Consider the following 144,179-nt stretch of genomic DNA (forward strand, 5'->3'; position numbering starts at 1 on the left):
TATTTAATTATTTAAGCCTAATTCTTCTATTAATTAAATGAATCTTTATTTATTTAATTCATTCATTTATCCTCTTCTAGCCTTATTTCTCATTTAAATAATACATTTATTTATTTAAATTATCCTTTTCCTAAACTAAATAAATATCTTATTTATTTAATTGATCACATTTCCTCTATTAATTAAATGAATATTTATTTATTTAATTCATTCATTAGCCTTTTCTACCCATGACACATGTCATTCATCTCTTAATTCCTACACTACCTACCCTCTCATTATTTTCTTATTTCTTCTACCTACCTTCTAATCCTAGTCGACCATCTATCTTTTACACCTCTCAATCTTATCCCTCCATTTCTTATAGTGTCTTCTATATGAGGAGATGCTTCCTTCGTTATCAACCCTAATCAAGCATTCTAGCATTTGAACTTTCATATGTGATCAAGCCTACTTGCAACCACATTTTCGTTCTTTGTTGAGCTCTTGTGCACATATAAAATCTAAGAGCAAATATATCAAGCAAGATCAATGGAGATAGGAAGAATGGAGATCCAAACCCTATTGGACATGTGATGGTATAATCTTTGTGATTTCATTTGATTTGCATTGTCTTAGGTAATCTTCATATGTTATGGTGGATCTATGTTGTTGTTAAGCTAGGGTTTTGTGGTTGAATTCATTTAGTCTTTCAATATTGTTGTTTCCATTTTTACCATGAACAACAGGACAACTCATATACTCCAAGCTCCTCAATATTGCAATGGATATATGCCCTAATATCCTCAGTATGAAGAACTCCATGGTGAACCTTTGAAAATGTACTGAATGGTTCATCCAAAAGTGACTTAAAAGGATGCTTCTTGAAAACTGGGCAGGGGCAGTTCTTGATCTCAACCACCAAAGGAGTGTCGATACAGGATGAACATGAAGCAATTATAACTAGACATCAAAACTAGGGTTTTTGCAAACGAAAATACCTTGAAAATGCTACCGGGAGATCAAATTACCTTTGAAAGAATTTGTTCGCACAAGTTGCCTTGAACTCTTAATTTCTCTAGGAATTCACTCGTCTGAGTTCTTGATCACTGTGTGAAGAAAATAAATCAACCTTTCCTTTTTATCGCCGTTAACCCTAATTTTCCATTGTCATAAATGTTGTCAGTTAGGCTTGACCTGTTCACATAGTTAATGAGCAGGTTTTAGTAAACATCCGAAATCTCTCGAGTACCCATCCACAATCAGAAATCTCTAACTATTGACCTAATCTGGGGTATTTGCATGATCTTCAATAATTTTCCTACCCCTAAGGCCGAGTGCCTTAGTTACCAGTTGTGTCTACTACCAGTGTAGGACCTGATGACTCTACTGGTTGTTCTGTCTGTGGTGTATTAGATCTTCTTACCCATCTTTTCTCATGCTGATTTTTTATGTCTTCCACTTTTGCCTTTCCCTTCTCATCCCCATTTCCATTAGTTGCCAGTGGGTTCTTACTTCTACAATATTTAGCAATATGCCCAATCTTATTGCATGCATAACAAATAATATTGTTCTTTTGAATTGCCTTGTTAACCCCTTGATTTTCTTGATTTCCTTTTGATCTGCATTAGTCATCCATATATCCAAATCTACTACATGCATGACATCTTACATTTTGAAGATCGACAAATGATGAATTGTTCTGATTATTCCTATTTTCGCATGAACTAGCCATATGACCATAATTATTGCAAATAAAGTGCATGTACCATTGAATTTGTGAGCATTAGGTTGTCTTACTGGTGATTTTTGGTTCAGATTGTCACGATCATGCTTCTGTCCAGATGATTGATCTTGTTGTGCAATATTGGAGCTTTATCCTTTTTCATAACTAAGACCTCTTTTGTCATTAACATCCCTTTGATTCTTCAATATTTCATCATGGTTGGTAGAGATGACTTGAAATTTGTCCTTGTTCTCATTTGCAATGACCAAATCATCCCTCATGATTATAATCTATCTCTCAAGCTCTTGTTCATTGTTCTGGGACTGGACCAATTCAAGTTTCAACATATAATTCTCATGAGTCAGTCTGTTGCATTCCTCAGATCTATCCTTCAATGTTTGAGCTACGTTTTCTTCATTTTTATTATATGTCCCCCAATCTCCTTGCACATTCTCATAGTCAGAGATTTCATCTCATTCTTCAAGATAGTTTTCTCCTAAGTAAGTTTATGACAATGATGCTTCATAGCATCTTCCTCATCACTGTTCTGATTTTGCAATTGATCACAAAGTTCCTTCCTCTTAGCCTTGACAACTAAAAGATTTCCTTGCAATGAAATTATGTGCTCTCTGGCTTGCTTCAGTTCATTTTTTCAGTTTATTGTTCTCCATCTGCTCATTATCAAGATCCTCAAGAGCTAGTCGAAGTTGCTATTGTAGACTGATATCCATTGATTCCAAATTATGAATCTTCCTCAAGTGGTTAAACTTCTTATGAGGAACTGAGCTCGGATACCAATTGTTGGAATCCAAGAATATTGAGAGGGGGGGGGGGGGGGGGGGTGGTGAATCAATGTTCTACCAGTAATGTTAGTTTTGAACTTGTTGTTTATTAACCGGTTAATAGTAAATAAGATTAAAGTGCATACACCAAATAACACATAGAAAGGCAACACCATAACACCAATATTTATGCGTGGAAAACACTAGAAAGGGAAAAACCATGGTGGGGCTGATACCCACAATATCTATATGCTTGATCAAGGTATACAAATATTACATAAAGGGGATTGCACATGCAATCAGGCCAACCACCTAGAGCTCATTGCTCAAACACAAAACATGAAGTCTCACTAACTTACAAAAGATTACAAAGTAATCACAAACTGAAATGAACTTATGAAATGCATTTGACTATGCTGGACAAGTTCTGGTTCAAGCTCTGATAGTCAATTTTGTACACTAGTTGTTTGATGCTCTGATCTGACTTGTTCTGCTATCGGTTATGCTGTGCACGTGAAACTACACACATACGCTTCTAATCGCTGACCAAAATGTATACTGATACTCATTGAAACATTCGCAACCCAAAATTTGCATTTCATATCTTATATGATCTTTCACTTAAATGATATCCTTAAATATCCTTCTAACTTTACCATGTCAGCTTCAATGAGAAATATAAACATGTTGGTTGCCGGTACATAACGAGTTTCAAGCATAATCCCAATGACCATGTCAACCATCACACATTACCACAAAATCCATGAAAGAAATAATTGGGACCAAAATATTTCCTATCCGGGTCCTATCCATTATCGGGTTCCATATACACGTTACCAGGATCAGTTATCAGGATTAGGACTTAATCGGGTGTGAAGCAAAGTGAATACTAGTGCCGATTGTGAAGCAATGTGAATGCCGATGAAGTGTAATGAACACCGATTAACCAAAAGAGACAAGACAATGAAACCAGATGGAGACTATATACACCTGAAAATGAAATCCCATGAGATGATGAGTTGCCATCAATGACAACCCAAAATGTCATTAACTCTTACCGGATGAGTGCCAATTGACAACACATCTAACATAATACAACTTGTTAGCATGATCATTGTTGTTGTATACGTTCCCCGAGGTATTGATTACCTAGTATATTGATGCTTGCTACTGTAATCAATTTGTTGTACTACACGAATCAAATAACATAACATAACTTGTTGGCTAGTAGAATTCATGCCTTCCATTGATTGCACGACATAACAAAACTTGTTAGCTAGTAGAATCCATGTCGTTTGCATGAATCACCCAACATAACACTACTTGTTGGATAGTAGAATTCCTGACATTTCTATGGAACCCTAACATAACACAATCTGCTAGTTGTTGGAATATGGACCATTTTCTCATCTCAAATTGGTGTATGCATTTGTCTCTTTCTAGCATTCCAAGAATGATATTTAGTGGTTAAGAAAATGTTGATGTCGAGCTCTTCAACTAGCTGATTTGGAGTCTTTTTTTTGGCACTAATATTTTTGGTGTTTTTTGATTAGCTATTCTTTATTTTATGTTGTGTTTGTAAGTGTATGATGATTTGTATGTTCTTGTGTAGTTGATAGGTTCCTAAGCTTGGGGGCTTGCTTCTCTCAGGTTGGTGATGTCTTATTCCTTGTATGTCTTGCTCTTGATTACCTTATCTACTTTTTGTGAGTATGAGCATAAGTTCACACTTCTCTAATGCGGGGGCTAACTATAGTGTTGTAAATTATATTCCTTTACAATTTTATAATCTATTTGGGCCCCTACCTTAGTGTGTTTTATATTAGATTATTTTAAACCTAGTTAGGCCCTATTCCACCTTATAATTTAACTGTTAAGCCTATAGCTTAATTATTGTCACATGTTAATTTTGAGACTTGGTAAGGTCCTATGTTTTGGATTCTGACACACTGCCACCCCATTTTTTAGTTCCCTTTTAAGTGGACTAGGGCGTCCTACCTCTAAAAGGGACACAAATTCAAACATATACAAGTGTCAACTTTTGTCATTTATGATCTAATCTTAATCTTTTCATTTGATCATTATTTTTCGATGCACATTCAAAAATACTTTGGGAATGCTATATAAAGCACATCTTCTATCATTCACAGGGTTTAAAAGAGAGTTTTTTGGTATAATCAAGATAACACTTCAAATTTGAGATATCAACATATTTAGGAACAAACTATAACATTCAAAATTTAATCATGATTTCATGTTTGTCATGATTTGTTATCATTTTATTGCATGAAAATTTGTAAGATTTCTATAAAGAGAATTGCATCCCCACCTTTATGTTTACCTCCATGAGAGTTTCATACTTAAGATATATTAATTCCATTTTAGAATTTACATTATTGTTTTGCCTCTTTTCTCCCTAGGACAAGCTTTCTTTTTTATCAATCACATCTATTATGGAGGTGGGAACACCATAACTGTTAGGGTTTCAAGTAGATCCGAAGCAAATATGAACTAACAATTATATGCAGATTTAAATACAAAAGATAAAGAAATAAAATAGGACATAGATAACACAGAGATTTAACGTGGTTCACCCAGAATGGGTTACGTCCACCATACACAGCCGTCCAATCTTTCTTATTATCCAGCAAAAATAGTACATCAACCTTACAATGCCTTAAGCATCCCAGCCACTTATAACATGCATTTTTTAGGGCAACAAACAAAGTCGGCCTTTTAGGGTTTTATTACAATGTCGGTTTTCATCAACGAAAAAATGGTAAAAAAAATTTTCTCGACGGCTGCCACCCCCGAACCCCTGTCCGGGGCCCGGCCTGGCCCCGGACCCTAGCGAGGATACGTGTTGAGTGTACAGTACTTTGCTGATCAGTCACCACATTTCAACAATCTCCCACTTGGAGATTGATTAGGCTCCACACCAAACAATCTCCCACTTGGAGACTGATACTACACGACACCACTGTACATGCAACATCCGCTGGATAAAACATTAGGACTTGACTGGTATAAATTCCACAATTATCAATCAAGAAGACCAATAGAAACTGATGAAGAAATCAGCTTCTCCTGTGGAACTACCTTTGTGAACATATCGACAGGATTCTCACTTGTGTGAATCTTCTCAAGCTGTAACTGACCCTCCTCCAAAACAGTCCGGATGAAGTGGTATCTGAGCTGAATGTGATTTGTCCTTGAATGAAAAGAAGAGTTCTTTGCAAGATGAATGGCACTCTAGCTATCAATATACAATGGGCTATCCTCTTGTGTCTGACCCAATTCCTTCAGAAAACATTGCAACCAAATCATCTCCTCGCTGGCTTTTGTAGCAGCAACATACTCAGCTTCAGTGGTTGAAAGTGCAACAACCTTTTGCAGCCTAGAAATCCAACTGACTGCAGTTCCCCCTATAGTAAAAACATACCCTGTAGTACTCCTCCGTGAATCAATATCACCCGCTAGATCAGAGTCAACAAATCCACTTAGAGTAGCATTAGATCCTTTGAAACATAATGCCTTCGTAGTAGTTCCTTTCAAATACTGAAGAATCCATTTCACAGCATTCCAATGTTCCATACCCAGATTACTCATAAACCTGCTCACAACTCCCACTGCATGTGCAATATCTGGCCTTGTGCATACCATTGCATACATTAGACTGCCAACAGCTGATGAATACGGGATGTTAGACATTTTATTAACCTCTTCCTGTGCCTTTGGGCACATCTCCTTAGTCAATTTGAAATGACTAGCCAAAGGTGTACTAACTGCTTTTGCATCCTGCATGTTAAATCTTTTCAACACCTTCTTTATATACTCACTTTGAGACAAATTCAAGGTTTTATTTTTCCTGTCCCATGTAATCCTCATACCGAGAATTTGCTTAGCTGCACCCAAATCCTTCATAGCAAATGACCTGGCTAATTTCTATTTAAGATCATTTATATGTTGCATGTTATACCCAACAACAAGCATGTCATCAACATAAAGCAACAGGATAATATAACTGCCATTATCAAATCTCTTAAAATATACGCAATGATCAAAATGACATCTATGATAACCGTGTTCAGCCATGAAACTATCAATTTTAAATACCATTGTCGGGGTGCTTGCTTTAGGCCATACAGACTTTTCTTCAACCTGCACACCAAGTTCTCCTTACCTTTGACCTCATATCCCTGTGGTTGCAACATGTAAATTTCCTCCTCCAAATCTCCATGGAGAAAAGCTATTTTGACATCTAATTGTTCAAGATGTAAATCATCTGTAGCCACAAGACTAAGTACAGTTCTAATTGAAGTCATTTTTACAACTGGAGAAAATATTTCATCATAATCTATACCCTTTTTCTGTGCAAAACCTTTTACCACAAGTCTAGCCTTATATCTTTTCTGACCTCCTTCCTCCTCCTTCAGCCGATAAACCCATTTGTTAGGCAAGACTCTTTTTTCTGTAGGTAAAGGGACTAAGTCCCAAGTCTTATTTTTCATCAAGGAGTCCATCTCCTCTTTCATGCCTAGTTCCCATTGTTGTTTGGCATCTACTTGCATTGCTTCTTCATATTCTTCTAGTTCACCAGAATCCATTAATAAAATAGAATACAAAGAAGGAGAAAATATTTCAGGGGGTCTACTTGCCCTTGTAGAATGTCTAACACTTGCAGGAGTTTGTGGGACAATCTGTTGTTTTTGAGCATCAGGTACCTGTGGCATTTCATTTTCAGGAATCTCATCCAACACCACATATTCTTGTTTGTCCTGTTCATGCTTCTTTTCCTGCATCTGTTCTTTATACATAACCTTTTCATTGAATATAACATCTCTACTTCTAATTGTTTTCTTATTTTCAAAATCCCATAACCGATAGCCATATTCATCTATCCCATATCCAATGAAGGTACATTTCTGAGATTTAGCATCAAGCTTGGTTCTGTTTTCTTTATCAACATGGACAAAAGCTTCACAACCAAAAGTTTCTAGAAAAGAATAATTTACCTTTTTACCAGTCCATGCCTCCTCTGGAATACCACCATCCAAAGGGGTTGAAGGTCCTCTATTTATCAAATAGACAGCAGTATGTACAACATCTGCCCAAAAAATGTAAGGGCAATCCAGCATGCAATCTCATGCTTCTCGCACGTTCCATAATAGTCCTATTCATTCTCTCTGACACACCATTTTCCTGTGGAGTTCCTAGAACTGTCTTCTGCTTTCGAATCCCATTTAAGGAACAATAATCTTCAAATGCTTTGCTGCAATACTCACCTCCATTATCCGATCTGAGACACTTCAACTTTTTTCCTGTCTCATTCTCAACGAAAGCTTTCCATTTCTTAAAAGTTTCAAAAACATCTGATTTTTGTTTTAGGAAATATACCCATGTTTTTCTGGTTGAGTCATCAATAAAAATAACATAATAACAAGAGCCACCAAGAGATGATACCTGAGCCGGTCCCCATACATCTGAATGTACAAGCTCTAACTTCTCACTCTTCTTCTATTTCCCAACCTTGAGAAATCTGACTCTTTTCTGTTTACCATAAACACAGTTTTCACAGAACTCTAAATCAATCTTCTTTAGTCCTGGAAATAGATTTTTGGAGTGAAGGATTTTCATCCCTTTCTCACTCATGTGCCCAAGCCTATGGTGCCACATTATCGAATATGTTCTTGCAACATTTATTGTTGTTGTCCCTGCAGTAACTTTATCTGTAGCAGCTAAGGTAGAGTAAGTGTTACTAGTACACAGATATAATGTGCCTACCTTCGCACCTTTAGCTACTACTAATGATCCTTTAGTGACCTTCCACATACTGTCTGAGAAGGTAACTATGCAACCTTCATTACCTAGTTGCCCTGCATAAATTAAATTTCTTCTTAAATTAGGAACATGTGTTACCTCCTGCAGAAACCAATCATTACCATTCTGCAACTTGATCTTTATCTTTCCTTTTCCAACAATTTGACAGGGCTCATCATCACCCAAATATACCTATCCAAAATCACCTTGAACATAATCTAGAAAATATTTTCTATGGGGTGTAGCATGAAATGAAGCCCCAGAATCTATTACCTAGGAATCATTAACATTATCCAAACATAAGATTAAAGCATCTTGTAAAGTATTACTTGCAATATTAGCTTCCTTACTGTCATTTTCATTTTTGTCTCCTTCTTTGTTTTTTCGAGACCAACAGTCTTTCTTTAGATGACTAGGCTTTCCGTAGTACCAACAATCTTTCTTTCCTCTAGATTGAGAGCGTCCTTTCTTTGACTTCCCTCGTGACTTCTCATTCCCAGGGCCTTTTCCTCTTTCCTTTGATCTTCTTCTGTTCTCCACATTCAAAACACTACCCGATGATATTGGAGTCTCATTTGTGCTTTTCCTTCGCATTTCCTCACTTAGGATAACACCAACAATATCCTCAAATACCAAAGTATTTTTACCAGAGATAGAGTCACTTACAGCCATAACCAAGCTATTCCAGCTTTCTGGCAAAGAACATAAAATCAAGAGAGCCCTAACCTCTTCTGCAATGGTAATTTTTACCAAAGACAATTGACTAGTAATTGTATTAAATTCATTTAAGTGCTCCGCTACAGATCCTCCCTCACTCATTTTCAAATTAAACAAACGCTTCATAAGAAATACCTTATTCGAAGCCAAGGGTTTCTCATACAACTTAGCCAATGTTGCCATCAAATCTACAGTCATTTTTGCTTCTGTTATATTGAATGCTACAGACGACGGAAGGCACAATCGAATGGATCCCAGTGCCTTTCTATCTAAAATGTCCCACTCTTCATCTGATATTATGGTCGGTTTCTTTGCCTTTCCTTCCAATGGCTGCCACAAATCCTTTTGATACAGGTAATCCTCCATCTGCATTTTCCATAACTGATAATTCTGGCTGTTAAACTTTTCGACCTTGAATTTGGAATCCTCCATTGCTCCCACTCAAATCTGAATGTCTTGCCAATTTACAGAAAACCTCGCTCTGATACCAATTGTTAGGGTTTCAAGCAGATCCGAAGCAAATATGAACTAACAATTATATGCAGATTTAAATACAAAAGATAAAGAAATAAAACAGGACAAGATAACACAGAGATTTAACATGGTTCACCCAGAATGGGTTACGTCCACCATACACAGCCGTCCAATCTTTCTTATTATCTAGCAAAAATAGTACATTAACCTTACAATGCCTTAAGCATCCCAACCGCTTATAACATGCATTTTTTAGGGCAACAAACAAAGTTGGCCTTTTAGGGTTTTATTACAATGTCGGTTTTCATCAACGAAAAAATGACAAAAAAAAATTTCTCGACGGCTGCTGCCCCTGAACCCCCGCTTCTCTCAGGGGCTACCGCCTCGAACCCCTGCCCGAGGCCCGGCTCGGCCCCGAACCTCGACGAGGATACGTGCTGAGTGTACAGTACTTTGCTGATCAGTCGCCACATTTCAACAATAACAACTATAATCAAACCATTGGAACAATGAGGTTCAGACTAACTTTACATCATAGCTTACAATCAACAAACCACAAAAAAGTATGAATCAAGTAATTCATCACATGCCATCACATTTATCCATCATGATAAATGGAATTTAACTAACTTTGAGAAGTAACAAGAAACCATACAAAATATAAAAACAACACATAAAGATCCACCATATCTTCAATTAAATTTATATGTTTATTCCAACATAATCCTGGCAACAATCTCTTGCTTCCTCCTCCTGCTCTACTCTCTTCTGTTACTTTGTCTATCAACCCTTACAAATAAGAAGGCTAATCTTTTTATAGATATCCCAATTAAAATTCAAGGTCCCAGATTGATTTGAAATCAATGGCCAAGATTTAGCAATAAACCCTAATTAGGGTTAGTTGCAACAAACTCCTCTTCGACCAATGGGAAAATTACAACATTTTGGACACTTGTCCTTCCCTTGAATGTGAATCAATAATAACTGAGGTTAGGTACATTGAATTTTGTGCCTTCCACATGTATAGTTGTTGACAAGTCAAGTTCATTGAACTTGGACATGCTGACTTGGAATAACTTGATTGGTTGGATGACTGGGCACCACCTCAACATGTATCTTGTAAAATTTCTCCTTCATCACAAAGAATTCCTTTCATATTGGGAAATATCTATTGGTACTCAACATTATCACCTCGCTTGACTAATTGCGAATGTTCATATTCCCAAATTACATCATCATGATCAATTTTCTAACTTTGATTAACTCTTCTAAAATTATCTTCTCTATTCCTTGCAGTTTCCTTGATCATTCTTGCATTTCACTTTTCAATCTTTCTTGTTCGAGAATTCACCTTCTTGTGATGCATTTCCACTTCCAACCTTGTAATATTTCACCTTGAATGTTCTTGACCTTGATTTTTTGATTCCCTTGCACTAGTGAAATACATTTCTCCTTCATTTGTTCATTTACCTCATTCTTCATCTTTCTACAAGCTTCCTCTTATTATAGTTGTTGTCTTTGCATTGTCATGCTTATTCTTGAGATACTTGATCTTCTTATCTTTGTTGAGTCTTCATGTTGCAATGTTGGTTTTCTTTTCATTAATCTTCCTTGAGCTTGATTACTTCCATGTTGATATTGTAAAGTCTTTCACATTGTGGAGTAATCCTCTTCATTGGTCCTTTTGATGTTTATCCTTCATGTCTCCTCGAATGTTCATCCTTTACATTTTACATCATTGAAGTTCTTAGCCATGATTCTATAAGAACCCCACCAATTCTAACTTCTAACACTGCTACTGAATTTATTTTTTAGTTTTGTAGTTTTATAATTTTTTGTGTTTTTGCAAGGGTTTGATTGAATAAGCAAATGCCTAATAACTAAATGAATCGATTGCAACTGAGAATATTAATATTGTTCAAGAAATGATAATTACAATCATACAACTCTAATATTCATTGAAATACTAAACCTTCTACAACACGTGCATACCTGGAAATAAGGAATACAACTACTGGTGGGAATTTTCAGCTAAAAAGCAACCTCTAAATGATTCAAATCCTCTCCAAATTGATTGACTTTTCCTTCGTGATGTTCGCTGATGGTTTCCTCATTGTAAGGTGCCTCTTCCTTAAATTTATTGGAATTTATTGAATACCCCTTGGTCAAAATCGCTCCCCTAGACTTGGCACCACCTCTGTTGCAATTTGATTGTGGCTACTACTATTCGTACAACCTAGAAAAATAATGCCACAGTGTGAGGGATGGTTGTTCTATTTCGTCCTTCAATCCACAGATGTAGCTCATTCAAACAGTTATAGAACCCTGGTATTTCTTCACCAATTTGTACAAATGGAACCTCTGTATGAAGCTCCCTTGGTTGCCAAATTCACTGCATATTTCACCAATTTAGATGGCTATAACATTGTAGATTTTCCCATTCTCCAATGGCGGATGAAAACTGAAACCCTTGATCTTTGATCTCCACAAAGTCATGAAAAAGAGATGCAAACAATAATAATTGAACTTCTTCTTGTTAAGCATATATAATCCTCAAGAGAGTTTGAATTTCTCCCAAAAAGTACTTTAATAACATTAAGTTGGTATCATTAAATGAAATAAAGACCTTGATTTATGTGCACATAATTAATTAATAAGTCAGCCCCCTTCTCATGATGCCTAGTCCCTCAAGTTATAAAGTTAAGTTATAACTTTATATTTACCTTATTTAATCATTATTATTAATTTGGCCACATAAACATTAATATCTCTTGAAATACTTAACATTTTTCAATGTTGTTTGAAATGGGAGTCGACCCTGTTGTTCCCCATGTGACCATACACCCCTGCTAAAAATAGAAATGGTCCTTCTTGAAAAACATAAGACTTACTATAAATAGTAAGTATAGCAATTACCATTGCAAATGAAGTCCGAATGATGCCTAACGGAGACCAAACTGAAGCACATAGAACACTAGAGATGATACAATCCTTAGGAAACCCTCTATCCAAACTTATTAGCTTATGAGGGTCAGGATGATAGGTTAATATCACTAAATATCTGATGTCAACAAGAAGGGGACATCATAGTTCGCCCTCCCTGAAATTGCTTGTCCCCAAGCAATCTCAACTCCGGATGTTGTAATATATCCTCACTCTCTCACGTCGCATCCTCTACCGGCAAATCCTTCCACTTAATCAAGTACTCTCTGATAACTCATTGATGTAACTGTCTCTCCCTAACATCAAATGTAGCCTCAGGTATCAGAATCAACTTTCCCTCGTCGTCCAAGGGTGACAACACTGCTATTGAATTAATTTTTTGGTTTTGTAGTTTTATAATTTATTGTGTTTTTGCAAGGGTTTGATTGAAAAAGCAAATACCAAAAAACTAAATGAATCAATTGCAACTGTGAATACTAATATTGTTCAAGGAATGATAATTACAATCATACAACTCCAACATTTATTGAAATACTAAACCTTCTACAACATATTCATACCCGGAAATAAGGAATACAACTACTACTGGGAATTTTCTGCTAAAAAGCAGCGACTAAATGATTCAAATCCTCTCCAAACTGATTGACTTTTCCTTTGTGATGTTCGCTGATGATTTCCTCATTGTAAGACGCCTTGTCCTTAAATTTATTGGAATTTATTAAACACCCCTTGGTCAAAATCGCCCCCTTAGACTTGGCACCACCTTTGCTCCAATTTGATGGTGGCTGCTACTATTCGTAAAACCTAGAAAAATCACGCCACAGTGTGAGGGATGGTTGTTCTATTTCATCCTTCAATCTACAGATGTAGCTCATTCAAATAGATGTATAACCCTTATATTTCTTCACCGATTTGAACAAATGGAACCTTTGTATGAAGTTCCCCTGGTTGCCAAATTCACTAGGTATTTCACCAATTCAGATGGTTACAACACTGAAGATTTTCCCTTTCTCCAATGGTGGATGAAAACTAAAACCCTTGGTCTCTGCTCTCCACAAAGTCATGAAAAAGAGATGCAAACAATAATAATTGAACTTCTTCTTGTTAAGCATATATAATCCTCAAGAGAGTTCAAATTTCTCGCCAAAGCACTTTAATAACATTAAATGTTATAACATTAAGTTGGCATCATTAGATGAAATAAAGACCTTGGGTTATGTGCACATAATTAATCAATAAGTTAGTCCCCTTCTCACAATGCCTAGTCCCTCAAGTTATAAAGTTAAGTTATAACTTTATATTTACCTTATTTAATCATTATTATTAATTTGGCCACATTAACATTAATCTCCCAAAATAGATGTCGTCTGAAATGGGAGTCCACCCTTCTTTTCCCCATGTGACCATACGCTCCCGCTAAAAATAGAAAGGGTCCTTGAACAACCCAAGATTTACTATAAATAGTAAGTATAAAAATTACCATAGCAAATGAAGTTTGAATGATGCCAAACGGAGACCAAATCGAAGCACATAGAACACTAGAGATGATACAATCCTTAGGAGACCCTCTATCCAAACTCATTAGCCTATGAGGGTCGGGATGATAGGCTAATCTCACTAAATATCTGATGTCAACAAGAATGGGACATCACTGATTCACTTTCTCTTGCACACTAGGGCGGGATTAGGACTTGGTCATGGAAATCCATGACTACCAAGGAATTCCAACTTGAAGTTGGTTCTCTGCCTACACTTGTTTCCTTGTATGGTTTGATCCCTATAATAATTCCTTGGGTGATTGATATTCATGAATATCTTAATGAAATGTAGATCTTTATGATGCAAGCCCACTTCTATGTTCCATTCTTTGAGGTCGTGTTGAATTTCACACTCGTATCTTCATTCCTCACTATCCTTCTTGAATTCCTTCATTTCAAGAGTGAATAGTTTTCTCCTTCATTTTGTCGTCCTCCTTGGATTTGCTTGAATATCTTGATTGCTCCATGTGGTTACATCCTCATTCCATCTTTAATCCTTGCATTGAACCTTAACAAGGAAACATTATGAATCAAGAAGCATGAAAACAACATAAACACTTCATCAAACAAGTTTTTAACCCCCCCAAAATCTGGAAATGAATATCTAAGTTTGGAAATGATGATGTCATTTTGAAATTTGATTAAGCTATAAATAAGATTCATCCCAAATTAAGAAATTGTAATACTACCTTGACAGAGAATTTCGCCTTAATCGAATCTCAAAAATTTGTCCCATTGAATGATATACAAGTTCGCTCCCATGTAGAAAAATATTGCTCCACAAATTTGATAAAATTCATTTTAATGATGTTCGCTCCTAATATTCACTTTGCTCCTCAATCAACTAAAAATTGTATTACAATTTGATGTTTTGAAATGAATTCCAACTTCACCTTTATAGCGCTCCAAGTTTGAAATTAACCCCCCGTTGATCTAGCCGACCTAGCAAGATATTTGTTTGCACTTTAAACTGAAATTATCCTCATACTTCTTTTTCCAACCAACCTCGCAATGTTTTGGACGACTTGAATAACCTTTTATCCTTCCATTAATCAAGGCCGATTCTTGATGCATCTTCTTACATGTTTCATATTTGAATTATGAAGGGACTTTTTATATTTTTATATCTAGTTCCGTTGGCATGTTGATGCACCCTTGAAGGGGTATATAGGGGAGAGGGACTAGTAGTTGTTAGGGATAACTTCGTCAACATGTAGTCATCACATGGAATATTGTGAGACCTCCATTTTTTTAAGAAATGTAATATGGACACTTAACTATCTACAACTAAGGTTTGAAGGCGTGACTCATCATGCAAATCGTCAAAATAACAAGTCTAGTGCGAAGGGTAAGAAAATGACTTTTAAAAGATTCGACCAAAACTTAATCTAAAAATCCCTAGTTGTTGAATAAAAAAATATCATTTGTAAGTAATATAATATTGTATTTTTATGTAAAATATAACTTATATGAAACTTAAATGGACCAAATACCTATTAGTAATCATAAATGTGTATTATCTCTAACTTTTATATCCAACACTAAAGGACCAATAGTTGAACACAAAAACAACATATTATGATATAAGATAAAACTTATATGAACACAAAGGGACCGATTGTTGAACACTTAAATCTTTGTGCAATCCCTTACATTTTATGGAGAAAAACAAGGTATTTATTGTGTTCACCTTTTATATTGGTGATATGACAAATTACTAATATGAAATACTCCAATGCATATAAATTGCTACCCCAATAGTTGTACACATAAGAATAATATTTTTACACTGTGATAACAATACTTGTTTAAGTGAGTATCTTATTTTATAAATGACACACTTTTAGTGGATAGCTATGATATTTTATTTGAAACAAAAAATGATCTATTTCACTTGTTAATTAATGTATTTATGTCCTTTTATATAACATTTATGGGTTCTCTTATGTTCAAGTATTGGTCCATTTTGATCAACATTTGGTAATTTTTTATTTACATGTGGATTGTTTATTTACATTATATAGTATAAATATGTGGCAAGACTGGATATTATATGCACATATGCTATAACGACCATTGGACCCCGTACAACTACCAGTCCCTCTCCCCTAAGTGAGGTTTAATGTCCAATCCAAAACACACGATTAACACTACATTCAATGTTATTTTTGTTTTGACCTACGAATTCAGATCCACCCTTCTTCTTAAGACTGAGGCAATTTCACCCCTAGCTTGAAAATCTTGGCTATTGAGTAGATTTCCTTTTTAAGAGTGGAAATTCAATGCCCAAAGGAAATTTTTCACTTGAGGGAGGGGAATTGCATTTACCTAGTGAAATTCCATCTCTTTCAATCAAGACTAAATTAATTCCCTCACCTTTTTGAGTGGAAATTTGACCAAGTCATGGAAAATGTGCGTGGAAATTCGATCAAGTCATGGAAAATGTGTGAGAATTTGACCAAGTTAGAGAATTTTGAGTGGAATTTTCACCAAGTCATCGAAAATGTGGGTTAAAATTCAAGGTAGACATAGAATATGAAGTGGAAAATTGACTTGCACAAGGAATTTTTAAAAAAAATTTTCCCCTTAACATTTTTTTGGATTTGGAATTGAAATTCTTTCATGATTGATTATCCTTGACAATATTTTTTACTTGGGAATTTTAGATATTCCTCACTTTAAACTTGGTATTTCCCACTTTTCCTTTTATCTTTCCCTCATTTCTTTTTCACAATTTATGACTTTTCCATGATTCTCTTTCTTTTCCAAGTTAACATTTTCCTTAGTTCACTTTCTTGACATTTTATTGACAAAATCAACAAATTTGACAACTTTTTCACTTTTTTGACAATTTTTGCGTTTTTGACAATTTTGACAACAAATTGACAATATTGACAATATTTTACAAAATTGTTTTAATACTGTTCATTTTGGCTTCAACTCTTAGGCTTGATTCTCATTCATGAATTTTGCACTTGATCATACCCTTAAGGATGAACTTTGCATTTTCATTCCTTAGAACAATTGCTCATTTATAATCTCAAAATAAAGATTTTTCATAGTCTAGATGACGGATTGCACACTTAGTTCCTATCCTAGGTTTGGAATTCCTGGCTCAATCTATCCAACTCCAAGGACAAAGGTCTCACACTCTAATTCATTTCAAGAATTGATCAATTGTTATTTTGAATTGATAAGACATCACCTTCCTTAAGTGGTAGGAGACAAAACTATTTCCAAGCTATGCAAACTAAGAAAAAACACCTATGCTAACAAGCAAAACGTGGGGGTCCCCATTTGCAATAGGGTGATGTGTGAAAACATTACATCATTATCCCATTGACATATTTATTATAATATGTCATGTACCCAATTAGTTTTACACCAACTAATGATTTTGATAAGGCCTTAACCAAATGATCTAGAGCAAGCAAGTTCATGACCCTTAGAGTCACAAACTTTTCCCTACAACCCAAACTAATTTTATGGACTTCCAGCACAAAACTAGAGATTAAGCATAACTTATTGATTTCTTCTTGAGACTTACCTTCTTTTGGTCCTAATTCCCTAGAAATTCCATGTTAATTAATCTTCTAGTTGTGTGACAAAAGACTCTCAACCTAGTTATTGCTACCTCTTTGAGGATGAATCATATCTTTCGAGAACCCTAATGCCCAAGAGCCATTCCCACAACTAGTATTTTTGTATTGACCAAGAGAATAATTGAAGTCTTTGTGGTCCATAACCTTCCTTTTGCTTTCATCCCTAAATTATTTCACACTTCACACTTTAAATTCTTCTCTCGATTCACCAACCCACCACTCTAATCTCCATGTTTGAACTTTATTTTTTGATAAAAAGGGATCCCAGTAGGACAACCTTTGATATAAGCGTATAATGTTTCCGTGTAATTCATACAAATATTTTAGATATAGTTATTTAAAAAATCAATCTTTTGGTAATAGAAGAGTCCATTGTTGAATTCATGAGATAAGTTATTTAGGTGCACTTCAAGATTAATATTTTTTAGTATTTTTTACATAGATATATCTAAGATATTAGTTTATATAGTTTATTAAATTTGATATGTAAATGAATGTCAATTTTATATTAAGAAGTTTATTTTATCCACTCACTCTATAACAAATCTCTAGCTATCATTACATTCAAATCTTTTATAAATCAATTAAAAATTAAAATGATTATAAACATACAATAATCAATATTTTCTTAAAATCTAAACATCAACAAGTTATAAAAATACATACAAGATTATAAATTTAAAATAATTTAGCTATAAATTTAAATATTAATAAGCTTTTATTTATATTATTATAAAATAATATGTACACTATGTTTAAGCAACCTTTTTAATAAAAATATAGTATATTCAATAAAGTAAAGCACTCTATGTTACTTTATCTAGAGATAATGTTGAATCTCACCAACTTTAAGATAAGAATCACTTTTGTATTGATCTTTTCCTTTTTATGAGAATCATATTTCTATTGATCTTTTCTTTTTTATAAGAATCATATTTCTATTGATTTTTTTAATACAAGAATCATATTTTGATTATTTTTTAAATATGAGAATCATATTTCTATTGATCTTATTTTTCATCTTTCTATAGAATGTTGTTGTTGTTAAGACTTTATAGACATACCTTTCTACCACTATAATTTAATTTTTTAATAAATATTTTAAATTATTAATCTAAAGTTTAATAAGAATATTCATAAAATGAAAAGAAAATGATACCACTTTTACTTTTTTCTTCTGTTCCCTCCTTTTTTCGTGCACGACATTTTCTTTGAAGAATTTTGCTTGCTTTCACAAGCCTAAAATGGAATAGAAGATGAGTGGTATTGCGTTGCTCGTCCTCCTGGTTTGATTTGAGTTGCAGTTAGAACGAGGTAGTGCATGGCAGACAAATTCATCGTCCAAGTCTGTAATTTATCCACAAATGCAACCGAAACCGATGTTGGAGATTTCTTCGGCTATTGTGGAACTGTACTCAATGTAAAGCTAGAAAGGTAAAGTTTTTCCTTATGATACCCATTTTGGTTTTTGGTATCTCTTGTTTATTGCACTTTATGATCATCAATTTGGAAGAAAGAATTTTGTGAATCATATTCTTTAAAGTCAAGTTGATCTGTTAAAAAAAATAGACTTAACAGTTTTTTCTCTATAATAGAGATGCTTTTAATGAACTGTTATTCATGGGGAATTGGTTCACCGTATTAAGTTGGTTTTGTTGTTATAAAGCTTCACCTAAAACATTAAGCCACAACCCTCCTATAACTATCAAATCGAGACAACTGTGGGAAAAATAGCAACTTCTATGTTTCAAAAAATATTTCATTTATCCAATGTTTAATTTAAGTTTAAACAAAGAAAAATTTGTACCGACTATTTTTGATTAATATAAAATGATGTTGAAGGAACCGTGAACTCTGTATATCAGAAAGAAGAGCTCAAAGTCTATACAAACTGTCAATGACCATAAAATCGGTGTACTTGCTCATGAAAATTTCACTTCAGTCATCATTGCTTTGTTATACCCTTTATGGAATGAAAATCTACTTCTGTCACCCTCTTCTCAACTGTTGGTTTTCTTCTTCACTACTCTTTTACCATCTCTGCAAACTTGCCAGTTGGTTTGTTTCTTCTCTACCTATTTACTATCTCTCCAAGCCTACTTGATGTTTTTTTTTACTCTTCTACTCATTTAACATTTCTGAAAGCCTCTTGGACGTTTTGGAATTTTTCTCTCTGGTGCCAGTGAGAAAAATAACCAGTGCAGAAAATTTGTAAAGAAGAACAATAGCACATAACACACAGATTTATGTGGAAAAACCTGGTAAAAATATACCAATAAAAAACCACGGGCAAATTTTGTCTTTCGTATTGATTCTCAGGAATTACAGAGTTACAACAATCTCCAGACTATACATCAAAACATGACTTCGAGCAGCCTAAAACAACCGAGTTGTAAAGTCCTACTTGAAGACAACTTACTAAATATAGTAAGTATGACTCGCACAACTGCATGTAAAACACATGTCCAAATTACTATTTATAGAAAGTTTATTAACAAAACTTTCTATTTATAGTGGATACTCCATGATGACGCAACCACTGCTAGCTAAGATAGCCATGATGACTCAACCACTGCTAGCTAAGAGTCCAATTTGGACTTCACATTCCAACAGTGCCTTCAACCTTTCAAACTCCAATTTCTATCCCCATCTTCTTTTCAGCCTTATTTTTTACTTCAACCCTTCCAGCCTTTGTGTTAAACTAGCTCATATTCTATGGACTATGTGCAGTGATGCCCCAGACTTTCCCAGCACTGCACTTTTTAAATCATTTTACCTATGACTCTTCTTGCACATTCAATTCTCATTACTCGTTGGCTTCCTCAGATCACTATTTTGAACCTGTCATGCATAGAAAAGCTCCTCTGAACTTACAAATGGTTCCACCCTTAACCAATAACTATTCATTTTTCCCTACAGGTTCTCAGCATCCATGCTTGCTCTCAAACTTTTCCATAATTATCGGACAATGCTCTTCATAAGATTTATTATCTTAGAATCTTTATCTCTGAAACTAACCGATATAATACACCTATAATTTTAGCCAGCTTCCTTCTCTCCTACATCTAATGACTCCAAGAACTAATTGAAGAACTTCTGGTTTATGTTGAATTCTGGGTGCAAAAATAAATAAAGATAAAAGGGCTATGGCGTTCAGGTCACTCAGTTGAAACAAGACAAAACAGAAAAAAGTTAAAAAGAGAACTCTTTTCAATTATTGTCCTACTTGCATACCATCTGCTATAGTGTAAACTGCTGTGCAGATATTCTTGTAAACTGTTTCTTACCAGGAGAACTATGATTCTATGGGCGTCATCCTTGTTCCTTCTAAGTAATCACAGGGTTATTTCATGTGCGATTGAAAACTTATTTTCCTTTTGGTTTACATGGCCCCTTCTATTTGGATTAAGTCTATTATCGGACTTGTTCCATAGGCAAGTTCTTTAAATCGATCCCTGATTTCTTAGTTTCTATAACTAATCCAGACCTTTATTAGAACTATCCTTTATTTTTAGTAACTGCCATTGCTTTTTATGAAAAATACATTTACCTTCTTACGTATGCACTCGATGAGTTGACATAGAGCTTACCGCAAATGGAATATACCTGTTTCAGTCAACTGGATTTGATATGGTGTCACAATTAACAAGGAACTTGATTGAACTGATTCAATTCTTTTCCATCCTCTTTTGAGATTGTTTAGGACCTTATACTTGGTGTCCATGTAAATTTACTGGTTTGACCAAGATTATGTGGAGAAATTCCTTAGTTTTTAAATCCATAGGGATATACTCCCGTACTTATTTTGTAGGGAAATTTGTTCTCCAAACCACCTATTGTTCATTTTTTAATGAAGACAATCCATTTATAAATTTTAGCTAAAATTTCTTGGCTCAGATATTAAAAGGATATTTTGTCTTCAAATTGCTTTCCTCTAAAAGAGACTTTACAATCTTCTTCTTTACTTCCACTCACCATTACGGAAGTCTTGTTGATATTGAATTGCAGCTCAGAAGATTTACAGAAATCGCTATATGCATTGTATATGTCTTTGAAAATACTTTTGTTTTTAGTATCCAGGACCAGACCATCTGCATACACTAAAAGCATAAGAAATATGCATTAGATAAATATATAGAATTCACCATCCAGGTTCAATATACGGAATTTAGTAAAATTTTAACAATTGGGTATCCTTTGAAATGTTTAATCGAATTGTCAAATCTAATAGTTGAGAATCAGTAAAGAGGATTGGGCAAAAACAGCACATGAAGATTTCTTTGCTGGTTTTGTTCTTCATATAAGTGGAGACTACTGATTGACAGAGAAGTAAGTTCATTTAAGAAGATGTATAAGATCTATTTTTGTAAAAGGAGGACCCTAAAATTATCTTGGTGGTTTTTTGGAATGACGACGATAGTGCTGGAAAGTATGCACGGGTTGCATTTGTGACTTTTAAGGAGCCTTATGCTTTAGAAACTGCCGTTCTCTTGAGTGTAAGTAAGTTTGCTTCTTGTAAATTAAAGATGTCAGGAAATTATATAGTGTTCAATAAGGGCATACTAATTGATCATTAGAGGGCTATTAATTTGTGCTTCTTTTTTTTCGCCTATGTGAATATTTGGACAGGGATCAAGCATCAGAGGTCAAGTAATATGTGTAGTTCCATGGGGAGGATCTGAGGATGCAGTTCTGCGCTGGAAGAAGCAATCAATGGGTATTTCTATAAAAGATCAGGCCAGAGTAGAAAGAGAACTTAAACAAAAGGACAGAAGCAGCAAAACTTACACCAACATGCAAGAAGAAGTACAGAATGAAGAAGATGAGGACAAACCAAAAGTATGCTCAAGTTCTTTTTCTATATATGATATTTATACATTTTCATACTTGTTTTCCTTTTGAATAAAAAATAAATTTATTCCTTCACGATCAGCTTAGTACAACTGAAAGTGCTGCTTTCAGTCAGTTTTCCTTGTTAAATTGTGGTGATACATCTAGTACCTTTTTACTTAGTCTCCTAATGGGTTTCTTATGTGTTTCAATCCACCCAAGACTTGAACCCTTTTTCATGTGGCACGGTACATTGAGTTATCTAGTGACTTTTTAGTTAGTTTCCTAATGGACTTCTTGTATGTCCCAATCCACCCAAGACTTGCACCCTTTTTCATGTGCCCAAAAACAAGAGCACATTCCATTGAATTTGATCTAAATGGTCTGCTAACAATCGAGGACATGCCTTTACCACTCCACCAACTCAATGGACATCATCAATTTCCTAAAGAACAAATCAACGTTCTTTTTCCTTGCTTAATTTTTATTGGTTTGTATCCTCGTGTTTGTGATAATTCATTTTCCAGGGCCTTTACTGCATTAATGCTATTTATAAGCATTGGCCTTTTTTATGGAAAACCTCAAGGAAATAATTCAAACCCTTGAAATCTTGTTGTTTTAAAGTTGTGAATATTTTTCCCTTGGAATGCAAAGCTGTAGAAAACTGACCTATCAGAAAAGGGACCAAAAGTGTAAAAGAAATTCAGTTTCTTAGTGCCACAGTTGGAAGTGCTAAGAAATGGATAAGAGCATGCACAGAACACGAGGCACAAAGGATGATGACTGACATCCACAAATATTTTAAAGGACAAAAGTTGTGCATATCAGATTCTTTATTTAGTTGCAAAATAGATACACTTCTGTATATACCATAGGCTCTCTAACTTTTGTCCACAATCGACTATATCTCAACAGCTTAAATGAATGAATGAAAGATTTTATTGACCTATAGGAGACCAAAATGTCTATAGGACCACCTAGCAATGTCGGGGAAGATGTGTACACCATGTACAGTCTAGGTCACCTTGGAAAAATGTGCAAGGTCAGCCAAACTAAAGTTGAGACATTGCAGCTCTCTTCTTAAGGTTAGATCTCCTATTCTTTATTTTGTCTTCCGTTCTACCTTGGGTGTTGCCCATCTATTTCACACCAAAGCTGATGTGAGCTTGTTTTTAATTGAACTAATGGCATTTTTTTCCTTCCATTGATTTCTCCCATGTAAGTTTTCTAATGGTTCTCATAGATGGGGTTGAACTCATTGATGTTGCATTCTCTCTTCCTAGTGAGTTTCTTTATCCACATTGTTAGCTTGAATTTTTTTTGCATATTTTTAATTTCCCAATTAATATTTTTTATTTGTGTAGTCCAATGTCCTACTTATGCATCCACTTGAATTTTGTTTTGTCCAATTGATCTTGCTTGGCTAACTCTTTTCTTACTACCATTTTCAAGCATTGGTTAATATTTGTCTTTTATTTTTTTTAGGTAGCCTATTAGCGAAATTATAGCCATTGGTTTCAAAGATGATGTACCTGTCTTAGACTCTTAGTTAAGCATTTTGTTTAGAGCTAAGCCTTTAATTCTGGAACTACTCATGATTGAGTGTTTTGAATTCTCTCACATATCTACTTTTTAGGTCCAATGTATTGCGACCCCATACTCTACACCTATATAGTTCCATTGGCATGACAAGCAACCCCAAAAAGATCCTCGTGGTATTTCAATTCCACAACTTACATATCCTTATCTATTCTATATTGATTATAATTCTTTCATTCTCCTATTTTTTTCTTCTTGCAGGACTCCTAACAAATTTCATTGTGGAAATCAAGACCGAGATACTTATAGTTTGTGGCTAGCTATAACAATTTGCTCTAAAAAGGAAGTTTGTTTGCTTTTTCTTTCTTTGAAGAGAGAAAATTGAGACTTCAGTTTTCTTGCTGCCAACTTGCATCCCTAATTCTTTATAAAGGAGTTAAAGTGCCTTCAAGCATTCTCTTTGCAGCATCGTAAATTGTACACCCCTAATTAGGGTTGTCTAATTCCATGCTTAGGTTAGCACCCACCTTAGTGTGTCCCATTGCATCTTGCATTTATAGGGCTTCTTTAGGCATTTAATTAGTAATTTAATTAAATCTAAAGTCCTCTTTCATCAATTCACACATTTTAAAATTGGGCCCTTAACCCTAGGTGCACCCCCTTTTATTTTATTTTAATTTAATCCTAATAATATTCTAATTTCAATCTTCAAGGCACATTTTCACATATCTACACATCTTGGATTGATCTACCGTCTTGGATTTAGCATTAGAATCACAATATCTCGCATCCCTAGAAAATCAGAAAAAAGTTGATTGGGTCACAAACTTTTTTCCCTGAATTTCGGGAGCTTAATTTGGCGGTAATATAATGTTCAAATCCCACTTGGTGTCAATTTTTATCAATTCTAAGTCAGCCTATTATCAAATTTAAAATTAGGGTTTCATATATAAAGCCTTTCTTTCCCTCATTTGAGGATCCAAATCTAGCAATTTGAAAGGAGATCCTTGTGAGGTGAAAGAGAATCTTTATGTGAAGTCTAAAATCAGCAAATTCATTCATCAATCAAGTCTTCATCAACATTTTCATCAATTATGGAAGTTTAGGAGATTTTGAAGAATGATAAGGGAATCACCGATTGTTGATTGGCTTGTACTTCTTCCTTAGGATTTGGTACGATTTCATGTTATTTTCATATCTCTATTGAGTTTCAGATCTATATATAATTAATTTTCAGATTTACATTATTGCTTAACTTTACCCATAAAATTCACAATCCCAAAATTTTGTACTGCACTCACTTTGTAGAAAGGTGAGGAAGATTCCTTAAAACAAATATTGAAAGAATTGAGAAAATTAGATGACAACAAATTATTGGCAATATATCATCATAATGTGAAGTGGAACAAACAAAAAGCTTGGGATGTCAGAAAATTAAGACTAAAGATCTTCTGCAAAGAGGATATGGTGCTACTCTATGATGATAAGTTTAAGAAATAAGGGAAATTAAAGGTTAGATGGTTGGGACCTGTTGTGACCATTTCACAACATCGCCCCATTGCAAATGGGGACCCTTGCTTTTTTTTTGCTTTTTAGGGTTTGTCTTTTTAGGTTTTTTTAGGGTTTTTGTCAGTTAGCCTTTGCATTTTGAGTGCTGTCGGGGAGATCACATGGATAGCAAGTCCGGCTTGAGTGATGTCTTGATCCTGAAATTTGGCTAAGTCTGAAGTCCTGATCCTGAAATTTGTCTAAGTCTGGAATGTCCTGATCCTGAAATTTGACTAAGTCTGGAAACTGAAAAACCTCAAAAAACTAGATTTTGCAATATAACTCCTGGAGGTCTGAAACCACTCTCAAACATCCTGAAAGTATATATGGAATATAACTTAAAGTATAAATGTCACTTATACTTAAATGTTATATTCCATAAAAATTATCCTGATAAAGAGTTCAAAAAGTCAAATTTCGCTCCTATCCTTCACTGAGGATCCAGAGCGAATTTCGCTCCTGTCCCTCTCCAAGGGACCAAGGCAAAGCGCTCCTGTCCCTCACCAAGGGACCAGGGCGAAAATACTTATTTGAGCCATTCCTGGCCTTGTTTGGTTAAATTGAGACATCAAAAGCATGGTGAAGGACGAAATGAGCATGATAGAGCATCCAGACTTGATCAAAAACAATGAAATGATGAAGTTTTTGCCTAGAAGGTCAAATTCGCTCCTGTCCCTCACTGAAGGACCAGAGCGCTTTTCTTTATATGCACAATTTTAGACCTTTTTTGGACATTAACTTTTATTCATAGCATGAAGTAAGATGATATCTTCCTTAGCCAAGACATTTTTTGATGAAAATTGTAACGATTTGGCCTAGAGAGCAAAATTCGCTCCTGTCCCTCACTGAAGGACCGGAGCTTGAATCCCAAATTTGCATTATCCTCACAAGACTTAAATAATTTTGCGATTGGAAGAGGCCAAGGGGAGTGTGCTCTGTCCGTTGAATATAATTTAAGTGGGCCACAAAGGAGAAAACCAACCTAAATGACAAGTTCGCTCCTGTCCCTCACCAAGGGACCAGGGCTATTTTCAAAGGGCGCTCCTGTCCCTCTCCAAGGGACCAGAGCGATTTTCCCTCAAGGCAAGTTTTTGGCAAAAGGAAAGCAAGTTTCGTGTTTGAGGTGGGTGGAGAAAGACACAATTGATCCGTTGAAGATAATTTTCGAAGCTAGAAAAGGATGAATTGGCTTGTAATTGCAAAAGTGCTCCCGTCCCTCACTAAAGGACCGGAGCTTGAATTTCAAATTTGCACTGTTCTTGCAGGATCAAGACAATTTTATGATTTGAAGAGACCAAGGAAAACATGATTTATCCATTGAATATAATTTGGAAGGCTAACAAAGGATGGATAAGCTTGGATTTGCAAAATAGCTCCTGTCCCTCTCCAAGGGACCAGGGCGAAAAACCTAATATCCAGTCCTTCTCGCCAAGTTTGGACGAATCTAGGCCAAGGCACAAGTTTGGAATGATACTTAAAGTGCTTCAGGGTGGAATGGAGTTGCAAGGACTACAAATTTCGATGACAATTGGCAAAAGCGCTCCTGTCCCTCTCCAAGGGACCAGAGCGAAGTTATCAACATCCGTTATTTTTTGCCTTATTTTAGCAAATCGCATTAGATGCCAAATTCGTTAAAAACTTCAAAATATTTTAAAAAATTTCAATTAAATTGGCATTTAATAAAGGCGCATGGCATTTAATAGATTAATTTTTGAGCCTTAGAAAAATCAAAATTTTAACTATAAAGGCATTTAAAATTAATTTTTATTAAATTAAAATTAAAAGATGAAGCGCTTGAGGTATTATTTTTATTCATTTTATCAAGTCGGCCTCTTCCTTTTTTAATTTTATTTATTTTTTGCCTTTACTTGCAAGGTCGGCCTCATGGGTAAGTGGAAGGTGAGCGCTCTATATATTGGAGGAGTGTTGCTTCACATTTCAAATCATTCAATCATCCTTTCCTAAGTGCGAAATTGGAGAGCAATTTGAGGAGCGAAATCCAGAGGAGTGGGGCGAAATTCATCTTGAAGGCTATTGGAGAGGCGTATTTCTTGCTAGATTGGAGGATAAATTCCAGATGTTTTGAGGGTATTTGAAGGCGAATTTCCAAATTTTTGAAGAGGAAGGTGGAGTTCTTTTCCAAGCTAAAGGAGGTGCATTTTATCCAAGGGAGAGCTTTGATCTACACTTTGCCTAGCAAAATTCATCTATTTTTACATCATTTCTTAGAGTTAATTCTCAAGAGAAGGTATGGCAAAATCATCTTGACACCCTTATTCAAGGTTTGATTTTTTTAGACATTTTTTAGAAAAGTCTAAGTATTGCATGGTTAATTAGGAAATGATAACTCAAGATTTATCATGAAGTTTCCTAATTAAAATCTTGAATCTTCCTTTTAAAGTTTAATTTTTAGATTTCAAGATATATTACTAATTTTGAAATGTTGTGTAGGTATCAAGATGGCGACTCCAAAGCTCGGAGGATCTACAAGTCGGCAGGTTCTCATCAAGGACGATCAAGCAAGGACAAGGGCGACCTCCTCCAGCCTAGCATCAACAAGGATGACCTTCTTCGATCCAGCATCATCAAGGGCAACCTCTTCCAGTCCAGCGTTCCAAGGCGAGGTACATCATCATCCTGCAAATCAAGGACACAAGAAGTCAAAGCAAAGGGTTCGTTGAAGAAGCAAATAGTTCCAGAAGAATTAATTAAAGCTAGCTTCTCAACAACATCAAGTTGAATATCTACCAAGTTCCAAGTGTCAAATGAGGTGGCATCCTAGTCATCACTTCTCCAGTCAGTGTGGTCCACCTCACCATGTCCAGATTCAATGTACCTAACTCATGGAAGGTGGCACAAACTTCAATGTACCTACCTCAGCTATTCATTGGTGGAATTTTCCAGAGAGGACATGTGTCCAAGCAATACAATTTTATCATTGGTCAAGCATTAAATGTTATGTAATGGTTGTAACAAACCCTAATTAGGGTTTTCATTGTTGAATCTTGGCCATTGATCTCAAATCGATCTAAGCCATCGAATTGTATTGAGGGCTCTATATAAGCCCTGGCATTTCATTTTGTAAAGGCAATTAGAAGGATATAGAAAGCAGTTAGAAGCAGATAGATAGAAATAGTTGGAAGGAGTTAGAAAATAGAGAGTAGTTAGCTAGTTGATAAAATAGCAATTAGAGTAGAGTAGAGAGAGAAGGCAAAGATTGTTGCCAAGATGTTGTTGTAAAAGACTTGTAACTTCATTGAAGAAATGGTGAAATTTATGGGTCGATTCGACAATTTGCATGGTCTCTATACTTCTCGTATTTGATTTCATGTTATTAGATGAGTGGAAGAAATGTGCTTGATTGATGGTGAAATTCGCATATCCATACTACTAGCAGTTTGTTGATTGCAGACTTGCCTTGTGTAGTCAACTGGAATCGTTCAGCTTAAAGCTTAACTTCAATTGTCACTTCTTCATTGATATGCATCAACCTGATGGTGTCTATGCCTGCAGTGATGATTTGAACATCATAAAGCTTCCCTTCGAAGATCGCACTAGCCTTGTGGAGATGGTCCTGCGATGTCAAAACAAGACCTAGTTAGAATTTCATCAAAGATCATTCTTTGCTCTTACATTCTTAGTATTAGGATTAGATTCTTTCCTCACCTTCATCTTTTTTCCATTTTTTCAAATCAAAGCTAGTGAAATCCTGTGTTCCAGCAATATTCAAAGCAGATCAGACGTTCAATCATCAAATGTAAGTCCCCTTGTGATTCCAGCAAATCACATCATACCACAGAGAGCTTATCCACACGTAGAGACCCTACAACGAAGAACCTTGGAGTCATCCTGATTGATCCTTTTTCGCAATATCTTCAGCAATCAGAGGCTTTATTCAAGAGAGGATAAGGTACCTTTAAGTATTTTATTCTGTGTTTGATAGTGTACAAAATACACGTCAACAGGACCATACTATATTAATGACATATTAGATTCAGGAGCAGTCAGACTAAGGTGATTGAATAGTGAAATCTTAAAATGTTACATCAATAGTGCATGATTAAAACATTATCATCGATCCCCGAGATGAAAGGAAGAATTCATAATACATGCATTATGTATTGTATGTATTGTATTTGCATCATACATGTATTTTATGTAAAATAAAAATAAATCATTGACCAAATGGCTACAAAAGCATGGGAAGATCGAAAACAACAACAATAATTATTGTTGTTCCACCATTAGCTAACTATTAACTCACTCAACATCCCATTATTAATCACTTATGCTCTCCCACACACCACAATTCTACTTTAAGTGAAACCCTTTCTTTTCCTCCCACAACCTAGCTTCTCATTCACACAATGAAAATGGTCACACTAGTCCTCATAGATATTTCTCAAAAGCCTTGGCCTAAGTACAAGAAGCTCCCCTACAAGGTGATGGAGGTAGATCTCGACAAGGCCTTTTTAAATATTGACAGATGTAATATAAATGGAGGATGTGCACAAATACATCCATGTGGCTTTCATGGAGATTGACCACACAAGGTTTGAAACTTTGAAGCACTCAAACAAACCTTCCTCTAACCAAGACAAATAGAATATTTACCCATAGATAGGGAAACAAAAATTGGATGTGTGGAATGAATTCCCTAATTTTGCAAAAAAAGGATGGATAGAAACAATTCTAAGCAATATCTACAATGAAGATTTGTATCTTGATAAACCTTACCATGTCACAAAGGAGGCAATTCAAGTGGTCATGGGACTAAGTGTACATGGGGAGATCCCACCAAAGAAAGCCATCAAGAATGACCAAGTCACCCAACTAACTAGGGCTACATATGATGGGTGAAATGTGGATGTAACAAAAATAATAAATCCAACAATGTGGTGTGCAACAATGGGCATTGCATACCAAAATATACTATACAAACTACAAGGATTTTGCTACAGTGACCTCCACACATGTCGTACATCAAACGGTAGTGGAAGGAAAATAGATATCTATGTGAAGTCTTGTGGGAGCAACTTCTGGAAATCATAATGTGCACAAAAACACCCACTAACAATTCAGGCATGGAAACCTCACCATATGCCTCACCTTCTATTTTATCAATACGTTACTAGCATTGGTGGAAACAACAGGTCAATCACCGCACAAATACAATATCATCTAAACCACTTTAAGGATGCAACCTCCTTCACTATGGTCTATTGGGGTTTTTTCAAATCCCTACAACAACAAATGCAGAGCATAGAACACATATCTTATGATATGGTGAGGAAGTGCATCAAGGATATTGTGCTTTTAGTTGAGAAGGATTACACCATCGTGGAGGCCATTGAACCAAGGGTATCTTGGATTCTGCAATCTCATGTGTTTGTAAGACTCCTATGAGCTAAATGCAAGCTAGAGTTCTACACTTACCATCCACAAGCAAATGGCACAAGTGAGGCTCTCAATAAGATCATAGGCACCACTTTGAAAAAAATATGTGATCATAACAAAGTTCATTGTGATATTAGGATTCAATGGTACTATGGGCATATAGAAGTACATACAAAAGGTTTACAAAATTTCAGTTAGAATATGGGTTAGATACATCGCCCCATTGCAAATGGGGACCCCCACTTTTTGCTTTCTAGGGTTAGCTCTTTTAGTTTTGTTGTTGATCGTTTTACTGTCTTAGCCTTTGCATTGAAGGGATTGAGTTTCTCAAAGGTCATCAAGCTAGGTGGATCTCCTCAAGGTGGAGTGAAAGAGGTTAGGTCAGTTGAGTGATTTGGGGTTATTTAGATCATTCCTAGGGTTTTTGTGTACTATCTGGTCAAGCTTCAAGTTGCTAAATCAAACCTTAACTAGATTTTGCATTATAACTCCTAGAGGTCCGAAACCACTCTCAAACATCTTGACAATATATATGGAATATAACTTAAAGTATAAGATTCCATATATGAATCTTGACGGAGAGACTAACTTGTCAAATGAACTTCATGTTGAGGAGAGGTTAGCGAACTTCATGCTGGAGGAGAGGTGAGCGAACTTCATTTTGAAGGAGAGGTGAGCGAACTTCATGTTGGAGAAGAGGTGAGCAAAAGGAGAAGAGGTGAGCGAACTTCATGTTGAAGGAGAGGTGAGCGAACTTCATGTTGGAGAAGAGGTGAGCGAACTTCATGTTGAAGGAGAGGTGAGCGAACTTCATGTTGGAGAAGAGGTGAGCGAACTTAATGTTGAAGGAGAGGTGAGCGAAATTCATGTTGAAGGAGAGGTAAGCGAACTTCATGCTGGAGATGAGATGAGTGAACTTCATGTTGAAGGGGAGATGAGCGAACTTCATGTTGGAGATGATAGGAGCAAACTTCATGTTTCACCACTTTAGAGCGAAGTTTCTTCTTCACGAGTTTGCATTTTGAAGTAAAATTGACAACTTCATGTTCAAGCACTTTGGAGTGAAATTCATGATCTAGTAAAATGAAGCGATCTTGAGAGTGAAGTTGGATATAAATAGGTGAAATAAATCAACTTCGGTTGTTAAAGGAGATGAGCGAAGTTTTTTTTTTACTTCGTGCATTGAAGAAAGTGATAGAAATTCCCAACTTTATGAATTGAAGGAGGTGAGTGAAATGCTACTTCATGAGTTGAAGGAGGTGAGCAAAGTAGACAACTTCATGCATTGGGTAAAGAGAGCGAATTTCATGTTTTCACCAAGGAGAGCAAATTTCATAAGCATGAGTGAAATTGAATAAGAGAAGGATAATCACCTAAAAAGGACTCAATGCCAAATGAACTTCATGATCTCACCAAGAGGAGCGAAGTAGAGTGATTTAAACAAACTTCAACTTCAAGGAGATAGGAGTGAACTTCGGGTTCAAGCAGCTAGGAGCGAAATTCATACTTCATGTATCAAAAGAGATGAGCGAAGTTGATAACTTTAGCAGCTACAACCTTCAAGCGAAATCCTCCACTTCACGAATTGCTAAGGAGGAGTGGAATTGTTACTTCTTGAGTTTAGGTTTTGAAGCGAACTTTATGAGTTGAGGTTTTGGAGCGAAGTTTACTACTTCATGTGTTTGGGATAAGGAGCGAAGTTCATGATCTTGCTAAGTGGAGCAATTTTTAAGAATGAAGTTGGATATATATAAGAGAAATGATTAAGAGAAGCAACTTCATGTTTCACTAATTTAGAGCAAAGTTGTTACTTCATGAACTACCGATTTGGTGGGAAGTTGAAACTTCATGAACTACCGATTTGGAGCAATCTTACAACTTCATGAATTGAAGTGAAGGAGCGAACTTCATCCTAGAAGGTTTTTTGAGCAAAATGTTACTTCATGAATTGAATAAGTGAAGCGAAGTTATACTTCATACATTGAGAAATAAGAGCGAATGTCAACTTCATGAGGAATTTTAACTTCATGTTTGAGACAAGCGAGCTTCATATAGGGGGGTTTCAATGGAAAATTCCAACTTTACAAACCAAGGGATACAAATGAACTTCAAGAATTAAGACATGAGCAAACGTCACAATTTGAAGGGTATGAGCGAAGTTCAAAGAAATGAAGACGATTAAGGCGAGGAGAAACTTAATGAACACCAAGGATGGAATACACTTAAAGAGCTCCTCTCTACGAGTGAAAATCAACTTCAAAGTGCTCCTTCATAAAGGCGAATTCCTCTAGATCTTCTTATCAAACCTGCAAAACACATAAAATCAAAGGATATATCAAGCTAAGAAGAACTATTAAAGTTATATATTATGTATTTGATATCATGTTTGTTTTGTTTTGCAGATGGGAGAGGATTGTGATTGCAAAGCAAAAAGGAGGAAAATTGTGAGATCTACACCACCTTGCAAGAAGAGAAACTTCACGCCCAAGAGGTATTTCAACCTTCACCACACCATGTATACATGAAGAGATCAAAGGAGTGTGAAAGAGAAGTTATAATTTTGAAAGGACATAGAGCGAACCCTTTGTCATAATTTTAATCACCAAGTAAATTAAGCAAATTGATAAGAATGCATTTTTCAAGAGGCTGGCTAGCAAACTTCATCTAGGTCTTGTCCTTCAGAAGGACAAAGAGCGAATCATACCTTATAGGGCCTTGTTGTGACATTTTCACACATCGCCCCATTGCAAATGGGGACCCATGTTTTTTGCTCGTTTTGCTCGTTTTCGCTTTGCTTTTTCTAGGGTTTTGTTAGTTAGTTGGTCGTCTGGGTTTAGGGTCAAACCTTAGGGTTTTAAATTTTGTCTTTTCAGGCCAAAATCCAGTCGGTTTTGGGAGCTTTTGAGTTTCCTTTTCTAGAATGCAAATTTTGAATGAAATGAATTCGCCAGAATGGTCTAATTTTCAATTGGAATGTTGATGCAGAGCTTAAATTTGTCTAAGTGTTGAAGATGAAATGTGAATTTTTTGTCCAATTGAATATTTTTGACCAAATTTTGACTTTTTTGAATTTTGATCCTAGGCATTTCAAATGATTTGTTTTCGCCTTGTGAAGTGATAAAATGTGTAAAATCATGATATTTTGGCCTGTAGGAGCAAAATCGCTCCTGTCCCTCAGTGAAGGACGGGAGCTCGTTTTCAAATATCTTACTATTCTTGCAGGGTCAAGATGAATTACGAATTGGAAGTGATGGAGAAAGGTGAGATCTTTCCATTGAATATAAATTGAAGATTTTCATGAGCACAGAAATGCCTCCAAGGGAAAAATCGCTCCTGTCCCTCAGTGAAGGACCGGAGCTACAAATCCAATTTTGCTTTGTCCTTGCAAGATTTTAACGTCTTGACGATGTGAAAAGGTCCAAAGAGGTACATTTTATCAAATGAATATAACTTGAAGTGCTGTCGGGGAGATCACATGGATAACCAAGTCCGGCTTGAGTGAGGTCCTGATCCTGAAATTTGGCTAAGTCTGGAATGCCCTGATCCTGAAATTTGACTAAGTCTGGAAACTGAAAAAACCTCCAAAAACTAGATTTTGCAATATAACTCCTGGAGGTCTGAAACCACTCTCAAACATCCTGAAAGTATATATGGAATATAACTTAAAGTATAAGAAATGTTTCTTCTTTCTTATACTTAAATGTTATATTCCATTAAAATTATCCTGATAAAGAGTGCGAAAAGTCAAATTTCGCTCGTGTCCTTCTCCAAGGGTCTAGAGCGAAAAGCGCTCCTGTCCCTCTCCAAGGGACCAAGGCGAATCGCTCGTGTCCCTCACCAAGGGACCAGAGCGAAAATGCTTAGTTGAGCCATTCCTGACCTTGTTTGGACGAATCGAGACATCAAAGGCATGGTGAAGGACGAAATGAGCATGATAGAACATCCAGACTTGATCAAAAACAATGAAATGATGAAGTTTTTGCCTAGAGGGTCAAATTCGCTCCTGTCCCTCACTGAAGGACCAGAGCGAAGTTCTTCATAGGGTACGTCCTGAACAAAGACCAAGCAAATTTTATGTTCGAAGGCAAGAAAGGAGGTCAATCGAACCCGTTGAAGACAAATTGAAGATTATCAAACGTCAACAAAGGACCAAAATGCTTAAGTTCGCTCCTGTCCCTCTCCAAGGGACCAGGGCGAGGTACCTTGTAGCTCTCGTCCCTCTCCCAGGGACCAGAGCGATTTCCTTCATTAGACAGAATCCAGGCAAATGTCAAGACAAGTGTACGTTCAAAAGCAAGGAAGAACATGAGATGGACGCATTGAATACAAAATGAAGATTTTTTGGACGTCCACAAAGGTCCTAAATGTCTAGTTCGCTCCTGTCCCTCAGGAAGGGACCAGAGCGATTTTTGATATAATTGCTTTTCTTGCAAAGTTACAAATGACGTCAAGGCATGGATGAATGGAGTGGAGCATGACAAATCCATTGAATATAAATTTGGAAGGTGACAAAGTAAAATGAAGGCCACAAAAGGAGGATCGCTCCTGTCCCTCTCCAAGGGACCAGGGCAATACAATGGTGATGTTACTTCCTATGCAAGTTCAAGGTCGATCCAAGTCAAGACAAGGTGGCGAGGGACATTTCAAGGCGTCTTTAGCAAGCACAAACATTAAAAGGTCGTCACAATGATGAAATTCGCATCCTAGGACATAGATCGCTCCTGTCCCTCTCCAAGGGACCAGGGCGATGTTGGATATATTGGCCACTTCATGCAAGTTTTACGTAAGGACAAGATTTTGCAGGGTCTTAAAAGGTCCATGGTGCCTTTTGAAGATGGTATACGAAGATTTCAAACGTAAAATAATCACCAAGTTGAACATATGGACCATATCGCTCCTGTCCCTCTCCAAGGGACCAGGGCGATTTGCTTTGGACTCTTTATTTTGCTTCAAGTTCAAACTAAGTTAAGACTTCACAAGGTTATACAAGGTCCAAGGCGTTCTTTGAAGATAATATGCAAGAGTTTTGAACGTCCAAACGTTGCTAGTCAGGCTAAAGGATTCACATCGCTCCTGTCCTTTGGACAAGGACCAAGGCGATCTCATCAAAGGCACTCATGTTCCTTCAAAACGAGGCAAGGCGAGGATAAGCAAGGCAAGGGACGACGTTTAGAAGTCATTACAATGGAGATCGAAGATAGAAGATGCATATTGAACGTGGAAATTAGAAGATCGCTCCTGTCCTTTGGACAAGGACCAGGGCGATGAACATCCAAAGACACTCATGAACGCATGCAAGGCAATCAAATTCGAAGAGCTCATCATGATGATTAATGTTGAACGTGGAGATGAAGGAGTTGAACGTGAAAAATGCAAAAATCAAGATAAAATCATGGATCGCTCCTGTCCCTCTCCAAGGGACCAGGGCGATGAGGTACGTCCCTCTCATTTTCATAGTTTTGGCGCCAAATAAGCAATTCAAATTTTCCTTAAATGCTAAGTTCGATAAAAAATTGAAAATCCTATTTAATTTGGCATTTAATGTGGCGTTGATCTTTTATTAATTATTTTGCCTTTATTAAAAATCGAAATTTGCAAATTAAAAACGTAAGGCATTAATAATTAATTAATAAAAATCGAATTTGAAGCGCTACAAAGGGAGGTCGGCCTTGCTAAATCATTTAAAAATCATTTAAAAAATTGTTTTATATCCTCAAGTCGGCCTAAGGGATAAATGCAATTCAAGCGCTATATATGGGGAGTGGAAGATTTCATTTTCACATCATCATTTTATCCTTCTACATGCGAATTAAGGAAGACAAGGGAGAAGTGCGATTTGGAGTTTACTAATAAAGGTGGTGCGATATCTTGGAGACTTCGTTGGAGCGAATTTGTCAAGGATTGAAGACCACGTCAAAGGTGCGAGACTAGGAGAATTTGTTAAGGCAAACTTGAAGATCCATTTGAGCGAATTGTCAAAGAGGCAAGACTTGAAGATCACGTTGAAATCCAAAGGTGGTGAAATTGATCTTTTGAGGAGATAACATTGAAGACTATTTATACCTCAATTTCGCCTAGGCGAATTTTATTCATTTTGCATTTTAGAGTTAAGCTCTCAAGTAAGGTATGGCAAGATCTCTTGTTTTAATTTCAAATTTTGATCGTCATTGCCTTAATTTTGAATTTTGAAATTTTGTTTTGCCTTAGCTCAATCGTTTTTTAGGAAATGATTAATAAAGGACTTATCATTAAGTTTCCTAAAAAATTGCTCTCTAATTTATGTTATGTATTGCAAAATCATGGTACTAATTTTGAAATGTTGTGTAGGCATCAAATGGAGGTCTCTTCAAGGAAAATCAAGCCGGATCCAGGACGGTCTTCGCCGGGACGGTCTTAGCCAGGACATGGACGACCTTCTTTGGACTAACATCATCAAGGGCAATCCAGCGTTCCAAGGCGAGGTACATCATCTTCCTGCACATCAAGGACGCAAGGAGTTAGAACAAGGGCTCGTTGAAGAAGCAAAATAGATCCAGAGGAATTAATTAAAGCAAGTTTCTCAACAATATCAAGATGAATATCCACCAAGTTCCAAGTGTCAAATGAGGTGGCGTCCTAGTCATCATTTCTCCAATCAGTGAAGTCCATCTCAGCATGTCCAGATTCAATGTACTTAACTCATGGAAGGTGGCACAAACTCCGATGTACCTACCCCGGCTATCCATTGGTCGATTTTTCTAAAAGGGACATGTGTCCAAGCAATACAATTATTTCATTGGTCAAGCATTAAATGTTATGTAATGGTTGTAACAAACCCTAATTAGGGTTTTCATTGTAAAATCTTGGCCATTGATCTTGAATTGATCTAAGCCATCAAATTGTATTGTGGGCACTATATAAGCCCAGGCATTTCATTTTGTAAATAATAATTTTTTAGATGATTAGAGAGAGTTGTAAATAGTTGGAAGAGTTAGAATATAGTTGATAGAATAGCAATTAGAGTAGAATAGGAGGACAAGGCAAGAAATTGTTGCCATTGATTGTAAACAAACTCCATTTTCATTGAAGTAATGGTGAAATATGTCGTTTTCTTGCAATTTGCATGGTTTCTTGTTGAAGTCTTCAATCTTAGATGGTAGATAATTAGATGAATGGAGGAAATGTGATTGATTGATGGTGGAATTCGTACATCCATACTACTAGCAGTTTGTTGATTGCAGACTTGCCTTGCGTAGTCAACTGGAATCATTCAGCTTAAGCTCAATTTCAATTTGTCGCCTCTTCATTGATATGCATCAACTTGGATGGTATCTATGCCTGCGGTGATGATTTGAACATCATAAAGCTCCCTTAGAAGATCGCACTAGTCTTGTGTAGATGTTCCATTGATGTCAAAGCAAGATCTAGTTAGAGTTTTGTCAAAAATCAAATCATTGCTCCTACATTCTTAGTATTAGGATTAGATCCTCTCTTCGCCCTTCCTTTTTCATTTTTTCAAATCTAAGTTAGTAAGAGCCTGTGTCCAGCAAAGCAGATCGGAAGTTCAATGTAAGTCCCCTTGTGATTCCAGCAAATCACATCATACCACTGGAGCTTGTCCACACGTGGAGACCCCACTAAAAGAACCTTGGAGTCTACCTAACTGATCCTTTACGCGAATCTTCAGCAGTTAGAGACTATTTTCTCAAGAGAGGATAAGATGCCTTTAGGTATTTTATTCTGTGTATGATTGTGTACAAAATACACGTCAACAGGCCTGTCCTTAAGATGGTCTAGGAGCGAAAACCTCACATTCAACCTTGACCAAATTCCCAAGCGAAATCACATAAAACAAATGTTTGGTTCCCAAAAATCTATTCAAACTTTCGAATTCCAACGAAGACAGTTCAAGATGAGAAGTCGGCCATCATAGAAGCTGTTTGTTATTTATCATTTTATTTTTACAAAGTCGGCCTATTACTGCAAAGACATATCGCATATATAAAGGCATTCACAAGATCATTTCAAAAACAAATCAAAACATTTGTCTTCTATCATCAGCGAATTTGATCAGCAGATTGAGCGAATTTCTCTAGGAGTCAGCAGATTTCGAATTCAAGACAGCGAAATAAGTCATTAGCAAAGCGAATTTGTCAAGGAAGACACAGCAACAAAGTCGAAGTTTAGCAAATTGAAGAAAGGAGTTCATCATTTATCCAGCAAAGAGGACTGTCATATAGCGAATTCATCCTTAATCAGTCCAGATTTATCTTTAGCTATCAAGACTGCTTTCATTAGTTAGTGTTAGTCCCTGGTTCAAATTCATCAAATCACAGGTAAGGACTGCATTTTAAAATCGAAATTAAGGTCTGATTAAGAGCAAGAATTCGGAATTCATTCAAAGATAGGGTGCATATCAGCAATTGATTCTATATTTTAGATGCAAGTTTCAATTCGTATTCAAGTAAGATAGGCCTTCAATGTATTAATCAAAAAATTAACTTGATCGCCTCTTATAGGTAAACCATGGCAGCACCTAAGGCAAGTGGATCATCATCAAGGCAAGCTCTTATCAAAGAAGACTAAAAGAGTGATGATTTAGAGACCAAGATTACATCTCAATGGAACAACATTGGAGACACAAACCTTGGCAATTTCAATGTGAAGAAGTTTCGTGAGGCACCATACATCGGCAAACCGTCACCTATAGCCAAGAGGATAATAGAGAGCAGCATCATCAAGGCAGCCAGTTTCCCTCCTGCAGTTCGATGTCATGAAGTGATGATCGAGTGTGCCAAGCATTATGATTCACACTCAAGGACGATCGTGGCAGAGGATGGAACCGTACTTGCCTACCTATTAGAAAGAGCCATAAGTGAAGCCTTCCATCTACCAGAACAAAGAGACATGATCTATAGGAGTCTGGAAAGAGCCAAGTCAATTTATGAAGATGATCCTGACACATGCCTATCGATCATCAATAGGGATTGGTTGCAAAAGAGAAAACCTCGCCTTAACAAGATTCCCAATGGGTCACATCGCATGGATTTTCAAGAAGAATTTAGAGGTTTGATCACCTTGCTTGGTCGAGTTGTAGGAGCTCCTCAAGCCTTTTGCTTTGACAAGTGGATGTTCTTTTTCATTCAAATCATTATTCAAGGAAAGGGAATGATTAATTGGGCAAGGATCATTAGTAATTGCCTAGATGTGCAGTTGAGAAGGTTGATTCCGACTAAGTCATTTCACATGAGCTCATATATCATATATTTTTTATCAAGGAGCTATGAATATGTAGGGCTACTGTTGGTGTACGTTTTATCATCTACCAAACATTAGAATAGGATACCCGAAGGTATTCTATCCTCTCCTGAAAAACCACTGCTGATTCCAAGGTCTATATGTGCGAACAAGCGACTTTAGTGGGATAGCTACTTGGGTAGTGTTTGCTGAAAATTTCAAGGGGGACTTATGTTTACGAATGTCTCTTCAAGCTTCTCGACTTAGACGGATTTAGCAATTTTAGGCTCTCTCTCTTTTTTTGGATTTTCGGGATTTAGACTTTCAAAAAAGGAAAAAGGGGGGAAGGTTAAGAAAACTGATCTAAACCTACGAATTCTGGAGATGGTATCAACTGGGTGCTCTCGAGAAACCACACTTTGCTTCGCCACATTGAGGACAACTACACAAAGCGGGTGCAATCTTCAACGGGTTGTGCCTATGATCAAAATGTTGGCATGCACAGAGGATAGGCTCAGACTAACTTTGCATAGTGAAATGGAAATCATCCATTCACCAAAAGTATGAGCAGAGATACACCGTCAATTAACACTTATCAAATCCTTCATTCAATTCTAACAACATGAAAGCAAATCTAAATTAACTTTTAACTAATGTGTTGAGGAAATTGAAACCATGCTAATCACCCAAACAACAGAGATTACAAAGCCTTAAGAGAAAGCGCACATGCAATATATTATTTGAAAATGACCTTCACGCAACAATATATCAAAAACCTCACACTCTCCAAATGAGAGGAGGTAGCCTTATATAGTTTTTCTAGAAAATAAAGAATGACCGAGATTAAACAGTGATCAAGGGTCCAGATTGAAAGTTATGAACCCTAATTAGGGTTTCTCAAAACTATTAGTTCGAATGAATGAGAACATGACAAGTGGCACAACTGCTATTGTCACTGAGGTGAGTGTCCAGTTTCCCCTTTTGCAGATTCAATGTATCTGGACACGATGAGCCTAACCTCTTCCATAGTGACACTTGGCAGGTTACTAATCTGGAAGTCGACGATGTCCACATCATCAGTACACATGGCGAGGATGCCTTACCACTCAACTGCCCGGACAAGAAAGTTCTCGTCAATGAGGAGAAAACTTGCAATCCTTGAGAGATCGCCCTTATCAATCATCCCCGAGTCTTTGAAGAAGCTCGATTGAATTCTGGCTCTCAGGATCTCTGCTTGCAGGTGTTTTTCTTGTATACCCTTTTTCTTCCAAATCTCTGATGCTACACGAAATAGCTTACTTAAAATCTCTCAGACACTTTCCTTTGTCTCAAAACACTTAGTTTCGGATTTCTTCAGGACTTCAATCTTGGTGACCAAAGCATAATACCAAGTGCTAAAATCATACCTATCCCTAGCTTGAATGACAACTGCATCTACCAAGCTTCACTTTGACAGACCTTGGATAACCCTCAATTGTGGAAGTATTTCATCTTGGATTTCTTCAACATCTTCCCAGTTTGCAGCTAAGTCTTGAATTCGGCTGACCAATGAAGAAGCCGACTCATGCGCTGATACCAAATTTTCCACCAGTATATCATCACGTGACGAAGTATTTGAGATCCATTCCTTAGCTTGCGTGAACATGCCCTTCATGTCCTCGTAATCTTTCATCGACTCTTACTGAAGAGGTTGCGGAGGGGTGATTGGTATCTCATGGTTGAGTGGCCTGGTTAGATGGAGAACATATTTCCTCCACTGCTGATTCTCTTCCTCAACCTTCTTTCTTTTTTCGTTCTCCTTGGCTAGCCTTGCCTTGAGGGCGTTGCAAGAGTCGTCAAATTATTGGACTTCTTGGTCCCGAGTAGGCTTACCCAACTCTACAATAGTAATCTTATAATCCTCTGGGGCAATATTGTATCGAGTTTTACCTTCTCTCGACACAACTATCTAAACTGTCCTAAACCTTGCACTATCCCTCTGAATCAAAGAGAATTTTCTAGCTGGCTTAGGTGGCTTTATTACGACTGGTTCATTCACCTTTGCTAGAAATGTTGTTGTATTTTTTTCAGAATGGGCTTCATTAGGAACCTTAGCCCTTATCCTTTCTCTCAACCAATCAAGAATGGTTGACTACTCCACAGTGTTTTGATCAAATCCACCATCTGTCCCTCCTGGTCCAGTAACTATACCATCAAGGAAAACTACTGGGGGCTTAGGCTCTTTAACTTCTGTGGTTTTATTAAGAACCCGTTCCTTGTCCGGGTTTTGGAGAGCCTCTCATTATTTCTTCAATCGAAGGAGAAGGCACTTTCACTTCATTATTCCCCATATCTGTGTCCATCTCTTGCTCTTCAACTGCATTCTGGTTAGGCACAACAGATTCAACACTCAGAATGGAATGACCTTCATCGGACTCACGTCTCTCCCCAATAACTTTCTTTCCCCTGGCCTTTCCAGAGCTTCCAACCAGTTCCTTTCTTTTCCAGGACCCAACACTTTCTGGATTCTAAGCATTGCCTGCGGAGATACAAGGGTTGGAAGACATAGAGTCATACTTTCCCATTAAATCATAAGTCAGTGCAACGCCTTTGGACTTCAGTTGTTTTGTCTTCTCAGATGTCCACCACTTGGAGTATTCGACCATTGATCTCATAAGGTCTGCCAAATCTGACTTCTCTCCTTCTGACCAATCAACCAAGGCCAGTGGCTCATTCCTTATCTTCTCAAAGCCTGACGGCTGAAGCTTAGGACTGTCTTCTATTTGATCAGCAACTCCGAATAATTCGATTGCTCTCACCATACTCAGGGGAATCCTTGACCAAAATCTCCTCCTGATTTCGAAACTATCAGCTGCAATAGCCCAATAATCTTCCAAATTAGCTCTGTGCTCGAATGTCATCCCTTCTACCTTTTTCATCTTATGGAATGGATCAAAGTTCCTTCTTGCTTTGTATTGGTAGAAAGGGTACCAAGACAACTCTTTCTCTGCAGTGGCAGCGGCTTGTGATGACGGGCATGTCTCTAGTCCATTTCCAATCGTGAGAGGATGTTCCTGCCTTCTTCTGCTTATCTCTTTGAACTGTCATATAGCCCTCTAGTTGCCTCACAACATCCAGTAGCACAACTCGGTTGGTAGGGTAGACTGGGAGCTTATAGGGAGATCCAGAAAACCCCTGAATTCTGATATAGGTGAATTTTGGGTATTGAATATACCAATACCTGAATCTGCTTATGAAGTCCATAGACTCTTGAGAGAGTCTCTGATGTAATCCACCTTGCAGTGTTCGTGTGATGTGCATAAAAAATGTATCATTTACCCTCTTGAAATGTAACTTCTCTTCCATGTGCAGCTGGGGATAACAATCATAGACAAGAAATTGATTCTCTTTATTTCCTATTTCCCCTCTATAGGCGAGGCCTCTGTATCAATAGGTTCTAGCTAGGGAATAGAACAAGTATGAGCTCATGTAAAAGGTCCTATCTGCCTCCAGATTTCTCAGCTGACTATCCAAGTTATTTCTTATCATCCAAGCCCAGTCAATCATGTTGACTCCACTCATTATCTCGTGTGAGATTTTGCCAAGATCGAGAGCTCAATGAAAAGTACAAAAGAGAGAAAATATCGGAGAAGAATAAATTGTATTATCATCAATAGATAAATGATCAACAATTGTTCATACAATGAATATGAGCCTGCATATATAGGCAAGGCTATATGGATATGTGAGCACACAAACATGACATGTGGTTCAATAAGAAACAAGGGTAGGTAGGAAATAGGTGTGGTAGGTAGGAGAAACAATAAAATATTCCACATGAGGTGGATCACCCACCGAAGGTGGAATTATCACTCCACAATAAGTGGATATGATAAAGTAGTAACAAGATCACACCATAAAAGATGGAAATTCTCCTACACACACTATCGCAATGTGGCACAAACACCCAAGTGTCTCATACCCAAATTACTATGAAATGCATTATCCTAAATAAACTTAAGTAAGGTGTACTAATATCCAAGATGAATAATTATTTACACCAACACCCCCCCTTAAGTGCAACTTAGGGGAATTCACTTAAGTCTACAATGCAACTAAGCAATGCAAGATGGGTTCCGGCTACTAGGCCATGTTAGGTACCCATGTACAAATGCAAATGCATAGCAAACCAATGCAATGAAATCTCTCACAAATCGGGGAAAGAGAGAAAAACCCAATGGGAAAAAACCCTCCCCCAAAAGAGAGATGAAAGCTATACAAGAGAACTCTCATAGAATAATGTGAGGAACAAAACCCCATGTGAGGAAAAAGTCCCCACTATATGAGAGAAGAAGAGAAGCTAGGTAGCCCCCCCTCAATGTAGAATCTGCACCAATGATAGAAGCTCGATGAAGAATGAAGAAACTGCTCCATAAACATTGAACAACATTCCTCCCCTTAGGAAGAAACAAAACCAAAGGTGTATCCATGAAGTCTCCCCAATCACGAAGGGAAGATGTATGAAAAAAATCCATGATGAATGGAGTCTCTGAAAACTGCTCAAGTGTCCCCATGTCGATGCTGAAAGATACCCCCTCTAAAGGTGGTGAACTGCTCCACATTGCTGAAAAAGGTACTCCAAGATCTAGTGGAGAAGAAAGTAGAACAAGTCCCAAAGACTCACATGTCTCCTCAAAGGATAAAGAGACCTCCTCCAACTGCTATACATAAGTATCCACAATCATGTCAACCTCGAAAGAATGATCATGTAGAGAATGAACAAGAGGGTCAGAGTGTTCCCTCGCAACAATCGAAGAAGGATCATCTTCATCAAAGAGAAGATGAATATCATCAATGATGTCTCCCAAATCTGCAATGTAGGATTCCACAAACAAACCTGCAATGTCTGTCAAGTAGACATCCCATGAAACTGAAGTTGGAAGACATGAAATATCCTGTTGCACTGAATCACATGAAGGCAAAACTGTCGCACTATCCGCATCATCAGGTGCAATAGGAGATGTGATATCAATAGGAGGAGATGAAACGCAAGGCTCAAGAACGGGGTCACATGTGAGAATCCCCAAGTTCAAGCACCCAAAGTTATCCTCAAAATCTGAATCATCACAAGAAGTGTGATCATCATGTGAAGAATCATCATATGTGAAATCATTATCATCAACAAAATCTGAAAAGGAGTATAACCAAGATGCATGATCAACCACCCAAGTCGCAATGATAGCTCTAGTCTCCAAGTCTCTAATGAAAATTGACTCAGGTGTGAACTCCACAATTCTCTTAGTTGCGCCATGTGTGATTTGATAGATGGAAAGAAGATTGTTTGTCAAGTGGGGTACACAAAACACATCATTGAAAGAGTTATCCCCAATGACAATAGATCCTTTCCCAATCACATCCATGTATGTATGATTGCCCATCAAAATCTGCAGCATGGTGCAAGGTTCAAATGTAGAGAACATAGAGTGCGAAGATGCCATATGATGAGAAGCCCTTGAATCTAGAAGGCTCATATTCATTGTATGAACAACTGTTGATCATTTATCTATTGATGAGAATACAGTTTATTTCTGTCCTATATTTTGTCTCTCTTTTGTACTTTTCATTGAGCTCTGATACCATGTGAGATTTTGCCAAGATCAAGAGATCAATGAAAAGTACAAAAGAGAGAAAATATAGGACAAGAATAAACTGCATTCTCATCAATAGATAAATGATCAACAGTTGTTCATACAATGAATATGAGCTTGCATATATAAGCAAGGCTATATGGATATGTGAGCACACAAACATGACATGTGGCTCAATAAGAAACAAGGGTAGGTAGGAAATAGGTGTGGTAGGTAGGAGAAACAATAAAATATTCTACATGAGGTGGATCACCCACCGAAGGTGGAATTATCACTCCACATTAAGTGGATATGATAAAGTAGTAACAAGATCACACCATAAAAGGTGGAAATTCTCCTACACACACTATCGCAATGTGGCACAAAAACCCAAGTGTCTCATACCCAAACTACTATGAAATGCATTATCTGAAGTAAACTTAAGTAAGGTGTAATAATATCCAAGATGAATAATTATTTACACCAACATCTCGTTTATGAAATAATACATCCAAGGCTCAAATGGAGCACCTTGAGGATTACCCATTATTCTGTTCAACAGGACAATCATATCTCCAATATCCTCTTAGAAATATGCCCTTAGCAAGCTCTTCCTCTATAGTTTGGAGGCACCCTTTCTTGGCTTGTCCAGTTAGGAATGATTGATGATGGTGTCGTACTCCTCCAAATGGTCTTGATACATTCGATCAGCCTCATCCTTGGTCACATGTATAGCATTATGATATTCTGGAATTCTGAAAGTTTCTCTTATGGCCTCATCGCTGATATTGGCCAACACTCTTCCATTCGGTGCCACAATATCTCTACTGACAGGGTTGTAGTGCCTAGCGCGCTTAGCTACCAACTCCGTGCACTGCATGGTAGGGAGAAAGCCAACAGCATTCACGATACCACTCTTCATCATTTTACGTGCGGTCACGGTAGACACAAGATTATCTAAGCCGAACATCCGCTTCTTAAACTCTCTCAGATTAATATGCCCGAGGTTGGTATCACTGATGCTCTTCCACTTTGAGTTCATTCTTGATTCAGGTAGAACATCCTTGTCTACTTGGAACTTCATCGTGCCTGAAATCTGCGAATAAACATGAAGCTTAAGTTAGAAATCAGAACTTAGATTAAAAATTCGAGGTTGTGAATGACTAAGTGCTTGAAGCTTTTACTTCATTTTTCATACTTAGTCATGAAAATGGAATTTTCACATGTAAACTCCACACTCTAGGGATATTTACGATTTCAATCCAAAAACCAGGTCTTATAACTTTGAAAACCCTCATCCCATTCAGTCCAACATGATCTTTCTTACTGAAAATTTGGATAAATCCACAAAAATCACCTCCAACGAACTTGGAAAACTCAGAAAATGTAATAAATCTGCATTCAAAACCAACTTCACCTTCGAATGAATGAGAATAAGACGAGAAGGTAGAAGGAATTTCAAGAAAACTCAGAAAATTCGACGAATCTGCCTTCTATCAGCGGTTCAACTCCAAAATAGTAAAAAATTATTCAATAATCTGAGTAGAAACTGGCAGGAGGAGGTTGACAATCCAAGAACCTATTCGAGATCTTCTTCAACACGTTTCCAACTTGCAAAATCTCCTTCGAAATAACTCCCAACCTGCAAAATAACTCTCAAATTTGCTCTTAACTTGCTCAAAAAGTTTGAACTTTTGAGTGTTGAAAATGAAAGGAGTGTAAAGTAGAAAATCGCAATCGAACCCTAGTTGCTCTCCCTTCTTCCAACTCCAAGGAGAGAGAAGGTAGGTTGCTAGGGTTGATGGTTTTCACTTAGGGGAGAGACTTTACATTCAAAAGAGGGGTTGAAACCCACAAGATCCAATCCCACACAATGCAAGATTGGATGCTAAATGTGTTTCAAGGGTTAAGACAGCAAGGCTACCCTCTTTTGTAAAGAATGTGCATAGAATGATTAGGCTAGGAATGCATAGAAAGTGACAAAGATTCGCTTATAAACTGAGATAGGGATATAGGATGAAGCTGCGGACCTGGAATTAGCAGTAAAATGTCGATACGGCGTTGTCCTGCAAATTTGAGCAAAAGTTGTCGGGATGATGGCGCCCGAGCGCCATGGTCCTCCGAAAAATCCGCGAAACGAAGGGGGATCTGTTCGTCTCTGCACAAGGATTCCAGATCTTCAATTTCAGCCGCGTACCTGCAACCTACACACAGAAAAGCGAAGACGATTGGGGGGTTAGGGATTAGGGGTTTGCCTTTAGGTCAAACCCCAGTTTTGGAATTAACCAAGAAATGAGCAAGTGCTGTAAATGTAAATGACTGTAATGTAAAACAAGTACTAATACCTTGTTCTAAGGATGTTTGTATCCTTATGTGCGAAGGTATAGATGTTGTATGTTGTTGTATGTTGTAATATGTGATCTCCTCTTCAATGGTTGAATCCTTGTCTTGAATGCAACACTTAGCCTTGAATGGAGACTTAGAAGGAATGCTTGAATGCTTGAATGCTTGAATGCTTGAGTGCTTGAGTGTTTGAATCTTGCTTTCGCCTTTTTTCCATCTACCATCTTACCAAATGAGAGAGGAAAATGTAGTTTATATACTTGTCAATTAGGGTTAAAAGACTAACTTTCCCGACCTTAGGCCGACCAGGGAATGTAATTTCCAAATTGCAATCAAAAAGACCCGAAGTCCAAAAGAGACCGGGCCCAAAATAGGACCTAGGGACCAGGGCGCTAGGCACTCTGGTCCCACCTCCAGGACAGCGGGGTGCAAAGGAGGTTCAGGCCAGGGTGCTTGAAAAATGCAGTTTTTAGTGTCGTGAGCAAGTTTCGGGGTCTCCATTCAGGTTGCGTGTTGCGTCGCCATCGTGAAGACCGAAATGCAGTCGAAATTGCAAGTGTCACAATTTTAGGACGCTACAAGGAGAAATGTCTTATTTGTAATAAAGTTCGAACTTTCAATTAGAAACATGATATCCTTTCCCAAAAATTTGTTTCTAATATCGTTAGTTGTCTTGTCACTATTTCCAAGTTCGAAATCCTCATTTTGCAACTTTCTATTTCGATTTTGAGTCTCTGATTCGAACTGATTTGTAAATTCTTATCTTTCAAAGACTTTCTAATTTGGAACTCAGTCCAAAATCGCCTCAATCTGCAAATATCCTTTTTTCAACTCAAGTTTCTATTTTAAATTTCCAGCTCCCATTCGAACTTGATCTTCAAATATCCTCCTAGAAACTTTCTAATTTGGAACTCAGTTCAAATTCCATGAAGATTTGGATGGCATCACCAATGAATATTCCCTATTCTCAATACTTAGCAAGTATTTTTGGCTTCACCTTTGACTTAGGTGGACTTTGGGAGATCATCAAGGTGGACTTTAAGACTACCTTCAAGGGTGGAGTTTTGAGAGATCACCAAGTAGGGCGGACTTTTGAGTGACCACCAAGAGGGCGGACTTTTAAGTGACCACCAAGAGGGACTTTGTGAACTTCATCATCATGCTTGCTATCTCCCCACCCTAAGGCGGACTTTCTTCTTGTTCACTTCATATGCTTTCCTCCTAGGGCGGACTTTCTAGGCATCTCCATCATCATGCTTGGGTAGACTTTCTAGGCATCTTCATCATCATGCATGGGTAGGGCGGAGTTTTGAGTGACTACCTCCAAGGGCGGACTTTGAAGACTTCACCAAGTAGGGCTGACTTTTAGACTACCTCCAAGTAGGGCGGACTTTTAGACTAGTCACTACCTAGACTACCTCCAAGTAGGGCGGACTTTTAGACTACCTCCAAGGCGGACTTTTGAGAGGGACCAAGAGGGCGGACTTTTGAGTGACCACCAAGGGGGACTTTGTGAACTTCATCATCATGCTTGGGTAGGGCAGAGTTTTGAGTGACTACCTCCAAGGGCGGACTTTGAAGACTTCACCAAGTAGGGTGGACTTTTAGACTACCTCCAAGTAGGCCGGACTTTTAGACTACCTCCAAGGGTGGACTTTGTGGGCATCTCCATCATCAACTTGGATAGGGCTAAGTTTCTCATGTTCTCTTCATAGGGCGGACTTTGAAGATATCTCCATCATCATGCTTGGGTGGACTTCTAAAGACTTGGAACTCAACCATGAAGAGGGCGGACTTTTCATCCCCTGCCATAACACTCACCATCAATCATTGATTAGCCAGACTTAGAAAATATTTGGAACGCTTCAAAATTTCACAATTTCTTCAATTTTAACCAGATCGACTTGAAATTTGAAATCCATACTTAGGCAAACCATCTGAAGCATCATGACCCCTAAAATGTAGGAACTTAGCTTTTTAGGTCAAAACTTGGAAATTCTCGATCACGATCGAAGCAGGTCAGTGGTACCAGTGCAAACCCTAGGTCCCTACTTCGAAAAAGCAAAAAGAAGACATCCCTAAAAAATAGGGAAAACTTTCTAAAAATAGCCATATCGGGGATTGGGCTAAAAATGCCAAATACGAAACTTCCTAAAAAATAGGAAAAAGCAAAAAAGCAAACTTTCTAAAAATAGAAAGTTGTTCAAATTCATTCAAATCAATTGCGTTCTTCGTCCTTTAGCCTTTCTGGGCACTTCAATGGTATCCGGACTCTGTTATCACTTGGCTTGCAAAAATTGACTTTCAATCCTTTAGACTCAAACTATTCAAAACTTGACAGAACCGAGCAAAACTGAAGCGAACGGTCATGGGCACTAACAAAAACCCTAGAAAGCAGGAAAGGAGAGGGTCCCCATCTTTGATGGGGCGATGTGTGAAAAAGGTCATAACAACTACCACATAGAGGCCAAGTTGGAAGAGGGCTCGGAGAGATAAGGGTTTTTGATTCTTATGAGATATTGCATCATCCACCTAAACAACACTATAGATTGGTCAATGATACTTTCACGATGCATATCACTAGGACTTTACAAGGAGGAATTCATCAGAGGTTGTCTCAAGATGCACAAGACCTAATCAAGCAGTATGGGGCGTGGTTTATTGAATTTCCCAAGTTCACATATATAAGGATCCAAGGATGTCCTTCTCATCCCCTTATGTTGCCACGATATCCTATGGATAAAATAGTATTTCTTGAGGTGACAAGGCAATTGTTAGCATGTACTAAATCCTTAAGGTACAAACATGGAGTTGCCATCACTAATTCCATCACACTTGGGAATTCAATAGAAGTTTGTCCTTCACTTCAAGCAACTGAAGGTGCTGAGCCAAAACTATCTCTCTATTTATCTACACCATTTGCTTCTAGAGAAAATTTTGATCCTCATGGTAATGTAGAAGAGATGGCTGGAAGGAAGTACAAGCATGTGTCTCAAGTTGAAGACTTTTGGATGAATGTGTAAGATGATTCTGAGATAAGGAAGAAGATGCATTCTCTAATGCCTCTTGACCTAATCAAAAGATGCAAGATGTATAGGGTGGTCGACCAAGCACAAGATAGTGGTCGATACATCCAATCTACCTATGAGAAAGCCAAGAAAGGAATAAAGATCAATTGGGATGAAAAGGAAGTCACAGGTTTGAGGGAATTGATGGATCCTGTTTTAGCTTGCACACGAAGATGGGTAGATATTCAACATCAAAAGCTGAAGGAGCAAGGTGTGATCATGACTTTCAACTTAGAGACAAGGATGGAAGAAGAGGAAAGGGTAAGTGTGAGTGAGAATACTTCACACTCAAAAGGATCAAAGAGAAAGAATGAACAAGGAAAGAAGGAAACTTCCAAGAAGAAGCAGAAGACAAATCTTGATCAACCTCCCAGCGTTTCTTCTAGGCATGAGAAAGAAGATCAAGGTGAAGATCAAAGAAGAAATGAAGGTGTAGTCCATGAAGTAGATGAATCAATAGAGTCAACAATACAAAATGGCAAGAATGACAAGCGAGAACAAGGAAGAATGTCTCAAGATTCATCACACCCAGCCTTTCATATTCAGATTTGTGATGATGAAGAACAAGAGGTTAATAATGAAGTAACCTCTCCTCCTAGGAATGAGCCTCCACCTGAAGAATCACAAGTAAGAGAAGGAAGATCCTCCATTCTCGAATGGCTCAAAGAAAGGCTTACCAAAGAAGTGATAGAAGAAGAAGAAGAACAAGCATTTGATTTAGATAGTCTTTTAAATGGATCTCAAGAGGTCATTGAGAAAAGGAAAGCTCCAAAGATGTCTAAGATAATAAGAGATGATACAGGTTCTAGAAGGATAGAGATTGCCACTCCCGCCACAGATAAGTATGAAGATGAGATCTTGGCAGAAGAATATGATTTGGAGACATTCGACTTGGGTCCACTCACTTCCAAGCAAGCCATGGAGGAAGCCACTGGATCCATAAAAGCAGTAAATGAGAAACGAAAAGCCAAAATAGAAAAGAACAAAAGATTGGAGAAAGAGGTACGTGCACGGAAGAGCTATATTCAGCAGTTTTAGCAGCCTTTGAGACATCAAAGTCCGGCAACCACACCACCTCCTTTGCTTTCTATCGAGTTAGTTGATCACATGGAGAAAATGAGAAATTCAGCACAACTTCTAGAGGCTTGGATCAACAAATCTTTCACAACGGCTAATGAGTTTGTAAGGAATATGATGAAAATACTTGGAAGAGCCATTCGAGTTCTTGAGATGGTTCATAACCTCATGATGACAGTTGATGCCTTCATCCATACTAAGGACGTCACCATTCCTGTTTTGCAAACAATAAGGAAGGCACCTAGACAGATGCTGGCACAAGAAGGGATAATTAGGAAGGAATCAACTCCTAATCTTTTACAGTGGTCAACCTTGCTTCAAATAAAGAAACTCGTTTTTGAAGATGTGAGTAATAGATGTAATCAAGTGGAAGGTACTGTCTATCCTATTCATGATAAGATCATTGAGGTAATGTGTATCATTCTTGAGAAAAGAATGGAAATTGAAGCGGATGTGGACATTCAAGAATTAGAAAAAAGGATAAAGGTTATCTTTTAGGGAGAAGATGGACCGATCATAGAAAAATAGTTGGATCTTATGCATACCACTATGTTTCATATTGATAAGACTAAAGAACTTGAGCATGGATGGGAGATCTTACTTCTTACAGCCTTTGATGAGGTGATTCACCTAGAAGAGCGTATGAAGAATCTACTTGAGATTCCTATTTCTGAAATCGAGAGCATGACGTCTAGATTCATCGAATATGCCAGGAAGGAGAAAGAGAAAGGAAATAAAATTCTAGAAGAAAGTTTGTTATGATCTCATTTGGCATGTCCCGTTCCTATTGGAGGATGCTTCCTCGATTTCCGTGTTAGCATGTGTTATTCTCTCATTGGTTGATTCATGGTGATGATTATCCAAATAAGGTTTTCATTTATGTCAAACCCTAATTAGGGTTTAGGTGGCAAAATCTTGGCCCTTGATCTCCATTTGATCTCGGCCTTTCATTGTATTTGGAAGCTCTATATAAGCTCCGCTCATTTCATTTTCAAAGGTTAATAAGGAGAATAGGAATAAGAGCAGTTAATAGTTAACAATTGATAGTAATAGTGAATAGTGAGAGAGCAATAATAGCAAGAGTTAGACTTGAAGAATTGTTGTTATTTGGCCAATGGATTAATGAAACATTGAAGTTATGGTGTTTTTACTCAATCCTTGAAGCTCATTACATGGTTCTTCTATCTTCTTAAGCTAATCTTTTGATGATAGTTTTAGTATTAGGTTTCACAATGGAATGTTGTATTTGATATTTTGTGAAACTCGTTATCCATACCACTAGCTTCCTTGCTGATTGTAAGCGGGCCTTGTGTGGTCAACTGGAGCATTTAAAAGTGTTTAAGTTCGATTATTGTTTAACCCTTGATATGCATTTAATTGATGGTGTCTATGGTTGACAGTGATTTGAAAACCTTAAAACATCCTTAGAAGATTGCATTAGTTCTAGAAAATTTGTTCATGTATGGCGATGCTATAACTAGCTGAGTTTCACTTATATCGTTTATTCATCCATTTATGCTAGAGTAGTTTAGAATTCCCTCTAAACCCTCACCTTTTGCCTTTTTTTGAAAATCATTTAGTAGTATTAGGGAAAATCCTTTACTGCATACCATCTGCTAATCAATCATTGAGTCTTTTCGAACCATAAATGCCCTTTGATGAAACAGTAATTACAATGACCAACTAGGCTTATCCACACGCATAGATCCTACATTCAGAACCTTGGAGTCTTTCTTGGATGAACCTTAAGCAAATCTTCAGCATCCAAAAGATTTTGTACAAGAGAGGGTAAGATACTTTGGTATTTTATTTTGAGTTTGCATGTGCCTAGTGAACACATCAAAGTGTACCTTGTAGCTGAATTCAAAAGAACATATGAACAAGACATTGCTACATCACCAGATAGTGAAGGAAGCCAAGTGCAGGTTGATACCACAAGTTCACCTGATGATCAATGTATTGCAGTGAAGAGTTCACCATGCCTTGCACCTGAAGAAGAATATCATGGAACGAAAGTTGAAGAAACAATTGAGAATGCTCAAGTGGTGATAGAGGAAGGTCAAAGCTTTGAGCAAGCAATCAAAGAAGAAGATGATTCGTTCCTTGAAGAATTTCCATTCCTATTACAAAAGGAGATCCTTGAGAGTGAATTGCAAGGAGTTTTAAATAGTAGCCTTGAAGAGGACAATCAAGTTGACATGTTGAACGAAGAATTGCAAATCATCATAAGTGAGCCCAAATATGAAGAACAATTCGAGGGGACACTCAGAGATGTCATCACCATCATACTATTTGAGGGGGGGCTAAAAGATATCATGGAAGAAGTACAAATGGAATCACTATTAAATTTTTTTCAAGACAAACAAGTTATTGAGAGTGATGTGATTCATCATCAACTTCAGCATCCCGAGACAATGCCTGAGGATGAAATGCCACCAGAGATTGCATTTGATGAACTAGAGGAAATCTTTGAAGATCAATCACTCAAGGAGACTCTCATTTTCAAAGACATGCTTACGAAATTTCATGAAGAAGCGTGGTTTATGCATAGAGATGAACAAGATGTAATTGTGAAAGCAAAGAAGGTTGAGCTATTTGAAGGAGCGCTAAGTTTATTCCACGAAGAGCTTGCAAGTAAGGATCAACATGTCGTAAATGCTCGTGGAATAGTACATCATCAATGGAGACCTCCTGAAGTAGCTGATAATTTCGCTTTTGACAATGCACTAAATGATGAGCAAACACTTTCATTCGAGCAAGCACTTCCATCCGAGCCCAAATTTATGGTAGGTTGCCCCTTTCCTTAATCCTAGCCTTGAAAGTTATTATGATTTTGATTACGGGGATTTTGGGAAAACAACTTGCATTTGGATAGATCACAGTCCTAATGAATTGCCTCAATTGCTTATCTTACGTGAGGAATTGCTTGAATATGAGAGATGCATGGTGGGAGCTTGCTTTTCTGTATTTAAGGATGAATTTGCTCGCCTACGAATCACCACTTTTGCCATGCTCATGTTATACATATTGAGAAACCATGTAAAATCATGTACATATTTTGCTTCTGTGAGTTGTGCCAAGTCTAGGAGTCTTGTATATAGCTTTAGAGTAGGTTTTCTTTTCGTGTGTTTAGATTAGAGGTCTTTTGAGCCTTATTCTTAATTTGCCTTGAGTCATTTGACTCATGGTTCTTAAGTGGCTCAAATAGTTAGTTGTTTGCTTTCTTTAAATTGTTTGCTTTTGGTTTGCCTTAGTTTGGTTTTTTTTTGTGTGCTTTAGCTTAGTTTGCTTTGGGTTTGTGTGCTTTTGAGTTGGTTGGTTTGCTTAGTTTAGGTGTCCTAAGTGGGAACCTTCATTTGTGAGAAAGGCGTTTGTGTTGTTTACTCACACACTGGCAGCATTTTGGATCTTATGTTTTGTTCATTTCTTAGATGTCTATTCATGAAGTGCTTTGAATCCGAGGTTATTCCCCTCGGACTTCATCATTTGGTTAGGACTTGTACTTGACCTGGAGGAGAAATCACTTTCTATGTCTTGATACCGACATCTTTTGATTGCTATATTTTTACACACTAATAAACTCCAAGTCATTATGGTTTAGCTTCAGCGCTACTATAATCTTCAAACCCTAGTAAGCTTCATTGCTTATGAGCCAAAAGAATTGACGGATGAAAAGAAAACAAAGCAATTGTCAAAAGAGAGAAAATGAGAAAATGAAAGAAAAAAAATCAAGAGAAAAGAAAAATGAAATGAAATATCAAAATTGGCTAATGGGAACATGTGAGTAACTCCATCGGGGCTATAGACGCCTGACTGGCAATGGAGCAATATTCATGAGATTACAACGATAACCTCGTCGGGGCTATAGACGTCCAATCGACAGCGAGGCTCTATCCAGAATGCTTATGAAGTTTAGACAAACTACGTAGCTAATCACGATGGAACTTGGAAGTCATAATGTTCTTGTTGAGGAGAATGAATACACTTGCACATACATAGGTAATCGAAGACGAGGTGCCTTGATCCGGTTTGGGATTCTTCTTCCACTTTTGAGTATGCTCTCTAGTCTTTTGATAAGTTGGGTTGAATTTTCCAGAGATTCTTGGTACGGATTGAGTCTTTATCTTTGAAATGTTCAGGAACATTTATTCGAGGTGGCGCTAGATGTTGTGAGGTATTCACAAATCGCCCCATTGCAAATGGGGACTTGTTGTGACGTATTCACACATCGCCCCATTGCAAATGGGGACCCCTACTTTTTGCTTTTTGGGGTTTGTTTTTCTAGGTCTTTTAGGGTTTTGTCTATTAGCCTTTGCATGCTGAGTGTTGCTAGAGGGATCACTAAGATAGCAGGCTCTGCTTGAGCCAGGGTGAGTCCACAGGGCCCCAAAATTAGGGTTTCTTTGAAAGTCTTCCTTAGGACAAAGTTTTGCTCTTGTTGCTAATTGTGTCTTGTTTGAGGAGGTCAATGACGCTTGGTGAGTGAATAACATCCTTGAAGGTCTGAGTTAAGTCAAATTAGCAAGTGATGAAGTCTGGAATGTCATCCTGATCTTCAAATGTCCTGAAATTTGGCTAAGTCTGGAATGTCATCCTGATCCTGAAATTTGATTGTGGAAAATTGAAGAATCCTCCAAAAACTAGATTTTGCATTATAACTCGTGGAGGTCTGAAACCACTCTCAAACATCTTGACAGTATATATGGAATATAACTTAAAGTATAAGAAAGAAGAAAGATATAAGGAAATGTCACTTATACTTATAACAAATGAATCCTGACGAAGAGGCTAAAACGTCAAATTTCGCTCCTAACCCTTCTAAAGGGTCCAAAGCGAATTTAAATTTCGCTCCTGACCCTTCCAAAGGGTCCAGAGTGAAATTTCACAAAGGACCTAAATTTCTTCACCTAAGTCATTGAATGGGTGAGCAAATCTGCAAGGATATGGAAGGAAATGGATCTAGGATCAAGTCTAAGACAAAGTCAAGTCAGTTTGAAGGTGAATTGAGCCTAGAATAGGAATTTCGTTCCTGACCCTTCCAAAGGGTCCAGAGCGAATTCCTCTATAAGACACTCTACATTGCCCAAAGCCATGAACTAGCTCATTCCCAGGCATTTGTGAAGGCAAAACACTTATTTGGAGTGAAGGAATGTGAAAATGAAGTCAAGATTTGAGCCCAAATAGGAATTTCGCTCTTGACCCTTCCAAAGGGTCCAGAGCGAAATTCATATAAAACCCTATTTTTCACAAAATCTTGAGCTATGTGTCAACTTAAAGAGCAATTTGCATGGTCATGATGGAAGGAAGCCTAACAAAGTGTGTCCAAGGCATGAAAAGGGGAAAGGAAGTAAGAAATTAGCTCAGCTCCTGACCCTTCTAAAGGGTCTAGAGCGAAATCCTCATTTGACCCCCTATTTTGCCTAAGGCATTGAAGGGCAAAGTTTTCAAGCTAATTTGGTGGTAAGTGGACTTGATTGTGGTGAGAAGAAATTGGTTAAATCAAGTTTGAAGTGAGTTGAGGAGGAAAGAGGTGTGAAATCAACCCAAAACTTGAATTTCGCTCCTGACCCTTCCAAAGGGTCCAGAGCGAAATTCTTAGAAGATACCCACTTCTTCCTTGACTAAACCAAGATCTTAGTTTCTAAGGCATATTGAGAAGGTTTTGACATGTTCTTGCCTTAGGAAGTGAATGGAAGCATCAAAATGTGAAGATTTAAGATCAAGAATTTCGCTCTTGACCCTTCCAAAGGGTCCAGGGCGAAATTCTTGCAAACACCTATTTTTCCCTTAGAGGAGGTCAAGTCCTTGGTCTTTATGGCGTGGATGGAAGTGAGATAACATGTCTTTGCCTTTTGAGGTGGTTTGGAATTGGAGAAATGAAGAATCAAGCCTAGAACATGATTTTCTCTCCTGACCCTTCCTAAGGGTCCAGAGCGAAAATCTCCATGGACCTCATTTTCTTCCTTGTTTGGCCAAGTTCTTAGTGTCCAAGGCATGTTGGAGGGTAGATTGGTATGTTCTTGCCTTGAGAGGTAGTTGGACACATTGAAAGATGAAGATTTTGCCTAGAACAAGAATTTCACTCCTAACCCTTCTAGAGGGTCCAGAGCGAAATTCTTGATAAACCTCTTTTGCTTCCATGTTTAGGCCCCAAACCTTGTTCCTTGGGCGAAGAGTGGTGTATTTTTACCTTGCAAAGAATAATGGAGTTGAAAAGATGAAGAGTCAAACCTAGAATGGGAATTTCGCTCCTGACCCTTCCAAAGGGTCCAGGGCCAAATTTCACAAAACCACTCTTTTTTCCCAATTTTATGCCAAGGCAAGTGTGGACCAAGATGAATTGAGATTGGAGATGTCCTTAGGAGTGACTTTGAGTTGCTAAGCAATCAATGAATTTGAAGGAATTGAGCAAAACCAAGAATTTCGCTCCTGACCTTTCCAAAGGGTCCAGAGCGAAATTCCTAAGATCACCTATTTTCCTTGCAAATCAAGTCAAACTTTTGGTTTTTATGGCATGGATGGGAGTGAGAAGGTGTGTCCTCGCCTTTTGAAGTTGATTGAGGTTGAAAGAATGAAGAAATAAGCTCAAAACAAGATTTTTCGCTCCTGACCCTTCCAAAGGGTCCAGAGCGAAAACCCTAAAATCCATCCTATCCTCCAAAATTTGTGCCAAGCCAGGCCTAGATCAAGGTGAGAGAAGCCCTTAGGATTGCCCTTGAATGGATTTTGACCACCAAAAATGAAGATTCTAAGCTTGGACAAAGATTTCGCTCCTGACCCTTCCAGAGGGTCTAGGGCGAAAATCCCAAATAGGTCCTATCCTTGGCCAGGGTCCAGGGCGAAATTTTATGGGGCCTATCCTTGGGAAGGATTTCAAGAGAACTTCATTTTGATAACTCTTATTGATGATCTAAGGTAGAAAATGCTATGTTAAATGAATTTATTATGTATCCTTAATCATCTTTTGGTTTATTTTGCAGATGGGAGGAGACCAAGCCAGGACAAGGATGACCTCTTCCAGTCCATCATCATCAAGGACGTTCCACATGCAGAAAGGGAGGACTCAAGGTGCTTTGAAGCGTTGGAAGACTAGGGGTGTTCAAGGAGTTCAAGTTAGCCTCAAGACCTCATTCTACCACATGATGACAAAGAAAGGCTTTGCCAGCACTTCAGGGCGAGATATGCTACTGGAGAAGGAAGACTTGACAATAAGGAAGCCTGGTCAAGCAAAGGAAGTACATCATTCATCACGTCAGAGACAGAAAAGGATCAACCAAGTCACAAGTGTTAGACAAGGTGGCATCCCAGTCATCATTCCTCCGGTCAAATTGGTCCACCTCAGCATGACCAGATTCAATGTACCTAATTTATCGAAGGCAACACAAACTTCGGTGTACCTACCCTTGCTTCCTATTGGTCCTCACTCTTGGAATGTAATTTTCTCATTGGCTAAGGAAGTTTGTTGTAACAAACCCTAATTAGGGTTTCTATCTTGTAATCCTAGCCATTGGTTCTATGTCAATCAGCGCCGTCTGTTTGTAAAGGGCTCCCTATATAAAGCCTTGGCTCCTCATTTGGAAGGGTTAATAGTTAATAGTTAGCTAATAGTAAATAGTCAGAGAGTAGGAAATAGTTAGAGTAGAGTAGAAAGAGAAGGCAAAGATTGTTGCCAAGATATTGTTGCAAAAGACTTGTAAACTTCATTGAAGAAATGGTGAATTCTATGGGTCGATCCAACAATTTGCATGGTCTCTATACTTCTCAAATTTGATTTCATGTTATTAGGTGAATGAAAGAAATTTGTATGATCAACGGTGAAATTCATATATCCATACTACTAGCGGTTTGTTGATTGCAGACTTGCCTTGCGTAGTCAACTGGAATCATTCAGCTTAAGCTTAACTTCAATTATCGCTTCTTCATTGATATGCATCAACCTGACGGTGTCCATGCTTGTAGCGGTGATCTGAACATCATAAAACTTTCCTCAGAAGATCACACTAATCTTGTGGAGATGGTCATAGGATGTCAAAGCAAGACTTAGTTAGAATTTCATCAAAGGTCATTCATTGCTCTTACGTTCTTAGTGTTAGAAATAGATCCCGTTCCAACCCTTATCCTTTTTCTTTTTTTTTTTAAATCAACGGCCAGTGAAATTCCATGTTCTAGTAATACCCAAAGCAAATTAGACGTTCAGGTCGTCAAGAGTAAGTCCCCTTGTGATTCCAGCAAAATCACATCGTATCGCAAAGAGCTTATCCACACGTAGAGAACCTACATATCAGAACCTTGGAGTTACTCCAACTAATCCTTCGGCGAGATCTTCAGCAGTAGGGAAACTTTGTTCAAGAGAGGATAAGGTACCTTTAGGTATTTTATTCTGTGTTTGGTCGTGTACGAAAGACACATCAACATGACCCCCACTTTTTGCTTTCTAGGGTTAGCTCTTTTAGTTTTGTTGTTGGTCGTTTTAGTGTCTTAGCCTTTGCATTGAAGGGATTGAGTTTCTCAAAGGTCATCAAGCCAGGCGGATCTCCTCAAGGTGGAGTGAAAGAGGTTAGGTCAGTTGAGTGATTTGGGGTTATTTAGATCATTCCTAGGGTTTTTGTGTACTATCTGGTCAAGCTTCAACTTGCTAAATCAAACCTTGGTTGAATCCATAGTGTCCTCCTAAGTCCCGTCCCTTACATCAAGGTTAGAGAGAACTCACCTTAAAACTCTGGAATGTCATCCTTATCCTGAAATGTACAAAAATTGGATTGTCTGGAAATTTGTAGGATCCTCCAAAAACTAGATTTTGCATTATAACTCTTGGAGGTCCGAAACCACTCTCAAACATCCTGACAATATATATGGAATATAACTTAAAGTATAAGAAATTATACTTACATGTTATATTCCATATATGAATCCTGACGGAGAGACTAACTTGTCAAATGAACTTCATGTTGGAGGAGAGGTGAGCGAACTTCATGTTGGAGGAGAGGTGAGCAAACTTCATGTTGGAGGAGAGGTGAGCGAACGGAGAAGAGGTGAGCGAACTTCATGTTGGAGAAGAGGTGAGCGAGCTTCATGTTGAAGGAAAGGTGAGTGAACTTCATGTTGGAGAAGAGGTGAGCGAACTTCATGTTGGAGAAGAGGTGAACGAACTTCATGTTGAAGGAAAGGTGAGCAAACTTCATGTTGAAGGAGAGGTGAGCGAACTTCATGTTGTAGATGAGATGAGCGAAGTTCATGTTGAAGGGGAGATGAGCGAACTTCATGTTGGAGATGATAGGAGTGAACTTCATGTTGGAGATGATAGGAGAACTTCATGTTTGACCACTTTAGAGCAAAGTTTCTTCTTCACGAGTTTGCATTTTGAAGTAAAATTGACAACTTCATGTTCAAGCACTTTGGAGCGAAGTTCATGATCTAGCAAAATGAAGCGATCTTGAGAGTGAAGTTGGATATAAATAGGTGAAATAAATCGACTTCAGTAGTTAAAGGAGATGAGCGAAGTTTTTTTTTACTTCGTGCATTGAAGAAAGTGAGCGAAATTCCCAACTTCATGAATTGAAGGAGGTGATCAAAATGCTACTTCATGAGTTGAAGGAGGTGAGCGAAGTAGATAACTTCATGCATTGGGTAAAGAGAGCGAATTTCATGTTTTCACCAAGGAGAGCAAATTTCATAAGCATGAGCAAAATTGAATAAGAGAAGGATAATCACCTAAAGAGGACTCAATGCCAAATGAACTTCATGATCTCACCAAGAGGAGCGAAGTAGAGTGATTTAAACGAACTTCAACTTCAAGGAGATAGGAGCGAACTTTGGGTTCAAGCAACTAGGATCGAAATTCATACTTCATGTATCAAAAGAGATGAGCGAAGTTGATAACTTTAGCAGCTGCAAGCTTCAAGCGAAATCCTCCACTTCACGAATTGCTAAGGAGGAGCGAAATTGCTACTTCTTGAGTTTAGGTTTTGAAGCGAACTTCATGAGTTGAGGTTTTGGAGCGAAGTTTACTACTTCATGTGTTTGGGATAAGGAGCGAAGTTCATGATCTTGCTAAGTGGAGCGATTTTTAAGAATGAAGTTGGATATAAATAAGAGAAATGATTAAGAGAAGCAACTTCATGTTTCACTAATTTGGAGTGAAGTTGTTACTTCATGAACTACCGATTTGGAGTGAAGTTGTTACTTCTTGAACTACCGATTTGGAGCGATCTTACAACTTCATGAATTGAAGTGAAGGAGCGAACTTCATCCTAGAAGGTTTTTTGAGCAAAATGTTACTTCATGAATTGAAGAAGTGAAGCGAAGTTATACTTCATACATTGAGAAATAAGAGAGAATGTCAACTTCATGAATCGAGCTTCATGAGGAATTTTAACTTCATGTTTGAGACAAGCGAGCTTCATATAGGGGGTTTCAATGGAAAATTCCAACTTTACAAACCAAGGGATACAAATGAACTTCAAGAATTAAGACATGAGAAAACTTCACAATTTGAAGGGTATGAGCGAAGTTCAAAGAAATGAAGAAGATTAAGGCGAGGAGAAACTTAATGAAAACCAAGGATGGAATACACTTAAAGAGCTCCTCTCTACGAGCGAAAATCAACTTCAAAGTGCTCCTTCATAAAGGCAAATTTCTCTAGATCTTCTTATCAAACCTGCAAAACACATAAAATCAAAGGATATATCAAGCTAAGAAGAACTATCAAAGTTATATATTATGTATTTGATATCATGTTTGTTTTGTTTTGCAGATGGGAGAGGATGGTGATTGCAAAGCAAAAAGGAGGAAAATTGTGAGATCTACACCACCATGCAAGAAGAGAAACTTCACGCCCAAGAGGAATTTCAACCTTCACCACACCATGGATACATGAAGAGATCAAAGGAGTGCGAAAGAGAAGTTATAAAATCACTCAAAAGCAAGCAAGCAAAGATTCAGCTACATCAATAACTCTCATCACAACTACTTTGAGCGAGCTAGATAATGTTGAATATCAAGAGATATTCCTTCATGGTGAGTCAATTCAAGTCTACAAAGTGCAAGAGTGAAGTGGCATCCCAGATGGCGTTCCAATCATCATTCCTCCAGTTAATGAAGTCCACATCAATGCATCCAAGTTCAATGAATCAAGCTCACCAGTGATGGCACAAACTCCGAGGCACCTACCCCTGATATCTATTGGTCCACACTCATGGAATTAAATTTTCTCATTGGCTATGGAGAAGTTTGTTGTAACAAACCCTAATTAGGGTTTTATTGTAAAATCCTGGCCATTGATGGAGAATCAATCCTAGCCATTCGTTGTAAAAGAGCTCTCTATAAAAGGCTCAAGCTCTTCATTTGTAAAGGTTAATAGCTGATAGTGAGTTAATAGTCAGTAGATAGTCTTAAGAGAATATAATAGAAGTTAAAGTAGAGTAGGAAAGAGAAGGTAGAAATTGTTGCCTAAGTTGTAAATGAACTCCATTTTCATTGAAATTATGGTGAAGTGTGTTGTTTCTTTACAATGTGCATGGTTTCTTGTTGGATCTTCATGTTAGATGGTAAATAATTAGATTGAATGGAGGAAGTTGTTGAATGTATTCATGTGGAATACGCCCAATCCATACCACTAGCCTCTTGCTGCTTGTAACTGCGCCTTGTGTGGTCAACTGGGATGATATGAGCCTAACTTCGAATCGTTCTACATTCATTGCTTATGCATTAACTTGAACGGTAATCGATGTTTGATGGTATTGATTCGAACATCCTTGAAACGTCCTTAGAAGATTGCACTGAGCTTGTGTCAAATTGTTCAGTTTGATGGTGAGACCTCGCTTAGTAGGATTCCATCTAGCCATTCATTCATTCATCTTCCTACATTCTTAAGATTAGAATAGGCTCTGTCAAACCTTGCCTCTTTTGCTCTTTTTTAGCTTCCTATTGAGTAGATAGGACCTAAGTTCCAGCAAATCAAGCATTCAGGCATTCGAATGTAAGTCCCCTTGTGATTCCAGCATAATCACATCAACCAATGAGCTTATCCACACGTAGTGACCCTACATGCATGAACCTTGGAGTCTTCTCGAGTGATCGTTAAGCTAATCTTCAGCATCCGAGAGATTTTGTTCAAGAGAGGATAAGATGCTTATGGCATTTTATTTTGTCTCTGCATGTGCGTAAAAAACATATCAACAGTAAGTAGTACTTTTGTTATGTGCTATCATAAGACTATGTAGTAGCTTCACAATCACCTTATTTACACAGTGTTTACCTTGATTGTTGGTGATATTTACTAAATAGCCAAATCTTGTTATGATAGTTTTTATATATATATATATATATTTTGCAATAGTCTTTGTAGTACAATCTCTCCTAGGTTTTGTTTCTATCCATATTCCACTCCATAATAAACTTGTAATTTGAGTGTTTTGCTAGTGGATTTGTAGATCCTATAAAATATATAGCCCACTTTTCAAATGGTATCTACGTTAAAACAGGTTGGAAGGGCATTTCATCTCTTGCTAGGGGTCTTCCCACCTTCTGACAAATGTCACATTGTTTAGCATATTGCTTTGCGTTCTTGTGAAGGGTTGGCCACCAAAGTTTTGCTAATTTTACTTTATTTTCAATAGCTTCCCCTGAATTATGACCACTGGATTTCCTTCATGGGCTTCCCTAAGTATATCTTCTCTTTCATGCTTATACAATTATCCTTCTAAAAATATTATCTCCCCATTTTTGTGTAACTCTCCTTCGATTAATGTGTCTGCTGGAGACATTTGCAAAAGTGTTTACTTGTTCTGTAATGACACATCTGGTGAAAATTCTCCCGTGGATAGCAAAATTGCTACATCATGAAGTTATTGTGGTACCACAGTTACTCTGAACAGATTTGTGCCAGGGAGATCTTCTGCCTGGTCATCTGGTTCTTCTCTGGTTTCAATTTTAGAAAGGTAGTTATGGCCTTGATTGTTTTTCCTTGGTTTTACCATGATGTTGAAATCAAATTCTTGAAATAGCAGCAGCCATCTGTATATTCTTCCCTGTGTGGCTGGTCTGTTTAAGAGATACTTCGATAGTTCATGATGAGTATAAAATGTAAATGATGTAGATAATAAATAGTGCCTCAATTTTTGATGTGCATACACCATTGCTAGGGTCTCTCTTTGTTGTATAATTCTTCTCTGCCCTCAAGGAACATAAGAATTAACCTTACTCACATATCAGATTAAATATCCACTAATAATGCCAATGTATACTATATTCATATGATCTGATACAACATTGTTCCCTTTATATTCTCGTAGTTTGTTGGCATGAAAGCCTAACTTGCATTCCCATGTTGTTTCATTTGTTTTAGTAGTTTTAAGAGTCTCCAAAACTTGTTGTTTTGTTCAAGCCTTATGTAGATCATTTGGTCAGAGGCTCTCCTATTGAAATGTCTCTCAACCCATGCAATCTGCTTCTAGTGCAAACCTTGGAGAGATTAATTGACATCATATTATTAGAAGGCTGGTAATTTCATCATAACACTTATTTCAAATGGAAACAGCTAGATCTTCTAATAACTTATTAATTCTAGAAGGTCAGAAGAATGTTAGGTTCAAACTTATTAAGGGATGGCTAGTTGTTGTATCTATAGATGGCATCCATGCTGATTGGATTTGCTCGAGTGCTTATTTATGGAAATGACCCATTTTGATCCTCCATGTCACTAGCAATCAAATTTGACATCGGCATTCCATCATAGAAATTGAAATTTCTCGGTCATCCAAGGGGTTTGATCCTCTGGAGAGAAAAGGGGATCCTTCGATTCCTTTGGTTGTTAGTTTGGTTTTGGGTAAAGCTTAGGTTGAATTTTTTCTTCAAAAGCTTGAGTACCATAGTGTGATCAAGTTTTGCATATTGGTGGCCCATTTATAATTCTTTCATGCTTTACAATTTAAACTTTTGTTTTCTTGTTTGGTCTCCATTGTTTTTCCTAGTTCAACTTTTGTTGTGTGCTTTGCACACTTGTTCACTGATTGGTCATTTGATCTGCATTTGACTGTCACACCAGTTGGTTTAGAGTAAGTATTCTAACTCCTAGAGATGAACTCACAATTGTTTCATTAACCCAAGCATTTGTGCAAAATTTTGTTGCATTGAAGTGAACCAAATAAGACTTGTAGAATTTGGAAGAGGAGGTGCAAGAAACCATCAAGTAGATTGTTTCATAGATCTTGTTAACATGTTTAGATCCATTCAAGATTGATTGGAGGTCACTGAAATTGTGTAGAGAAGAGGCCAAGTGGTGAAGGAAAATGTCAGTGATGTGCAAGGTGGTGTAATGGATCTAGATGATATTGAGGACATTATACTAGAGTAAAGATTTGCAATTCCTTTGATGAATGCTAGGAGCAAGCTGAGGTTGGGTCTCCCCAGCTACATAACAATCTTAAATTAAGAAGAACCAATCAATTGGATCATCGAGCTAGAGAAATATATTGAGTTCAAATCAATCAAAGACCCAAAGAGAGTCATGTATGCCACCTTATGTTGGGACATTGTCGAAAAGAACCATGTGTAGCAAAAGTGCAAGATCTTGTAGTGGGATCACGTGGTGATTAAACTCAAGAGGAAGTTTATGCCAATCAACTATGCACTAGATATGCACAAGAAGCTCCAAAACCTACACCTGAGGAAGATGTATGTGAAGGAGTACATGGAGGAGTTCTATAGGCTATGCATTTGCATTGGTCATGTGGAAGGTGACATTAAGGAGATGTTTAGGTTTTTAAACAGTTTGAGTATCTCAATGCATGACATGCTCACAATTTGATTTGTTGAGGAGGCTTATAGACTAGAACTCAAGGTGGAGGAAAACTTGTCTTGTAGACAATAAACCACACAAAGTAGTGAGCAGAACTATGCATGCAAGGAGAGCAATGAAATGAATGGCGCTACATCAAGTGTGAAGTGAGTAGATCTCCAACCAAAATGGAGATAGAGGAAGACAAGGCCAAGGCAAAGGTGTCAATGGGAGTTGCTTCAAATGTGATCAAGTAGGTCTCTAGGTCTTTGAGTGTCTAGATGTCATGTGAGAATAAGGTTGCACAGAGGAAGCATGTGCTGTCACATAGGCTGAAGAAGATAGCTAATCAGATACTCGAAAAAAAGTGCAAACCTATAGGCTGGGGAGAACTTAACGATGCACAAAGTTTTGTTGAAATTTATGTGAGGATATGGAGCCTTAATTGAGGAAGAGCCTCTTCCAAACTAAGTGCAAATTAGTAGGAAATTGTTGCAAGATGATTATTGGTAGTAGTGGTAACTTAGTGTCCATGGAGACGGTGTAGAAGTGGGGTTGAAGATAGTTGCACACCCCATACCATACGAAGTCTCTTGATTGTAATAGAGACAACAACTCATACCAACCAAGTAGTGTCAATTTGTATTTCAAATTGGTGGGTATGTAGATTGTAATGTCCCCACCCAAAACAATAAGGTAGATCTGATTCTTAAACTTCCACAAACACTTATTATTTGATTAGCAACACTATCGCCCCTAGCATTCAATCAAATCTTAGATAATTTAGATTATAAACTACTGTTTATGCATCACCAATATCATTGCATGTTGAACAGAAAATGACAGAAGTAACTTCTGATTTTCTTATTATAATGAACAAAAAATAACAAATGAAGTCTGATCTGTATTCTAGTACATGAATGGCTGTATTACATTCAAATAGCTCTACAATATTAGTAACTACAATAGAAAATTCATACCAACATCAATATTGAATCAATACAGGATGAGGCATTGAGGGTCAAGCAACATGCATGAAAGGATGGAGAAGTTTGACAAATACAACAGTCAGGTGGGTGACAAATGAAAGGCTTGATGGGATAGAGAGGTTCAAAATTTCAACAAGAAGAAAAGAAGTTGGAAGCAAAAACATGCTCAAGAAGGGAAAATAAACAACATATGGAAATAGGGAAGACCCAAGAACAGACCTAATATGTATAGACTTAGATTGACCCAAAAATGGGACATGACATAGAGGCAGTATGGTGTGACATGATCCTAATAAATGCACACCATGGGTTGTTGGGAAGGCCACATTAGCATAAAAAATGCACAACATATTATGGGTGCAAGAACCTTTTTACCATCAGGGATGACGGGAAGAAGTTTGAGTAACTTCTCATGAAGGATGAGGAAGAGTCCGCATAGAAGGGCAAGGTGGTACTATTGTTAGAAAAATGAGTTTATCAAGGAGGTGGGAAGCTTCAGGATTGTTGTGCTATTCATCAAGCCCTCACATGGGAGGAAAAGGAATTATGCAGCTTTGAGGAGCCTAAACATAAATACTAGATTGATTGTTGTTGATGCACAACATCTCACACTATATGGATTTGATTCTAGGTTCCAAATTGCCAAATAAAGCACCACAAAGAATGAGTCCTAACATGACTCCACAATTGAATTAATAGATTGAATAAGTGCTATAATGAGGTGTGATTAGAGAAAGCCTAAGTCCTTGTGTAGTTCTCACAATACTTGTGTAGAAGAAAGATGCATAATGGTGAATGGAGCATAACTTTGGTGCAATCCATAAGATTACCATCAAGTATAGGTTTCCATGTACAAGAATGACCTAATGGATTGCTTGAGGGCAATATGTCACTTTTCCAAGATAAATCTCAAGAGTAGATGATTTTAGATCAAGATCCAAGAGGGAGATGAATGGAAGATTGTATTCAAAACAAATAAAGGCTTGTATGTATAGATGTTGATGCCATTCGGGTCGGTGAATGATCATAGGTTGACGAGTGAGGTTCTAAGCTATTTCTTTGTAATTTTTTGGTTGTCTATCTTGATGACATTCTGTGTTTGACAAGACAAGGGAGGATCATCTTGTGCAATTATCATAGGTTTTCATGAAGCCGAGAAAAAAAGGCCTATGTATCAGCTTAAAGAAATGCAGCTTCATGAGGGAGGAGTTAACATAGGGTTTGTCATATCTCATGATGGATTGCTTGTGGATCTTGAGGAGGTTTGCACAATCATTTAGTGGTCAAAAGCAATAAGTACAACAAAGGACAGAAGTTTTTATGGTTTGGTGATACTCTATTGCAAATTCATCAATAACTTTAGTCGCATTTGTGCATCCTCAATGCATTGCATGTGGAAGGGTGGGTTTGAGTGGGAGTTGTTGTCAATATTTTTGTACTATTGAAGAAGGAAATGGTAGACGATCTCATGTTAGCACTCCTAAACTTTGGAAAAATGTTCCAAGGTTACTATGAAGCAGAATGATGGTGCTTTGTTGAGTTAGTAGGGCAGATCAATCATGTATTTAGTGAGAAATTGAATAAGGCTAGGCAATGTTATTCTATCTATGACCAAAAAATTTATGCCATGGTGTATGTAGGATTTGCACAAGTGGAGACATTACTTGATGCTGAAGGAGTTTGTGTTGTACACGATTGTTGGCATAAACAAGGTATATTACCTAATTGGTTTATCTCTTAGGTTCTATTCACATTAGTTTACCTAAGTTTAATTAAGCTATTTGTAGGCACTCAAATTTGACAATTAATTAATTAATTATATCTCTCTATATTCTTTTAAAGGTTAATTAATTTGACCTTAGCCCTCATTCATAAATTCTTCCAAAACCCATTGATTAATTAATTTAACCCCACTTTAATCCCCATTAGCCTTTTTCTTTAATTTAAATTCCTCTAAAATTACCATCATCTGCCATGTGTCACGTGAAAGCTTGCATATTCTTCCAATAATCCTTCATCCCATTTTCCATAAAACCACTAAGGACAAATGTCACCTTTCAGTTTGACAATGTATGCGGCCACCTCCCTCTTAATAAAATCCAATTTTTAAATTCCCACCTCCCTTAACAAGGCAAACGTCAAAACTTGCCTCTTTTGGAAAGCCAACTACATTCTTCCTCCTTTATTCTCCAATCTCCATCATTTAGCTACCCTATCCCATGAAACCCTCTAGTGACACTTATTCTCTTGGTCTCGCTTGAGAGCACCATCCTTTGTGGGTCATTGATCTTGTGGCAAGATCTCAACAGTCCACTCATCTCATCATGAATCTATAAATCCAAGCCCTCACCCTTCAATATCATCAAGTGTTTCTATTCTTTTGTGTTAGTTTGTTATTGTGAAGTTGAACCTTCAATCTTACCAAGGTTATCCTAAAATTTCCATTGAGCAATCCACATTGATATCACTTTATACAAGAGCAAATCCTTTGGAGTTTTTGGTGCACTCCATTGCAAGCTTTATCCAAGAAGTTATGAAGGTTTTGCAGTATTACAGTATTGCTTATGCTTTATCTTTTCTATTTATTTTACCTCATTTATTTTATTGTCTTCACTATTATAAGGGCATGATCACTTTATGTCTCAAGTCATAAGATTAAGAAACATGTCATACTCTTATGTTGTCTTATGTCTCACCTTGGCCTATATAACCAAGGGATTCTCATTGTATTATCAATCAATAATATCATGTACACATTGTACATTTGCATTCTCGTTTGATAGAATATAATTATTCTCATGTTTTGCCTCTTGTGCTTTCATTGAAGCTCCTAGATCTTGGGTGGCTACTTCCATAGCCAAATATTGAATGGTATAGAGCATTTTATACCCACTTACATGGAATTAGAGCTTGTGGAATTGCTTCTCGCTAGTCGTTTTGAATGATTCAAGTTGCAAATCTTGGTTGGTCTTGAAAAGCTGAGCATTCTCTTCGCTTGCATCAGATTTTTCATTTTGGAGCATGTTGATGCAAATATGAGCTCACCATTGAGTTCAAACTGTTCATGAAAATCAGTAAAGGCCAAATCTACAAGAGTTTGAAGTTGGAAGAGGGTTGACAAATCTAAAATATAGCTGCATTGCTGGAGCATTTTGGGTCTTAACCCTACCATCACGTTTAGAATGCATAGCAACTTAAAGATTGACTATCAATTTGTCAAATTTGAATACTTTTGCCTTAGAAGACCTTTAGAATATTTTTCACTCCATCCACTGTATAGATCGTACAATTGTTTGTACAACTATATGGTTGGAACATATTTTGCTAGCATAGGTAGGCACTAGTAAATCGATGACAGATTCTGATGACTCTATTTTGATTGTTGAGTAGATAAATTTTTTTCCATTGGCTTTAATTATTGTTGTGCAAATTTCTATCCTGTAAGTTGTACTTGCAATTGCAGGTATTGTAGGATACACGGTACATGTAGGTATCTTGAGGGTGCCATGTAGCATAGGCCCCTTGCTAGGTCCATGACATGGCCTCAAGCTGACACAGGAGTATATTCTAGCAAATACTCCCGATGACAGCTAGTTCCTTCTGATGGCATAAACAACCACTGATTCAGACTGCTAAATCACCCTTCTTTTCTGTAAGTAGTTTCTTGTGAGCAACAAGGTAGTTTTTAACTTTTCTCAGGCAATTTTGTAAGGGATTGTGTAGTTTTAAAAAAATTGACAACAGTTTTCGTATATATCGGCAAAGCAAAGGATATTTTGGCCAGTTTGATTTTCTTGACTGCTGAAGTCATTGGATTTCTCCCTCCCAACTTGCTCCATCACTGTTGGTATTTTAATTTTGACACTTGATCTTGGCATGCCTTGTTCATACTCTTAGTCATATGCTTAAAGGTTTTTAAGGTCCTTTTAATAAACCCCTTCCTGCAGCTTAAAATACTACCATGGCTTTACAAGATGTCACATTTCCTTGAGGTTCACCCTATACATCTCATAGCCAACTTGGAACAAAATCCTATACTTGGCAATAGTTTAATAAATGTTATGGATAACAAACAGATTTCATCCAAACAATAGCAGCATGCCTTGAGCTAAATTAACAGTCATTTACAGCAAGAGTACCTTATTTATGGACTTCTTCTGTTGAGGGGTTGTTGTAGCAGTTCTCATATCCTTCCAAACTCTTGCCTCTTCCTTGCTGCCCGTTTGTGCTCTCAAACTCTTCTCCAATCTGCAACATCCATGCCTTTTCTCCTCTTCTTGTTCCTTCCTAGCTGTGGCCTCTCCACTTTCCCCAAAATCTCGGTCGCTTCTTCCCACACTCTTCCTCTGTATTTTTTTTCTCTACACATATCTCTGTTTTCCTGCCCTAAAATCACCTCAACACCAGCCGCTCATGTTCTGAGGTTTTTATGCTTCTCTAACTGCCTGAAATCATGTTTTATGGAGATCATGGCCCTGTTCTTTCTCTACGTGTTGGTTTTTTTTTTCGCTCCATGAAAATAGATCCTGAAGCTCCCCACGGGACCTTACCCTTAATGGCATGGTCGCTCCTCTACCATGCCCTGCACCATTCCTTGTTAATATCATTTCTTTGTTGACTTTATACCTAGAATATGACTTTGGGTATGAATAAATCAATAAGTGCCCAAAGTGTGGTATTGTGAAATCCCAATATTGTATATGGTTTGAGACAACATTTCCAACAGTGCACTGTGGACAATTTCCCTGCTGCATTTCATTTGGAGCAGCTTGTCCCCTGTTTTTCTGAAGTTGTGTTTGTGATGACAGTTTTGAGGTTGTTCGTCATTTAGGGTTCAAGTTTTTTTTTGTTTTAATATAAATACTTGCTTTGAGATGAACTCCCAATAGTTTTAAAAATATATCTCTTAAAAGCATTATAAAATTCCATAGGCAAATATAGAAAGGAAGCAGAAAACTGTTTAAATGGAAAGGGCAGAATATTATGATTCTCATGTGACAAATAGTTAAATAATTGTGGGCCGTTATATATTTTCACGCTGGTTCCCTTTCTTTGTATTTTGTGCTAATGACCTGCTCTGCTCTTGGCTTGGGGCCTTGGTCTGATATGTGCACTTTTTCTCTATATATCTTTGTTTCATATCCTTCTCTGTTCTCCATTTGATGCTTTGTTGAACGTGTACACATTTACTCTGCTATTATATTATTCTTTGTTTGCTTTTCTTTGCCCGGTTCCTCTCATCTCTGTAGATGGATTTACTTGCCTGCTAAGAAATGTATATTCTTGTCTTTCTTTCTAATAGACATCATGTGCTCTTTTACTATTCTAAGAATAATCAAATTTTAATGGAAAATGATATAGGAATATTGTTTGGTCTTTATATGCAAAAGGAAGCACTGATGTTAATCTTCAGAAGGAAAATCCAGCAGCTACGTGGCCCTTCAAATAACTGTTCCCTGTAAACCTGGTTGTATCAGACAAAATAAATTTGAAAGACAGCCTCTAGTACTGATAAAAGAAGGGAAAATAAATTGATGTTAGCTCAATTTATTTTCCCTTCTTTTATCAGTGCTAGAGGCTGTCTTTCAAATTTCTTGTCTGATACAACCAGATTTGCAGGGAACAGTTATTTGAAGGACGATAAATTGAGCTAACCCTCCCCCCCTCCACACACACACACACACACACAGACAGATACGAAAACATAGTTAGTAGGACACTTCTGGTATAAGGATGGATACACTGCCGGTAATCTTATTGATATACTGCCATGCCTTCTTTGAAAATAATGCCTACCCCTACCCATGTTTCCTGATAACCATGAAAACACAATAATCATAATTACATTGAAAGAAATATGATTCATAATGTCAAACGGTGTAATGATCCTAACATCATTGTTATTGTTAATTGGTTTGAGGTTCTTGAGAATTACAACTTTAACCTCACATAAAGATTTTGCAGGAAAGTAACCTTGCAGTTGCTGGTCGGGCAGTGGCCATGGCAGGGAATGTGGTTACAACAATGCTCTCGAAAGGATACACCTTGAGTAAAGATGCATTAGTGAAAGCCAAAGAGCTGGATGACAAGTATCAAGTCACAGCTACGTCTGCAGCTAAAGCGACATCAATGGGAAAAGATGCATGGACCAAAGCCATAGAATTAGAGGAAAAGTATCAGGTCAGAGCCAATGCTACAGCTAAAGTGACATCTTTAGGAAAAGATGCAATGACCAAAACCAAGGAGTTGGAACCTGTTGTCACAGCTAAAATGGTTTCCTTGGGAAAAAGTGTAGGATCCAAAGTTAGCCCCTATATCTGTGCAGGAGCCTTGTGGATCTCTGAAAATCTTGAAAAGGGTTCCAAAGCTGCTTCTGACTGGGCCACTAAAGGTAAATAAGGAGAAGCAGTAGCAGTAGTATAATTGTTAAAATATAGATAGATAGATACAATAGTGGAACAAAATCCTCAATTGGCAATACATGCCACTTTGTTTTGCACAAGCTTGTAAGTTTTAGAAAACTCAACTTTGGCAGTATTCACAAGGCTACTCTTGAAGAACACAAGCACCTCTGAACAATGTTAGAGGAGGATGCTAACACACAAACCTGGGATATATTATAACTTTATGAATATATAATATTTCATATGTTAAGGGTCTGTGATGGATACTTTATGGTTTAAGCACTTCCAACTTAGCTACCTAGGGAAAATTGTCTCCAAAAATGGTTTCTCTGTCAGTTTATGGAATGGTTGAAGACTTGATACTGATGGTTTTTTTTGTGGATTTTAATTTAACCTGTCAATTAGCACATTTTTAAAATTCTGTCATGACTACTTGTTGGGACTGAATAGCATCATATTTGAGGCAGCTTATCCGTCCTCCGTCGAGTGGCTATTGGAAACTGACATGTCACTTATTTTAAAGAAAGTGCTCAATTATATGCCAAATGATTGCCCTCTAGTGGGCTTAATACCTCCTTGCCTTAATATGTTTGAATTGTGCATGTATATAACAAAGCTGTCAAGGGATGGAGGATAAGTATACTGGTTGGCTCTCTCCTTACAGCTATTTTCTTTACCCCTCAGATTTCATGGGTTTTGACAAACAACAACAGTTATTCAGCTGTACATTGGTTCTTTCCATATAGAAAATTTCCTTACCGTGATCATGATGGATTTGACGAAGGATAGTAGTTATCTAGTATTGCTTTTAGGGTAGGCTACTTTATAGAGATTTGTTATTTTCCATGTGCCAGTTAGGATTGGAATCTAGAACCTACCATGTGCATGTGGGGGTGCTTTTCCACTGTGTTACCTGCCCTCTTTGTAATTATGGTTTTTTCATATGGTCCTCATTAGGGTTTTGGTGTGGCTCATTTCTCCAACACCTTCACATGAGCCACATTTTGTTGTTTGGGGCTCCTAGTTTGGGTATGTTATTTTCTATGGATCAGCTAGGACTCAAACTTAAGACCTCCTTATGCATACTAAGATGCCCTACCACAGAGCTATATGTCTTCTTTGTGCCCGAGTTTTTCTGGTCGACTCCTTATTACAATTAGTCTGTGAATCATTTCTCAAACACGATTTAGTTATAATATAGGCTATAAATAGTAGTTTTACCTTTTGGTGTCATGGTGGGGCTGATTATAAATGTTTAAAGAATCTGTTTATGTTGATGTGATGCACATTAAACTAAATAAATAATAATATGTTATGTCTATAAGTTGTTTCTATATTTTCTATGTTGAAAGCAGCTATTGCTAGTACAGTTAAAAACTTGAAAATTATTACCGACTTACATGGTTGAGAGTTTAAGCACTATCATTTCATACATATAGTGGCAAGCAAACCTTAAAATTGGTGTCCTTCAACAATGAAATGGGCTAAAGATGTTTCAAAAGGGTGAGATCTTTCATTTCTTTCTATCTCTATTATTATTGTTGTTTGCATATCCCAAAGTCTAGAGGCTTGGTACATGTAAAAATTTAGTTTGCAGCCAACTACTTATATGATGTAAGATTATTAAATTGTAAACATAACAAGTTTTAGTGGTGAAAATTGCATACCCATGCTCTTTTCCCTTATGTTTTGAACCTACTTTGATTAAATTGTTCTTAAACATAATAATTAACTTATAAATGGCATATTCTTGCATAAATTTAGCTCATGCCATTATAGACCTTGATCCTTGTGATCATTGATCCCTAGAGATTTGATCGTGATCTCTAGACAAGTGAGTCATCACCTTGGATTAGATCCATGGGTATAGACTTGACCCGAGTAACTTCTAGACTTAAAGATTTGACCTTTGAACTTTTAAAATTCAAATGTCTACCTTTCTAACAATTTCACTAATTGCTGTGAGCCAAACTAGCACATGTTTTGTTAATTTGGGGGATTGGTGGTTTTATTTGAAGATGTTCATTTTGTAGTAATTTGACCTTCTGAATTTGACTGTGTATCTTTTTGTCATCAACGTTTCAAATCATAATGTATGATTCATCATCAAGATAGAGTATGATTTGAAACATTGATGACAAAAAGATACACACAGTCAAATCTAGAAGCTCAATTTACAGCAATATGGACTGTGGAAAACCTAATGTGTACATATGTTCATTCTTTCATTTTAAAATTATTTAAGAATCTACTGAACAAATCTAAAATTTAATCTGTGAAATCGATACAAGGAATCTAGCAACATTTATTATAGCACTTTAGCTTGGTTTGCTTTTCTAGCTTTGATCTTTGCTCATAATTGTAAAGTTGATCCATTAGGAGTCTACATCAGCAGAAATTGACCCTTAAAATCTAGTTAATTTCTCCAAGGTGTTCTTGATTACCACTTATCCTTATGCACATTTGGACAACATAAATCAAGGAAAGAGAATCTCAACAATTTGTATTTTGCCAAATCAAATTTGTAAGCTTTTATATAGGTTACGTGTAGGTTTAAATTTGTACTCATCTAGGTGATCTTGAGTGAAAAATAGTCATTATGTAGAATTTGATATCTTTGTCTAAGGCAATTTTATAATTCTAGAATATTGACAAATCAACTTCTGATGCCTGTCACATCACTCCTTTATCATAGATTTTGAGCTAAGTATCATATTTAATTTATTACAATTACCAGTCCTAGCCCATTCCATTTAATTTAATTGTTAGCTAATTGACTATATTTATTGAATTAGCTTGGATAGTTTTATTGTAGAGGCATTTTAACTCTACATTTTTGGTGAACTCAACTTTCCTACAAATCATAGGGTTTTGCCTTCTTCCATGAGGATTTTCTTATCTAATTATTTTGATTGCATTATCTAATTTTAGACCTGATTAGGCTTTTATCTCAATTTTCTTTTGGTGTTTCATAGCTTTATCTTCCTTTATTGTTTGGAATTTGTTAAGTAACCTTGGTTTCATCTACCCTACCCACCTTGTTTTTGCCTCTAAAACTTGATTTTCACTTTTTTTTTTTAAATTACTAATTTTACAAATTTGAGAGTGATAAATTTTTCATCATTTTGTTTCTCTTAGCTATATTACTTTATTTATGTCACAAGCTACTTGATGCCCTAATATTTCTTTATGAGAGAGCGCTTATCTAAACTATAATATGAATACTCAACAATTGATAATGAGATATTTTGTAATGTTCATTGATCTATAAGTTAACTAAGAAATTCCTAAATAGTTCTAGTTATGGATTCTTTTTCTTGACTACTAAAACTACCTCCAAATTGCTTAAAAAAAGTGTTGAAGTCCTTGAAACCATGTGGTTGCCATGAACAAGAATCTAAACATTACATCAAAGCAATAAGAAACACAAAACATTAGCAACATATGTTGGAAAATGTATAAAATGCAAGATTTAAGTATAAAGAAACTCTAGAAGGGATTTTGTTTAGATGCATTAATAATTCACTCTCCAAATCCACCACAATCAATCAAATATAAACAAGATTATGAATGTTGATTTGAACATGACCAATGCAACTCCTTTACAAGTTATAAAAGCCACAACCATCATTCTCTATGATATTCTACCCCATTTCCTTGGTCCAACATGACTAAGAATGCATCAAAACACTTATTTGAAGGTAAACTTGGGTGCCAATTTGTATGAGAGCATCAAATCGTGCTTAAATAAGTGTAAACACATCCCTCAAGGCTATAGACACAACCAAATACTCTTAAATGTGCCACATTAAGTTTCTTTCCTATCCACATTTCACATGGTATCTACTCCTCATTATAGAAGTAGGAGATTTGTTCTTCAAATAACAAAAAAGATTAACCACCTCATCCAAAAAAAATATCTTAGACTAGCACTACTTAATAGGCTTATGGTTTGATAAAAAAAGGTTTCTATTCAACCTTTCAACAATCCCATTTTGTTGTTTTGTATAGGGTGTTCTTTTTTATAGAACAATTCTAGTATGCTTGTAAAATGCCTCAAATTTCTTAGAGAAAAGCTCCTCACCAATATCTAATCTTAGCATTGCAATCTTCTTATTAAATGATTTTCTACAAATGCTTTAAATTATTCGAACTAGAGAAACACCTTAAACTTTCTTGAAATAAAATATACCCGAGCATATTGAGAGTAATTACTAGTTAAGAAATATACAATTGAGACTTATATAATGCACATCCACAAGATTAAAGACATAATTACATATCACTTCCAATTCACCCCCTACTCTAGAACTACTTGAAACAAACATCACTCAAATTTTCTTTCCAAACATAGAATATTGAAAAAATAAAAATTGACAAAATAGTTTAAAATACCTTCCACCTATTGTACTCATCAATAATTTTAGGCCTTGTTCTCTAATATGACTCAATCAGTGATGCCACAAATATAATAATTTGAATTCAATGACATTAGTAGAGTTACACAATGTTGTTTCTTCAATCCTAAACAAACTACCATCTCTCACACCTCTAGCTAGTACTAAAATTCCTCCTACCAAACTACAACCCTTTTTCATCAAAAGGAGCATGCACACTAGAGTTGATCATCTTTTAGAGAGAAAAATTAAATTTCTAGCCAACCTAGTATACACAAAACATTATAGTATTCTCACTCTCCTATCCATGACCAACACTACCACCTTTCCTTGACCAGTTATCCACATAAAGATCTTATCACCAAGGAAAAGTTATCCTCCATCATACTCCTTGTAATCATAGTGCCATCCTTATGAGAAGTTGTGGCATTATGCACTTGAGTCAATCAACCAAGATTCATCACTAACAACATTAGCTAATAGAAAAACATCTCTAGCTTACTCATCAATATCTAAAGACCTATTAAAGGAATTATCTTTCTTGGATTTACATTGTTTAATGTGATCTCTCCTTCCATAATTCCAACATTTTGCATTAATCTTTGTAGGAGACTTACAATTGTATTTCTTCGTAGTTCTTATCTCCATTGCTATTATTATAACCCGCTTCATCCTTTGGCTTACCTCTTACAACTAGGGCATCTATGGATGAATCATCCATATATTTTCTCCTAATATATTCATTTAAAAAAAACTATAATGAGATCTAGTTTAGATGAAGTAGAGTTACCACTGATAGTCATATTAGGTTTTCCTATGAATTGGGTAAGAAACACACCAGTAAAATATATTTTTCCTCATCTTCTATATTAATTGCGATTGATGCTAACTAACTTAGAATTAAATTAAAGGTGTTGAGATGATCGTTTACTATGTTTTCTTGTTTTATCTTCATGGAATACATTTTCTTCTTTTATTGATGAGAGTCTTGGATTGATATAATGATCCTATCTTCTTCCACAATGAGTAATAAAAGTCTCTTTTGATATATTCACTATTATAGAATTTGAAAGATAGGCGAATAGTACTTCTATCCTTCTTATCCAAACTATTCAAGTCCTTCTTAGACACATATCAATTTAGTCAAAGAAGAAACTACCGTACATTGATCTTCTTTGCTAGTAGGTCCCCACTTTCAACTTCCATTTCTACAAAAATTATCCATTAAACTTCTTAATCTTATACCTTGACATGTTCACCATAAATATAACAAAATAAATTTTGCTTGATGTTTTCATACAATTCTTCAAGGCTTCCATTGAAACTAGTTATATACAAACTACACCTAACTTGCATTTAGGATTACAAAATTGTTGAGGTTTGCACAACATATGTAAACATAAGACTCCAAATGACATGGGCTTTTCCCAAACAACAACCTTTAATACTAAATATTGAGATTTGACTGCCTAATATAGTCAATTGATAGTTTAGGATATTGGAACACCTTAAGATTATATGTTTAACTATAGTCTTGTTTGTTACACAATTCAAATAAGCAACATCAAAGGAAGCACATGAAACAATAAACAAGTAACATATACACATGAGAGAAATATTTATGTGGCAAACACTTACAAGAAAAAATCCAATGATAAAAAGATAATATGTATTATTCAAGAGAGGTAAATCCAATACAATATGTTTTCTTTCACATAGTCTCAATTTGTAGACCAATAGTATAAAACTCCAACTAATTCTTCACACCTTTAGGATACAACACATTAGACCAATCCCACTGTACTTAACCTTGTTGCATCCATATGAGTAGATATATATAGCCTTCTTCATCGAATACCAACCATCTATTTGTTTGTCTGTAGAATTCAAGTATTTATACAACCATACCATGACCTTAAAATAATGTTAGCATAGTGTAATTTACATGTGACATGATCTCTTCATATAAATAAGAACCGCACATAATAAAATACTATTGCTAGTTATTGATCAAAGGTTGTTGACTCAATTCTACTGAATTGTAGACATGTCTTCCTACACTGCTTGCAAACACTATCCATGACTTTTGATAATAGAGATAAACATTTGATTGATCCTGGTTGCTTGAGTACCTTTGTGCATATGCAAGAACATTATTGTGCCTCTAGGTATCACCACATGTACTCTAATAGCACCACAAATGCTCATGCATGAATTGCAGTTGGGTAGATAGAAATAGTAAACTAAGATAACTCCCCATGTTGAATTGCAACACTTGAAACTCATCGCAAATTTTCTCTTTAATGGAACAATAGTACATGGTTGTATAAGTTGTTGAATATTTGATTAAAATCAACATATGATGTTGGAAGGTGCATAGGATTCATCTTTTCCTTCAAAAAGACATCCATACAAAACAACCATCATAATTAATTTTCCATTTAATTAAATTTTAGGCAAAGGAATAACAATAGATGGCTCTCAACGGCTCTCTCAACAACTCTCCCGCCCCTGTTGGTTTGAATTCTTCCCTCCCCTCTGCACCTAGCATTCCCCCTCCTACCTCGGCTACTACGGTGGGAGATTCCCTCTTGTCTGGGGATCCCACTCTGATTTCCTCTCCTGGCATTACTGTGGCACTTGTAAACCCCATGGGATCAATGGGTTCGACTCTTTCCCGTGGTGCAACAACTATTTCTGGTAAACACACTTCGAACATGCTCCTCCTGCGGGGAAACATAACTTTTCTCGTGTGGCTCATTCTATGGCTCCCTCCTCCAATGCCGCTCATTCTATGGCTCCCTCCTCCAATGCCGTTCACTCGCTCCCCTATGCCAAGATGTCCCCTATGATTGTTTGTGGATAGGATGTGGTGGATAACATTGGATTTTACTAGCGCTATGCCTTGTTGTGCATTTTTTTTGGGTTTTGGCCATCTCTATTAGATTCTCACTACTGGGTAAGTGAGTCTTGGAAACCCTTGGTCGCTTACAAAATTGAACTGTTTCCTTGTGCCAAGGGATTCTTTATTGACTCCTTTACATCCTCAGAGGATAGGGATTTGGTCCTGGGTAAGGTGTGCGCTTGGGACACCCACCCTCTCTTAATCAAACCCTGGAATACTGCTTTTAACCTTCTCACTAAACCACTAAATGTGTGTTCAGTTTGGGTTTACCTTTTGAATTTCCCTCTCCATTTTGGGAGAAGTTGTGCTATGAGGGTATTGGCAACTCCATTGGTCACCTTCTGATGGTGGACGAGGACACCTCCTTTATGGGCCACTCCACTTTTGCCTGAATTTTGGTTGACATTGATATTGTTGCACCACTCCCTTGTGATGTGGTCCTTATGGTTGGGGACCGAACATGGACACAACTACTCAATTTTGAGGGTCTCCCCTTTTGTTGTTGAAAATGCTTCATCATTGGCCACATGACCTCAGACTACTTGTTTTCTTATCGATAAAGGGTTCCCACTTGGTGAAAGGACGCTACCCTGGACCATTTGACGGTTTACGCTTTAGAGGGACTCTTTGATGGCTCAGGTGAAGGCTATCCTGTTGCCCAACTTGATTTGCAGTCCGACCCTACGACCCCCTTGTGCCCAGATGCTACCGGTATCTCTTCTTATGCAGCTTCAATCCTTGCTTCTATGATCCCCTTGCAATCAACAAAGATCCCTGTTGATTTGCATTCTGCTAACTCCTTTTCGAATAATTCATATTCCATGGACCCAAATGAATCCATTGCTTGTACGATGGTTCATCATTAGTAGAAAGGGAATTCCACTCTCCCCCCCACTTCTTCCCCCATTATTGGGTTGGATGTCTCTGTGCCCCCTGAGTGGGGCTGAGTTTGTATTGTTTTTACAAGCTTTCTTCGCTTGCCTATTTAGTTTGAATTTTTGGTTTTTTTGGATAGTCCTGGACTATGTAAAGGGTCAACACCCTAGTTAATGCTGCTTTTTAAATAAAAAACAATAGACTCCATTATGTTAAATTCCCTTTACATAAGATGAGAACAAGTAATGTACTTAAAATACTTAAAAAAATTAGTCTTAAAATTTTTCAAGAAAAAAATAACTTCTTACTTTTTTCAAACACTCTAAGAACATATTCTTAGTTGTAGGAGAACTTTTAAAATATAGAAAACCATTACTAACATGTTCTTAGTTGAAGGGAAACTTTTAAAATATAGAAAACATTAATAATATTTATGCAAAGCTTCTCTTCTTAATTCCGATGTGGCTTTCTTCCTTTTCCTTGCATAAAAATATCACTTTCCTTCTTACAAACCTAGATCTATTAACCATATTCAAGAAAATAACTTATATATTTGAAGTGCAAAGATAAAATTGCAATAGATATAAAAATAGAAACATATTATGATGTTTGTTAGGATTCAACTACCTAGTTTTTGAATCAAACTCATTGACCCATATTTCATGAGTAAAAATATATTATATAATATCTATTAAATTACATAGTGGTAGACTAGACTAAGTTTTATACATGCTTAGGATTGCTTACACATTAGGTGTATATCATATACAACTTTAGGGGAACCTAGAATTGCTAGTAGAATACTTTAGAGATGAAGAATCTACAAGGGGACACTGATGTCACATGTTAAATTGTTCCACATAAAATGTTGGGATATATTATTAAATAAAAATGATTCCTAACACCTTTCTATTAGGTTCATTTGAAACCTTGCTTTTATCATCTAATCATCTATATAGAGAAACCAACTAATTAGTTAAACTTACACAAATTAGGAAATGTATTATCAAATCACTTACTAGAAATCAAGATAAAATGATTATCCAATAGGCTAAACTATATGCTATATATCAAAATTGGCCCATCTATAACTGACTCAAGTACAAGTTATGATCAAATTTTAGTACAAGAAGTTATAAATGGAAATAATTCTAGAAAAATCATTGAAGTTTATGTTTCCTAGATACTCTATCCTTTACAAAGGGGCATAATTATTTGTCCTAGAATAAGATAAATAGAATATAATATTTAATACATGTGTGGACTAAAATATATGTTAGTTATCTTTATCAAATTTGATGGCTCTTGCTAGCACTTCTCCCTTCGTTAGGTGTGAATTCCATTATAACTTGACACAAGTCATTACATACTTTCTTCATATCTAAATCCTAAATGTTCACTTGTATGACACTTTCTTTTATTTACTAGGAAAACAATCATTCATTGCAATGAGAAAGTATGTTATTTTTATTGATCCTCCAACACAATACCACTATGACAATACCCTCCTAAGAACCATCCATTATATATATTCTAATAATAGTTACAACTTGTAAAACCTCATCATTATGAGGTAACTTAGAGAAGGTCTATTTGTAATGTAAAGGAAATGTCTGAGTCACCATGGCATTTCTAAAGCATGTGTATGATTTTATCTTTTAGTTAAGCTACTATGAAATACCTTGACTTAACTTAGTAATTACAAAGGGAATTTTGATTTTTTAAATGTACTACAAAATAAACAATAGCTCAAATTGCTAGTTACTAACAAGACTATGAATTATCCTATTTATTTCATTATCTATGACACTTTACCCCATGATTATAATGTCATTTTAATATATTTATTAGCTTTACCTTGATTTTATGAAGCATTGAATATGACTAGTGATGATTGATATGCATTGTATGTTTAGCTAGTTAATGCTAAATTATGAGAAAATATTATGATGAATGGTGATTATTAAATGTTAAGTATTTTGGAAGGATTAACATGTTGTTTGTGAGAAATTGGACTCATTCATGTATTTGGGAAGAAGAAGAAACAAGTTGATGGTCGTCAACATATAAATGTTACTAGAAAGTGTAGAAAAAGTCAAAACCCAGTTTCAATAAAATGGGGATATCTCCCTCATTTCTAAATGAAATTTAGTTTTTAAAAATAATCTGGAAATATGAAAAGAATGAGCACGATACCTAGGAATCAATTGCAAAAAATCACATTAATAAAGGAGTTGTGCTCACCATAGGTTGACTGAGTCAAAAGTGGTGAGATTTGAGGCAACAATTGAGGAATTTTCTTGCAGTTTAGTTTTGAATCTTCTAACCTCTTGTTGCTGTTGTGAGTTAAGAGTAAATGGAATCAAGTGAACAAGGAGAAACTTGAGGAATAATGAAGGACATGGTTAATAATGATTATTCTATGACATATTTTCATCCATAACTATATTATGCTGTTGTAAGAGTTTGAAGAATATTGTTACACTCTCAACTTTATTTAGGTAGGACTTTATTGTTAATTATGGGAGAACAAGTCATATCCTCATTATCATGGAGGATTGTCAGTTGTTTAAAGTCTATAATTAATCCAACTTTAGGATTCTATCAATAAATGTTGGATCTTGTCACAATTTAAAGAGGAGAGTAACTAGTTAGTACTAACAATTGTTAGTAGTGTCTTTGCTCAATCAAAAAGTCTGATATTACTCTATGTAATCTCTTTGATTTGCAATAAGAAGATTATTTCAACAATGAAACTTGTATATTGAAAATTGAATGCTAATAACTATAGCCACTCAAGCAAGGTTCACTTGAGGTACTGTGACTCTATAGTAGTTTAGATTTTTTAAGATGCTTAAGTGTTAGTAATCAATTGTTTAGAATAAGTTTTTTGTGGCATAGTTAATTCCAATAGTTCTACACTACCCACAACCACTGATGGATGTGTTATTACATAGTTTTTATGCAACAAATCTTGTGTAGTTAGATTTACATTCAACATTGTTATTTTTTCAATTTAGTTTCCTTTATACAATTCATAGAATAGCTTGGAGTCTCCTATAGTGCACATACGGTGCATACCCATCACAAATTTATGCTTCCCTGGTTGATAATTAAGTGAGCCTCTATATAATAGTAGGTCAAAATGGGATTTGTTGGTCTATTAAGCATATACATTAAGTTGTCTACATCTGGAACCTATTGCACTTAGTAGAGATCAATTAGTTTCAATGATCAAAAGTGAAATGTAGTACTTACAAAAACTATTGTTTATACTTTTTTATTAATGTATTAAAATTTACTTATGTGTTTCTAGTAGAAGCCTATACAACTTGCTCAAAACCAAAAAGGCCCTTTGTTATTGTTTTTAAGTTACCACATCAATTTGACATTGTTACTTAATTTTGCTTCTAACTCATTCAGGTAGAGATGGGACAACATTTGCACTTAAAATTAAAATTATATACCTGATTATGCTAAGTGATCATACAAGTAAGAGATGCTATCGATTGAAGTAATAGATTCAATGCAAATGCTCCTCCAAGAAACAAGAGTGTACAACTGTGCATTAAAAAATTGCTCTATTTATTAATGAATTCAAAAAGTATAATGTCCTACACAAGCCGTGGAAATAACTAAAAGGATGCATTATGAAGGAAAAAAATGCATATGCAAATTAAGCATAAGAAAAGAAGAGGGATTTGTCATTCCCTGGAATGATGAATCCCACGGTTGAATTCTGTATCTTCAGCTCCAATTGCTATGCCATCTAGAAATACCTGCAAGGGGATGGGAGAAATTGTGTTAGAGCTCAGGATTCCAGATCTTTACTTACACATCACTAACTGATGCACAATTCACCCTCATAATACATCAGATTAGCTATACATTCATTACATGAATCAGAGAGGAAAATGAGGCAATCTAAATTTCATTATTTTTATCTAGCATGTTTGTTCACTGTGCAGGTATAGGTTTGATGATCATCTCTGAAATATTTTATAAGTTCACAATTGATGTTATGAGTTACAACATGTGGAGCAAAATGAGGCTCCCACAAGGGTTGAGCCCAACTTGCTGCTATGTCATTATTGCTTCATCAGGCAATAACTCATCATTTACAATAGTGAGCCAATGGGATCACTGTTATAGATAACAAGTTTGTGCCTAATGGAGCTATAGTGACATAAAGAAAAATTATACAATGATACTCTCAAATGGAAGATCAAAGACTTCATGAAACTTCAAATACAAGGGGCATTCAAAGAAGACAATGACACACAACAATGAGGCAACCAAGTGTTACAGTAACAGTATAGGGGCAATCATCATAGCATTTTAGGGCAGAGGCTATTAAAGTTCTAGAGTGTTATTGCAACAAAAGAGCAGATATTTGCATTTATCAGAAGGTAATAACATTTAATGAAAAAGAGTTCATTCAGAGTGCATATAAAGATCTTTCAAGCAATTCCATCATCAAAGAAAAGATGATTACAAATTAAGCTGCATAGGAACAAATGACAATCACAATGCATAGTACAATAAGAAGACCAAATAACACTTAATTTAGTCATGACAAGCCATGAGGCAGTAATTCAATGATCATAGATAGTGAGTTGATATGAGAAGAAAAATGAAGAATACAAATCATTGAAGAATAGCTACAATTGCTTTAAGGAGTAGAGTTTTTAAATTTTAGTAGGTTATAAGACAATTATATGAGCAACACCTTTAGCTCTCAGAGCAACTTGAGGATAATAGCCCTACCAAAGAATTATAAACATAACACTATGTCATAAAGAGGCTCAATGACCAAGAATGAAACTCGAAGTGGTCAACATTCTAAAGACAATCCTAGTTGTTGGAGTTAGCATCCATAGGAGTGAAAGGAGATGACAATCATAACAATGTTCAAATGCTCTTGTATTAATCCTCACATTGTAGTGGTGAATGATTGTTAGATTGATTATAAAGATGTCAGGAAAGTATACTTCATTGTCATAGGAATAGAAACAACAAAGTTGGGAGGAGCCATTGTAACAAAGAAACCCTATGCAAAGATAGTTTTGGAAGGTCAAAGTCACTAAGAAAGAACATATCCGTGAATTCTCGAGGGGACAAAGAGGTATCCATGAAATTTTGTTAGAATCATAGTGAATATTTTAAACAAAATCCCAGTGAAGAAGTTGATAAAAGAATCATTATGTACTCATTCACGATGGTAGTCAATATGAAGGAGAGCTTTGGAGATGTAAAAAACAAAACCAATCCATATACACAGTCAAAGAATTACCATTTGATAGGACACCATTGACAACAATTCAAAGACCAAGAAAGATAACGAGATCATTGTCAAATAGAAGCTTATGTGAAGGCTTAGATTTATTGCAAAATACAATGATTTGTTTCATTGACAAAAGAGTAGATATGAGATAGAAAGGGCTAGTCCATTTGTGGCTAACCAAAATCTCATGACAAGATAAATGAGCAACTATCAAGTGTTTTTTAGAGAGTTACAGTAACAGAGCACAGTAAATGCTTCAAATGCAAAAGAAGACAATGCCCATATGATGCTTTAGGGTTTTGTTTGCCCTAAAACGTATTTGGTCAACTTAGGCATTTTCGTCTTTGTTTTAAAATTTATCTTGTCCATAGATAATACCCCCATGCAACTTACTTTTGGATAAAGTGTAAATTTTTTTGCAAAGTGAGAATGTATAAATCACTTTATAAAAGTGTTGTATTAATGCATTATAAAGACACATGTTTTGGAATGGTCAAAGGCAGGTGTTTAAAGAATTTATGAGTTGCAAGGATATAGGGAGGTTTGAAAAATTGCTAGACATTTGAAGAGAATATAGGGGACTATTTGAGTCAATTTAGGGAAAGTTAGTGCATTTTTAAGTGCCTCTATGGTAACTAAGGATGAGGCTTGACCTTTTCCCCATGCACATGCCTTTTTGGAGTGTTCTAGGAGGCTTAATAATAGGGTTTTTAGTTGCATTTGACCAAGGAGGTTGGAGTCCCCATTATTTTATAACTGCTTGGAAAAAACATAAGTATGACAAAAACTTCATTTTTGTAGTGAGTTCTTTGTATGCTTTTTATCCATCTTGTGAATTTTGCAGTCCTTGAGAGAAGAAGATGTTGGCCATTTGGTGGAATTGATTATGTGTTGCATTGGTGTTTTGTCATTGATGCCAACACTAGCTGTTTAGATGCTTTACCGACACCCTTATGGTCCCGGTAGGTTGAGTGGTTTCTGGTTGATTTGGATCCGACATGATCCGGTAAGCTCCGGTATAGTTTAGTGATGGAGTTGGCTTGTTCATGATACTCATGCTCATATTTGGTCAATTGGTTTTGGTTTGATGATCAAATGCTATTATGTTTGCTTGGAAGCTTGGCTTCTGGTTCCGGCAAGGGTTTCACCGGCAGAGCTTTTGATGAATTGCATAAGTGGTGTTGGTGCAGCTTTTGGTGGATTTCTAGGATGTTGTTGGTGATCATGTTCGAGACTTGGTAGATGGAGATCATTGCTGAAGCGTGTGGACCTATATTGGGTCATGATTGATCTAGGTTACATAACGACTTTAATTTAACGTATGGATTGGACCTCTCGATGTGTTTTCAGGATGTCTTATGTGTTGGATATTATTTGTTTGGTCTAAGGCCGACATGGTTTGTAATTATGTAATTGGTTTATTATCTGGTGGCCGACCCGATTGTTTATGGTTGAGGGTTTGTATGTATAGATGTACAAGATCTCATTGTAGATCATCATGGTTATTTTAGAGGTCATGGTCAAGGAATGTAATGTGTGAATAATGTAATATCATTCATGCAGAGGAGTTGGTCGATCATTGGAGATCAAATTGGGTGTATGTAAGAGGATTTAGTCCTCTGGTATTGAGCTTAACCAAAACTGTACTCAGGCACAAGAGATGCTATCTTTTACAGTTCAACACTTCTCCAGATTGTAGTCTGGATTTATATGTAGTCAATGAGGATCCTCTTGTGATGAGCAGTGCGCTCTAGGTTGTTGGCCTTCCTACAAGTGCATGCCCCTCAATTGTAATTCACATACTTACTGCAGAAGTATTATCTGACTGTGGGTAGGCTTCCCACTGTGGTTTTTCCCTTTACTGGGTTTTCCACATACAAATCTTGGTGTCATGTGGATGGTATTTATTATGTGATTATTGTTTATACTTAATTGGTTTAACTACTATTCTAGTATTAATGTTTTGGGTTATGATATTAAAATTTAAATTGCTAATGGTTTCGGTAATCTGTGAGAACTGATTCACCCCCCCTCTCAATTGTCTTCCGGTTATTTGAACTGTCTAACAATTGGTATCAGAGCTTTGGTCCTCTCTACAGAAAGATTAACCACTTGAGGAAGATCCTATGGTGACTAACAGTTCAAGTTCATCCAGTTCTTTTCGAGCTATCTTTCGGAGGGATATTTCGAGGCTTGATGAAACAAATTACACAGTATGGAAGATTCAGACAGAGACTCATTTGAGATGTCTTGGCAAGGAGATTTGGGAGATCACATAGACTGGTGTCACACCTTATAATTTGGGATCTGGCAATCCTCCTCTGGCAAACCTGGACAAGGAGCTTGGGAATTATTGTAGAGCAAGAGAATCCCTCTTGTGTGCACTTTCTGATCAACAAATAATGGGATTAACCGACAAATCATCTGGAAAGGCTATATGGGATAATTTAGAGACTCTTAATGAAGGTGACCCTACAGTGAATATTTCTAAACTTGATGGTTACCGGGTGAGATATGAAAACCTGAAGATGGAAGAAGATGAAAGGATTACTGCATTCATGGAAAGGGTAAATGAGATTGTTATGGGAATTCAATGTTGTGGTGGAACTCTGAGCGAAGATGAAATTGTTTCTAAAGTCCTAAGAGCCCTACTACCGGCTTACAAAATGAAGGCTACTACTATTAATGAGTTGAGAACAATGGCTAATACATCCGTCAACAAAGATACTTTGGTTAGGAAACTATCTTCTTTTGAGCTTGAAGAATTTGGACCTTCTAGAGCTGTGAAATTTGAACCTTCTTTTCATGCATCTACATCTACAACTAGTAAGAAAGATTGGAAAGCTTTGTATGCAAAGGAATTAGAAGATATGAAGAGATAATATGATGAATTTGAGCAACTTGAAGCACTATTTCACTAATACATTTGGTCTAGAATTCCAACGGAGAAGGTATGTTGTGACCAAATTTGATTTTTTTTTGAAAAAATGCCCGAATTCATCGGAATTCCGACAGTAATTTCACATTTGGTTTCGACGAAGAAGGCATTAGCAATGAAATTTGTTTTTTTTTCAAAAAAGTGCCCGTGTTCGTCGAAATTTCGACGACAACGAACATTACTTAAAAAAGAAGAAAAAAGAGGGCAAGTCATTTGTGTTTCAATCCCGTGCAGGCTTCCGTGTTGACCTCAACCCCTGGCAAGATCAAATGACACACTCACCATTCAAGGTAGAATCTTCACCTTCTTTTCGGACTTGCATAATATGAGGAATTGTTGAATCTTCACCTTCATTCATTGAATCTTTAGATTTGCATAATATTTGCATGAGAAATTTTGGATTTGCATAATATGAGGAATTGCTTGGGTAGAATCTTCACCATTCGAGGTAGCTGAATCTTCACATTCATTCATTGATTTGCATATATGAGGAATTGCTTGCGTCCCACCCATTACTTGAGCCATCCACTGCAATTGTAGGGGCTGATTCCGGCTTCTCCATCTCGATCTACAAGATACGCTCCAATGGGCATGGGGTCAACTAAGTCCATTTGTACTCCAGTACCAGAGATGGTTGATCGAGTACCAGGAGCACAATCAGCATGAACAGTAGATTGAGAGCCTATAGGATCCCTCCCATTTCTTGTTGAACCATAGCCTGTTTGAAATCCGATTGTTGAACCTATTGATTCACAACTACCCGTGCTTTGCCGTTCCTAGGTCAACATCATCAGAAGTCTTTTAATGTTGCCCCCATGCCTCGGTTGTCGATGTTTAGTCTTCCCCTTTCGCCAGTGAGTGCATAGGTCTTGTTTTAAAAGAGTATATCAAAAGAGTATATTATTCAGTCTAAATAAGCAAAGTAGAGCATCACTACAAAGAACATAATTTTTTTAAGATAGTCAATTTTGGTAGAAAGTTTTGGATAACAATAGACAAATTGTCAGCAATAGACTTAAGGATCTCAATAAAAGGGAAACAATAGTCATTTAGATCCTTTGAAAAAACATGCTAGGATGTGATATTTGTGGTCTAAATGAATGAGTCAAATAAGTATAACAGGAAGCACAAGTTAGTCCATGATGATATGGAGAAAAATGCAATGATTGACAATCCAATCAAATGGGAAGACATCACATTCTAAGTAGCAATAACAATCCCTAGCATGATATAGAGAAGAAATCCTAAAAACGGATGTTCAACTTGAGCATTGATAGAATGATGAAGGCGATTCCCAAAACAAATTGATAGTCTTATAGAAGATTACAACAATAAGGAAGATTTGAAACCAAGAAGAGCAAACATGACAGTTTAAAAAGGGATGTGGACATTGTGGCAATCATGGAGGCCCAATTTTGTGATGGTAAAGATGCAATAAGTGCATATATATATTTTATATAAATAGACAAAGGTTTATTAGCACCATTATATGTTAAGGTATGAAGTCTGTGGTGAACTAAACAACAACAATGAGAAAGCACAAAGATAGCATTACATGATAAAGACCATTTTGTAAATCTATTTTCAACCAGTTGGAAGCTATATACTAAACTAGTTGGAAGCTAGAACAAGTTGTCTTATATCTTGGCCAAGAGTTAGCAGATAAATTTGTTATGTAGGCCTTATGGAATATTCAGTTCATAAACAAGCTATCCTTAGCTCAATAAACAGTTGCAGACCAAAAGTTGAAGAGATCCTAGAATGTAATGTACTATTTTTACCAATAGTTAAAAACATTATGCAACAATTGCAAGATGATTTCTACTATACCAAGGCCAATTCAATGCATTGTAGGGTATAAGAATAGTTAAAAGAAGAGTTATTTCTTTAAATGATGATAAGCATATTTTTAGATAAAGTGACAACCATGTCATTTTCAAGACAATCATGTGAAAAGTTGTAAAGAATGGTGCATAAATGTAAATAAAAAAAAAAAAAAAATACTTCAATTTTGAAATGCTTGGCATGAAGTTCCACACAAGCCTTAATGTTTCTAGAACATGTTAGTGTATGCTTTCATCATAGAAAAAAATAATGTAGTTTATCATAACTGATGTAAGAAAGTTGTATCTTTGAATGCCTTGTTCCTTGATTATAGATCTCTGCTCAATTGAATTGAATTGCCTGATTGAAAAATTGGTAGATGTGGGTTCGAGTTGATAGGGGTTTGAAATGAGAAATAGACTTGTATCTATATGCAACTTGCACCTTTTCAAATTGAACTTTTGGAAAATTCCAAATTTGGAGAGGAAATTCCTACTATTTGCAAATCCAACATTCATCTTTCAAATTTTAGGTCCAATTTCCATGAATAAGGGTTCCCAAGACCCTAGTCCTAGAAAATTGACCCATGAGGAACATCATGAATAAGGGAATGAACCAAATTTATGGAAACATTCTCAAACCTAAGTACAATTAGGCATAAATAAGGCATTAATGAAAGGATGTATTGACGGAGAGGTCGAATCAGACGAGACCAATTTGGGTTCCACATGCCACACCCATGATAATAAGACATGCTAATAATATTTTATCTGACTTTCCAAGAGTAATGAAAGTGGATCAAAAGATGGCTAATGATTTACTCTGCCTCTTCACATAGGACCCATCTATTCAAAATCATGATACCCCTCTTCTAGAGGTTGTCAATAGTCAAAATACTTTTATGGTAGGTCATGCACTAGAAAAAGAAAAACTTCAAGATTGTTTTAGCGATCCAAAAAAAGAAAACCTTCAAGATCATTTTACTGTTCCAACTATTAAAACGTTGAAAAGAAGATTGATAGGAAGGGACCATATCAATACCAAATTTAACAAAGTAGTTCCCATCCTTAGATAAAGACCATACCAATTTGTCCTTAGCTTCCATTATGAAAACCTTAAGTTATTCAAAATCCTAAGAAGTTCATTGACTACAATTATGTATGGAGGCCCATGTTGATGGTCAAAATGGTACAAACAACACAAGTTTAGTATTATTATCGGAATTCTCCCGAAAGAGGTGGGGATGAGGAATCATGACCTCCCAAGGTCTCTTAAGCTGATTATCAACTATACTGGGATGGCTAAGTGTTGGTTTGATTGACCTTTCAAGGGGCCCACTAGTTGAAACATACTTCCTAAATGAATCCTAAACTAAACTTTAGAAAATAAACATAAAAAAGATAAAGTAGGGAGCAAGAGAAAACAAATTACTAGCACATATTCTAAGCATACATTATCAACATGGTTAGTTTTTAGATCCATTTGACATGGTAAATTAATCAAATCTAGCAAATAAATGAAGTAACCACATATTACCCTTCCCTTTTCCATAAATTTACCCTAACCTCAAACACCAAATGTTAGCATAAATAAAGTGATTTTTGAAGTAAATAAACTTGAAACAAATATTTTTAGATCATTCTTAAATCATGGAAGATGTAGACACTAGAAAAATACCAAAAACTCAATGAGACAATGAATCGACAACAACTTGATATATTAACCATGTACTAGCAAATCACTAGCACTAGAGCCCACTGTCTTCATAAAATGTATCATGAAACAAAGAGAATAAAGAGCCACAAAAATTGAACTAAACTATGCTAGAGGCCTCAAATCATCAATTTTCCAACCTTTAAAATATCTTGAAAACATCAATTTATAGGAGGAAACCTCCTTAATTCTATGAAATAACTTGCCCAAAATTACCTAACCTCTAGGAAGTCCAGCCAACATGCAAGTTGCTAACTTTTTTCATTCTAGTCCAATAACCCCAAAATAGTAAGTATGATATGCCAAATAAGAGAAAGTGAGTAATTACTAGCCCGAACTAGAGTGGACAACTCACACTTTCCTTTATACTTTGTGTATATTGAAGTTGGATTTCATGTATGTAGAGGAAGAAGTTGAAATGCTTGTAGAAAGAAGGAAACTTTCTAATTTGGGTGTAGTTCACTAATAGTATTTGGATGGGCCCTTACTTAAATAAAGATAATCTTGCTAGGTCATCACTTTGAATTAACTAAGAATCCATTATTTGCCATCTACTTGATCAAAATTTGAAACAAATCAATTCAGACTTGGATTTCTTGTGGAGGAAGCCTTCTTTTGCTTTTCCTTATACTCCTTATAATTTTACAAATATTAGCCTAAAGATCTTTCATTTGGCCCATCTATCCATTTGATTTGAAAGTCAACAACTCTAACAACTTTATTTAGTTTGGTAATGGAATTGTCTAAGGCTTTCACCACATTGGCAGCATGAGATGTAGCCACAATTAATCCCATACATTCATTCAAGACTTGTTCATCAAATTTACTATTTGGCCCAAAATTCCCTTCCACCTTCTTATCCCATTTAGACAAAATAAATTATATATTGTCCAACCAATCCTTATCTGATCTAAAGGGATGAGCCCCCAAATTTATTGTTATGTATTCATCATAAGCCCAATGCTCAATTAACATGGGATAATGTCACTTTACCATCTTAGTTATTTTTCCTTATGTGATTTCTAGCTTGAATATTAGCTCGTCTAGACTACTTTGAATGAAGCCATTATCTTCATCTCTCAATACATCAGCTTCTTTGATTTTATTTTCACTCAATGTTTTAATTTCACTTCCTCACATCTTTCTCCCATTCATTAGCATAGGCTGACATTATTAATTCCAACTTACTGGCTTCATTATAAACATTGTAGAACTTAGCAAAGAAGGTTTTGATGTGATTCATTTGCTCCATAACCCATGTATCCATCATTGTAGATTTACCCTTCATATCATATAAATATTCCATTTCTTTTATAGGAAGAAAAGTAGGCATCGATATCCCTGAAACTTGATAATCTCAAGGGGCATCAAAATCTTTAAGGAGTTGTTCATGTACTATGATACTAAATAGCCTTCCTTTCTTGTTTAGATTGGTATCATTTTTGCATCCTTACCTTTATAGTCTCAGTAGTTGAATCTAAAGTTTCTACTTCTCCTCATTTAGTTTATTTTCTAAATTTCCTAATGCTCAAAAGGATCCATTTATCAGTCATCCTTATTTGGCATTGGGATAGTGATGTTTGAAACTATCTCTCCTTTTGCATAGTTTTAGGTGGCATACAAGATCATTGTCTTCTTTGGCTTCCTTGCGGCCTCAACCTCAACTATCATCTCTTGCAAACTTACTTTCTTCAATACTCTCTTCTTTATCCTTTCAAAGTCGAATTGTAGCCACTTAGGAACATCTAGATTCTCATCACTTTGGATGGATGGGTTCATGGTAGTTACAACCTACTTTGGCCTTTGTTCTTCATCTTGTTGCTTGTGCACCTAAGTTTAAGATTTTGGAGCAGTCATCTTGGGGGTGGGGGCTTAAATAGATCCTCTTTTTCTTATTCTCCATGCTTCTTTGACTCCATGTTTCTTCTCTCTTAATTTTGTTTGGCCTTAGGATTTGCAAATAAATTTTATCGGTCTTCTATTGTCATGATAATTCTTGAGTTGTCTTGGTCCACACCCATTTCCCTTGCTTCTTGTGTTTGCACTTCGGTAGGAGTAACCATAGGTGTATCATGCTAACTTGGGTATCATGCTATGTATCATATTATGTTGTGTGTAGGGCTCCAAATTAGATTTGGTACATGTTTGGGCATGAAGACAGTCTGATATCTCTATATATTAGACATTAAAAGGCAGTAAGAGTGAAGAATTTGGTGGGAAGACCAAGCGATTGGTATTTTGAAGTGGTTGATGATAGAGAGAGGGATGAGGGGACCCTATGCAACCTTCAAAAGGGTTTGTGGATCAAAACCAAATGAAATAGATTAAATTTCTATGACTGTCCTAAGGGTATTAATTGTCACAGTCATAGTTTTACTAGTGATATTGTTTTTGTTTTGATAGAGTTGTGTTTGTAAACCCAAGTGTGGACATGTAACAGAGTCATGAGATGTCTTAAGACTACATCAATACTTAACAACAACATAGTGTGTAGGCACCTAAAATATGAAAGGACTACATATTGGAAGGAGACAATCATCCATACTTATCACAAGCTTCTGCAACTCATGTAGACTCAAGGTGAGTTGCAAAATAATCATCAATGAGTGTGAACCCTGTCTTCACAAATTAAGATTAGTTGCCAAATTATGTACTAATTAATTACTCTTTATATTTTTATAATCTAACATATTTCAAAATTTTCATAGATTGAGTGACACGTCAAAGGCAACCAAGTCAAGACAAGAAAAGCACGGGCAACACAAACTCGGCTCTAGTGGTTATATGAAACTTTCCACACGAATTGTAAGTATATGTAAATGAAAAATCGCATCAAATATTTATAAATTGCAAACGATTTTTTTTTTATCAAACAATGCAAGAAAAATTCACGATACCAAGAAAAAATGCAGGGCTTTGAATTCAATAGAGTGCCCATAGAAGATGACAAGAGAATTACCTACTGGCAAGGCTATACAGCTGTGGCCCAATGGCTACGAGAATTGAGTGGGCAAACACAAGATTCTGGTGCATCCGTCACACAAGTAAATAAGCTAAATGAAAATTGTTTCAAATTGCATACTTTACCAATAATCTAATTGATGTTGAGTTCCAACATTAAGTGACTATATTTATTTCAAATAAGCAAGCACTGATAACAATGTGCATGACATTGGAATGCAATTTGCTAATCATGAAACACCACATGCACATGAAGGTCCGGATGTGCATCCCAGTAGTGGAGGTATTCATTTGCTATTCAAATTTATACATGTAATTATTAATACAATTAAATATCTTAATTTGTAATTAGAGTAGTAATTAATGTAACCTTTTTTGTTAATATTTTAGAGCATGTAGTCGGTGGTGACCAAGTGGAGCATGATCTGGGTACACAACATCAAGAACGAGATGTTCCCCAATCAGGTAAAGAGGACCACTATTATTCCTGTAAACAAATTTAATTGCAATTGGTGTTCAACATTAATGTAACCTTTAGTATTTCAACTCCAAAGGATCTAGAGGGTGTTCAACATGTTGAGGTTGAGGGTAGATAAAATGATGTGGTGCCATCAGGTAAAGAGCGCAACAATTATGTTCTCTAAATTAATGAAATACTTGTAACAATAATAAAAAATATTTTGAATTTAACGCATTTCTTTGTTATTGCAGAGGACCCCCCTTCACTTCAGTGTTCTCGTCCTCAGTATAGGACTAAGCATACATCGAGATCACGGGCAGAGGGCATAACAACTAAAGAGGGAGGAAATGATGAAGAAAATGATGCTCCAATTAGTCTTTTGATAGCTTCAAAGAAAAAACAAAAAAAGAAATGATTGTAATCTACCTTATTTGATAATGACTGATTTTATGTGTTAATGATGGTTATGAATGATATGTGTTAATTAATATTGATGAATGTTGTGTGTTAATTAATCTTAATCAATGTTATGTGTTAATGAACGTTATGTGATATTAACGAACAAATGTTATATTTTATTAATGATAGAAAGAATGAATGTTAGATGTTAACGTGGAATTTAGAGTGATGTTAGGGGGGAGGGGCCAAATGAGCTTCCAACTTCACGTGGTTGGACCTGTTAAGTAGAGAATATTAAACTATTCTCAAAACCAAACGAAGCTAAAAAAGATAACACACTTTTCAATATTTCATTGTTGCACAGTTAATCTTATTGAATATTGTATATTGAATCTTAAATGCAGGGTCCAACAGAGCCAACACGAACAACAACACCACAAGTTACTGGGTATAATGAACTCCCATATTGTCTTGTATGTACACTAACAATATGAGTTGCTTCTAGTGTTGATATCCATGGCGGGACTGCAAAAGTTATGAATGTGCCTCATCCTTGTAAGTTTTTTTATTACTTGACATTTTCTTTAGCATTTTTAAATTTTCCTTATCATTTTAAGTCTAACCACTTTTATATGGAATTCGTTGTTGTAGTTTTTTACTATCTGCCAGACATTATTGATACAAGGACTTGCATTGCATCCATTTTTTCAATTAGGTATTATAAAGGGTAGGTTGTATTTGTAAACGTCTCTTTGAGTTCATCCAAATTTTATAACTGTTACCTCACATCTCATTATTGCTTCATATCTCTATGTTCTATGAGGAGAACACCTATGTTTTTCTTTGCCAATCATGTAAGACGATTTATGACTGCTAATATCTATATATTTTGATCATTTTATATTTATCTCAGACCCATGATAATAGTGATCTTTTTTGCCCTTATCAGTGTATTTGTTATAAGGCTATGGATTGTCCATGAAGAATTGTTGTAGCAGTATTCATTATTCACCATGTTGGACTTTGAACTATTTATAAATTCCATGGTTGCAAACTATCCTTAGACTGCTAATCCTATGTTGAAGCTGCTTCTTTGAAGGCATTTGGATTGAAATTATAATCATGATAACTGTTCTACTACAATAAAACACCGTGACAAACTCTTTGATGGCTATCAATAAATTATTCATTCTTGTTATATCATATGACCGTGAAGGATACCTCCATGATGGTGACTTTTGATAAGTTATAATGCTATAAATTCCAATGTCCTCATTAATATCAAGATTCCTTTCTAAGACTGTATTTTTCATTGTATTTACTTTGATGCCACTATCTTGATGAATGGAAGACTGTGCTTTGCATCTTAAGTCATTGTTTCTCTCTTGGTTGTTTTCCAGTGAATGGACTGTGACCTTTTGTACAATGATCATGATAATGGTGTTTGCACCTGATCCTCTATACATTACCGATCTCCTGGTTTTGGGACCCTTAGCCACTGTAACGGTTGCTTTTATGCTTTTGATGTACCTGACTTTGGGACTATCCTTTAACTATTAAGTTTGGAAAGGGACATTTTTTTCATCGTTGATTGTCAAATGATCTAGACAACATTGTGCTTGAGATACTGCCATGACTGGGATATAACACTGTCTTTTAAAAAAAAATGCCTTCATGATTGTATTCTACCTTCAATCAATGGCTTTTGTGCTGCTCTACAATCTGGATGACCTTATTTTTGGTGTTTTCTCACTCTCCAAGGCACTTATAGTGACTCATAACACTGTATTTTGCTTGTAACTTCTAATGCTTGTGACAAATATACACTGTGCGATGATCTTCCTTTGTGTTTGGGCTTATACTATCCTTTGTGCCATTGATTGCTATGAATGCTTCTCATGCATGATCTTTTCATTGACACTATGCTGATACTGGTATATTCACTGTTGCATGCTCTTAATCCAGTGTGATTTCCATATAGCATCATTGGGACTATTATAGCTATTTATCTCCTGTAATAATGCATCAATAGAATATATGGATATAAAGTTCTTATCCTGCTATAACTGTACATTGGACAGTGTTCTTTGACTCCATGGTTGCTCTATGTGAGGATTATTATGACTATATGCTGCTATTACTTGGTGATTCATATGGACTATTATTTAGGCATTCTCCTTATCACTGTTGTATGATCTGCATGGTTTCTATCTTATATTTGTCAACCAATCTTATATTTTCCCTCGATGATCATGTATTTTCTTGCTATTTGTATTCCCCATAATTTGATTCTTTCTCATACTATTTTTTATACACTTTCTCATCGCCTAAACTAATGCATAAAGTTCTATCATAAGCTAGATAGTCCCTCATTGTTGAAAAGAAAACCTTTGAATAGTAGCATATTATTTTACGATCTTATAACAAGATGGCTCCTATGACATCCTTAGTAGCATTTGTGTAAGCTTCAATTAGAAACAAAGAATTAGGTAAGGTCAACATTGGAGCATTGTGATGTAGAGCATGAAAATTATATTGTGAAACATAATTGACAATATTCAGAGCATGATTCTGCTAGCTTGTTGGACGAACCTTATTTAACAACTACTCAGTTAGAACTAATGATTCAACCCTCTTCTTAAATAAATCAAAAATTGAATTGATCTGGACAAAATTGCATTCTTATGAGTATGATTTTAATTGCTAAGTGTCTAATATGTTTTGAGCATGCCTACTCCATGGGTGTTTTATATGTACACTTCCCTCATGTATACCTTGTGCTTGCACCATGTCTGTCATGTGTCCGACATATGTGTTTTATACCGTATGTGTATTTGTGTTACTTCATGAATGAGATGTTTTTAGATGTCTATTCCATGATACCTCTCTCTTGTATGCTTCATGATCGATGTGTGTTCAACAAGTCCACTCCATGAGAACCTTTCTCATATATGCTTGTACCTTATGTCTATTTATGTATTACTTCATGGTTTACATGTATGATTCATGCCTTGCATGTATTCATATGTATGGTTTGTGCTTTGCATATCTTCTTCATGCCTTATGTGCATTACTTCATGCCTTGAATATATTCATGTATGCTGATTCTTTGCTTACATGTATCCATTATATTATGTCTTATGTGTACACTTTACATCTTATGGTATTTATGTATACTTTATGCTACGTGTATGCACATCTTATGGTATTTATGTATACTTTATGCTACATGTATGCACATCTTATGGTATTTATGTATACTTTATGCTATGTGTATGTTGCATGCGTTAAGTGAATTCATGCGTACACTGCATGCTTTACGTGTATTTGTGCCTTATGTGTACACTCTATGTTTTTCATGAATTCTTCTTGCCCCAAGTATATTCATGTGTATGCTCTATATGTATTCTTTATGTTTTATGTGCATACTTCATGCTTTAAGTGCATCCATGTTCCTCATGTATATTTCTCTTAAATGCATGTTTTATATATATATACTTGATAAATTATGGTTATTAATGTGTCCGTTGTGTCTTCAACATGTTTTCCTCATTGTATGATTTATACATGTACTTTTTCATATATGCATTGTGCCTTAGGGGGTATTTGTGTGTATTACTTCATGTCTTGCGTGGATGCTTCATGCTCCTTCCTTGTGTGTAAGAATATGTATGTTTCATGACTTAAGACAATTCATGCTTTACATATATTCAAGTGTATGCTTTTTGACTTCAGTGGATTCATCTGGATGCCTAATGCTTTATGTATGCTTCTTGCTTTATGCGTTAAGTATATTCACGAGTATGCTTCATGATTTAAGTATTCATTGTATGCTTCATAATTCAAGTGTATCGTTTGTATGCTTCATGCTTCAAGGTATTCATTTCTATGCCTTATGACTCATGTGTATTCATTTGTATTCCTCATGTTTAGAGTGTATTCTTCATGCTCCATGCACAACATGTGTGCTTAAGTGAATTCATGGACACTCTACGTGTTACAATGAACATCCCATGCTTTATAAGATAAATATATTCACATATATGATCCTTATTCAAATCACGCCTTAAATATATTCATGTATTTATATGTACTTCTTTATTAGTATGATCCAAGATTTACATTTGATCGATATCTTATGTGTATTCATGTGTCTTGCGCACTATATGTGTCAAAGGTATATTTCATACTTTATGTAAATACTTCATCCTTTACGGGGTTGACTCAGGTTGTTGTGCTTTCAACATGATTACTTCATGGATGTATGGTCCTCCCTAATGCATACTCATGTTGCTGTGCAATTATTTGAGTTTGCATGGGTATGCTAGTATCATGTCACCTTGATTTTTTCAAGATCAACTTGAATGGGAGAGTGGTTGATAATGTAACTAAATTTGCATGGTGCCAAAATTTCATTTGTTGAGGTTGGTTTGCAACTTGTGTTGGCAAAGCATATGTGGTACATGTGCAATATGTAACATATGTTCTTCCAATATTGTATGGGATGGGCTAGTATTTAATCACCTTGATTTTCTCTGGATCAACATGAATGCAAGTGTGGTTGGTTATGTAACCAAGATGTTAATTTTGTGTGGTGCCAAAATGCATTTATCAAGGTTAGCTTGCAACTGGTGTTGATGTAGTGTATTTAGTACTTGTGAAACATGTAGCATGTATTCTTTTAAGATCTTGTTAAGATTTGGATGTCATCCATGTAGATAATGATAACATTTTTTTATCAAGCACGAGTGTCACAAGAGCATTAGAAACTAGCAAAAGGCATAACCATCCATTCATAGAGTCCCATTGTTTTCCAATTTTTTTTTATTGGATCGAAACTTGATGATATGTTGATTTGGTTTAGTGTGCCTAGAGATGACCCAAGTGATTGTTGATGTGTAGAAAGAGATACATGTTCTTCATTGAGATCTTGTTGAGACATAAGAGTCAATGTAGAGTCATATGTCGTCTTTCTTGGGTGCACGCATAATCAAACTACCACAAGGATGAACTTGGCTTGATACTTCTTGAATTTACTAATTTTTGGACTTTGTGTTGATTTTGTTCTCCTAAAATGACAGGTTAAAGATATATTTGGAATAAGAGATTTTAGAATCAAGTAAATTTTGTATTCTATGAAGTAGTGCATAGGAAGTCTTATCGACAAAATATCAATGTGGCTTCATGTGGGATTCCAAATGGCATTGAAATTCATCCCAGTATACTTGAAATTGAACTACTTGGGTCCATTTAGTAGGACATGCTAAAAGGGAACCAACAAGCACCATTGTAATTGGCATGCGTATTCTTAAAAAAAATAAAAAATCACCATTGGAATTCCGACATCCACCCAACTTTGCACCGAAGACCAAACCGTCGGACAAACAACATCCTCATCGGTGCATAGTTCTTGGCAGGCGTCGGCATTTTGATGCCAATTGAATAAACATCTGACGAGGATGTTGTACGTCCAATGAAACTTTATTGTCGGATGCTCATCGTAATCGTCGTTGTTGCAAGTTCCTCATAGGTGTTGGAATTACGACGTCCATCCAACGAGGATGCTTTACGCCCAACGACATTCTTTGGCTGGATGAGCGACCATAGCCGTCATCAGAAGAGTTCAGGGTTTCATCGGAATTCCGATGTTATATGGCACCGTCAGAATTACTGACGATGAGTTTTCGACGCCTTCATTTGTCGACAGTCCGCAAAAAAATAGTCGAAAGTCCGACGATAGGCCATCGGAAATCAACCCCAAATGTACTAGTGATTTTTTTAAAAGAGTACCTAAAGGACCGGTAGGAAGTAAGTATGAAGGAAAAACACCTTTTAAATGTTTTGCATGTAATAAGATTGGTCATTTTGCATCTAAATGTCCTGAAAGGAATTCATGATTTGAAGAAAGAGTTAGAAGATCATTGAAGCCTAACCCTGGATATCAGAACAAATACAAGTACAAGAAAAACAGAGACAAATCATGCTACATAGTGGATGAGGAAGATATTACTGATTCTGATGATGAACCAGTAGAAGATTTTGCTAGTGGTTCTAGCAATGGGAAGGAATGGTTGTTCTTGGCTATCAAAGAAGATGATCCGACACTGGAAGAGAATGTACCTAAAGAGAAGGCACTTGTTGCTAAAATTAAAGACAAGGATCAATGGGTGATTGATAGTGGTTGTTCACATCATATGATTGGAGATAAAGGGAAGTTTATTTCTTTGCAAGAATTTGATGGTGGTCTAGTTAGATTTGGAGATGGCAAAGCATGAATGATCAAAGGAAAAGGAACTATATCATTGGATGGTAATTAAGAATAATATTGACAATGTTTATTATGTTGAAGGTTTAAGGCATAATATTTTGAGTGTAGGACAATTGGTAGATAAGGGATTTCAATTACAGTTCAAGGATGGAAAATACAAAATCATTAACAAATCCGGTTTGGAGATTGCAACCGGTACACAGACAAAAGGTAATATATTTCATTTGAACTCTGGTGAGAAGACATGTTTGATTATACAGATTGATAAGAGTTAGCTATGACATAAAAAGTCGTGTCATGTAAATTTTGATTGCATTGTGAAGATTAGTTCAACTACGGAAGTTAGGGATATACCTAAGATTATGAAGCCCTATAATCCAGTATGTAAAGAATGTCAAATGGGTAAACAGGTCAGAACCTCTTTTAGGAGTATACAAGATAAATCAAATGATGTTCTTGATCTTATTCATACTGATTTGTGTGGCCCTTCTAGAGTTTAAAGTTTTCAAGGTGATAGATATTTCATACTAATCATTGATGATTATTCTAGAATGATGTGGGTTACTTTTCTAAAAGAAAAATATGAAGCATTTGAAAAGTTTATAATATTTAAGGCTAAAGTGGAAATTGAGACAGGATTAAAGATTAAATGTTTGAGGTTAGATCATGGTGGAGAATTCACATTTGGTGAGTTCAACAACTTTTGTGACAAGCATGGTATAAGAAGACAATTTTCTGCTCCCTGGACACCTCAACAGAATGGAGTTGTGGAAATGAAGAACAAAACTATCTTGGATGCTGCTACAACAATGATGATGGAAGCTAGTATACCTCATATCTATTGGAGAGAAGCAATGAGAACAACAATTTATACATTCAACATAGTACATATCAAAGGAGAAACCGGTAAGACACCTTATGAATTATGGTTTGGCAATACACCTACAGTTAAGTATTTCAGAATTTTTGGTAGTAAATGTTATATCAGGAAAGATGATATCATTGGGAAATTTGATCCTAGATGTGATGAAGGCATATTTCCTGGTTATTCTAATGAAAGCAAAGCATATAGATGTTATAACAAGAGATTGTAGAGAATCGTGGAGAGTGCTAATGTCAAAGTAGATGAGCTGAATAAAAGTCAAATGAGAAGGAACTGACAGTGGAAATGATTATATCTGAACCGGTAGCACCTTTACCAAAACAAAGTGTTGAGCCAGTTACTCTGATAGTATCAAAGAATTTTATAGTAACTGAAGAACAGGGAAGAGGAACTGAAAGTCAGAAGACTCCTAGGTATGTGAGATTGAATCGTTTAGAAGATCAAATCATTGGGGATACGAGAAATAGAGTGATGACAAGAAGAAGACTGACAACTAATGAGGTATGCTTAATTTCACAAGTTGATCTGGTATCAGTAATTGAGGCATGTAAAAATGAATATTGGTTGAAAGCTATGGAAGAAGAATTAGATCAGATTGAGAAAAATAACACATGGACCTTGGTTCCCCGACCTAAAAATAAAAATGTTATTGGAACTAAATGGGTTTTTAAGAATAAATTGAATGAGGATGGTCAAGTTATAAGGAATAAGACTAGATTGGTTTGTAAAGGATATTCTCAGAAGGAAGGAATTGATTATGGAGAGACTTTTGCACCTTGTAGCTAGGATTGAAGCTGTAAGATTATTTCTTGTCTATTCTGCTTATAAAAACTACAAGGTTTATCAAATGGATGTTAAATGTGCATTTTTGAATGGAGATCTTGATGAGGAAGTTTATATTGAGGAACCTAATGGTTTTTCACTATCAAATGATATAGATGTGGTTTGTAGATTAAGGAAAGCTTTATATGGATTGAAACAAGCACCTAGAGCTTGGTATGCAAGGTTGGATAAATATCTTTTGAAGATTGGTTTTACTAAGGGCAGCGCTGGCAGTAATTTATATTATAAGATCACTGATGATGATATACTGATTATTGAAGTATTTGTTGATGACATTATTTTTGGAGGTGAAGATAAGTTATGCATAGAATTTTTTAAGAATATGGAGAAAGAATTTGAGATGTCTATGATTGGTGAGATGAAATTTTTCTTAGATTTGTAGATTAGTCAGACTGACAAAGGTATTTTCATCTGTCAAACTAAATATGATAAGGAATTGTTGAAGAAATTTGGTATGGGAGATTCTAAACCGGTAAGTACTCCTATGGTTACAAGTGAGAAATTGACAAGAAAAGATGTTTCTACACAGTTAAATCCTACAAGATACAAATATATGATTGGAGATCTACTTTATTTGACTCAGACTAGGCCTGCCATTATGAATGTTATTTGTATTGTTTCAAGATTTCAGAGTGATCCTAGAGAAAATCATGAGATGGCGGTGAAAAGGATTTTTAGATACTTGCAAGGTATATCAGAATATGGCTTGTGGTACCCTAAGGATGACAACTTTACTTTATGTGTATATACAGGTGCTGATTGGGTTGGAGATGTTGATGACCGAAAAAGAACTTCTGGTGGAGCTTTCTTTCTTGGAAAGAAGTTGGTTTCATGGATTAGCAAGAAACAGTCATGTACTTCTTTATCTATTGCTGAAGATGAGTATGCTGTTGCTGCTACTAACTGTACACAAGTTTTATGGATGAAGCAAATGTTGAAGGATATAAAGGTGGATTGTGATGCACTGGTAGTTATTCAATGTGATAACTTTGCTACTATTGATATATCAAAGAATCCAGTATTTAATTATAAGACAAAGCACATATCTATGAAGTACAATTTTTTGAAGGAAAAGGTGGAAGCAAATGAAGTTATACTGGTTTATGTGAATACTAAAGAACAGATTACAAATATTTTCACTAAACCTTCACCCAAGGAATCATTTGAGTACCTGAGAGACGGATTGGGAGTTTCTGCCCCTTCTATAGAGACTTGATTGATGCGGTTTGGCATCATTCCGACATGCATTATCATAGATACTATTCATTCCAACACTGATGTGGGATGCTACTGCTCAGGGGGAGTAGTCAGCTTTGTGATTCAGTGGTTTATGTTGTTGCTTTGATATTTTTGTCAGATTTCTAGCATTGATGTCAAAGGGGGAGAGATATTGATGTGAAAAAGACAAAGAAAGAAAAAGAAAAAATCATTGGGGGAGAGATATGAAAAAGAAAAACTCAAACGGGGAGAGATATTGACATTTAGAGCTGTATGTGGGAGATTGTTGGTTGTCTTCCATTGGGGAGACTTGTTTGACATTTCTTGGTACTTAGATGTTTTTCACATCTAGTGTTGCAATCAATGCCAAAGGAGGAGATTGTTGGCCATTTGGAGGAATTGATTATGTGTTGCATTGGTGTTTTGTCATTGATGCCAGCACTAGATATTTGGATGCTTTACCGACACCCTTCTGGTCCCGGTAGGTTGAGTGATTTCTGTTTGATTTGGATCCGATATGATCCGGTAGGATCCGATATAGTTTGGTGATAGAATTGGCTTGTTCATGATACTCATGCTCATATTTGGTTAGTTGGGTTTTGGTCTGATGATCAAATGTTATCTTGTTTGCTTGGAAGGTTGGCTTTTGGTTCCGACAAGGGTTTCACCGACAGAGATTTTGATGAAGATCTTTTGATGAATTGCATAAGTGGTGTTGGTGCAGCTTCTGGTGGAGTTCCAGGATGCTGTTGGTGATCATGTTCAAGACTTGGTGGATGGAGATCATTGCTGAAGTGTGTGGACCTCTATTGGGTCCTAGTTGATCTAGGTTATGGACCGACTTTAATGTAACGTATGGATTGGACCTCTCGATATGTTTCCAGGATGTCTTATGTGTTGGATATTATTTGTTTGGTCTAAGGCCAACTTGGTTTGTAATTATGTAATTGGTTAATTATTCGGTGGCCGACTTGATTGTTTATGGTTGAGGATTTGTATATATAGATGTAAGATCTCATTGTAGATCATCATGCTTATGTTAAAGGTCATATTCAAGGAATGCAATGTGTGAATAATGTAATATCATTCAGGCAGAGGAGTTGGTCGATTATTGGAGATCAAATCTGGTGTATGTAAGAGGATTTAGTCCTCCGGTATTGAGCTTAACCAGAACTGTACTCAGGCATAGGAGATGCTATCTTTTGCAGTTCAACACTTCTCTGAATTGTAGTATGGATTTATATGTAGTCAATGAGGCTCCTTTTGTGATGAACAATGCACTCTAGGTTGTTGGCCTTCAAGCAAGTGCAGACCCCTCAATTGTAATTCACATACTTACTGCAGAAGTATTATCTTATTGTGGGTAGGCTTCCCACCGTGGTTTTTCCCTTTATCGGGTTCTCCATGTACAAATCTTGGTGTCATGTGGATGGTATTTATTCTATGATTATTGTTTATGCTTAATTGGTTTAAATTCTATTCTAGTATTAATGTTTTGGGTTCCGATATTAAAGTTTAAATTGCTAATGGTTCCGGTAATCTGTGACAACTGATTCACCCCTCCACTCTTAGTTGTCTTCTCGTTATTTGAACTGTCTAATAGAAGACTGCATATTTTGTAGCTCATATTGACATGTATAACAGTTGATGACTTGGAGATTAACGAAGATAAGCATTTTACCTTCTCAATTTCATGTCTAATTGTGTGCATTTGTTTGATTGATGCAAGTACTTGTGAAATTATCTAGATACTTGTGGTTATGTCTCATAGTAACACCTTTTATAGAATAATATGTATGTTGCAGGTTGTAGGTTGTGTTGTTATGCAAATGTTGTCTAGTTGTGAGAAGCATCTTTCCTTCTAAGAATATTAGCATCAAAGCCTTCTTATGAAATATTTGTGCAATAAACATATAGTATTGAGTTATGTTTGTCAGCTTCATCATTTATTGACTTGTGTGTACAGGTTGTTATACAGGTCCTAATTAGTGTTTTGGTGCATCACCTTTATCAAGTTTTCTAGTTTTAGTTTATATTTCTTTCTATCATTTTCCTCTGCAAGTCAATAATGTAGTTTAGTTTAGGTGAGTGCAAATTAGGAAACCAACCTTCTCTAGAGGTTCTTTCCAATATAGGTGACCCACGAACTTGGAAGGATCCCATGTTTCTCTAAAGTACTAAGTTCTGCAACTTAATTAGCAAGGGTGCAACTTTAAGAGATAACAAACATATTGTGCAACATTGTCCCACCAACAAGCTAGGCCAAAAAGGACCAAAATAGGACTCATTAGGTTATTCAAACCTAAATTATAGTAATGGGCATAGCAATTTGAGTAGAAGTTCGTAAATAAACTCCAAATATATTGGAAAACATTGAAAAGAAGACATGTATACACCCATCTAGAGGTGCAAGATATACATTTGATATAATTTCACAAAGAAAATTTAATAAAAAAGAAGGAAAAAACTATTATCTAATAGTGGATTATCAAAGGATTCAAGCAAGCCTAAAGGTGCAAAAAATCTTGAAACCTATGTAACAAAATTGAAAAATAAAATGTATTGTATGCTTAAAAAAAGAAGAACGTGTCTTAATAAATATGCGATTTAAAGGTAGGAAATGCTTGTTAAGAAAGATAAGAATAAGGCAATGGTCCCATGGAAAGGGCTTCTCTATCCTTTCTCCAAAAGCATGGCTGAGTAAATTTATAAGCTTTATGCAATTAAAGAGCGAGGTGGATTGAATGGTAGTCCATTTTGTTGTAGGTGCAAAAGTTTCATCATAATTAATGCACTCTTTTTGAGCATAATCTTTTGCTACAAATTGGAGTTTATGTTTTTCAAGTGAACCATCTGTTTTATATTTGTTTCTAAAGATATGCTTGTAACCAATAGGTTTATAGCCAAGTGGAGGATCAACCAATTCACATGTACCATTTTTCAAAAGAGAATCATAGTAATTTTGCATAGCTTGCCTCCACACTGCAATATTCTTAGCTTCTTTATAAGATGTTGGTTTTGATTCCATTATGACATTGAGTTCATCAATATACTCCAAGTTACCTTCAATATTGGATCGAGTCTCCTAACTTTATTTGCGAGAGCTTCTTTTTCTCATTTTACCTATTCCATCAAGTCTTAAATCTTTCAAATTTTACTAGACTTGTTTGGCCCACTTTTAAGAAGACTGTGGTTGGACCAAATGTACTTCCCTTTCTTGACTAGAAGCTCCATTAGTGGCTAATTGTTCAAAATTCCCATGTTCATCCAAAAATTGAAAATCATTAAAGGGGTTTTTTGCTTGTAGATCTAGAGATGTGGCATCTTGAGTTGGGACATTTGGCGATAGATATTCTACATGTGAATCCATTGAAATAAATTCTAAATTATTTACTACACTTCCTTTTCCCCCTCTCCCCCACCCCACCCAAAGAGAGGAATATCACAAGGATTTTCTATCCGAGCAATAAACTTAGCAAATTTATCAAGTTCTTTTAGTTGGCAGTGAATATTTGCATTAGTTATGGAAGATTCACAAAATATGTATCTTGTACAATATTTAAGAACGTTTTGTTAACTTCATCAATCAACCTATAGGCTTTTGAAGATTTATAATAGTTATTTATTTTTTATAACTTTGGTGATGCAACTAACTTCTCTTTTCCTTGGGAATTAAAGCATACTAAGTGGAGCCAAAAATTTAAAGATGCCAAATAGATAGAGGATAACCAAACCAAACTGTATATGGATTTTGTTGGTGAAGAGTAGATATAAGAGATCTATTGTGAAGATAAAGTGTTTTTTGCACATTACTTCTGTCCAAAAATGTAACTTGATGCCTTTGAAATATATAGCATTGCTCGAACCATATTCATGATAGTTATATGTATTCTTTCAAAAACATTATTTTGTTGAGGGGTGTCTGGAATAGTGAGATGATGTTGAATCCCATTTTGACAAAGATAATATTCAAAAACTACAGAAGTTGTGCACCATTTTATGTTTGAAGGGTACTAATTGAAGATTGCTCTTGATTTTCAATCATAATGCAAAACATTTTAAAATTTTCAAAAGATTCTAATTTTGGTTGTAACAATCATCAATGAACAATATAAACTACTTATATCCTTCAACAAAAGTCAGTAGTAAAGGCCCACATAAATCAAAATGGAATGAGCTGCAATTATTTGTGTGCTCACCAAGTAGAGTGATGAAAAGTCTTTATGTTCTTTGCAAGAATATAAGCTTCACATTTTTCAATTATCTTGGGCAAAGAGGACAAACCTACAACATCATTCTTTTGTATGATATGGATGCTACCATAATTAATATGCCCATATCTTTCATGCCATAAAGACTAGGAGATAAATTACCCTCTGTGGTAAGATATGCAAAACTCCTATAAAGGACTGAATTTCCATGAAGTTTTAATAATTTTCCATCCTCACAAATAGTAAATGCAACTTGACTATTTAATTTCTTCCTACCAACCACTTTTCCATCTTCCATCAAAATTGAGTGGCACTATTGTTAAATCAATGCTGAAGACAACAAATAGCATTGCAATTGAGGAAGATATAGATATCGTCAAGTACAAAATATGGAAGGCCAAGCAATTTGAGTTGAATGGTTCCTTTTTTAACAAGCTTGGGGCTTGATTTATTTGCCAAATAAATTATATCACCAAAACCTTCATGAAATTATTCAAAATAATAATGTTGAGATAGCATATATTGTGTGGCTCCAATATCAAAGACCCAAGCATCATACCATGAAGTATGAAATAAATTATAGTAAGCAAAAATTGAAATAGAAAAAACATATCGATCATTGTTGCTACCATAAGAAAATTGTGCTAATCTTATAGTTTTATCATAATAATTTGTTTTTGTTAAATTATCTTTTGTTTATAATAATTTTCTCTCTCATCCCATGAGAGCTGCATTCATGTGCTTCATGAGTACCTTTTTGACCACATCGTTTACAATATAATTTTGGTGCCTATTATTTTGATTGTCATGTTGGGAATGCCCATTGCCAAATGCACCTTCTCTTCCTCTATTCTCCCATTCACATGTATATTTTACTCTCACCATGACCACCTCTAGATGATCTTATTAGGAAGCTTGTCTTTTTGGTGACCAAGACAAACATTTTCACCAATGCTATCAATTTTTCCAAATCAAAATCTTTCTCACATTCTACCAACTTTTTAACCAATTGATCAAAAGCAATGGTATTCAATTGTTTACTTACTTGAAGAGACTCCAAATATTTGGAGTGTATTGGAAGAAGTTCTTTTATGAATGGTGTGAGTGGATATAATCAAGTTTCCCATCAACAACATAAACATATTATTTTATGGCATAAATTTTAGAAGCCAAACTCATAACATCTCCATTCTTCAATTCAAGGTTAAATAAATTCAACTGTAATTAAAGAAACTCTAGTTCAAAATGACAATCATATAGAACTATTAATTTTTGAAGGGCATCCCAAGCAAATTTACACCCTTGTATGTGTCTAAACACATCTCAATCGACAAAAACTCTTATCAAGGCCAGGAATTTGAATTTTTGTATTAGCATATTTCTCTCTTTAACATTAGTTAGTGTTATAGGTTGAACATTGCATCACAAATATTACACCAAAGATAATTGAAAATAAGATTATTTTCTATTTTTTCATACAATTCTATTCATGTGTCTTTTTGAGTTAATGTTTCACCTATAATTGATATATCATATTGCATTGTGTACTAGGTATTTAACTATTCCAAATGTATTATTAAATTTTTTGAATCGCTTTGCAACCATGGTTCTCACACACTCATCTCATGTTGTCCCTCTGCACATCACGGCCATTTGTTTGACCCCTGTTCCTACTGCTAGGTTTGCTAAAGGTCTTCACACCCTGGACCCTCCTCGTTTTGTCTCTCTTGCCATCCTTGTTGTAGGTTTGGAATTTACTGAGGCTATGATCTCTTCCCTAGAAGGTGTTTTGTTTCCTATCCTATCTCTTGGCATAGGATTGGAGATATATGGTGATGTAGTTCCCACTGTGGGGCTCCTTGGTAGCTCGGGTGCTTGGGGGTTTTCTATTGGTGTTGGGATTGTGGCTTCAAGTCTTTTGGATCTTGGTAGGGTTGTTTGGAGTTGTGCCTTGATTTATAATCCTTTTGTTTCTCCTCCCATGAGTGCCCCTTGTCATCTTTCTTGTGCTAAGACCCCCCTTGTGGTGGTCTATGGGTAGGACATAGTAGAAAATAAAAAATTCTACATGAGCAATGCCTTGGTTTGTATATTTTTTGGTTTTCGGCCTTCACTTTAGGATCTCTATGCTTGGGTTGTGGATCCTTAGAAACCGCTAAGGGTGGGAAATATTGAGCTTTACCCCTATGCTAAATGCTTCTTCGTTGCTTCAGGTTTACATCCTTGGAAGAGAGGAACTTGGTTTTGGGAAGAGTTTGGGCTTGGGGTGAGAATCCTCTCTCTCTTAAGCCTTGTTCTACTACTTTGAATCCCATTTCCAAACCTTTGAATGCGCATCCTATTTGGGTGTGGCTTTCTAATCTTCTCCTCCAGTTTTGGGGGATGACTTGTTATGAAGCCATAGATGATTCTATTGGCCAATTCTTGATGGTTGATGAACTAACTTCTATTATGGGGCACTCTACCTTTTCTTTCTTCTTGGTGGATGTTGATCTCTCTTTGCCTCTTCATGGAGAATTGGTTTTGATGGTTGGGAACCTACCTTGGTCTCAAACTGTAGACTATGAGGGTATCCTTTTTCACTATCACTACTGCTTTGCTATTGGACATTTGGATTCATCTTTCTCTTTGGGTCATTGGAAGAGATTTGCTACTTGGTGGAAGAATGCTTCTAATGATCATTTGATGATTGCACATTTGGTCTCTTCTATGGATGCCACTTCGTATGATTTTGAGGAGTGCCCTATCGGGGACCCTGTTGTCCCTTCTGTGGTTCCTTCTATGATTCATTCTTTCATTTTATCTCTTCTTTTAGCTCCACTAGCTATTGCCCCTTCAACAATAGTTGGTTTCCTCTCACCCTCTACTTTTGTTCCCCTTTCTACGATTGTTTGTCTCCCTGAAGGGGGACCTCCTCCTCCTCTTCTTCCCCTTCCTAGTGGGTATTGAAAGGATAACATTTCTTGAACTATCATCAATAGATGGAGGTTTTAGCACCTCTTCTCCCCCTGTTTCATTTGTTCTAAAAAAGTAGCTCTTTTTTCTAGGGCTGGGATCCTTGTTTCCAGCTAGTTCTTGGCTTTGGTTAAAAAGATTATTTTTTTCAATTGTTTCATCCCTCTTGAGACCCTTCTTTACCACCTGGTAGGACGTTATATATATGGGTTTGGGCCCTTCCCGATTTACTTAATCAAAACATATTTCATTATGTAAAATTATAAATATTAAACACAAAGTATGCAAGTTTTGATTTATTTTTCTTGCTTTATTTTTATTAAAAAGACAAGCCTTAAACATATAAAAACAAAATAATTTTTTTATTATGCTCTATCTTTTTTGATTTTGATGCATAGCCAAGCATTTGCAAAAAAATGTTGGCATGAAAACTCTTATCCTTTATGCTGCCCTCCTTGCATCAATCCCTTATTTTTTTCTATATTGCTTAATCAAATGTCATTTCTAGATTTAAAGGCAGTGCTTAAAAGTTTTAAGTTTCATTATGCACCTAATTCACTTAGATGCAAACATGTTTTAGGGAAATCTAGGACTACAAATTTGAAAAATTATATTTCCTAGGTTTTGATATTAGTATGGGTAGGAGTTGCAAATCAAATAATAAAAGACACCAAAAATTGTATACTCAATTCATATATTTAAAATACATTTAAAGACAAAGAGAAGACAATTAAATTGCTGAAAGAAAATTGCCTCAACAAAGAACTATTCAAACTTATAGAATAGACAACAAAATTGAAACATAATTAATGTAGATGATTAATATTGTAATAGTGAATATCATATTTCACTTCTCCTATACTTATATGTATCTATTAGTTGTTTTTTATTAATTCTTTATCCCAAATGTTTTTTTTTTCTTATTTCATACATAAAAAGCTCTGAATCTGACATCACAAACATTTAGTGTACACCACTTCCTTCGCTTACACAACTTCAAAATTTAACTTAGTGACACATGTTTGAATATTGGTTGTTATATTAATTAATTTCTCACACCAAATTTCTCATGCAATGCCACTTGACCATAAAACCCTTTAGCTAGTTTTACAAACTCACAACCCCTCTCTTTATAGCAATTAATGTTGAGGATACTAAATAGTCTTCTATAGTCTAAAATTGAAAAAATTGCAAAAGAAAAAAATCTTTACCTTAAAGCTAAGAATACTCAATGTCTGAAAATTCTCTAACAGCAAGGGATTGAAAGTTTTGTAGCAACCAATAAAAAAATGACTAAACTATTACTTTATAACAATTTAATAAAAAAAAGTAAATAAATGGTTTCACTCATAGAATGAGTATTTGTAATCATTTATTTAGATATTAATGCCATTTATTTTTAACATTCTAGATTTGATCTCTTTAACAAGTTGTTCTAGAAGCAAGAATTCCTCTTTAATGACATCACTAGATTAAGAGCTTCTTCTAAATAATGGATGTTTTTTTTAAAAAAGGCTCAAAAGTTTAGAACTTTTCAAATAACAATGTTTTATGAAACAACTTAGATAAAAAATTAAGAACAATAGTCTCCTTTATAAGAATTAATCTTAAAAAAACTATATAAGATATATCATAACATTTAAAAAGACTATATAAATATTTAGTTCATAATCTATTTCCAAAGACTCCTCATATCTAAGACATTTTGAACACATTTTTCATTATTATAATTATTCGTTTGAATTATTTCTTGAAATTTTTTTGAATCATATTCAAAAAATTTTCAAACTCATGAAATTAAATATCAAAATATAATCAAATTCATCGAATAAAAAAAAATTACTTACCTAAAATGTAATGTTGACACTCCTTTTAAAAATCTATGAAGTAGTGTACACTAATTAGTAAAACATAAGGCGATCTACTTATGGTTGAAAGAAATATTTATTGTTAAGTGAGATGCACCATCTAGATTATGATGGAAAAACATATCCTTTCTCATTGCCTATAGACATTTGAGCTCATGTCTAATTGGGCAAGCATAAAATCTTTTAGACTATAGGGGCTTTTGCCATTGCCAAGTTGGTGTTATTTCTCTTGCACTTGGGTGCAATCAGAGTAGAACCATATTCAGAAAGTAAAACAATTAATTTTAGAGATTAAATCATAAAAGAGTAGAGAATTATTGAATTTAAGTCTTTTTGAGTTTGCATTTTCAAATTTGAAAATAAGAGGTGTGCAAAACACTACAACTATTGTGAAGAAGATGCACAATAAAGAAAATATAAAAACATCACTCAAATAAATGCTCACAACATAAGATGTATGTGGGGAAAACCCTTTCGGGAGAAAAACCCCACTTCAAAATCTTGCTTAATATATTATAGTAAACAATCTGGTTACATATACTTGTAGAACAAGTTTCTTCCAAAAATACACGAATGTTGAATTCTAGAATAAATCCAACAAGATAAAAGTATATCTGTAAATAATCATAGAACTCCAATCCTAACACTATCTATTGAATTTACAAATGCAAAACACATTCACATGAAAAATTCACCTCTCGCAACAACTCTTTATTTCCGACTGCCCTAAATTATCTTCAAAAATATTAACCTTGTGCAGATACTGTGCATAATGAGATAATTGAAGAGATGATCTATAAGCATTCTCTGATGGTACCTCTCAATGTCCTAAAAAATCCAGCACCATATCCATTTCTTCCACTGCTGCCAATACAAATCCCTTTCTGGAGTAGAATTTTCAATGCCCACCTCCATTTTCCATATCTATTGAAGGCTTTATGACACTGATCCCAAGTCCTCAAACCATAGACACACAATCTGCCATAAATATTTCTAGATATGCCAAGGTTTGCTAGACCGATTTCCCCATGTCCTTATTTGCAAAGATGGCGTGGGAGTGAGTTGGAAGAGACATTCAGCTCCATGATCTGCCAGTGTGATATTCAGAATCAGTTTGTGAACCTGATACTTGATGAACTTTCTTAAGCTATGACTAGACTTGCATTTACTGTAGAAATAATTATAAGCTACAACTCCATCCAATCAATTCTCTATGTTTATTTGTATCCATCTATTTATCAAAATAGTTAAGCTGTGGATTAATCATTGGGTGCATGTTAAACACCTATTTTCCACAAAACATTACTGTGTTCTCGTGCAATTGCATTACCATGTCATTAATGATTACTACCAAGGAAGAAATACATTATTTTTTGTTCAAACCTTGGTGCTCATCGAGAATTCAGAGCCCTGCAAACAAAAATATCTAATGGAATTACAAGTGGAATGAATAATAAAACTCTTGATCAGACATTCGGGTAACCCCATAAAAATATTGTATTCACAATTGGCCTCGTGTGATTTAGAAATGAATTGATAATTTACATGAAACTAATATTGAAATTGGCAGAACACTTTTACACTTGCATACCTATATATTCAAATTCTGAAGCATGAAGAAAATCTAAGATGATTTGCCATTCAAAATGTTACTGATAATCGATATTCCATTCTAGCATAAAGATCTCAATTACTTCTCTTATGAAAGCTTGATATATTAAACGTGTACATTATAACATTAGTATTCTTTGCAGTGCATACGAAAAACCAACATTGCTGAATAAAGAAAATGTACAGTTGTAGTCTTCACTTTCTATGCAACGCTAACTTTCATAGACATAGGATGGTTGATTATAGATTTATTGTTATGCTTGATTATATTGAAAAATAGGTTATATTTGAATCAAATATGAATTTATACCCTGGTCATAATTCAATTATAGAGCATTATAATAATGAATGGGAGGTTTCATGTTTGATTCTTAGTTGGTTTAAAAAAAAAAAATGTTTTTGAAGTCTAGATCAATAAAGCCAAGTCAAGTTAGGATCCTCGAGTATCTCTAATTTGGCTCAAGGAAGACTGTTGAAAAATGAATCACATCTGACTATCAAAAAGACCAATTACTCAGTAGTAAAACACCCTATTAACAAATACAAAATTTTAAAGACTCTACCTAATCTATTAAAAAACTCACATTGTCTTCAAATGCAGTAGTAGAAACACTTTGTTGGTGATGCTACCACCAAGGTTCAAACATCCGCTAGGTCACTAAGCTTGTTAGCCTTGTGCCTTCACAGTTGAGCTCACAAGTTTGAACGAGTGAAATGCGAGGACAAGGCTCCCTAGTGTGACCTCAACAATTAAAATGGAAAAAGATCTTCCATAAATGATCTTTCTATACTCAGCCCAGACTTAAAACCTAAATCTATTAAAAAAAAAACCTGAAAAAAAAAATAACAATCTTTAAAAGAAATTGAGAAACTTTATAAGTTCAACCTCCTTTATAAGAAACCATATAGTCAGGTTTAAACATCTCAAAAACTCTCTTTGACAACACTTACTTCGTCTCAACACTTATTCCATCTCTTAAGAAATTTGGACGCAATTTCATAAACTGAATACTAGATTTAGCCCTATGATAAGCAGTTTTAGATCTTATCTTCTATGCATATATATTTACCAATATCAGCCTTGTGGTAAGCGACAATTCTATTTACCACCCTTCATAGCAGGGTAAATGATAAAAATCATATCTTTAAGTGAGCTTGAGTTATATTTGTTTCGGCTGCAACAAGAAGGCAATGAATGTTGAGCTACAAGAAGAATTCCTCTCTATAATGTGCTTCAGATTGTTCCTAATAGATTTAAAAAAAAAATTCAAACTGCGATCACTTCTTCCTGCTCATACAACTCTAGTCATTGGGGATGCTTCTTGAATTGAAAACATCTTTAGAGAAAAAGCCAAGAGAACAATGCATAATGCAAAGATGAACAAAAGTTCAGAAAAAGGGGAGCAACAACCTAAAGGACAAAGGATGCATAGATGCCAGAGAGAATGGAAGAATGAAACTGCTTTCAGCTTAAAATATTGAGTTGGCACTCAAAATTCGCTATCGGAACAAAAATTAAAAATGTCAGTTTTATATATGCTGGTTAAATTTTAATTTCAGTGTCATTCAGCAATTTTGCAAAGTAGTTAAAACATTTTTATAGTGTTTGATTGATAGATCATTTATACGTGTTTATTGGTCATCTAAAAACATTTTAAGTACTTTTATTAGTTTACATTTATAACAATCTTACAAATTTAATAATTTAAGAAATTTTAATGAATATATTATGCATTATAATTTATTAATAGTAATAATTATTTGTAATTAATATGAAAAAAGACTTTTTTTTTTATTAATTATATATTGATTTATATAACTCTTAACTTTATAATTGTTTTGGATAAAATGGTTTTCTCTCACTCTTTTCGGCTCTTTCAAATGGATGTTTTTGACCCATCCTTAGTTTGTCTGCCCAATTCTCAAACAAGTACTTGGTGGTGGATTTGAGCCTTATTTCTAATGCAACCCTTATATGGATGGCTCATAATCTAATGTCAAAGATACTAATGCATAGTTCTCTTAATACGTGTAATGCTAGTGGTTCTATTGTGGGTCCTACTACTACTACATCTGCAATATTTATCTTACCTTCTACTCTACCTCCCCTTGTTGTGCATCTTGGGGAGGCAGTTTTAAAAATTGGGTAATATTTCTTTTAAAATGGTTTGATCTGTAGGTTCCTTGGTTTTATGAGCTCATCTACTAGATTGTTAGTAATGGTGGTCTATACGAAGGGAAAATAAAGATCTACCCTTGCACTAAGTGTTTCTTTGTTGTTGTTTTCGATTCTATTTGGAATTAAGATGCATTTTTTATGGTTTCTCCTACTTCAAGAGACAACTTTCCCTACATTTGAAGCCTTTGGTTTCCTCTTTCAACTCTCTCATCGAGTCTTTAAATCAAGGATGTAAGAATTGTAAAGTCTAATTATGTATTGTGTAATCTTTTGTGTTTTTGTTTGTCTTGGCATCTTTGTTGTACAATCATTGAGTGTTGTTTATCCCATCTTTTTGTTGCTTTGTAAAAGAGTTGCGTCACTTTGAAAAACCCCTTACACCAAGTAAAAAACATTCAAGTTATTTGAAAACAATTGCTTGGCAATCAATTTTTCTCATTTAAATACATCTGTTTGTTCCCTAATAACCTAGGAGAAGATTATCTCCCAATTTCACGATTCAACTAAATAACCTTTATCGAATCTTTGTGAGCTCGAGATAATTGACATTAAGTTAATTGTGTTAGTGTAGTTGCAGATTATAAACTTGTTTACAAAGCATAAGAGGATTCGTACAAAGAGATGGATTATTTCCATCTTTAGTTGCATATGAAGCTCTACAAGCCTACATATGAAGCTCTACTAACAAATCTTTTGGAGTTTCATGTGCACAAGGTGTGTTTGCTTCCAAAGTCAATTGCATTTGTCTTATTTATCTTTGTGAAAAAGCTATTACCCTAATTGGAGAGTTGATACTTAACTACTCATGGCCTGATCATGACTTCTCTCATTACTATAAGTTGACATTCATCCCCAACCCTTAGTTTTGAATGGAATTGTAGATAATCAAATTTTTCAAAACCAACATTATACACAAGCTGTCTAATACAAACACAAACATTAAAATATACAAAATATTTTATTATAAAAAAAATCACTTTTTTTATTACAAAACTAAATCATCATCGTAATTACTTTCTATTATTCATTGCCTTGATTTATCCTTCTCCGACTGAAATAGAGACTCCTAAATTAGAATAAAATTTGTGTCCTTATTTGACCTAGAATTCTTCCTATTACACCATCACAAATATACAGCCATTGACAAATCAAAATTAAGAGTATTATTTTTGATGAAAAAATATTTTTATATATATAAAATTCAGCAGAGCATTACCTTTGGGAAAGTCGATGGAAAGCCTCGAGTATGGTCCCCTCTTCGCCCATCACGAACCATGTCTCTTTCACTTCTACATCTTTCATGTCCTCCCAGGATGCCTTAATTTCGTATCGGTCTGACAGAAGCCAATCTGAACCTTGTGGAAAGATGCCCATCCATAGCCATGTTCCATTATCCAACTCGGTATGGAAACGATTACCTCTGTCCGTAGATATCCCGAAAAGTAAATTGGGATAGACATAATCTATAATAAAACCTATTAGGATGGCATTGGCGTTGGCAGAACTCTCCGGCCTCCTAAAGTTTAAGCCTCCGTTGGATTGGACCACATCTTTCAGAGGAAATGAGGTAAAGATGTTTTTCAGCGAGCCCACATCAATTACTGCTCTTGTGCATATAATCACTTCTCTTGGCCATTTCTGCACATTGTTTACAAAAGGCAGCACAAAATCAGATGCCTCATAATAAGAAATAGACTTTTATATTTCTAATTTAACTATTTTCTATTACCTGTATGTTACTGATGAATGGTTCAACAACTTGCATGTCATTTGCTACGACAACCAGCGACTTCAATCTCTCACAGTGCTCTAAGCCGATTATACAAGGGGCATTCGAGCGGGAATGTACTTCCAATTTCTCCAATAATGGCAACCGCTGTAAACCTGTTATCCTCTGACACATTCTCAAACCAAAAAATTTAAGAGAAGTTAATCCTATAAGACATGGAAGCCCATCTAATTCTGGGCGATCACTCATGTTCAACGTCTTCAGTGATCTGAGACTGTCTAAAACCTTCAATCTTTTCCAATTTGTGGCACTTTAGCAATTCAAAGTTGTTTAGAGAAGCTAATTCTGCAAGACTTGGAAGCTCATTTAATTCTGGACAGTCAATTATCTTGAGGTTCTTCAGTGATCGCAGACTTCCTAAACCTTCTAACTTCTCTAATTTTTGGCACTTTCTCAATTCAAAATTTTGGAGAGAAACTAATTTTGCAAGATTTGAAAACCCTTTTAATTCTTCGCAGTCACTTATCTTCAACTTCTTTAGTGATTGCAGACTTTCTAAATCTTTTATCTTCTTCAATCTGGGGCATTTTTCCAATACGAATTGTTCGAGGGAAGCTAATTTTGCAAGACTTGGAAGCCCATCTGATTCTGAACGATCAATTATCTTCAGGGTCTTCAATGATCGCAGACTTCCTAAACCTTCTACCTTCTCCAATTTGTGGCACTTTCTCAATTCAAAATTTTCAAGAGAAATTAATTTTTCGAGACTCGAAAGCCCATCTAATTCTTCACAATCATTTATCCTCAGCCTTTTTAGTGATGGCAAATTTTCTAAACCTTCTTTCTTTTCCAATTTGTGGCACTCTTTTAATTCAAATTCTTGAAGAGAAGTTGATTTTGCAAGACTCGGAAGCCCATCTAGACGGTCAATTATCTTCAGAGTCGTCAACGATAGCAGACTTCCTAAACCTTCTATCTTCACCAATTTGTAGCACTTTCTCAATTCAAAATTTTCAAGAGAACTTAATTTTGTAAGATTTGGAAGCCCATCTAATTCTTTACAGTCACTTATCTTCAGCTTCTTTAGTGAATGCAAACTTTCTAAACCTTCTATCTTCTTCAACTTGTTGCATTTTTTCAATACAAGTTCTTCAATAGATGTTAATTCTGTAAGACATGGAAGCCCATCTAATTCTGGACAGTCAATTATCTTCAGGTTCTTTAGTGATGGCACACTTCCTAAACCTTCTATCTTCTTCAATTTGTGGCACCTTCCCAATTCAAAATTTTCAAGAGAAATTAATTTTGTGAAACTTGAAAGCCCATCTAATTCTTGACAGTCACCTATCTTCAGCTTTTTTAGTGATTGCAAACTTTGTAAACCTTCTACCTTCCTCAATTTGTGGCACTTTCCCAATTCAAATGCTTTGAGAGAAGTTAATTCTTCCAGACTTGGAAACCAATCTAATTCTGCACGGTCAATTATCGTCAGGTTCTTCAATGATGAGAGACTTCCTAAACCTTCTAACTTCTCCAGTTTGTGGCACCTTTCCAATTCAAAATTTTTGAGAGAAATTAATTTTGCAAGACTTGGAAGCCCTTCTAATTTTTGACAATCACTTATCTTCAGCTTCTCTAGTGATTGCAAACTTTCTGAACCTTCTAGCTTCTTCAATTTGTGACACTTTCCCAATTCAAATTCTTTGAGAGAAGTTAATTCTGCAAGATTTGGAAGCCCATCTAATTCTGCACAATCACTTATTTTCAGGTTCTTTAGTGATGGGAGGCTTCCTAAACCTTCTATTTTCTGCAATTTGTGGCACTTTCTCAATTCAAAATTTTCTAAAGAAATTAATTTTGTAAGACTTGGAAGCCCATCTAATTCTTGACAATCACTTATCTTCAGCTTCTTTAGTGATTGTAAATTTTGTAGATCTTCTATCTTCTTCAATTTGTGGCACTTTCGCAATTCAAATTCTTTGAGAGAAGTTAATTTTGCAAGACTTGAAAGCCCATCTAATTCTGCACAGTCACTCATCTTCAGCTTCTTTAGTGATAGTAAACCTTGTAAACCTTCTACCTTCTTCAATTTGTGGCACTTTTTCAACTCAAATTCTTTGAGAGAAGTTAATTCTGCAAGATTTGGAAGCCCATCCAATTCTGCACAATCACTTATTTTCAGGTTTTTTAGTGATGGGAGGCTTCCTAAACCTTCTATTTTCTGCAATTTGTGGCACTTTCCCAATTCAAAATTTTCTAAAGAAATTAATTTTGTAAGACTTGAAGCCCATCTAATTCTTGACAATCACTTATCTTCAGCTTCTTTAGTGATTGTAAATTTTGTAGACCTTCTATCTTCTTCAATTTGTGGCACTTTCCCAATTCAAATTCTTTGAGAGAAGTTAATTTTGCAAGACTTGAAAGCCCATCTAATTCTGCACAGTCACTCATCTTCAGCTTCTTTAGTGATAGTAAACCTTGTAAACCTTCTACCTTCTTCAATTTGTGGCACTTTTCCAACTCAAATTCTTTGAGAGAAGTTAATTCTGCAAGATTTGGAAGCCCATCCAAGTCTGCACAATCACTTATTATCAGGTTCTTTAGTGATGGGAGGCTTCCTAAACCTTCTATTTTCTGCAATTTGTGGCACTTTCCCAATTCAAAATTTTCTAAAGAAATTAATTTTGTAAGACTTGGAAGCCCATCTAATTCTTGACAATCACTTATCTTCAGCTTCTTTAGTGATTGTAAATTTTGTAGACCTTCTATCTTCTTCAATTTGTGGCACTTTCCCAATTCAAATTCTTTGAGAGAAGTTAATTTTGCAAGACTTGAAAGCCCATCTAATTCTGCACAGTCACTCATCTTCAGCTTCTTTAGTGATAGTAAACCTTGTAAACCTTCTACCTTCTTCAATTTGTGGCACTTTTCCAACTCAAATTCTTTGAGAGAAGTTAATTTTGCAAGACTTGGAAGCCCATCTAATTCTGGACATGCCCTTATCTTCAGCATATTCATTGATCTTAAACATTCTAAACTTCCCATCTTCTCCAATTTGCAGCATTCTAGCAATTCAAAGTTGTTTAGCGAGGTTAATTTTGCAAGACTGGGAAGCCCATTAATTTCTGCACAGTCATCTATCTTGAGTGTTTCCAGTGATATCAGATTTTCTAGACCTTCCATCTTCTCTAATTTGTGACATTTTTTCAACTCAAATTGTTTTAGACAAATTAATCCTGCAAGACTTGGAAGGCCATCTAATTCTGTACAATAATCCAACTTGAGCATTTTCAGTGAGCTGAGATGATGTAAACTTTCTATCTTCTTCACTTTGTTGCACTTCTTCAATTCAATTTTTTTTAGAGAAGTTAACTCTGCAAAACTCGGAAGGGTTTCCAAATTTGAACAGTCATCTATCATGAGTGTCTCCAATGACCTCAGGCTTTCCAAACCTTCTATCTTCTTCAAATTGTGACATTTTATCAAAAAAAATTTCTTTAGAGAAATTAATTCTCCAAGACCTGGAAGCCCATCTAATTCTGGACAGTTATCTATCATGAGCTTCTCCAGTGATGTCAGTCTTTTTAAACTTTCTATCTTCAATTTGTGGCAATTTGTAAATTCAATATTTTTTAGAGAAGAGACTTTTAGAAAACTTGGAAGCGCCTCTAACTCTGGACAATAACTTATCTCAAGCTCCTCCAATGATGTCAAATGATCTATTCTTTCTATATTCTCCCATTTGTTGCACTTTCGCAATGTAATTTTTCTTAGAGAAGTTAACTCTGCAAGATCGGGGAGCTCATCTAACTCTATAGTCAGCTCCCGCAATGATCTCAACTCTTGTAGACCTGCTAGATCGGGGAGCTCATCTAACTCTATGGTCAGCTCCCGCAATGATCTCAACTCTTGTAGACCTGCTATTTTCTTCACTTTGCTGCTGCCTTTCAATGTGAAAGTTTCCAATGACGCCAATTCGGCAAAACATGGAAGCCCGTCTATCTCTTCACAATACTCTATAGACAGAATTTTAAGGTTTTTTAGGCGACGGACACCCCTGATGTCCTTCAGAACTTTACACTCGTAAACATATAAGCTCTTCAATGTTGCCGGCAGGGTTTCTATCTTCCTTAAATCCTCATTAAAATAAAGGCTAAGAGTTTCAAGAAAGGGACAACAGTCTCCACAAATTGAAATCTTGGACACTTTCGTGTTTTCTAGGTATATCATCTTGAGCATGCACCCTGACCCATAACTCAACTCGCTGATTGGGGTGTTCAATATTTTCAGACTTTGAAGATGGATAAATATTTGTGGTAAATACTTCACTCCTGAGTTGGCTATATATAAATTTCTTAAGAAATTAAGATGCTCCAATGAATCCGGTAAAGATTCCAACTTCTCACAACCTCGAATATTTAGTGTAGTTAAAGAGAGCAAATTCCCAAGACGGGTAGGTAAAGATTCCAACTTCTCACAACCCTGAATATTTAGTGTAGTCAAAGAGAGCAAATTCCCAAGACGGGTAGGTAAAGATTCCAACTTCTCACAACCTTGGATGCTTAGTGTAGTTAAGGACGACAAATTCCCAATACAGGCTGGCAAGGTGGTCAAGAAGTGACTCCCCATCCCCAACTCAGTCAACTTGGTTAGCTGAAAGATATTAGCTGGCAGATCCCTCAAACTGGTACTTCCTAAATAGAGCTTTGTTAAGGAAGTCATTTCTGGAAGATGCAACTCTTCCAATTCCCTGCATCCTTGAAGATTCAAATATGCTAGCTTTGTCATGTTTTCCAAAATGTGTGACCCTGGCTTGATGGTGAGCTCATAACAGTAGCTTAAATTGAGATATTCCAAGAGTGTCAACTTCTTACAAGAATCTGGCAACATCTTCAACGTGGTGCAAAAAGTCAAATCTAGGTGTTGTAGATTGGTCAACATGCCGAAATTACTCGGCAGGTATGACAGATTTTCACACATTTTTATCTCCAGGTGCTCCAGCGAGTGGAGATTACAAAATTCTTCTGGGAGGCCGCTCAATGTATCATAGGAATTCGAAGGCAATTCCGCTATTGAGATCTTTTTCAAATTTTTGAGATGTGCTATTGACCTTGGAAATCCTTGGAAACTGCTGAAAAGCTTAATAACCAACTCTTCTAACTGGAAAGGAGCCTGCAGCCAATTTTTTTAAAGAATTTAACATATATAACATTAATAAAAAATAAATCTGTTTAACATTTTATAAAAATAAAATCATAAAGCAAGATACCTACATCCGCATCACGTTCCCACAAATCTTCTAATCTCTGAGGTCCATAGAATTCTAAAATTCTTAATTTTTTCAATGAAAGCCACGATGGTAGATTTTGGTGCTCAAATCTATTACACTGGAGACAGAGCAGTTCTCTAGATAGTTCCCTACGTTCCTCATTAATAAAATCTCCATTACCAACAAAAATCTTCAATCCAAGTGAGCCGGGCGGGAGGCTACGCTCTCCTTGATTTGTGTTTATTATGATGTCTCCTTGCCGGGTGTAACAGTTGTCACCAAATACGTTTGCCATTCCTCGGATTCGTACTGCTTCCTGAATAAACCAAAGTAATAATCAGAAATATTTTAAAGCAATAGAGTTGACTAGTACGGAGGAGCTTGTTCGCCATGATTAATAAAGCCATGAATGAAAGCACGGACTTCACCTGTTGAGGCTGAATCTCGATAATCTGCTGTTTAGACCAAAGACGATAAGGTGACTGTTGATTGGCAATCTCCCTTCCCATATCTCTCAAATGATCATGCATTCTTATGAGATTCTTCTCGTCCAGGTCAACAAGACATTTATTCAGAAGCCTTTGCCAACCGTGCAGACCATTCCACTCTGATCCGTCCCATACTGCAATGGCTCTACTGCTTGTCCATCCAATAAAGAAACATGCTACATCCAAAAACATCTCTTTCTCTTCTCTATCTAAAGCATCATAGCTTATTTTGAGCCTCAGTTTGATGTCGTCTGGCACTAGTCTGGACAATTTGTCCAATTGAGACTGCCAATATTTTTTGCTAGACTCCCCACAGAGCAGACTCCCTAGGACCTTCAGTGACAAAGGCAAACCATGGCAAGCATTTATGAAACTTTTAACAAGATCCTCGAATCCCAAAAAAGGAGAGGGTTGTCCGAATGCATGCCAACAAAAAAGGTGGTCGGCATGAGCGTCATTCAGTGTTCTCATTTGATATTTAGTGGAGATACCCCCTGCTTTAAGGACACTCAACTCTCGTGTGGTCACAATGATCAAACTTCCGTGGCCAAGGCTGTCTCTTGCTGGCAATAGAGCATCTAATTGGTCTGTATGATCTACATCATCTAGAACGATCAGCACAGGCACAGATTTCAAACTGTCTTTTAGAATCTCTTTGCCTTTGTCTACATTTTTAAAATCCTTGCTTTTAAGATCAAGGTCCTCCAGAAGCTCCTTTTGTTTCTCATGTAATCGGTTGTTCTTTGCAGCTTCACGAACATCGGAAAGAAAACTTGACTTAGCAAAGGTCGAGCAATTTTTGTTATATAGTCTCTTTGCAAGGGTGGTTTTGCCCATGCCACCCATTCCGTAGATTCCCACAATTTGTATTGGCCCAGAAGATTGAAGTGCAATCTTCTCATGAAAGTCTTTTTCAGTTTCATCCAAACCCACGGGATGCTTGGCAACATCTAACCGATCCTTCTTCAATTCTGTTAGTACACGATTCACCACATTCATCACCGCTTGCTCTTGGTCACTGAAGAATGAACATGTGGAACACCATTAAATAAACGGAACAAAATGAGAATAAAACGAACAGAAATGGATGCTAGGGAAGATATGTTTTTAATGAAGATTTTATATTATTCACAAATTCTTTTATGGTTTTTTTGGGCTGTTTTTTTTTTTTCAAGAAGTACAAGTTTTTAATTTTTAATTTTTGGATTAGTATGCTTTGCAATATTCTCTGGATAACATTTAATTATTATAACTACACAGGCATACTTCGTCATTTTTCACTTGCAGATTTCATATATAACCATCAATATTATTGTTTTTGTGTAAAAAATTAAAAAACATTTAATATATATTTTTAATTTACAACATATTTTAAAAATAAGTTAATTTTGAAATAAAATAATTTTAATGTAAATAAATTAGTTATTAAATAATTTTAAGTGAATTTAAAAATTTATCCTTATATTTTCAGTCTAGATGAATTTAAGCAAATAAAATAATTTAAGATTATTATTTTTTAATATATTTAAAATATCTATATTTTGTATTTAATTTTTCTAATTACTAAGATTTTTAATAATTTTTTAAACTACTAAGATGTCTTAAATACATCTATTGAACTTATTTTATTTACTAAAGAGTTATTTCATTTAGTACATATACATATAAATTTTCATTTTCATTTATTCATCAATATATTATTTAACATCAAGAAAAAACCAAAACACAACCAACATAAAAATAAAAATAAAAATGTAACTAGGGGAAGAGCACAATATTTGAGCATGTACCAATTGTTGTGAGGGTTGTTGATAACTTTTGTTCCGAAAATTGAACAAATTAAACCTATTGTTTGAAACATAAAATATCAATTTTTGTTAGGAAATGTACCGATAGTTGTTAGGAAATGTACTAATATTGTAAAAAGTAACCAATCAGGTGATGCCATATCAGCTGCACAACTATTGGGGCCTCTTTTGCATGCCTATTGGTCTCACTTTTTTTGGGCTGTTTTGGACACCTTGGCAAAAAGCATGCTGATGTGGCACCATACTTGATGATGTGGTGCTGAAAGCTCAGTTATAAGTAGGGGACTTGCCAAGTAAGCTACTGTAAAAAATTGGGAGTGATTTGGAGTGATTTGAAATTTTCACGTAAGATGTTAGGGCGCTCAACTACTGGTGCTCTTCCCCTACATAATTATATTTTTAAATAATAATATAGTAAAAACAAAACAAAAATAATTATTGGAATAGTGAAGAGCAATTTTTTTCAAAAAATAAAATAAAATTTATATACAAAAGTAAAATATATCTTGAATTATTTCATTTACTTAAGAAGATATTTCTTTAAAATTATTTTAAAATATTTTAGTTTATTTTAAGAACATTTCTCTTTAATTAAGAATTATTTGAAAAATTATTTTTATTTAAATAAAAGTTATTTTATTTTATTGCCTCAAAGTTTTTAATATTACAAATTTGTGGCAAGGGAAAAACTGACCTCCTTATGTTTATATTGTCATCGACACCAACACAAAGAGCTTCCAGAAGCCACTTTCCAAGTGACTAATAGTAGAAGGGAGGGAGGAATTGTTTGGTCAATTAGAGTTTTATTTAAAGAAAATAGTAAATATTATATTTATACATGTATGTGTCAATATTAAGTATTATTATTTGTTAAGGGTTTTTATATTCACAAAGATTCCATGCTGCTACTCTTAGTGCAATTATATATGTATAAAAGTTGAATATGCTATTTTTTTAATTATGTTGATTATATTTCTAATTTTATAGTTCTATTTTTTAATATATGTTAGTCGTATTTTGGTTTTATGCATATGGTAGAATGTTCTTAGACATAATCAATATTTACAAGTAATTAAACTAATCAATATTTACAAATAATTAAACTAGGTTAATGCAAGCACAAAAAAATATGCTAGCAATCGTTACATTGAATAGGTTTCAGGAAACTCATGTGATAGGTCTTGACCATTGGCCCTCACAAATACATACAATCTTTGGATTTTTTAAACAAAATAGTTGATCAAAAGTCAATCTCTCTTCTTTCTCATTCCTTGTATATATCATACTTATCTTTCTTTCTCTATCATTCTATCAACCTCCCTATCTCCCTCTTTATCTCTCTCTTTCCCCTTCTCTATATATCTTTGTCTCCTCCATCTCTCTTTTTCTCCTTTTCTCTCATTGCCCCTCTCTCTCTCTCTATATTCCTTGTCCCTAATTTCCCTTTTTTGTCACTAATCTCTCTTTCTATCTCTCATTTGCTCTCTCTCTCTTTTTCTCTTCCTCTCCCTATCAATCCCCCTCTCTATATAGATATCTTTCATTCTCTATCTCTTCAATTCTCACTCTAGCTATTTTTTGCTCCCTCTATTCCTCTCCATCTCCCTACTGTGTGTGCGTGTGTCCAACTTTTCTATTTTTCCTTTCTCCTTGTCTTTGCCCCTCTCACGCTTTCTTTTCTCACTCATTCTATTGGTAATTAAGGTGTCAAATTTGACAAAAAAAAATTATTTAACACATGTTGTCAACTTTTTTTGACATTATTATAATTATTTTATTTTATTTATCTCAAATGAAAATGGGGCATGGGATTTCGAGTTGGTATCATATGCCATGTGTTTCTTCTTTGCAAGGTGTTGTAGGAACCATTTAATTTTGTCATCTTAGCAAATTATCATGATGCGTCTAACAGAGGGGGCTAATAATAACCTATAAAAGGATCTTTTAAACAAAGCATGTTATGACAAGTTACAATAGATTATTGACAAGGTGGGAGTTAAAAAATATTATTGGAGGTTCCACATGTGTGAGGAGAATGAGAATTTGTGCCTCCACTTTAGAAGCTATTTTTGGGTATGTATGACCATTTTAGCCCCTAGTTTTGGTCCATGGTATTAGCACTTCATTCATAATACCATTTGTGGTATCTTGTATTGTATTTACATATATATTTAAGCTTTGGGATAGTGTTTCATATGTTGAGAATTTAAAAGTACATACGTGCTATCAAAATATTGTTGAATGTTGGTGAGTTGCTCTTGAAAATATTTACATTGCAAGTATATTGTAATCTTGTTTTAGATTTGATAATACATTGTGCACTTTGAAGTGTGGGATTTTTTCTCTTGAAAGCATTTTCACCATGTAAATCACCACATGTTAATTTTTATTGCTTGTGGCTAATTTCTATATGTTTTTGTATCAATTATGTAATTACTAGATCACCTTCGAAAATTTTATGCATATCACCCATCTCAAGATTAGTGTAAGAATTTGTTTCTAGTACTCTAATTTTGGTTTCAGTTGTTAGTTGTTGGATTTTATGAACTAACCTAGTTTGAGTGGGAGCTTCTGCAAAAGATAGTTTGTGATCTCGTGCAAGAATTATAAAATGGATAACAACCTTCTGTTTTGAACACTTAAGAAGCTATATCCAATTCTTCTTTCTATCTTAGATGTTAAAGTTTTCAGGACATAACACTAGAGCATTTAGAATTTAACATTTATCAAATTCAAAGGACATAAAAATTGTCATATTTTCAACCTATATGATTTTTTCCCCTTGTTTAAAATGAGGAAATGCTAAGTTCCTTTAAGGTATAAAAGTAATTGATGATTCATATACTACATTTTTAAGCACAAGAAAACTTTGTATAAGGTATAGATTAATTCAAGAGAACTTGGAGTGCACTAGGACGTTCATTATTAGCTATTATAGTTCATCTTGGTAAGGTATATATTTATGAAAGCATTTGTTTTCTAAATGTTTATAGTGAATGGAATAGCTTGATTTTTCAAATAATATAGTAAGTATATAAATTATGACATTTTAAAAAACTAATTCTTTTATCCTCTCTCTCCTTATTGTGCTTATATCTAATATCACTGAGTCTCTAGGCATTTTATTAATTAACTCTATCTTATTTTTTGTTTATATATTTTATGGTATATAGATTCAATCTAGAGCTAGCTCCTACATTTCATAGAGCTCATAGTGAATTTACACTCCTCCTGTGCAATATTTATGATAGAAACTTTATGCAACTTTGGGCAGTTCTTTTTTTGACATATGTCGTGGTGTAATTTTTTTTTAAATGGTTTAAATTTGTTGACAACAATACTACCATAGTCAAGAATCAAGGGAAGTTTGCAAGGAAATGTAATCAAGATATAAATAGACAAACAATATATTAATTAGAATTTGGACTCTTTAATTAAGGATTCATGGCTATCTTTATGCTTTAAAAGCTGCCAATCATGTTGTCCACTCATTTTGATAGAAGAAAATGAACAAAACTATCAAGAAAAAAAAACCTTTGTCAATTAAGTATTCACACAGATGCCACTTGTAAAGTAGATTAACGACGATGAATGATGAGGATTTGTATAAAAATTAAAAAGTGACTTATATTTTATTTAAAAGGTCATAAGTGATAGAATAAACTATCACTAGACCCAAGGTTGGGAATTGTGAGTGAAAATGAATTCTTTTACAACTTTGAGGGAATAATAAAGAGAAAGAAAATAATATTATATTTTTATCTTCAAAAGTTTTGGTTAAGTAGAACAAAAGAAGGGCCAAAACCTATTAGATAGCAACCAAAGAGACAAACATATCAAGTCTCACAAGGAGTGAGGCTAAGACAACACCACTAAAATGTAAGAGAACAAAAACACCAAAGACATACTAAAAGCAATAGAAACATAAGAAGACCATAACTACAAGCAGCCACAAAGTAGTTGGTTAGAAGCTAGCAATGAATAAAATTTAAAATTGAAAAGCTTCAAAGATCTTTGTTTTTAATTCATTTCACAATTATTATCAAAATCAAACCCCAAATGGATGAGATTAGAAAAGCCACCTAAACACAATGAGGAGGATAAATTATTTTCATTACTAGAGGACAATGAGCCAAAAGGAGGAACAAGAAGCATAGCCTCGATAAGGCCATCACATTTCTCTTTAAAAAAGAAGTCATTTTTGTCTACAAAATGACAATCTCCAACACCCATCTCCAAAGTAGGGGTGAAAGGGACGTACAAATTGTTAGTTTGTGATCAACCAAGGAAAAGCTACACAACAATGACATGTCTTGTCGTATGACAACTATATCACCTCACAAGGGATCCCTCGTAATCAATCTATTGAACCCATTCACCAAGATTAAAAGAAAGCGTGATCAAGAATGGGAGTTGCTTGTCAACTACAATGTTGATGCAAAATTTAACATTTATATTCTTTCTAGATTTGATCATACCATCAAACATTATGAGATCACCGAAAGAGCAAGTTGCGGCTATCCAAACATCATTGTACGAATATTCTAATGACAGGATAGGAAGTCTAACCCACACTAGTACTATTTGGATCCAAGGCTCTTGCTTGACAAACCTATTTCCCACCTCGTGAGAAAAAATGGAATTTTCTAAAAATCCAAAGACAACCTTTTAGGGTTTGAGGACAATCATCAGTAAGAGAAAAACATAATAAAGAAGCCAGAAGGAAGAATAGAAATCTCTAGCTTGTCATTTATTTCCCACTTCCTCCTCACCCATGATCAAAACCTATTTGCATTAGGCCTAGCAACCAAATGCTTCCTTGCTAGAGCATTCACCTACTTTAAGGTAGAATTATAAAAAAATGTTAGAAATATAAATACATCCTCCTTTTGTGAACACAAATAGTGTTGGGAGGAGATATAGGCCCATCTATAGCACAGACTTATGGATAGGGAGCACTTCTAAATGTCAGGCCACAAAGATGCCCATGTCTAATCAAGATCCACCACCACTGGAACAAGGGAGGCCACACTAGGAGCGAGAAAAATCATTAAGCCCCCATCAAAACCTAAACCAACCTTACATAAAACATTCTTGTTCACAAGGGAAGGAAAGAGGAAGAAGCCTCTCTTAAGGCCCTAACCAAATGAGGCAAAAGAGCCCAAAAATTCATCCTCCAAAACCCTTAATGAATTCAATATGCCCATCATTTTTTTGGAGGAAGTAGAATGGTCTGCAAGAATCCAACTAGAGGTCTAACAATTTAATGTACTCCTCAATAGCTAGAGGATTACCTCAACCGTCAAAAATAGAGTCTTCCTTATCCCCATCATTATCACCCTCTCCTTCTGAGCACTCAGCCTAGAAACACATCCTTGAGAAACTCCATCGAATCTAGCCCACGCATGAATGTTTTGGAGGAAGAAAAAGAGTCAATGCTTCCACAAGCATCCATCTAGAGGTCTAATAGTTTAATGTCATCCTCAAAAGCTAAAGGAATACCCTAGCCATTAGAAATAGAATCTTTGACACCACCATCCTCATCACCCCCTCCTTCTAGGCACTCCTCACTCCTGCTTGATGCTCATTCAAACACATTGCTCTTCTTTCTCTTCCCACTCTACATCACACTTTGAAGGGTGATTGTTGTCAGATTGTTGATGATTTGATCTATAAGTCTCAAATCCCTAAGGCTTGGTAATCTCTCAAGCATCAAGGGTGTCAATCCTGATATAACCACAAACCTCTCTTTAGGTAGGGTAGCTAAGGACCGCTGATTAAGGTGGGTAATACCTTCTTCACTTTTGGCTCTAAAAGAGAAAAAAGTGGGTTCCCTAAGATGTTGGGTTGATGATAAAACACATTTAAAAACTCCCTTAATTTAAACTATGCCCAAATCAAAATGTATCCCGATATTGGTGTCACACTATACTTATGTGCTAGTTCGAACATATAAGGATAAGCATCTTATAAACAAATATCCTACCATATGAGCATCAAAGAATGCATTTTATAACAATCCCTTATGTTGTTATGCACATTCAAACATGGTAAAAAAACACAACGAATTAATGAAACTAACGAATGTTTAACTTGAATGACATTTTGAGTGCGTTGAAGATATGAGAGAGAAAAACAAGTGATAAAACAATGCTTATACCTAGTTGGAAGTCTCTAAAATTATATAGAACATGCAATAAATGGAACTGGACGATGATACCTTAATCAAGATACCACAAAAGACTATGTGATTTGAAATGCATAAGCAAGATAGGCTCTACATAAACAATCATAACAATAATGAATATTTGTAAAATATTAAGTGAATTTACTTAATAATCCTTGAATATTCAAATACACTTCCTTGTTATGTTGAAAAAGATACGATACAATATCATCATAGGGATTTTATAAACATCCACATGAGAAACTAAGCAACATTAGCCAAAAATGCAACTAAACATTCAAGGAGACATTCAACTAAGGTTGATTCAAACATATTACAATGGTCACAAATGCTTATCAAAAAATTTCACATGTACCAATAGTCGACCACTTTTTAGCTTTTTTGATCCATAATTGGCCTATTTGTGCACAACTACTAGGACATTTGTCCACAGGTCCTGTCAATTTTGAGTGGACAGTTACTAAAACATCTTTAAGTAGGTATCGGGCGACACTTTGAAATGTGTACTTTTTGACCTTTGTGTGCATAAATGATTCCACAGTGTGTGTTATTACTACCTAGAAGCTAGAACATTAGCTATAAGCAACTAAGTTGCATGTTAAGACAACCATAAAAAAATTGTCGAAAATGCAATGTACCATTTACAATCTGTGGATACGCAAAATTAACTATAACCACTACTAGTACGTTTCCCCTAGATATTTAAAAAATATATCTTTTACACAATTTAAAAAAAATATATACTAATAATGAATTATAGCTAATGTGATTCAAAATATTAATATTAAAAATTACTAATACACTTAAATTGAAAAATACTGGCAATCGATCTATTTTTTATTATTCATTGTAATTGTAAGTTGATAATTGTCGATACTATTTAAAGATACCTCCACAAAAATTTAAGATCTAGAACATGTGCGCTTGTTGACCAGCATTATTGCGACTGTTAACGGATAGAATTTGAAGCACGTAGTTTTATGCGATAACTACCATAGATTATGATGTACTAGACATCAAACGTATACCGTATTTTAATTTTGGAATCAATTTGAGTACTAGGCTTAATTTTCCATTCAGTGGAGTGGCTATCCATACATAAATTTTTATGTTGTACATAATTTGTCCTGAACATCACAAGCAATTAAGCAAAGCAACTAGGTGTTTTGACTCTAATTCAGCTGGGGTGAGATATTATTTTTATCTGACAACTAAAAGGAACAGAGTTAATGCTGATGCAAAACGAGAAGAACCCTCAAAAAATAAACACGCAAAGAAGGTTTGTTAAGCTAAGCAGAAGGAGAAAGATTATTTTACACTTACCCCTGATTATTAATGGGCTCGCCAGTGTAGAAGGAAGTTTTTCTGAGTGCCAACTTCCAGCTTTGAAGCTGTTCTGAGCTGTATCTGCTCAGGTAGAATAACAGACAAGCAGTACAATAGAACAAACTTAACTATGATATATGACAAATAAAAAAGAGAAAATAGTAATAATATATATTTTTACTTTACTTAATTAATATTTAGGGTGAAACAGGGCATCTAACAGGAGTGGTATTTGAGGTATACCTGCTCTTCATTTCACGCTTGGAGAGGGCATCTGCGTAGATTCCTTTTCCTTCGATTGCCCATCTTAGATCAGAGGGCTCCACACGATAGAAAATAGGGATAAATTTGATGCCGGTTTGCAGCATAAACGCCAGCTCAGCCAAACACCAAGGAGAGTGTGCATAATTCTCAGAAAAAATGGCTATGTGAATAGAAGCACTACGCATTGCTTCTTCTAAAGTACTAGGGAAAAAATCTCCAAGCTCCAGTTCATTTTTGTCTAAGAAAACTCTGAGTCCAGTATCACCTAATCTGTCATAGATTCTGTTGGCCACTGTGTATTTAGAATCTCCTCCATGATGATTTATAAAGACATCGTACGGCAGATGCTTCATTCCAGATGAGGATTCAGCAGACGAAGAAGCAGTAGCAGGAGCAGGTGAGGGGATTTTGAGGCCATCAAAAGCAGAAGTAGGTGGGGTGATTGTTAGGGCATCAAAAGAAGAAGTAGGTGGGGGGATTCTTAGGGCATCGAAAGCATGTAGAATGGGATACGCTTGTTGTCCAGATGCAACAGTAGAAGCAGGTAGGGCACTTCTTAGGCCATCAAAAGCATTTCTTCGGCCATACTTGGGCTGTCCACCGGGGTTGGAAGAGGCTGCCATTATGATTGGAAAAAAGAAGATTGCTGATAAACGCGGCTTGAGAGATTTGAAATGCTTGACAGGCTAAACCTGAGGCGAACGAAAACCTGGAAAATACAAAATGGGTAAATCTGGGTTTATTGCAGAAATACTTGAAAAACAGAAGGCTAAACTAGTGGTAGTGTTATGATGCAGAGAACGGAGTTGAATTGAATATAACCTAATAACCAATGAAGAAAGCAGGGAGCAGAAGGCGTGGCAGAGAATGAGTGGATAATATTTGTTGGGGATAAGCACAAGAACAGTGTACTGTGCCCACTTTTATTTCTGTTTCCCCCACTTCGCCCACTAAACCACGTGAAGTGTAGTGTGTACAAATGAAGAATGAAGAGAAGGATGGAAGTGGGGTCATGGTGAAAAGACTTGAATGGATAGATATGCAGGGTCAAAAGCATCTTCAAACGCGTTCAATAAAAGCACCTTCATAAACATCTTCGCCGTGTGAAATCCGTGTTGAAAAAGTCATATTGTACTGTCAGAGTTATAATAAAAAATGGGACTATGTACGACGACAGGAATCTCATCATTGTCCTTTGAAACGCAACTGTGCTTTTTTTACGTTTACTTTCGTTCATTTCATAATTACAACGTGTTAACGTTAATTGTTTTGTTTTGTCTGAATTTACCTGCTTTGTTTTTAGATTTTATAATTTTTTATTTTTTTTATTTATAGGGGAAAAGCATTGATAGTGGATCCCCTTCTAGTAGCAGTGCATTCTTTGTGTATCCAACCCCTCAATTATCAATTTAAAGGAGGGATGATAATGAAAAGCTCATTAATAAATTTCACATGTATCAATAACCAATCACTTTTTAGCTTTTTCGATTCAAAATTTTAATATATAAAAGATGTTTTCTCTTCTAAAAAGTGTGAATAAATTATTGAAATCAATAGCTGAAAACAAATTCAAGTAAGATGATGAAAATAAAGAATTTTCACCTTAAAAGCATGTCAAATTCAAGTTTATTTAGAGGGGATTCTAGGTTGATCCCCTAGTAAAACCGTATGCTATATGCCATGAGAATGGTTGATATAAAAAGGGTTTGAAAAAATCATGAATTCAAGCCCACATAACCTAAACTCTGAGACAAAACCAAAAAAGTCCTTTAGAGTTTCTTGATAACCACAAAATGAGCATTGAGGATCCATGATCCTACTATCAGTTAATCTAAAACCAACTAGAACCTACCTTGGAAAATAATACACTAGGCAAAATAATCAAGCTTCAACTATAGAAGAGTTGACCAAATGATTTGAAACCTACACTACAAAGTGCTCAGATAGGATTACAATGACCATCTCTACTTTAAGATAGACACCATAGAAAAATGTAGATAGAACCAAGGGTAGCTCTTGTAGGGCTTGTAATTAAGAAGCATTATGTTAGGATGTCATTTCCAATCTTTCCACCTAGGCTTGAACAACAAACCTCAATCTTATGAATTATGTCTACAAGCATAAAGGTAACAATGTAACCTAAAAGGTTTCAAGGTCACTAGTTGGACAACAAAACTTATCTTTGGCTTCAAGCCAAGTAAGAAAATGCTTGGTCCTTTTATAAAAAAAAAATTAGAAGGCCTTGTCTCTCTTCTTGAAAAATCTCAAAGCATGGACCTACGAATAGAGGATGATATTGATAAGAGATAACAAGAGACTTCCATATAGATCGTTGAATAATATAAATCCGAATGCAAAATTTGTTGTCATTCTAGACCAACTAGGGTCAAATGGTTTTCACAAATTGTCCAAATATTTTCATCACAAAAGTACGTTGAATATAGACAACACAAGAAGGGTGTGGAAACTAATCCCCTTGTAAGCTTACCTCCCATAAGAAATGTTCATAGAGATGCACTAATACATCAAGATTTTCTAGGTCACTTTATGTTCGACAACTTAAATAATCCATTAGGAACTCAAGCCTAATCCCTTTTATTCAGCAAAAACCAAGCCCAACCCTCCAAAGACGTGAGTCAAGCAATAAAAGTACCAATCCATGAGATGGAATTTGTAGACTACTCTACAATAATTCTTAGCATTGGTTTTGAGTTTCATTTGTTTTCATAAGGTGTTTGACCCACGCCCTTTCATTTTGATTTCCTATCTTCTTTTGGAGATACTTACTTTGTTCACAATGCTAAAGCCTAGATTGTAAGGTGCCACTTGGCAATCTCACATAGTTTTAGAGAGTTCAGGCCTCAACTTCTCCTCAAAGGCATGCGTAGTTGTCGTTGCCACCTTCACACATTTTCTCTTTCGAGGATCTCGTGTTTCTGAAGGTTTTATTAGAAGGTGCCACGTGGCGATGCTACAAGATTTTGAAGAGGCATAAGAAAAAGGGTTTGTAAAAGTCTCGCTGACGTTCCACATGTTCAAGACAAGCGAGGGCTAAAAAAGATCGGTAGTTTTGTCAGATGTTAACACTTGGCAGCTAAGTGGGTATTTTGAAATGCTTTTTGTCTAATCTGGTGAGGATTTACGACATGGGTTAATGGTCTTTGCGAGAAGAAACCAAGAGATGACATGTTTTAAAAGAAAAGGTACACTCGTGAAGTGAGTTTCTCTACATCCAAGGTTGCTGCAACTGAAAAGTGATGGATATCATAGGCGGTCTTTTTGGCCAGCACCCAGACTTATCATTTGATCATGTTTTTTAAATTATTAAAAATTAAAATATAATAAATTTTATTTTTTCAATTAATTATTAAACATGGTCAATCGTAAATTTTAGGTATTAAGTAGACATTGTCGTATTTTTGTTTGGGCACATGAAAGACTTTTAATGGTGCTCAAATTGTTAGTAGAGGTGGTTGTAACTGCCACCATAATGATGGCTACATGCAATGATTATGCAAGGGATTTTCTATATTAATGAATGATTGCAATTAGTGTCTTTGAGTTCTATTTAAGCTTGCGGGCATTCTACATTAAGGGTTTATCATCTTTAAAAAATATGAAGACTTTGTTCTATTGAAGACTCTTAGTTTCATTTTCAAATTAATAAAGAAAAATATATCAAACCATGTCCAATTAGCCTCTTTTGTGTGTTTGTTTTCTTTGGTTGATGAATTAAGTTTCTATACCGCAACTAAGTAGAGTAATTATCTCGAGTTTTAACTCTTGTCATCTCAATTTAATTGAATAGGTCATTGAATCATGTATGATTATACTCTTTTAATGGTTTGTGATCTTCAAATTTGATATCTTTCATGTGTCAATTTGATGAACTAGTATTTATAAATGAAAGAAGATCTAAATTAGTTAAAGAATTATGTGTCAGTCAAGCCTTAATATGTGCTTCTCACTGAAAGAATTTAATATTGTGTTTTGTGTCCATGTGAACTTATACATTGTGTTCTCTTTCTAAGAATGAAGAGACAACATTTGGTGTTATGTGCTTATACTTTGGAGATGACATATTTCTTATCTTCCATCTAGGGTTTCAAGTTTTTGTAAAGTACTGCCAAATTGCCTTAGCTTCATGCTTTATTTTTTTGTTTCCTTGGGTAAAAGCACAAATCTTTGTCACATTTTAGGCTAAATAAAAGGTTACGACTGACACCCTTTCGACTGGAACCATTTTGGCTAAAACCACATGGCTTATAAAGGGCCCACAAGGTTTCAGTTGGAAGGGTTTTAGCCGAAACCCAAATTCATTTTTTTTTCTTTATAGAGTTTTGGTTGGCAAAAAAATTATTTATATGATTTCAGTTGGAAGGGTTTCGGTCATAAACCTTTTGGCCGGAAGGGTTTCAACTGGAACTATCTATGTGGGTGTCTACTTGGCAACCACCTCATCATTTTTCAAAATTTTCTTAAACTTTTCACTTCCATTGAATTTTTCTATAGACAATATGAGTTTTTAAAAAATTCTAAAACTACCCTTATGAAGATCTTAGAGTCAAGAATCTAAACATATAATTTTGTATATGTCTTAATTATGTTTAATATATTTTTTTCTAAAATATTGTAGGTAGGTTTTCTAAACTGAAAAAGGGGTTGATTAGAAATTAAAAGAAAAGTTAAAATATATTAATTTTTAAAAAAGAATATGATGCACTAGAGGAGAGAATCTTCTCCAAAAGGGTATAAATTTTTTTTTATAATGATAATATTTTAGACAAAAGGGGGGTCAACTGAAAACTATCAAATTCTATTATGTTAGACTTTAAATCATTATTACAGAGAAAATATACATCAATTTATTTTTTCCATGCACTAGATATTGATGTTATCTTTTTGGGAAATACAAATTAGAGAAAAATAAGCTTTTTGTGATTTGTTTTGGAGGGGTCAACTAGAACACTCTTTTTTTCTGAATTTTTTAGCTATAAAAAATGTGCCTTTAACTACATAATTTTTATTTTAATTTTAAATAACATACATAAAATTCATTAAGATTTATACATTTCATCAATTTACATCATTTTAATACTCAAAACATAGATGCCACTTTTATGGAGTCGAAGTTGAACAATTTTTGTTGTGTGAGCCATTTCCTTTATTACCCACTTTTATCCCTTTTCTCTCTTAGAATAATTGAACAACTGGCTTCTAAAATCTTGGAGATCATTTAGTGTAACACATCTTCTCCCCCATTCATTAAACTTATCATAAGATTGCTTATTTGTAAGTGTAAACTTTAAGATCAATAGTTCTTTTTCTAGCACGCCCGGTGGGACCAATCCTTAATCCTTAAGTGAGTATATGAGCCATAAGACAGTTACTAGATCTTAGACCTGCTAGAGCTTATGCTTGTTGCTACCTCCTTTAATAATCATAACTCGGGCTAAGACTATTAGGCAAGTCGCCATACAAGCACAAGTGCAGGCTCAAACACAACCATAAATGGCTAATATACCCACAACCATACAAGCACAAGTGCAGGCTCAACCACAACCATAAACCCATCATGGAGAAATATAAAGGGGTGTTTGGGGAAATTCCCCAAGGTTTGCCTCCCAAATGGGGGTTTGAACACACTATAGAATTGGAAGAGGGGGCAAAACGAGTCATCACTACCCCTTATCGCCACCCTCACAAATATAAGGAAGAAATTGAAAAAACCATTAAGGAACTACTTGCTATGGGACACATCCAACCTAGTTCCAGCCCTTTCGCATCATCAATGGTACTTGTTAAAAAGAAAGATGGCGCTCTAAGAATGTGTATTGACTATAGAGCACCGAATATGAAAGCCATCAAAAATAGGTACCCAATCCCAAGAATAGATGAGTTGATTGATGAACTACATGGAGCCAGATATTTCTCCAAGATCGACCTTCGATCAGGATATCATCAAATTAGGATGAGGGAAGAGGACATCCACAAAACAACTTTTTAGTGTCACTATGGACATTTTGAATTCTTGGTTCTACCTTTCGGTCTAACCAATGCACCAGCGACATTTCAGTCATGTATGAATCATACTTTCCGCAAGCAACTAAGGCAATTTCTACTAGTTTTTTTTTATGACATTTTGAACTACAACAAAACTTGGGAGGGGCACCTTAAACACATTGAGGAAACATTGAGGATCCTAGAGCAAGAGTCACTTTATGCTAAGGCGTCCAAATGCGAGTTTGGAATGGAGGAAATCCTATATGTAGGGCATAAGATTAATGCAGAGGGGGCTAGCATGGATGAGGAGAAGATAGCCACTATCAGAGAATGGCCTAGACTTAAGTCCCTCACACAATTAAGGGGGTTCTTGGGGTTATGCAGTTACTACAGAAGGTTTGTACGGGGTTTCTCCAAAGTGGCAGCCCCTCTCACCGATCTAACTAAGAAAGGGGCTTTCACTTGGAGCGAAGCAACCCAAAGAGCTTTTGAAAGTTTGAAGGAAGCTATGAGCTCATGCCCTGTCCTAGCTATCCCTGATTTTTCCCTTCCTTTTGAACTACAATGTGATGCCTCCAGAGAAGGGATTGGAGTTGTCCTTATGCAAAATAAACACCCTATAGCCTTTGAAAGCCATAAGCTGGTAGAAACAGAAAAAACATTATCCCATCTATGATAAAGAGATGTTAGCCATCATGCATGCCCTAGCCAAATTCCGCCAATACCTAGTTTGCACCAAATTCCATGTAAAGACAAATCATAACAGCCTAAGATTCTTTTTAAACCAAAGGGATCTAAATGATAGGCAACAAAAATGGGTCAATAGGATACAATCTTATGACTTTGATATTGAATACGTTAAAGGAAAAACCAATGTGGTAACAGATGCCTTATCAAGGAAGCCACAAATAAATACCATAAATTCTATAAATACTGAT

General features: G+C 35.8%; 1 protein-coding gene and 1 pseudogene across 1 annotated transcript; one reads left to right on the plus strand and one right to left on the minus strand.

Annotated features, from left to right (window-relative positions):
* Window positions 1-18,765: 18,765 nt before the first annotated feature.
* LOC131073995 (binding partner of ACD11 1) lies at window positions 18,766-74,629 on the plus strand. Its single transcript, XM_058010546.2, has 4 exons — window positions 18,766-19,015; window positions 22,002-22,077; window positions 22,211-22,420; window positions 73,935-74,629. Exons 1-4 carry the CDS (start codon window positions 18,903-18,905, stop codon window positions 74,367-74,369), a joined length of 834 nt encoding a protein of 277 aa, XP_057866529.2. The 5' UTR covers window positions 18,766-18,902; the 3' UTR covers window positions 74,370-74,629.
* Window positions 74,630-122,000: 47,371 nt separating this feature from the next.
* Window positions 122,001-138,224, minus strand: LOC131073992 (uncharacterized; annotated as a pseudogene).
* Between the last annotated feature and the right edge of the window lie 5,955 nt (window positions 138,225-144,179).

This window comes from Cryptomeria japonica, chromosome 9 (assembly GCF_030272615.1).
Source record: "Cryptomeria japonica chromosome 9, Sugi_1.0, whole genome shotgun sequence".
In the NCBI taxonomy this organism is placed as follows: domain Eukaryota; kingdom Viridiplantae; phylum Streptophyta; class Pinopsida; order Cupressales; family Cupressaceae; genus Cryptomeria; species Cryptomeria japonica.

Excerpts from the sequence above, each read along its gene's own strand:
- LOC131073995 (XM_058010546.2), top strand. The coding sequence starts at position 18,903 with ATGGCAGACAAATTCATCGTCCAAGTCTGTAATTTATCCACAAATGCA. Across the intron at positions 19,016-22,001 it reads CTCAATGTAAAGCTAGAAAG|TGCTGGAAAGTATGCACGGG; the intron begins GTAAAGTTTTTC and ends TGACGACGATAG. Across the intron at positions 22,421-73,934 it reads AAGATGAGGACAAACCAAAA|GAAAGTAACCTTGCAGTTGC; the intron begins GTATGCTCAAGT and ends AAGATTTTGCAG.